General features: G+C 38.3%; 2 protein-coding genes across 11 annotated transcripts; one reads left to right on the top strand and one right to left on the bottom strand.

Annotated features, from left to right (window-relative positions):
- Positions 1-28,260: 28,260 nt before the first annotated feature.
- Positions 28,261-105,805, bottom strand: PIKFYVE (phosphoinositide kinase, FYVE-type zinc finger containing). 8 transcript variants are annotated; one of them, XM_036858020.1, is made up of 43 exons: positions 105,728-105,805; positions 101,967-102,147; positions 100,234-100,383; positions 99,948-99,983; positions 97,067-97,185; positions 95,704-95,875; positions 89,889-90,096; positions 87,994-88,083; positions 81,224-81,362; positions 79,924-80,081; positions 78,682-78,793; positions 77,569-77,716; positions 76,860-77,027; positions 71,373-71,432; positions 69,625-69,754; positions 69,014-69,194; positions 68,328-68,402; positions 65,134-65,241; positions 61,817-61,957; positions 61,019-61,145; positions 59,623-60,782; positions 57,765-57,865; positions 56,499-56,570; positions 55,657-55,828; positions 53,451-53,629; positions 51,386-51,499; positions 50,888-50,996; positions 50,629-50,783; positions 49,633-49,723; positions 46,365-46,425; positions 45,349-45,486; positions 44,410-44,530; positions 43,527-43,622; positions 41,247-41,330; positions 40,045-40,142; positions 38,236-38,400; positions 36,779-36,838; positions 35,920-36,096; positions 35,028-35,131; positions 33,978-34,106; positions 32,617-32,878; positions 32,120-32,194; positions 28,261-31,567 (listed from the first exon to the last, which is right to left on the bottom strand). In XM_036858020.1, exons 2-43 carry the CDS (start codon positions 102,136-102,138, stop codon positions 31,452-31,454), a joined length of 6,333 nt encoding a protein of 2,110 aa, XP_036713915.1. In that variant the 5' UTR covers positions 102,139-102,147; positions 105,728-105,805; the 3' UTR covers positions 28,261-31,451. The 8 variants fall into 8 exon arrangements, with proteins under 8 accessions (XP_036713915.1, XP_036713917.1, XP_036713916.1 ...); XM_036858022.1 differs by having other exon boundaries at positions 99,948-99,980; XM_036858021.1 differs by lacking the exon at positions 105,728-105,805 and adding an exon at positions 105,673-105,694.
- A 3,982-nt stretch (positions 105,806-109,787) lies between these two features.
- IDH1 (isocitrate dehydrogenase (NADP(+)) 1) lies at positions 109,788-128,496 on the top strand. Of its 3 annotated transcripts, XR_005020580.1 has the most exons (11): positions 109,791-109,927; positions 110,946-111,011; positions 113,358-113,495; positions 116,893-117,184; positions 119,341-119,446; positions 120,728-120,905; positions 122,030-122,181; positions 124,374-124,455; positions 124,902-125,042; positions 125,744-125,906; positions 127,552-128,496. XR_005020580.1 is itself a non-coding variant. In XM_036857644.1 (10 exons), exons 3-10 carry the CDS (start codon positions 113,374-113,376, stop codon positions 127,640-127,642), a joined length of 1,245 nt encoding a protein of 414 aa, XP_036713539.1. In that variant the 5' UTR covers positions 109,788-109,927; positions 110,946-111,011; positions 113,358-113,373; the 3' UTR covers positions 127,643-128,491. The 3 variants fall into 3 exon arrangements, 2 of the variants coding, with proteins under 2 accessions (XP_036713539.1, XP_036713540.1); XM_036857644.1 differs by lacking the exon at positions 124,374-124,455 and having other exon boundaries at positions 109,788-109,927; positions 127,552-128,491; XM_036857645.1 differs by lacking the exons at positions 109,791-109,927; positions 124,374-124,455 and adding an exon at positions 110,656-110,780 and having other exon boundaries at positions 127,552-128,491.
- The last annotated feature ends 8,998 nt before the right edge of the window (positions 128,497-137,494 follow it).

Below are 137,494 nucleotides of genomic sequence, written 5' to 3'. Positions count from 1 at the left end.
TTCGGCTCCACATAAGGCCGCTATGCTAGAAGACATTTAGAAATTATAGCAAGGTTTGATAGAGCATCTGTCCATTTTATCCAGGGCGGAATCCCATTCATCAAATCCAGATGTCAAAAGCCCCTACCAAACAGTTGGCAATGTTTCTTCTGAGTATCTGACTGTTAGATTTGGAGAGCTGTAAGAAATTAGCCCTCTGAAGGCCCAGTCTTGAAGGCTTTCTGGCTGGAACTCAGGAAGCAGGCAGATAGCAGCAGGAAAAAGCCTGGCCATTTAAACACAGTTATTGGTCAGTTACCCCAGAAGAGAAAATGTGCTCCACAAGGAAAGGGCTTCTGTCTGGACCCCAGAATTATGTTCAGCGGCTCATATGCAAGTGGTTTCCTGTGTGTTTCATCTGGGAAGGTTGTTCTTAGTAATAACCACTCGCCTTACAATGTTTGTGTGAGAATTAAACAAGATAATGACAACGTCAAAGAAAGTTTTACCAGTTGCACAGAATTACACAAATGATAGTAAGTTTGTATTTACAGAGTACTTTCATGTACACTATCACTCTCAACTTGTAATTGTTAATATGCAAAGCCTATTATAAAATACTTAGTAATTAATTGGTAGCTTAAGAGAAAATAATGAAAAGGAAACAACAGCAAATCTTAAAATTTTCCTACTGAGAATTAAAGAAAACAATTAATTAATTCAGAACCCACCTTAGTCAAGATAAAGCCAAAGAAAATTAAGAATTTGAACACTTATGTGCCTGGCACCTTTCCACTTCCTCTCTCTTTTAATTTTTTAAAATTTTATTGAAGTATAGTTGATTTACAATGTTGTGTTAATTTCTGCTGTACAGCAAAGTGACTCAGTTATATATATATATTCTTTTTCATATTCTTTTCCATTATGGTTTATCACAGGATATTGAATATAGTTCCCTGTGCTGTACAGTAAGACCTTGTTGTTTATCTGTCCTATGTATAATAGTCTGCATCTGCTAATCCGAAGCTCCCAGTCCTTCCCTCCCCAACCCCCTCCCCCTTGGCAACCACCAGTCTGTTCTCTATACCTGTGAGTCTGTTTTTGCTTCGTAGATATGTTGATTTATGTCATATTTTAGATTCCACAGATAAGAGATCAGAATGGCCATCGTTAAAAAGTCTACAAATAACAAGTGCTGGAGAGAGTGTGGAGAAAAGAGAACCCTCTTACACTGTTGGTGGGAATGTAAATTTGTGCAGCCACTATGGAAAAATAGTATGGATTTTTCTCAAAAAACTAAGAATAGAGTTGCCATATGATCCAGCAATCCTACTGCTGTGTATATATCCAGACAAAACCCTAATTTGAAAAGATATATGCACCCCTATGTTCATAGCAGCACTATTTACAATAGCCAAGACATAGAAACAACCTAAATGTCCATTGACAGATGAATGGATAAAGAAGATATGGTACATATATATAATGGAATATTACTCAGCCATCAAAAAGAATGAAATAATGCCCTTTGCAGCAACATGCGTGGACCTAGAGATGATCATACTAAGCAAAGTAAGTCAGAAAGAGACAGACAAATACCACTTCTTCTCTGTTAAATCTACATTTGCCCTGGCTTGTTAAATACCCAATATTTTTCTTTCATTTCTTGAATAATTAGATGAGAATGTCTTTCCCAATAGCTAACTAACGGCTCAACTCAACCTTCCCTCCAAGACTTCTGCCCTCTGTTCCCTCTTTGTATTCTCTATCTATAGAGGTTTTAAAACTTGTCCCCAAAATTCTTTGAAACTCTTCCCTTCTTGGGGGAAGTGGGGGATGGTCTCTGTCTCCTCCCCTTGATTCTGTGACTGCTCAACCTATAAAATACAGTGGAAGTAAACCCTAGCTTTAAGAAACTGGCAGCTTCCACTTCTAAGGACTCAATTTCACTCTTGGAATTTAGCCTCCATGCTCTGTGGAAGTCCAAGAAGCCCACAGAGAAACTCACATGGAGACAACTAAGGATTTTAGCTCTCAACCCTAACTGATATTCCAGGCAACAGCCAATGCCAAGGCAGCCATATGAGTGAGTCATGTCAGAAATGGATCCTCTAGCCCAAGTTGAGCTTCCTCAGCTAATGCTGTGGGGAGTAGAGATGAGCCCTGCCCAAGTTACAGATTTCTGAGCTAATGAATGGTTATAGTTACTTTAAGTCATTACGTTTTGGGTTGGCAGGTTATGCCGTAGTCATAACCGAACACTACCATGCCATCTAACTGCTACTCCTGTGGCCTCATGAGCTCACCTACCAACGTTTATATGGAAGGCAAAAGACCCAGAATAGCCTACACAATATTGAAGGAGGAGAAAAGCTCAAGGACTGATGCTATCTTACTTTAAAACTTACTAAAAAGCTATAATCAAGACAGTGTGGTAATGGTGAAAGAACAGACAAATATATCAACGGAACAGAATAGAGAGCCCAGAAACAGACCCACATAAATCCAGTCAACTGATCTTTGACAAAGGAGTAAAGGCAATACAATAGAGCAGAGACAGTGTCTTCAACAAATGATGCTGAAACAATGAGACATCCACACGCAGAAAAAAAATGAATCTAGACACAGGCTTTACACCCTTTACAAAAATTAACTCAAAATGGATTACAGGCCTAAATGTAAAATGCAAAACTATAGAACTCCTAGAAGATAACATAGGAGAAAACCTGATGACCTTGGGTATGATGATATCTTTTTAGATACAACACCAAATATCCATCAAAGAAATAATTGATAAGCTGGCCTTTAATAAAATTTTAAAACTCTGCTCTGCAAAAGACAATATCAAGAGAATTAGAAGAGGGAAAAAATATTTCAAAAGACACATTTGATGAAGGACTGTTATCCAAAATATACAAAGAAGTCTTAAAACTCAGCAATAAAGGACAAACAACCCAATTTAAAAATGGGCCAAAGACCTTGACAGTTACCTCACAATGACAAGTAAGCATATGAGAAGATGCCCCACAGCATCATTAAGGAAATGCAAATTAAAGCAACAGTGAGATGCCACTACATACCTCTAGAATGGCCAAAATCTGGAACACAGAATTGAAGCCATGCATGTGTGGGGGTAGGAGGTATAAGAGAAATCTCCATACCTTTTTCTCCAGTTTGTTGTATACCTAAAACTACTCTTTAAAAAATTAAATCTTGAAAAAAAATCTTATCTAGCTGATGGCATAGGATATGAGAATAATTTGGTTTCATCGTTAGTTCACTCGTGACCAGGATTCAATCCTGACCAGCTGTTGACTGGACAGGTGACCTCCTCTGTCCTTTTAACTCTATTTTTGTCTTTCCAAAATCTACTGGCTTTCTCAGAGTTGACTTATTCTTCTGTCCAGAATTTCTAAGAACTATGATTCTTCTCTAGAAATGACACAGAATACTGGAATTTGAAAATTTCAAACTTTCAACTTCTTCCCAATACTTAAATTGCCCCTACAAATCTAAAGCGATATTTCCTCAATAAAAATAATTCAAGTGATGAAAATCTTACTAATTCAGTAGGTAGTGAGATTTACATGGAAAACAACCGATTGGACTAGCCAATACCATAGATTAAATGGCTACAGCTGGCTGACTATAACAATAACTCATATTTTATAGTGTTGTATAAAATTTTTACAAACTTTACAAATTCCCTTCAAAAATTCATACCTTGCAAAAATATTTGTGTCAGCAAAATATCCTGGTCCTTCAAACAAGCAAATAGTTAGGTAAACTAAGGTGCCCATTTTAATGATGGTACCCATTTAGATGAGGAAACTGCAACTCGAAAGAAGCTAAGTGACTTGCAGAAGAATACACAGCAGCAAGTAGGAACTTAAGCTTTGGTCTTCTGTTTTCACATTTATCACTTTTCCTACTATCCTATCCTACCTTTATACGACGCACCATTTAGCATTCGTATAGAACTTCACAGATCTATTAAGTGCCTTCTCCTTCATTTTCTCATTTCTCCCACAAAGATAATTTCCTAGTAGAATCACATTTTTAAAGATATTCTTCTTAAACTACAGGATTAGTCACATCTCAGACAGTATGACATATCTCTGACTGATTTATTTTGGGTCTTTCAACACAGGGAGCCATATGCTCCCAAGAATGTACCAAATAACACTAAAAAGAGAAATTTAACCTAGATAAGCAAAGCAATGATCCTTTAACTTGGGGATGGATTAGGAAAGAACATTGAAATTTTTAAACTAGTTATTCCTCTATTTCTTAAAAAAAAAAAAAAAAGGTGCAAGAACCCTTGAAAAAGATAATTTGGCTAAGGCTTTTAAGACTTATGGAGCATAACAGTTTGTTAGTTTATACTCAGTACTTTCTAGACACAGAAGCTCACTGTAAGAAGTAAATGTTGATAAAAACAAAGAAGGAGAACATATTGTTTGTGTCCTAAAGAATTTATATGACAAAGTGAAGTATCAACATAGACAAAATAAGGTATTATAAAAGTAGCTACAGGCTGCGGAGTGAGGGAATGATCACTCTGGGGCTGAGGTTACTTTAAAGGTTCTAAGAGGTGGGAAGATATGCAAAGCTCCTCAGGTGATATGACAGAGGGAGAAGGTGTTTTATGTGTTTTGTGTGGCATGAGCTTAGCAAGAAGCTGGATGTATTACAAATTATATATTATAATTTTCTAATCTGTATAAGAAACCACGAAGAAAACTGCCTTGTTGGTAAGAATGGGAAGGTGAGAAGCAGCAGGGGCGGGGAGTCCCTCCTTCCGGGCTAAGATATGGAATGTGGAATGGCATGGCAGCGAGTCATACACCACTGGAAAGTTGAGATATAAAAATGTCTTTATAGGAAAAGCATTCTGTTCGCTCCGTGTAGAGCAGTGGGGAGGAGCCAGGGTATTGTGTAAGAGGTCCACGTGCAATAATAACAACACACCAAGCACTGTGTTAGGTACTAGAGCTTCAGACAGGACAGTCTCGTCCTGTCTCTGATGTGATCCCAAGAGAGAGCAGCGGACGCAGTGGAAGCCCACTGCACCCTGTGTGGGTGAGAGAAGATTTCTAGGGGAAACGTGGGAACTGAGTGTGAAGAGCGGCTACGTGGCAGTCAACACAGGGGAGGGACGCTGAAGAGGACATTCAAGGCGGGAAGCAAAGTCTGCGCAAAGGGAAGGAGATCGGGGAGAGCGTGATGGAACATCAGTGTGAGAAGGAAGGGGAAGTGCAGCTGCAAGTCCTGAGGATGACAATGACAAGCAGGAAAACACAGAAGAAAGGGCAGAGCTGAGAGAAAACTTGAAAGCAAATATTAACAGGACTTGGTCACCGACTGGCACGGGAAGATAAAAGGGATGATGAGGTTTTAGAAAGTCCCACGTTTTGCAGGTCTTGGGGACGAAAAGAATGGGAATAGTGTTGGCTGTAATGGAAAGGCAGGAAGGGTACTGTTTTGAGAGGGAAGAGAAGCTAATCTTGACTTTCCTCGTATTAAATTTCAGGGAATATTAGAACATAGAGGTGGCAGGTGGGGAAGAATTTGGGGATTGAAGAGAATGTGAAATTGGAGAGTGGGGCTAAGATGAGCGCTAGAGCCAGATTTAGGAATCGTCCAGATACAGGTGGAAGCCGAGACCACCTGTGCAGGAATTACTTGAAGAAACTCAAAGTAATGAGAATATAAATTATTTTCTCATAGAACTTGTACACACACATCTAATATATAGAGTATAGCATTATCCTGTTGTATGCCTCCTTCAGACGTTTGGAGTATAATTAACAAATGAGCAGGATGTTGGTAAACTAGCTCTACTGACCCTCACGTATCAATATCCAGTTGGTTTCTAATCTGGAACTATGAGGTCAACACTTGTCAAACATTTATTAAGATGAACTATGAAATGTGCGTTTATTCTCTCCACAAAACTTTTTTGCTTGCACGGAAAAGTTCAAGAGATACAAATATCTGTGCAGACGTCAAATATCTTTTGATAAAAGACTATCTTGATTAGTTGAATTATAACACACATACACTGTATTTCCAATAAGACATAAATAGGCTTTAGAAATTAAAGAAACTTAATAGAGCCATTATATATTGAACTCTAGCTGACCTGATTTGAAAAACGTTTAGATAAAGTTAAGTTATTGTCTAATTTTTTCAGATCTAATAATTTTCCCTAAATTAAAATAAATCAATGGGATCTGTATAAAAAGTTATAGATAATGTAATAAACCTAATACCAAAGTAACCACTAACATAATTTATTCTGAACCATCCATTAGTGACCTGGGTAATGCTATTTTTACTAGGTTACCAGGTTAAACTAGACATCTAAAAAAAAAGAGGCTTTAATGAGAAATTCAAATTGCTCTTGCCATTCCTGAAAATAAAAGAATATCCCTTCACAGAGTAAATAGCCATAGCCCTTCATTTCAGGTGGTCCCAAGGATAGGTCCTGATGACTAGCTCAATAACTGGGCGATTTTTTTGGCAGGTACTTCTCAGGATATTACAATATTACAAAAGAGAGACGTCTACTAAAGTCAATTCTACCACTTACCTTTTAATGAATTTGGACCTCACTAGTTAGAATTCATATTTTGTTTTATTTGCAATAAACAAGTACTGTACTAGCCTCTGGACATATAACTACTATAATACAATATTTATTTTCATAAGCTATAAAAAGCAGCATTATCTGCAAAGACAAAATAGGTCAAATAACTCAAGGAAGTAGTCTGAGATTTAGAAAGAGAAGATTTAATTTTCCAGGTGATTTAACTGAAGACCTGTTGAAATAAAGTTTTATTTTCTATGAGGTAATTAATGAAGGTTTAAGGCTCCAGAAAAAATGAGTGTCATTATAAAGGGCTGGAGGAATACTAACATAGAAGTTTGCGTCTCTACTTCAGATGCTGGAAAGGAAAAGGTAAGCAGCAAGCCTGCGAACTTTTCTCTATCAGAGGGAGAAAAAACCCTCAAATCTCTTTGTGAACATGCTGTATTGGTGGGGGGGGGCGGGGAATCCCACAATCTTCACTCTGGATGAATTGCTAGAAGGACTCCTAGGACACAGAAACTATTATATGCGTGGTTACAGTTCGTTACAAAGAAAGCATACAGATTAAATTCAACATAGGGAAAAGGCACATGGGGCAAAATTCAGGAGAAACCAAGCACAAGCTTCCAGGTGTCTTCTCCCAGTGGAGTTGCACAGACTTTAATTCTCTCAGCAATGATGCATGCAAAGCACTGCCAACCAGGGAAGCTCACCCAAGCGTTAGTGTCCAGGGTTTTTACGGACCTCACCTACTCCAGCCTCCCCCTACCTCAAGCCAAAACAGATGCTCAAACATAGATCCCTTTTTTAGCATAAACTATCTGGTCAAGTCAGCAAGGTCTCAGGCATACAAAAATACTTTCATCCAGCAGAATATTGCCGGGGCTCAGAGCTTATCTCTCAGGAGTCACCCAAGGGCCAATCCTGAAGACTTGGCCTTTTGCAGGAATGTGCAGGAGGAGATCCACCCAGGCCTGCTGAGCTAACCACCTCCTGCACACACGTTAATGACCAGACTTCCCAGTAAAGATACAAATGGTATTTACTAGGAATGGAAAGATAATGGCGAGAGATCTATATGTGTAAAATGTTGTTAGGAGGATATATCTTGACTATGTATGCTGTTTATTATAAATAAACTTAGAATTTACAGATTTATGGGTGATATAGTTTGCTACAAAATGAGATGACCATGCAAAGTTAATCAACAGGGTGTGAAGAAGAGATGTTTCATAACCAGAATTACACCCTTTGTTTGAACAATGTCTCTGCCTACATTGCTTAGAAAGAAACCCGTCTGTTTAATCTAAAACCAAAGCTCATTCTACTGCAGGAGAATAGGGACATTTTCAGAGGGACATTTGCGGAGAGGTATCAGACTTCTCCACGAAAAGACTGTCTTATTTGTGCCTGGTGTTTGCTTGATCTTTTGAATCATTAGTCAAGTTTGGTGCTGGTTAAGAGCTAGAATTCAAGAGAGTCTAATTTGAAAATTCAAGCCTCTGCTGTGTTATCACAAGGACATAGGTCAATGAGACAACTATTCTCTGCTTTAAGACACATTGTTCTAGGTATGAATCAAATGGCACAAGATCAAAATAGCAAATAAATTGGTAATATAACAACTTTGGGAAAGACAGAAGTCCCTTTAAATATTGTTAGTGGAATGTTCTAATCGCATTCCCAAATCACATCCATACACCCAATGTATGGGCTCTAAAATGACTCTCTCTAAATAAATATATGTCCCTAAAGAAGCTTTTCCTTTGAACCCAAGAGTGTGATTGTCTTCCTTCTCCCTTTTTCTATGTCTAAGATTCTGTGCCTAAGATTCTATATCTAAGGACACACATTTAACTCCTCCACTAAATCACAATGGTAACTGGAAATGGGTGAAGCACTGATGGCAGCTGCTACAAAAAATAAACACTTCCAACCAACGATCACTATAAGTCCACGGTGAGTTTGCTGTTCCATTTCTTGCATAAAACATGTGTGTGCCTTTCACGGCCATTCTGGCATCAGATCCTTGAAGAGAATTCCAAGGAGTACTAAGTGTGACATGGACTCTGTATATTGAAAATTAAGAAACATCACTATTTCATTATAGATAATGAAGATATATCTGTTATGGGACTTAAAATATTTCATTCTGAGAGAAAAAGAAACTAATATTTTTGAACAAAATGCCTAGGGTAGTAGATTCATTTTTGTCCATGATTTCTGTGGCTTACAGAACATTAAAAATCCAAAAAACTAATTTTCTATTCTTTGACTTTATTTTTAGGCTGGATGATAAATTGCTTTCTAGTAATAAATCACATGTATTATTACTACTATTATTCATTGAATAATAAATACTTTCAATTAATATCTTCTGATATGTGGTATTTGGAAACCAAGAAAAATATGACTATGCTCTCAAAGGCAGAACTAAAAGCAACTTGTTTATCTTTCCAAAAAATATTTATTGAACACCTACTGTGTGCCAGATGCTTTTAGGTTGTGGTAATACCATAGTTTTTTGTTTTTTTAACATCATTATTGGAGTATAATTGCTTTACAATGGTGTGTTAGTTTCTGCTGTATAACAAAGTGCATCAGCTATATGTATACATATATTCCCACGTCCCCTCCCTCTTGAGCCTCCCTCCCACCCTCCCTATCCCACTTCTCTAGGTGGTCACAAAGCACCAAGCTGATCTCCCTGTGCTATGCAGCTGCTTCCCACTAGCTATCTATTTTACATTTGGTAGTGCATATATGTCCATGCCACCCATAGTTTTTTAGAATCAGGAAAAAATCTTTCTTCAAGGATCTTAAAATTTTGCTCATCGATGATAGTCTGTAATAAAACATCAGTGTTTGGCGCACTGTGTTAGAGGTAATAGCAGAGCCAGTTTAACCGTGATTCACGACTTCCCCTTCTGGGTCATGTACAGCCTAGACTTGGCAAGAAGGTGCTATTCCAGGTCTACATACCCACAGCAACCTGCAAACTAACAGGAGCTAAACCCTATTTGTTAGCTAGAAATTAAAAGATGTGTTTCATTATCAGTCCTCCAGTGCTTCTGTTATCTTTTGACATTTATGAGAGTTAATAAACTGCCATGGTTTCTGCAATTACAACTGGCAGTAATCCACAATTGATTGAGTTAATTAAGCAGAACAGTTGTCAAGAGCTAAAAATAATATGAAGAATTTTAATGAAATGGTGCATAATTCTATAGAGCTGCACAAAAGAGTGTAGACAGTTTATTTGCAGATTTTCCCTAATAAACCGTGTGTGTGTGTGTGTGTGTGTGTGTGCTTGTTTTTAATGTATCATTCTATAAAGTATTAGCATATTCCTAACATTCAGAGTAATGGAAAATAAATTTTTAGAAATTCAGTCTTTTCCAATAGCTTGACTGTATAATACTTTCTGATGTTTAAATTCTGATATAATGAAAGCATCTTCTCATTATGAACGCCCATTTATTATTAATCATAATCTTTTAAAAATTTATTTATTTAGTTAGTTATTTTTGGCTGCATTGGGTCTTCGTTGCTACGTGCAGGCTTTCTCTAGCTGCGGCGAGTGGGGGACTACTCTTCATTGCAGTGCACCTGCTTCTTGTTGCGGTGACTTCTCTTGTTGCGGAGCACAGGCTCTAAGCGTGTGGGCTTCAGTAGTTGTGGCACGCGGTCTCAGTAGTTGTGGCTCGCGGGCTCAGTAGTTGTGGCTCGCAGGCTCTAGAGCGCAGGCTCAGTAGTTGTGGCACACAGGCTTAGTTGCTCCACGGCATGTGGGATCATCCTGGACCAGGGCTCGAACCCGTGTCCCCTGCATTGGCAGGTGGATTCTTAACCACTGCATCACCAGGGAAGTCCATAATCATAATCTTTTGATTCTGAGATGAAGAGGGCAAAGATGTTGATGCTAAGGTTACTTTATTCAATTCAACATATTCATCAAAAAGGTTCAAATATTCTTTCATTGCTTTCTTATTATGTGTGTGCTATGCTGCAAGGAACCTGGGCTACAGGATATTCACTGCTTACATCCATGAGTTCTTACCAGGTATCAGACCCTGGGTGAGTAGAATGATAACCAAACACGAGAAGAAGCAGAGTTTCAGGGATTTGGGCAGTGAATTGGTGTGTGTCATATCCTAATAGTTTGGCCATCATCTTTGACAGTTTTCTTTCTAAAGTCATGTTTATTTCACCACTTCTACTTTGTCTATTCCAGAGCAGTTACTCTTATTTGATATTTCAAATCACACAATCTGTAAACATGTATTTTATGCAAAGATAGAGGATTTCAGGAGTTACAGTAGCTAGATACCAACACAGAGTAGGTAGGTAGATAAATATGACCTAACAGTTTATCCCAAGTCTTGATGGAATGGGACTCATGAGTGGACACAACAGAAGAAAGAGATCTCATGGCAGTGTTGAGGGGTGGCATGAAATGTTACCCAAGATGAGACCTTCCTGAAAGTATGTGTGAAATTCTAACTTTAGTGGTGTTAGGTCCAATGCAATGGGTCTTAAGCTGTTGCAAGTTCATCCTGACCTCGTCTACTACTATGTAGCCTAACTCCCCAAGGAGTTTGTGAACTGGCTTTGAGTGCGAGAGCCCTGCACCCAAATCCAGGTTCTGTCAGTGCCAGAATCATCTGTGATCCTAGAATAAGTTATTTAACCCTTAAGCACCAGTTTCCTGCTTTTTGTAAAGCAAAGCAGAGGAGAACGATACCTATATCAGAGATTTGTTGCAATGATGGAATCCGTGACTGAGACAGATGTGGTCACTCCCCTTCAGAGAATAGTCAAGTAAAAAGATTACAATACCTCTAAGTATACTAGTATGATGGTAGAATAACAAAGCAAAATCTCCCCAATGTCGTTTTGACTTAGTCATTTTCATTATGGAAAATGATCTAATTGCAAAGAACAGAGCCACACTTTTAAGAGGGGATAAAATTCTCATATGATTAAGTGGCTCTTCATTTCTGAAGCCCCAGGAATTTGTCCTACAGGAATCAAAGCAGCGGAGTCAGGAGCTCCAGCGATTGGGAAGGCAGGGACAGAGAATGTACTGGAGGGAGACTTTTAGGAGGGTGCGTAGTGTTGTAAGTCAGGAACTGCCTGTTGGATTAACGTTTTAACTTAAAATTCTACCAATTATTAATTATGTTTTAAATATAGAATATAAATTCTTGAAATTTTTACCTTACCTGTTATGGGCTGAATGTTTGTGTACCCCCAAAATTCATATGTTGAAGCCCTAACCCCCAATGTGATGGTATTTGGAGGTGGAGTTTGGAGCTCTCTTTCTGCCATGTGAGGGTACTGCAAGAACCCTAACCTTGAACTTCCCAGCCTCCAGAACTGTGAGAAATAAATGTCTGTTATGTAAGCAACCCAGCCTATGGTATTTTGTTACAGCAGCCTGAACTAAAACATTATACAAATAAATTGTTATGCTTCTTAGCAGGTTCTCTTTTTCTGTGACTCTCTCTGCTTGTCTCTCCAACTCTCTCACTAATTATTGATTGATGGCAGTTTGCCAAGTGCTCAGAGCTTCACGAGTATCAATTTATTTAAGCCTCACAACTCATTATTGTATTGATGTAGATACAGTCCAGATGTATATGAAATATAGATGTAATTATACAGCTGTATCTATGTCAATACTGTATCTACAGCCATCTGTAGCATCTGGGTGTATCTACATTTAAATCCATGGATCACAACACAGACACAATGTGTTACACATACACAATGTATACACACATTCATGTGAGTTATATGAGCACAACTCCTCAGGGATTAACCTGTGATGTCCAGAAGATGAATACGATGAAGGATATAAGTCTAAATCTCACTTTCTCTGAAATAAGGTAACTGGGATACCTTCTTTGTCAGATATATGAAACAAATGAAAGATTTGATGATTCAGATCTTTTCAAGGATTCTGTATTTGAAGAGACATAGTAAAATCAAGAGTGGAGAACAGTAATCTAGCTACTTAAAATGATTACTAACAGAACATGGTAGAAATGAATGCCCAGATTTCTGGGTCTCTGAGTCAGTGTAGGCGTGGTGAGTTTTTTCATATGTGTGTTTCAGGAGGGAAGAGCTGCTTGGTTTAATATGAAAAAAACTTCTTTTTCTTATAAAAGAACTTTTTTCTCAGTTTAATTCTATTGTCCTGGTAGTTGGTAATTTTGGCAATAAGTTATCTGTCAAATTTGTTTCTTTATCTTCCGGGTCTAGGTCTTCATAGGTCTTTTACTATGAAGTTGGGAGAAGTCACATCAAGGCTGAAAGCCTGATTCCATTTCAAATCCAGAGCCCTACAAATAAATTTGACCCAGGAGATTGATTGGTGATATGTGGTTGAAAATTAGAGAATGAACCACTGCAAAAAAGACTACAGCCCAGGAGAGGATTGCAGCGTTTCCCAATCTTTACATTACTCTGACACCTCTAAACCTCACCAGGGTTTCTTCCAATGACCACAGAGCTTTACGTAGCAAAGCCTAGAAGTGGAAATGCTGGGTCAAAACACAAAAATATTTTTAAAGTTTCTATTATGTGCATCAATTTGCGCTCCCAAAATGTGTGTTGATTTGCAACCCTATCCATAAAATTTACGCAACAATTTTAAAAGTATTAATTTGAGAGGCAAAATCGCATCCCATCATTTTAACTTGCATTTCTTTGAATATTAGTGAGGCAACATTTTTGACGTGTTTATTAACCACTTTTACTGCTTGCTTTTTAAATGACCTGTTCATGTCCTTTACCTAACAGGCCATCTGAAAATAATCATAGCACATGTCCAATTAAAGAACACGGTTTCTTGGAACAGACTGTTCCTCTGTATTTTTTAAAGAAAGGTACTAAATGAAAGTATTATTATCACTATCAGGTTAACAATTGTAACTTGGAGAATGACAAGTACACATAAAATTTCCCTATCCAATATTTTAAAGCAAAGGCTTTTATTTCTGTTCTAAGAAGGGAGTGCAGGATGGGATGATTCCCTGAGTCTCAGCACAAAATTGATAGTGAACTGTTTTCATTGTGGATCATTACCACCATCCCTCACACCCAGACTTTAAGTTCAGCTATTAGCAATTGACATGTTCCCCATTCATTACTTCAACCAAATGTTGTATTTCTAGATTGTTTTCCTGGGACTGTTTATAGTCTAGAAGAAATTCAGATAAAGAGGCTAAAAATAACCACATTTTTCTATGCTGCACAATATGGCCAGAATATATAAAATTTTAGAGAGTCGTTAGGGTTGTCACTGAATGTTGTCTGAATTTCACAAGGACATTTCAACATTTAAGCAATTCTACCTTTTGCAACAATTCTACCAGGAAATTTAAGGAATTCCTTACATCTTCTAAAGTGCCTTGGGGCCCGTGACAATGTTATTATTTCTCCTTGGCCGTATATACCGCTCCCCTTGTAAACCTCTGCCTTGTAGCTACACGAGAGCAGTTAAGCAGAGATGCCCGATTGTTGGAGGAGGTCATCAAGAGGACGTGACCAACACCTGACACATAAGCTGTACCTGGACAATTGGAGGCTCCCCACCCTCTCCCCTGTCCTTGGAATGTACATTCTGCCCACCGTTCCCATAGCCGGAGCCATTTTCAAGGATGCAACCTTGAGAGAGCAATGTATTATTGAGACCATCTGGACACTGAACTCAGATAAAACCTCTATATCAACTTTTAAGATTCTGGCAGGCAGGTGCAGAGATCTACTTCTTGTGGCCGCCCAAGACAAGCTTCATATGTAAGTTCCTTTGCTAATTAAACTGGCCACCTACCAATCTTTGGTCTCTCGTTGCCATCCACGTCCAGGGGCCAGCTTCAGATTTCACCCAGGGAGCGCCTAAGGTTCTGAAGCAACACAGATACACCCTTACTTCATATCCATGATCTTTAAAAAATTTCTGCCCAAAGTTTAAGAATCAATTGGTATATGCTGTACAAATAATAAAAGGAAAATTGTCCTTGCTTTATATCCAAATTACACTTAAAAAGAAAGAAAAATATTTAGCACCTTACAATCTCTAACTACTTTCCTTGGAGTAGTTTTCTCACTGATGAATTTCTAGAGAACATAACAGTGTGACTGTAAAACAGTCTTGGCACAAAAATTGAGGGTTTGGGCCAGCCCTAGATCTACCCATTAGCGTGAAATAGAAAGAGTAAACTGGTTAGTGCCCAGGTGCAGTTCTTAGGCAGACTAGACTAATAACAATGATAAGCCAGAGCCCCAGGTCTCCCAAGGGGACAGTAATGGGAAGGCAGAGCAAGGAGCTTAGAGTGGAATCAATGCTGAAGGCCCAGCTTTATGACCCAGGGCACACTAACAGCACAAAATGAACCTCAGAGAATAACAGAGCGTACCGGTCAATGCTGGGCTGATAAACCCCAGGTTGAGTTGGCAGCTGGGGGTGACCTGTATGGTCAACCAGGGATCCATAAGTACAGAGTAATATCAAAATTTCCTTGAAATCGCTTAAGTTCTTCCTGCCTCTGTCTGATGGTTCAGTAACTAGAGCAGAAAAGGGCCTAAAGCCTGACGACTACCTCTAAAGGTGAGGGGTTCAGGAGATCAGACTCAGCAGTGAGATGGGATGGGCAGTTTTCCAAGCCAAGTTTCCCATGTACCTGCTCCATCCACATTCTCCGTGTATTACTTGGACAATTCCTACATTGATGGGGAAGCTTTTTGATTCTCTAAGCTGGTGTATATATAGCATCCAAAGAGCTAGCCTATTTCTTCTTTTAAAAATCAAGTATGCTAAAACCATTTTGGAAAACAGTTTGGCAATTTCTTATCATCTTAAACATATGCTTATCATAGGACCTAGCAATTCCACGACTATGTAGTTAGTTAATAAGGTAGCTATTATCACCCCCATTTTATAAACAAGCCTCCATGAAGGGTAAGTGATTTGCCCAAGGCACAGAGTTAATGAGTGATGGGAGCTGAAATTGATATTTAGGGGCATGTCCCCTCTACCAAACCTGGCATTCCATTATACATGGCACCTCCTCAAAAAAAAAAAAAGAAAGATTTTTATTCCAAGTTTGGTTTAGGAAAAAAGTAGTCAAAAAATGAAACACTTTTTAAAAAATAACTCATTATTAAGAAAACTGTATTTTTCTGAATATTTCCATCACAGTGATTTTAATAATATCATTCACATGTTTCTTGTTTTATTAAAATATATGAATATTTAATATGTCCAATCAATTGTTTATGGTGCTGATTTCATAAAAATGGGGCCTGTATGATTATTACTAAAAATAGTTTGCTAGAGTTTTTATGGAAATCAGTTTCTCATTTCAAGGCTGATTTGGGAAAGAATGAAATATGCCCACTTGGTTAAATGTCAGGAGTTAAACAACCTATTTTTTTCCTGGAAAACAATTTTACATTCATTTCTAATTTGTTTACTAGCATAGAATATAGGTCTGTAAAACTTATCTTTAGTAACTTCTCTATTCTCTGGATATAAACATAAACCTGATTAGAGAATAAAGAAATTACTAAAGATAGGTTCTATGGATCTATAATATTATGCAGCAAACAAATTGGAAATGAATATAAAATTTGTTTTTCTGGGGGAAAAAACAAAACAATTATACACTTTGATTAATATAAATAGACCAGAATTTTACCTCTAATGTAAGACGGAACCACACAGGGCTTGTGAGGGCTGGCAGTGTATCAGAAAAAAAATCATGGGCTTCCCTGGTGGTGCAGCGGTTGAGAATCTGCCTGCCAATGCAGGGGACACGGGTTCGAGCCCTGGTCTGGGAAGATCCCACATGCCGCGGAGCAACTGGGCCCGTGAGCCACAACGACTGAGCCTGCGCGTCTGGAGCCTGTGCTCCGCAACAAGAGAGGCCGCGATAGTGAGAGGCCCGCGCACCGCGATGAAGAGTGGCCCCCGCTCGCCACAACTAGAGAAAGCCCTCGCACAGAAACGAAGACCCAACACAGCCAAAAATAAATTAAAAAAAAAAAAAAAGAATAAAAATCATGACTGCACCAAAGAAACTTTTTACATCCTTTGTAGTAACAACTAGTTAGACTCCAAAGAGCATAGCTGAGAACAGGTATCTCTGTAAGGTACTGCTGGCAATACTCCTGTTTGAGAGGAAGTAGCTATTATTGAATTTTATTGAAACAGAAATAACTTTTCACCAGAATAAAGGGTATTCTTTATATGTGAGTCATTGTTTTCAGTAAGTGAAGATCTGCCAGCAAAATGAGTCAAAAAAGAAAACTAACAAACAAACAAACAAAGAAAAACTACCAAAATTTATGGAATCATAGATCAGGCTCTGTTTAGAACTTCCATGATCTTAATTTAGCAATAAATGCTTGCCTGTGAATTCAGGCTTAAATTAAATTCATAGGAGCCTAATACAAATCCAGCAACAATCCTTAAATAATTTGGCTACTTTCTTGCCTTCCTGTATTTTTCCATGTCCTTATGAAATTCTTGAGCTTTCATGAAGAGGCCATTATATTTCCCGCATGTATACTTATAGTTTTTTACTAGTTATAACATTTATTCAAATGAAAGGTCTGGGTTAATCATTTTAAAATATTTGCTAAATGCTTTTAAATACACAGAGCGGTAGGAACTGGGAGAAAACCCATACTGTCAGGTGCCCTGTAAAGTCAGTGCCACCTGGAAACTCCTGAATGGCCCACTGAGTTGGCTTGATAACTTAATTAAATTAAACCAAAACAGATCTGAATTCTGTTAAGAGCTCAAGTCAGTCTTAGGCACTAAGGAAGGATACCAGCTATGCCTATGAGACCAAACATGTCTGAATAACAGTTTTTCCCCCATTTGAATCTGAATTCCTGGTTTTATGTGTACAGACAGCCCATTTTAGAAAAAAGAAAAGCACATGTTCTCAAGCCCCTGAGGAAAGGAAAGGGGAGGCATTAGGTGCTGAAGACAATCATCTGTCAAATGTACCTTAGATACCTGAAAGAGAAAATTTCCATTACAGGGGTGGGAGTGGGAGCACATAATAAGGAAAGATGGAAGGGGGACTGGGTACCGCAGAGAATAGAGCTCATATATGTGAATATGACCAAGGCATGTGCTAAATGTTATGAATGAAGAAATAAAATGCTACTTCATTGGGTGGAACCTAGATTTTAATTGATGATTCAGATTTCTTTTTTCTTATTCTTATTTAATTGCCTGTGTGGGCTGGGGAGCAAGTCCAAAAATAATAGCAAAACCCTGTGGGTCCTCTTACGAATCAATTTACAGATTGTAAATGAGCTTCTGCTGATCAATTATTGTGGTAACATGAAATTTCGACTTCAAACAAGGACAAGTTTTACAACCATATTTAGTCTTCAGTCAAACAAAACCTATCTGATGAAAATCACATATTTGGAGTCCTAATTTTATTTGTATGTACAAAATACGTTAAAATATAACAGCAGGTATTTGGATTTAAATAAGAACTAGTCTAAAATAATATGGATAATAAAATTTCTTCTCAAGCTTGCCTGGTTGGTTTTCTTTGTACTACTTTTTAAAGTGCTCATTTACATTAAAAAGCATAGTATTTCAAGTTATGCCATTTAACACTATATTATTTTGGCAAAAATGCAAGCATTACTGACTGAAAAACATAAAACAACATGGTGAATTTGGCATGCTGCTACAATGTGTGATATGGCAATGGAAGTATTAATAATTCCTTCTAGAATTATTCGCGCCTAGTAATTAGGCGCTAGACTCTCACAAGCTGTAAGAAGCAGGCTACTCCCAGGTCACCCAATAGGCATTTGTTACATATGCTCAGGAAAAAAGTAGGAAACCCTCGGACCTATTTGGGCTTCATGCAGAGCTAGAAAAGTCATTCCTATTCACGAGGAAGTGTCAACTCTCGCAACTCAAAGGTGTGTCGGAGACATGAACGTCTAGTCATCCCATCAGAAGCCAGCTCTCTCTAGCTCCTTCTACTGAGCCCACAACACTCACGACTCACCTTCCCTCTCAGTTTCTCCCTCTGACGTCCCATCCCGGCTGACACACACAGTCCCAGCTTCTACTGCCTTCCCCGGGACATCAAAACGACCAAGGGAGAGAATTTGACTGGGTCCATTAGGCACTATCCAACATGGAGCATCTCTATTGGACTGAGTCCTCAAACCAGATCACCTCATTGGCTGGTGGGCTCTATGCTTCTAACCTATGTGGCGAGTTGCTTTGGGCATAGAGAAGGGTTCATCCATCAGTAAGGGTCATGATAACCAAGTCACATGACAAAAAAACTGAAGAAACTACAGCTAAAAGTAGTAGCACTCTGTCGCTAGAGTGCCATGGCCTTGTTTCTAGTTCAACTATGCAAAGAACTGTTACCGAGGACACAAAAGTAAGGAGAGGTCCCTGCCTTCCTAGAGCAGTTTCAAACTATTAATATGTTTTTAGGTGGGATTTCATGTAATTGTCTCACAAGGGTTTTGAGTTATCCTTCTGCCTTAACTTAGAGAAACCCCCTCCCTGAGGCATTCAGCATGTTCCATGAGAGATGCTTTAAAATTAGGTGCTTAACTTAAACTTTCCTGATGTTCACAGCGGGGATGTATCACTTTACAAAGACTACATAAGGTTTGCACCTTAAAAATGAATAAATAAAAGATTTTTGCAACTAACATGATTCTCTAAAATTAAAAAAGTAAAAAACCAGTCTCTTTTCTTAATTCACTTAAACAGCATTCTTCCAATCAGCAAAATTGTCATGATGCTAATTGAATAAACATTCTCAACAGAGAATGTTTGCCTCCGTCAACAAAATAGATGTTTGTCAGTCTCTACTCACATCTTATGGTTATTTGTTTTAAATCCATTGCCATCACTGAACTGTAAGCTCCTTGAAGCTGGGAGTAGTGTCTTTCATCTGAGCAGCACCAGGACCTAGCCAACAGTCCATGTTCCAGACATGTTTGTTGATAGAATGAGTGAAGTAGTGCCTGGATTTAGTTGTTTTTAAAAATAAATGTCTTTTCAGTTCTAAATGGTAATCAACATGTAGTTAGGCCCTTAGATTTCACAAGTATGCTAACTAAACCAATGACCTTCAAAGGAGAGATCAGTGGAGTAGAAAGCAGACTGCAGAGGGTGAGGTGAAATTAGTATTAGGTAGCAGTGAATGTGGCATGTGCTTTCTCAAATTCTGTAATAGGAAGAAGAGGAAGGAGAGGATTACAGCATTAGGGAAGGTTGAGAGAGAAGCCTGTGACTGATTGGAGCTTCAACAGACCAGCATATGGAAAGGAAAGAGTAAATACAACAGAAGAAGCTAAAGGCATAGGAGAAATAAGGGCTAATTTTTGAGAAAGATCCAGCAGGAGACAGGCGAGTAAAGGATTAAGAATAAGAGGAGAGAGGAGGTCATCTTTGAGAGGAGAAGACACTCTTCCTCCTTCAGGATGAGGTTGAGAGGAATACAGGAGAACTGAGAAATGAATTCATCTAATTCACACAAGAGACTTAAAATACTGTATAAATGTAAATAGATGATACGTAATACTGAGTAATCTGAGGAGCCATGAAATTTCACATGAACTGTAAAACTAACATTTGCATGGATTTCGGGTTCATCTTATTCTAAAAATGATATGTTGTTGCTGCCCTGAGAACAATAAAATTCTTCATTTATCCATATGTACGTATTGTTCTGGAACGATAGCTTTTAGTTGGCAATTTTTTAAATCAGCAAGTGTTGTAGCAGATATAATTGCCAAAATTAAAAGTTGTAAGTCTCATTTATATGATTATTTAAGCATAAAAACTTCAAAATCATCAGTTTATTCTTCCATTGCTGAATCAGTTAATATATTAAAAAATACCTTCTACTATACACAACTTAGGTTTTCTCTGGTTAATTAAACTTGGCTGAAAGCAAAGCAAGGACAAAAGAAAAAGTGCCTTAGAAACACCCAGCTGTTGATCATTTCCCCTGTGAATTGGAGTATACATACACACAGCAATTTGGGAAAATGTTGCAAAATCAAACAAGAATTGAGAAACAAAATAACATGAATCAAAATAGCCATGGGCTGATTTATTCCAGGGAAACCCTCTATTCACTCAGTGGTTTATTACCACCAGGATAGAGCATAAAGTGTTGCTGATATAGTATGAATAACAGCACATGCCATGTTGCTGAGAAGTAGCAGACAAAAATCCCACTCCTGTGGCAGCCAGACTGAATGTGCCAGATAGCATCTTCCCAACTTGGATTAAGGCAGTGAGTATCCACCTTCCAACATAACCAAAGAGCTTGGATTTCTCAGTCATCTCATCCAGTTTCTTCAGTGTCACCGATAATTATATTTACTTCTAATGGACAGAAGGAAAGCACAATCCTCTTAAAGTAAGAATAATCCTTGTAATTTCCACCTCTGGGCATTTATAGATGAACACAGAAAAGAAACAACAGGAGCCCTGTACAGTAGAGATGAGACCAGTCAAAATATAGAATTTACTAAAGGAATCATTTCCAGAATGCTGAGGTGTACGCTTCTGGAAGCAGCTTGAACTGCATTCCCCTAAGGAGTAGCTCTTTAGTGATATCATGTTGTCGTTTGGCCCTTTAAGTGATATTACTGGAGGGGATGATGACCTCAGTCTGGGGGACTGGAGCTGCCAGATGGGTTTTTCCTGGATGAAGTGGCAAGTTAGCAGCAGAAATGACAATCAAATTCTATGTGGAAAAATCTAGAAGAAGCTACCAAGTTCTGCTGCCAATAAACTAAAGGGCAATTAATTATACCCAGACATTCTTGAGCAATCTCGATGTTCAGCAGCACTTTCAAGATGAGAAGCTAAAAGGCAAAGATGGTGGCAACATCAGGAGTCTGGCTCAAGTGTTGTATCTCCCTGGAGTGTGCTCTGTCCAGGAGATGACATGTATCTGTGGATAGGGGCGCAAATATGCTCAAGGCATATTTTCCCATGTTGAGCTAATTAAAAGTTTCTCTTCCTGTTATGCTATTGTCTATTCTAATTTGTTGCAGATAACAGGACTTCAGTTAGAAGAAGAGACTGGATTTTTTAAAAACATTTTTAAAACAGTAATGAATAGAGAACTACCTTTTACTTTGGACAGAGAAAACATTGTATCAGTGATCCAACACAGCATTTAAATATAATCGTTATAAAATTTCGTCTGACTTGGCCTTCTGCTTCTGGGCAAGGTGAGATAATAGGGACCAGATTTACCCTCCTGCTTGAAACAATCAAGAAAACCAGGCAAAATATACAAAACGGCAGTGTTCGAGACAGCAGCAGATATTAGCCAATAAAGGACAGTAATCCTGGAGAGAGAGGAAACAAGTCAGGTGAGCCCTGTTTGTCCCCAGTTATGCCTGGAAGGATCCTGTTCTACTCCCTGGGGTCAGGAGACAGAGCTGAGAATCCAGGGAGACCAAGACCCTGAGTTTGAAGAGCAGAGTACTAGAGAGGAGAGAGCTGCACAGAGAGAGAGCCCCAGAGATCTGCAGAGGATGGGTATCCAGCAGGGCACTGATCTGACATACGTGAAGAAACTACCCAAGGCCAGGGAGCGAGCCATCAGAAATGGCTCTACAGTCATCCCTCATTAACTGTGAGGAATTGGTTGCAGGCCCCCAACAGATACCAAAATCCACAGTTGCTCAAGTCCCTTGCAGTTGGCCATCCATATCCACAGGTGCAGAACCCAACTGTGTATCTTCATTTCACTTGCTTAGCTTCAAAATGTAGAGCAATTGGTTCTTTGGATTGGGGAAAGAAAAAATATTTTAATAGGACAGTAAGAACAAAAAAGACCTTCTAACAATCTCACTAAAATCAACGTCTCTAAGGTAGGGCTCTTCCTATCCACTGTAGAATCACTCATTTTGTTGTTTTTGTTTGTTGGTTTCAGAATAGCAGAGATAGTATAGACAGTTTCCATCTACTACAATTGCTGTACCCTGTTTCTCCTGTACCCTGTTTCTCCTACTATTGATGTCTTACATTTAGTAAAGTACAATTGTCACAATTAATGAATCAATGTTGAAACATTATTATTAATTCAAGTCCACACTTTATTGAGATTTCTCTAGTTTTTCCTAATGTCCTTTTTCTGATAGTCATTCATTTGTACAGCCTTGACTCTACTATTTCAGGGATGTATGGACAACAAATGTATCAAGCATGTGCTCTGTCAAATGAAAAGCTTTTAGTGTTACCTTCATCTGAAAAAAGAATTACACTCAGTAAAAAATATTAAGCTATTTCCAACTTAAACCTCCATATGAAAACTACATATTCTAAGATTTAACGCACTCTTATAAAAGAATAACTTAGGACTCTGGCAAAGATTTGGGGGACTTGGGTTCCCCCAGTCCCACTGGTCCCTCTAACGGCTTCATACTGCTCTGCCAAGCAGATTTGTAAATCTTAAGATCAAGTAGTGATACTTCAGAGCCCTCCACTGGCCACTGCTCACTACTGCAACCTCATTTTTGTCCATTCTTGACCCTAGCAATCTCCCTGAAAATATCTTCCTGCACCAACATGAGCGAGGTCAGCTTTTATGGCACCTTGCTAAAAGCCACATAAGTGCAAACAATGTCTTAAAGGTGAAAATTTATACAGTTAAAAGTTTACACCCCGCCACACATATTGTGGCAAATTTGAAAATTTTTAAAGTAATAGTCAGCAAACAACAACCAATCAGGGCCAAATTCAAGACACCTAACTCCAAAGATGCATTAAAGGACATTTACTACAGTAAAATTATCTTTTCATAAATTTTATTTTCAATTTAACAAATCAGGAGAAGATATAAACTTAAAAAAATTTTCTTAATTAAAAAAAAATTTTAACTTCTTTCAGTAAGGTGAAGACATCAGAAAAAATTCCTAGGGCAGCAACTGGTGACTTGCTCATATATCTCACTCATGACTATCAGTTTCAAAACACTTTTCTTTGATCTCTGCCTCATCTTTCTTCTCTTTTTTTTTTTTATTTAATTTATTTATTTTTGGCTGTGTTGGGTCTTCGTTTCTGTGCAAGGGCTTTCTCCAGTTGCGGAGAGCGGGGGCCACTCTTCATCGCGGTGCGCGGGCCTCTCACTATCGCGGCCTCTCCCGTTGCGGAGCACAGGCTCTAGATGCGCAGGCTCAGTAGCTGTGGCTCACGGGCCCAGTTGCTCCGCGGCATGTGGGATCTTCCCAGACCAGGGCGCGAACCCGTGTCTCCTGCATTGGCAGGCGGATTCTCAACCACTGCGCCACCAGGGAAGCCCTTTCTTCTCTTTTGTTTTGGCCTAAGACATCAGTATACATGTTCTGGAACAAAAATTTTCTTCGGGGGCATAAATTGTTCACAAGAATGAAATCATACCAAGTATCTTTACCAACCACAATGGAATGAAATGACAAATCAATAACAGTAGGAAAACTAGAAATTTCACAAATATGTGAAAATTAAACAACACATTCTTGACCAACCAAAAGATCAAGGAAAAAATCACAAGAGATTAGAAAAAAATCTCAAGATAAGTGAAAATGTAAACATAACATACCAAAACTTAAGGGATGCAGTGAAAGAAGAACTAAGAGGGAAGTTCATAGGTGTAAATATGTACATTAAAAAAGAAAGAGCTCAAATCAATAACCTAACTTTATACCTCAAGGAACTAGAAAAAGAACAAACTAAACCCAAAGTTAGCAGATGGAATGAAATAATAAAGATTAGAGCAGAGATAAACAAAATAGATAATAGAAACACAATAGGAAAAAAAATCCAAGAAACTAACAGTTGGTTTTTTGGAAAGATCAACAAAATTAACAATCCCTTAGCTAGATTAACTAAGAAAAAGAAAAGAGAAGACTCAAATAAGTAAAATCACAAATGAAAGAGGGGACATTACAACTGATGCCACAGAAATAAAAAGGATCATAAGAGAATACTACGAACAACTATAGGCCAACAAATTGGATAACCTGGAAGAAATGGATAAATTCCTAGAAACATACAACCTACCAAGACTGAATCATGAAGTAATAGAAAGTCTGAACAGATCTATAACTAGTAAGGAGATTGAGTCAGTAATTGAAAACCTCCCAACAAAGAAAAATCAGGACCAGATGGCTTAACTGGTAAATTCTACCAAACGTTTAAGGAAGAATTAATGCCAATCCCGCCAAAAAACTGAAGAGATGGAAATACTCCCAAACTCATTTTATGAAGGCAGTATTACCCTGATCTCAAAGCCAGAGAAAGACACTACAAGAAAAGAAAATTATAGGCCAATATTCCTAACGTATATAGATGCAAAAATCCACAGCAAAATACTAGCAAACTGAATTTAACAGCATGTTAAAAGGATCAGACAACCATGATGAAGTGGGATTTATCCCTGGGATGCAAGGATGGTTCAACATATGAAAATCAATCAATGTAATATACCACATTAACTGAAGGACAAAAAACACTTGATCATCTCAATCAATGCAGAAAAAGCACCTGACAATAGTGAATACAGCTTCATGATAAAAATACTCAATAAACTGGGAATACATGAAAACTACTTCAACGTAATAAAGGTCATATATGAAAAGTCCACAGCTAACATCAGTCTCAATGGTGAAAACAGAGCTTTTCCTCTAAAGTCAGGAACAAGGCAAGAATGCCCACACTTGTCACTTCCATTCAAAATAGTATTAAAAGTCCTAGCCAGAACAATTAGGCAAGAAAATAAAAGGCACAAAAATTGAAAAGGAAGAAGTAAAATGATCTCTGTTTGCAAATGAAATGTATACAAAAAGCCCTAAAGAGTACACACAAAAAAGTTAGAAGTAATAAATTCAGCAAAGTTGCAGATACAGAATCAACACAGAAAAATCAGTTGTGTTTCTACACACTAACAATGAACAATCCAAAAAGAAAATTAACAAAACAATTCAATTTATAATAGCATCAAAAAAAATAAAATACTTAGGAATAAACCTAACCAAAAGGTGAAAGACTTATACTCTGAAAACTACAAAACATTGCTGAAAGAAATTACAGAAGGAGCAAAAATGGAAAAGCATCTTGTGTTCATGAATGGGAAAATTTAATACTGTTAACATGTCCATATTACTCAACACAATCTACCGATTAAACACAATCCCTATCAAAATGCCAAAGGCATTTTTTGCAGAGATAGAAAAATTCACCCTATAACACCTCTAGAATCTCAAAGGACCCAAAATAGCCAAAACAATTTTGGAAAAGAAAAATGAAGTTGGAGAAAGATCTCACACTTCCTTATTTTAAAACATACTACAAAGCTATAATAATCAAAATAGCATGGTACTGGCATAAAGACAGACACATAGACCAATGGGATAGAATAGAGAGCTCAGAAATAAACCCTTGTTTGTACAGTCAAATGATCTTTGATAAGGACCACTCAATTGGGAAAGGACAGTATCTTTACCAAATGGTGTTAGGGAAACTGGATATCCATGTGCCAAAGAATGAAGTAGGACCCTTATTTTACACCACATACAAAAATTAGCTCAAAATGGGATAAAGACCTAAATGTAAGACCTAAAACTATAAAATTCCTAGAAGAAAACAGGGGGAAAGTTTCAAGACATGAGATTTGGCAATGATTTCTGGATATGACACCAAAAGCACAGGCAACAAAAATAAAAGTAGACCAATGGCACTACATCAAACTTAAAAACGTTTGTGCATCAGAGGATACAATAGAATCAAAAGGCAACCAATGGAATGAGAGAAAATATCAGCAAATCATATACCTGATAAGGTATTAATATCAAGAATATATAAAGAACTCCTACAATTCAACAAAAAAAAAATCAAGTAACCCGATTAAAAAATGGCCAAAACATTTGGACATTTCTCCAAAGATAATATTTAAATGACCAACAAGCATATGAAAATACACTCAACATCACTAGTCATCAGAGAAATGCAAATCAATACCACAATATTATGTCACGCTCATCAGGATGCCTACCATCAAAATAAATAAATAAATAAGCATTGGAGAGGATGTGGAGAAATTGGAACACTTGTGCACTGTTGATGGGATTGTAAAATAGTGCAACTACTGTGGAAAACAGTATGAAGTTTCCTCAAAACATTAAAAAATAGAACCACCATATTATCCAGCAATCCCACTTCTATTTACCCAAAAGAATTTTTAAAGGAATTTGAAGACATATTTGCACTACCATGTTCATAGAAGCATTATTCATAATAGCCAGGAGGTGGAAGTAATCTAAATGTCCATTGATGAATAAATAAATGTAGCAACATACACACAATGGAATACCTTTCAACCTTAAAAAAAAGTAAGGAAATGCTACAACATGGATGAACGTTGAGGACATTATGCTAAGTGACAAAAGTCAGTTACAAAAAGACAAATACTGCATGATTTCACTTATAAGGACGAATCTAAAGTAGTCAAATTCATGGTAATGGAAAGTAGACTGTGGTGGTTACCACGAGCTAGGGTGAGGGGGAAAAAAGAGTTAATGGGTATAGTTTCAGTGTTTGCCAGAAGAAAAAGTTCTGGAGATGTATTGTGCAATGTAACACTTCTGAACTTTATGCTTAAAAACAATTAAGATGATAATTTTTAACTTCTTTTCCGTAATTTAAAAAAATAGGTTTAGGGACTTCCCTGGTGGCACAGTGGTTAAGAATCCACCTGCCAATGCAGGGGACGTTCAAGCCCTGGTTCGGGAAGATCCCACATGCCGCGGAGCAACTAAGCCCGTGAGCCACAACTACTGAGCCCGCATGCCACAACTACTGAGCCCGCGCACCTAGAGCCCATGCTCCGCAACGAGAAGCCACTGCAATGAGAAGCCTGAGCAACACAACGAAGAGTAGCCCCCACTCGCCGCAACTAGAGAAAGCCCGCGTGCAGCAACGAAGACCCAACGCAGCCAAAAATAAATAAATTAAAAAAAAAAATAGGTTTAAAAAGTCTCTTTCAGCGTTAACCCAGGAATTTTATAAGTAATTACATTTCTGACACAAGAGATGTCAAGATAGTGGGGACAGAAAACTGGTACTATGCATACGCCTTTTCCACCACTGTTGGGGGTTGAGAGGGAGCAGAGACAGGCCGCCTGGGCATCCCTGGGCACAGGGGCCATCCCCTCTGTCCAGCGGTTCTCACTTTCGCCCTGTGAGTCTGGGCATGGTGAGTGGGAGTCGCTGTGCTTACAGCTGCGGGTTGCAGCACAATGGATCCACTTCAGGGATCCTGTAAAGGGTGGGAACAACTAATAGTGGAGGCTGCCCTCCAGGTGGACTCAGCCATTCCCCGATGGGCAAGGCCAAGCTTTCTAGAGCGCCCCATAAGGAAAGCAGAAACACAGAATTGAAGAGAGGCAGGAGGACAGAAAAAGCCAGGCCCATACTGGGCAAAGTGAACCCAAGGATTTTAGCACCCTCTTTCTGAGACCTAAAGAGGAGGGTTATTTACTGGAGAAAGACTTCAATTCTCCCATCGGAAAGGGGAGAGAATGAACAGAAGACAACACTGCTGGGCCACGGGCACCAACTCCATCTCCTCTTAACTTCCTCAAGCAGATTCAAAACAAAGTGAAGTTGATTCTCAGTTTATTGTAAGTCCTCTTTTTACAGTATAAGTCTCCAAAAGGTCAATGCAGTTTTATCTCATAAATAACATGTCAATCATATAAAACAGCTGGAACCAAAGTAGAGAAATATATACAATATAATACATGAAGTATTTTCAATATTGTTAATTGAATTTTTCATATTAAATTAAAAGAGGCTATTCTGATTTACAATGTCATTTCTCTAGTTAAAATTAAACCTGTCAAAGACGTAATATACATTTTTTACAAAACAAGCACAGCAGCATTAATAAAACTGCTCATGATTGTAATTTTTATTTTTCTATAATACAACTGCACCCGTGTTACAAAAACAAACAAAAAAGGCATTGCACTAGATGGTTTGAATACTGCTTAAGTCAGTATGTTAACACTTGAGGAATAATGAACGGCCTGATCTGTTTCACCACCAGGCTCATTCGCAAGGGTTTTCACTCTGCCAGCTAAGCAAACTTTCTATACAGGTAGATTACTTTCCTCAGCAGTTTTATACAAGCCCACCACACTAATGGGTAAAAAGCCAAGGAGAAGCTAATGCCACAAAAAACAATACAACCCTACTATTTACAATACCCAATAAAGGCCAAAGCTAGAAAACCGCTCACTGCTGGATCAAGGAAAAAATTATAAGTAGGACATTCTGTAGGAAAATTTGAGTTATCTATAAATTTAAAATATTCAATAGACTACAAAAGGGCTTGCAACAGCTTATTCCCCTTATTTTTCTTAGGCTTGGGTAAGAAAAAAGTGAATCCTTTTCATTTTTAAATAAAGTTTTGATGGCATCAAAACACTTCACATTTATAAATAAGATTTTTATACAATGCAACATGTTCACATAGCTTTCTTGTGCTACTATCAATTATTCTCAGAATTCATTTTTTTATTCTAAAGAAGAAAGTATTAAGATTTCTTCCTCGTTCTTAACTTATCATCATCAAGGTTCTCCAGGCCTCAAAGGGGAATTCAAGAGAGGTAAACAGCCATTCAGTGCCTGACACTGAGTACACAGTATTTGAAAAGCCTGATGTATCTGGTAGTGGCCTAAACAAGAGCAGCAAGAGGCCGGGTATATAGTTCTACCACTCAAAACAAATTAAATTTTATATTTCCCCTTCATTAAGACAGTTTTAAAAGGACAGATCACCCTTGCAAGGCAACAAGTACTGTTTCAGATTATATCATATTGGAATTTTTTTTTAGCCACAAAATTACCTAAGCAGCAGCAGTACTTTAAAAAAAAATTGGTTCTTCAAGTCATGGGCAAGGAAAACAAAATCAACATGACACATTATTGTCAAGAGCTATTCCAATGGCGCATTCAAGCTATACACTGAGACTAAAACAAAGAAACAACCTGATTACAGCTGGGGGAAGACACCTGCTCCTGGAAGTGCTCCTGACTGGGGTGAGGGAAATGGACAGGATAAATAACCCTAAGTCTCCTGACAGAAAAAATAAACAGATGCAAAATATGTTTGCATTCAAAATGAGATGCAAAATCCATGTTCCTGACACATGAGAAGTGAATAATGTTCCACATCTTTCAGCCCTGTACAACTCCTTTACTGGCCTTTGATATCAAAACTAAAATCGCCATTGTTTTGTACGTTTTCAAAAGGCACATCACATGTTAAAAAAAAAAAAAAAGAAAAAAGTGCTTATCATCAGATCAGTCGTAAGTCCTTGGTCAGTTTGTTTCTAGTACAGAACAAACCATGTTTCTAATAAGCACCAAACACCAAACTAATGCTTTCATTTTCTCGAGCAAACTTTCCAAAATGTTCCTATTTTACATACTTAGTCTCTGTAATTGGAATGTAACCAGATTTTTTTCTTATTATGTGAAAGTTGCAATAGAAACGTGCTACTATAGGAAGCCTGAAAAGAGTGGAACCCTTAAAACTTTACAAACCCCAAATTATCCTTATTATGGAAAAGAAACCAAGAGAAAATATTCAGAGTTGTGTTATTTCCTCAAAGACAGTTTAGTATACTTCTGATCACTTTTTAAATAAACAAAAACTCTATTAAACAATAAGTTTCTCACTAAGAATATCTTACCTGTTAACATTTCTCAATAGTCAGAACTGGCCTAGAAACTGGTACAGAAAGTTAGAAAACAGGGATGTCCATACTGGAAACTTCTTAATTTTATAGATGTCACATAAATTGCTAGTTATATTGAAAAGGATACTTTACGTTTATAAAAAATAAAGCAAGTGCTTCCTTCACCCAATTTATTGGATCAGGCCTAATTTATTTTTTATATTAAAAAAAACCCTTCATTAATAATTATCCCTTTGGGGATTTAGTCATTGTAGACTAATTTACTAATGTTTCCCTGAAAGTGGGAGAAAACCTAGAGTATGAGCATGTGTAGACAAGTGCAGTTCAGCATACTACTTGCACAAAAGCTGTAAACAAGCTTAAAAAAACAGGTCCAGAAAAAGGCTTAAAGTTAATGGCTGTAGCCTCCTGTCACCCACAGACAAGTAGAGACAGAACTTGAAAAGTATCAAACACACTTGAAAACAGGGCAAGATGCAGAACATGACAGGATTCTCAATTTAAGTCAAATTCCTCAGTAAAACAAGAATAGATTGTACCAATCTGTTTGTTTAACTGGCCATTAATAAAATAATTCAGAATTTTTTTAAGGTTTCAGAAATTCTGCTAAGAGGTAACATTAAATTGTTACATAAGAAACACAAAACAAATTCACCAGCTCTACAAATGCTTTCTAGGTAAAGAATCTGTCCAATATGATGCCGGGAGAGTCATAATCTATGAGACACTGTTTTCTTAACAGGATTGTTAGCAAATATGACAACCCATTTTTTCACCCTATCTCATCTCTAACCATACATTTGTCCTCAGCCCTTCGAAATGTGCCTAGATTTCAGCTTAAGTGAACAAAATGTTCATGCAACGTCCCAGTCTATGGATAGCTCATTTGTAGGTATCAAAAACCAAAGTGCAAATCCATGGAGTTTTAACCCTTCAGGCTACAGATGGCCTCCACAGCCGCAGAACTAAAAGGGCTTTGCATACAGTGGTGAATGTGATGAAGGAATAAAACATGTAGCTTATTTTTGGTCCTTGGTTCCAGGCCCCTTTTCTCCCTGGTCCATTTCAAAATATGTGCTTCGTTTCAGCAGTTCAGACCCAAGCCTGTCCAGTGGTCTGGTACCATCAGGAAATACTTGTCCATTGCTTCACAAAATCTGGTCCTATACAACTCTGGAGAGACAACAGTCGGCATTTTACCTAGGATTATGAAAGAGAAGAGGGAAAAGGAAGCTGTTACATAATTGATAAGACAACTGACTTCAACGGCTATGTTCTTTCATGTAAACAGACATAAAATGCCATGGTCTGTAAACAAACACACCACGGCGGGCTCAGAAAGGAGGGAGGGTGTTCACTGTGCCACATGACAAGGGACAGGTCCTTCTCGGTAGGAGTTGACGCTCTTGCTTACAGATGAGAGATGTCTAAAAGCACAAATGGCGCTGGCAGCTCTCAGAGAACTTAGAGGATTTCAAGTGTTAATTCAGGACAACCTCCTGTTCAGAACTTCTGGCCTTTTTAACTTATCATTTTGAGAACCTCTGGCATCTTAACACAAATTTAAAACCCCATATTTCCCCACCTAAACAATTCCCCTTATTATTTGATCACCTTGGAAATGATGATAAAATCAAAGATAACCACTTACGTTTTAGAATTTTTTTTAAAGTATCCATTTAGTATATGTTAACTGATGAGGAAGATAATGAGAACAGTTTAAAGAGTAAACAGAACAAAAATTCTGCTCACCTTGTCCTCCTAAAATTCCTGTTGATTTCACAACCATCTCAAGCTTTTTGTCCCATGTAAATGTTCGGATATAATCTGTTGCAGGGGGCGAGATTAGCAGTAAAGGTTCTCTTAATAAATATAAGCACATGACAACCGCAATTACCATTACTATTACTTCTACAACAGTTATTAAGTGCTGGCAATACTGCAGGTGCGGACAATATGCCAGGGACTCTCCTAAGGGTTTTTACCATATTAATTCATTTAATCCTCATAACAACCTCATAGGGCTTCATCTTCAAGTGACTTTTGAATACAGATATTTTTGGTAAAAATAATGAAAATGGAAATGAGGAACCTGAATAAAAGGTACCAGAATAGAAAAACTACTATTTTTAAAATTTCAAATGAAAGTTTGTGAAATTATTCAATACGCTATTACTAGACCAGAGAGTCTTCAAATTTTACTCTGGCTTCAATCATGAACTATACATAAGGCATGCGCATCAACTTACCTATAATTCCAACTACCAGCTCACTGCTGGTATCATCTCGCCCAACCAGCAAAGAATAATCTATAATGAGGTGGCTAGAAAGGAACTGGGAGTCGCTACGGATTGAGGCTCTCAGCACAGCTTTGGAATGAGAACGGATATACAGAGGGTTGTCTCGAACCATCTTTAAGAGATTTTCATCCAGCAGGACTACATCACAACTCTCTTTCCCGGTATCGGTTTTTACGTTTCGATTCCGAAGTGAACCCTTCAAATCAAAAACCTAGCAGAAAGAAAACTCTCTGTCATTTATGTGTGAGTTGTTACAAATGGTTAATTAAATTAAAAAGGCAGAAAGCTTCCTTGTAGCCACTACTGTTATAAACACTTTAAAATTTAATTTTAAAACCTAATAACTTACATAAGTCATTAAATGCATACATTGTAATTGTAGAATACATAAAACACATGGTCATGTAATTGTATCATATGAAATTAATAGCTAGGTACTCATTTATTGAAATATTTCAGAAATATACTGACCCATTTAATCAACTCTAAGAAACATTAACAAGTAACTCCAAAAATATATTGTTGAATCATAACGCAGTTTAAAAAACAGATGCAAACATTCAGAGGAAACTTTAAGTATCGATACCAAAACTGTGCAATTACTTAGGACAATGTAGAAGCAACAGCATATCTCTAGGAATTTCTGGGCATTAGGAAAAGCAATGCACTCAAAGGTCAGAGACTTGGGTACTAGACCAGTGCGACCTGAAGTGTTATTCGACAGACCACTGCTAGACAGGCTTTCCTGGCTCATGATGACAGAGAGGTTAGTGCCAGAATGTAAATCAATTACATCATTAAACCCACAATTTAGTTCAGCAGATGCTTTTTCCATAGCAAGACATTCTTGATGAAGAAAGCAGTGTATTAAATTACATTCTATTGATTAGTACAAGCTCTCATCGCACCACGGACTGGAAACAGTTCAAGGACCAGCACAGTGAAGAGTACTGTTCTAGAATCTAGACCAACCTGAGTTCTAGGCATAGCTGTGTGACTTTGATAAAGTACTCAATGTCTCTGAGCCTCAGTTTCTTCATCTTTAAAACGGTTATGTTGCATCTGCCTTCTTTTTCTATAATTCTGTGTTTCTAGGATATTGGATATGTTAAATTTTAGGACCAGTCCACAATATTCCTCCTTATTCTTTCCTACAGGGTTCAATAACTCAAAAGTTAAATTTTGCCTAGTAACCAAAGTTTAGTATTTACTATCAAATATCATGTTACTCTCTGATTCATTATGTTCAGGAACCAGAAATACAAAGGGTAAATGCTAGCTAAATGCTTTGCATAGTCCAGTATCCTTACCTGTGCCATCTTTCTCCCATAGAAAAGATTTTCCATGACAAGGAGATCTAGCTTCTTCTCAGTGTTGTTCTGGGAATTCTTATAACCAATTCTGTAAACTCCAAGAATCTTGGCCAATGCAGTGGGCCTCTAATCAAGAAAAAAGTAAACTCTTATCAAAAAGGGTTATTTATGAATATTATGCTTAGTGAAATAAGTCAGTGAAAGATAAATACTGTATGATATCACTTATATGTGGAATCTAAAAGTAATACAAATGAATGTACACGCAAAACAGAAACAGACTTAGATACAGAAAACAAGCTTGTGGTTATTACCAAAAGGGAAAGGGAATGGGGGAGGGACAAATTTTTTGTATGAGATTAATAAACTACTCTGTATCAAACAGATAAGCAATAAGAATATATTATATACACAGGGAATTATAGCCATTATCTTGTAGCAACTTACAATGAAGTATAATCTGCAAAAATACCAAATCACTGTGCTGTACACTTGAAACTAATACAATACTGTAAATCAACTATACTTCAATTTTTCAAAAGGATTATTTATAATTTAATACCAATATCTGGACTATTCATGTATTACCCAAACATGATTTTCTATTAATATGATCAGTCACAGGACCTTAAAACAAACTCAAACCTTTGAATCTATGAAGCAAGTAAAGCAGCAATGCCAATAAAATTATTAGATCTTTAACATTCTCCCAAGGGGTAATCGTTCTCAATTTCTCAAACTCACAAATTTTATTATGACATAATTGCTCCAATAATAGGCAATAAACCCATAAATGGAAAAAAAATCTATGTGACTCTTTCATATTCACGGAAGGGTCACTGCTTCATGACAAGTGGGTAATCTATATCTCTCTATATATATATGTAGGAAAAAGAGTTTGAAATCCATGCATTCTACCACACCTCAATAGCATAGCAGAGATCTAGCCATGTTCTGTTCACATATTACCATGGAGAAAACTGCCATTAGGACTCTCAGGATGTGAAAAAGCCCAGTAAACTTACAGATCAAGGTTTGGGTTTCTACCTTTTGTTGAACAGCATTTGTAATATAATTGAAGTAGTGTGGTGCAAAGTCAAGGAAAGACTGGACTTCCAGACGAGGCATTTGCTTCAAAATGAATCTATCATCTAAAAGGCAAAAATTTCATGTTTATTCAATTGCAATATTTACTGAGGTAATCTAAAATAAATCATTCTAAAAATCCCAAATGATTTGTTTGCTTCACATTTTTAAGGGATATTTTCTGACACCACTGAGAAGATTTTGATCAGAACACAGCTCTCAAGTAATTGAAGGTCTGGAAGGGCTTCTGAGGATTTACATAGTCAAGAAACCTCTACTTTCGACAGTACCACACCTAAAGTCATTGCTAAATGATCTATTTTTTTTTAACTACCAAGTAAAATGTTATAAATTCCTTTGTTTACAATCCAATAAGTGACAGTTATGAAAGTTCTTATCTAGCACATCTTTCCTGATGCATTTTCTCAAATAATTTCGCTTTCAGTGAGTATGGAAAATGGAATGTGAAATAAAAATGGTCACGATCTTCTGCAAAACTTTGTAGGTTAAGAACTTGGCCTTCTGGTTTTCAGGTCAAATGTTTCTATTTTTATCTTTCTCTCATGAGCTCTGAGGTACCTTTTGAGTCTTCTAGAAGTTCTCTGTTATTATTTACATTTGGAAAACTCAGGACTAGAAAGAATTTAGTAAGGATTTGATCAATATTTGTCTCTCATTACACACCATACATCATATATTCTTTTAAATATGCTTCTTTCATCCTCTCAAGCATAAAAAGAAAAACATGTTTGCAAAAAGGCAGTATCGTATTACCTCAGTTCAAGGGATTCATAAATTATCCGAGGGAAAAAGATGGATACCGCTTAATTAGTAAATGATTAAAAAGACTTACCTTCAGTTGCGTAAAAGGCAGCTCCTGATTTGCCTCCTCGGGCCTGCCACGGAGAAGAGTGAGAAAGGGAACGAATGAAATCTTCTTCACTGCTGCCCAGAATCACTTCTCGCATCTTATGAAACTCTCCCGCATAGTAGAGCCGACAGTAAAACTTGGCGTTGGCATCGGAAAATTCTATAAACAGAAGTGTTTTTTTAAAAAAAAGCTCTTCTGGATCAGAAATACCTTGTCCTTTTCCTTCTTGCTCACTCCCCACCCCCACCAAATGCAATCATTTAAGTTTCTCCATGATAGCATTTTTCACATTAAGTCTACTACATCCCCGTTTATCACAATTCAGTTAAAGTTATCTTCAGGAAGGATTAAAGAGCATCTTATGACCACCCTTCATATTTCTAGAAAAATCAAACAGAAAATAAGACCCATTTCTAATTTTATGCTGGTTACTGTGTTTTCATCATTGCACTTTTACATCTTAAATTTTTCTATAGTGTTATAATTCTGGATAATAAATTTTTGGCACTCACATGTACACACACAATTCTAGATGCCTTATTAAGGCTCTGTGGCTCTAGATTATACAAACAGTAATTATTTAAAGATCAGACATTGCATTAAATTATAATTTATAAATTAAATTTTAATTTTAATTAAATTTATAAATAAATTTCCTTCTAAAATAATGTATATTTTATAAACTAAATTTAGACTAAACAAATGTTCATCAGTACACAGACTTAATATTCATTTCAAGGAGTAGAATATTTATCTAGTGAGAAGCTGGAAGCTTCAAATAATGGAGTTTGCTCAATTATATTCCTGGTCCCCAAACCAAAGGTATTTATCTCATACTTACGGAGCTCCACATGAGGATTTGTGAGTTGCTTCTTCTGTGTATCTCCTCCATCTACTTCATCTAAAAGATTTAACATCATTAGTAAAGCCAAAGTTTTAGATAGTTATCAGGTCATTTTGTCTCTTCTTTTTCCCCTGATATAACACTAAAAACAAGTCAATTCATGTTATCCTAGTCAAGTCACTCTCAAGCAAGCATCATGTATACAATTAACTGTGTAAATTACAATAAAAATCTATGTACCTTTTGAAAGATCAATTTTTAGATTAAAAATCAGAGAATTCAGATTGAAGAATAATTTTTCTTATAGTTAAGTAATCTCTATGATAGCAATAAAATAACTCAGCTCTAACATCACGACTTTCTGTGTGGCTTCTTTACCAGAGTTTATGACCAGTTTTCCCTGTGTATGGAATAATGCTTCCCCAATAGTCTGAGATGCTTTCTTTATCATATACTAAGATATAGGTACAATATAGAAAATATACTAGTGTCTACTTCAGAGCTATTTTTTTTATTTGACTCATTTGTCTGGCAAACCTACTGCCAGATCCACTCTAATTATTGTAGAGTTGTAATACATTTTAATATCTAGAAGAACAAGTCATCCACTAAGTTTCACATTTCAAAATTATTTTTTTCAAAGCACCAATGCCTTTCAAGGATCAGAGCCCAATAGCAGCCTATAGAATACTTAACGCATATCTTAATTACTGATGAAAGCTTATCATGCAGTTCCTATTTTTTAAACAAATAATTCATGATCTAACCCAGGGGTTGCCAAACTATTCCTGTAAAGGACCAGATGGTAAGTATTCTACTCAGTTGCAACTACTCAACTTGCCGATATAATGCGGAAACAGCCAGACAGTAAGTACACGAAAGGGTGTGCCTGTGTTCCAACACAACTTTATTTACAAAGACAGGTCAGCATAGTTTGCCAACTCCTGGTCTAACAACCCTGTATTCAAACACAATCAGGTAGATATATTTTTTAAATATCCAAATGAAGGTGGGTATCAACAACTTCCACCTTACAGAGACTGGAAAAGAAAGGAAACGTCCGAGGGGGTAGTGGGATGAAAACATTTGAATATATACTGTGAGCTACATAGTGAGACAGATATTTTACATGTATAATGTCACTTAGTCCTCAGTAAACCTTAGTCCTCAGTAAACCCAGTAAACCTTGGAAGACACTGCTTTTCCAATTCATGAGTACAGAAAGTAAGGATTTCTGATTCCACCACACAGTAAGTGATAGCAATGACATCTGAAACCAGTTGGATTCTCCAAGCGCCATGCTTTTCCCACTCTACCCCCACCAAGGCGTGAGAAGAGAGGGAATGCCCTGGTCTCAGCAATAGAAGCATCTACTTCAAGCTACAAGGAACATAAGCAACTAAAATAAGTAAATCGAAACCTAGAATAAGCATATTTGGTCTCCTTTAACACACCTTGAGGCTCAATGCCTTGATTCTCCGTTCCCTCCTTGCCCGTCTGCCCAACCTGGTAGTAAGCACTATCTGCTCCACGTAAGGTCTCTCTCTTCTGGGAAGAGAGATCAGGGCTTTTCCCTGCTGTCCCTCGGAAGAAGGACAACATTCCAGAAGCCTTTTTGGCTAAAAATAAGAGGTAACATATTAAGTACAGGTCACTGAAGGTAGAAAAATAAAAATTTTCAACTCATTCCTTTGTTAGCAGTAACCATTATATGAGAGTAATAAATATGAGTAACACTGATAGTTTTACTTGCACAGATTATTATTCCACATGTTTTATGGGATCTTTAGGGGGCAGTCAAGTACTCTTATCATCAGAAACATAAAAGAAGAGCAATGTTCAGATAGCTATACATCAAAATGTGAGAAATTATATAGAAGGCCTTTTAAAAATATCTTTCCAAGGCTGTCAGAATATCTTCAGCAACAAGATTAAGTTACGGCTGGGTTCTTACAGTATCGCAGTATAGTTAATTAAACTAATACAAAACAGTATTCCAAGCTACAATGCGTCAAAGTTAAAGGTTTTTATATCATCTGTCTTCCTACATTTCAACAGAGCAAAATATACAGTTTTAGTTTTAGCATTTTTCAAAAATAAGTAGTACAGGATGACCAAAAATATCACTAAAGCTTGCTCTATACTTTTATTCTTAGTTTTGAGCGTCATCATATCACTAATACATATGATCCTAATCTTGTACATTTACCATTAACAAAACCCACATCAAATGTCGATCATGAAGTGCTTACGTAGGGCAGCAGACACCATTATGGCCTCCTTAATATCCAATCCCACCTTGTTCCTTGCTAACAGAACTCCAATTTTGTTTGAGGCAGCAATGTGTAGAGTCCCAGGAAATGAATCATGATTTATTTAAGCCAACCAGGACAATGCTGCTTACCACTTTCTCAGTCTGCTTTGCAGGAAAGGGTGGCCATGAGACTCACTTCTAACCAATGAGATTGAAGGGGGAAGGGAATTTCCCAATAAAAGAGAACAGTTGCAGCTTGTACCTCCCTTCCTTCTGCCTCAAGTGCAGAGGTTAAGTGGGACATTTTTGACCATGAGTAAAACTTAAGAGAATCAAAGAGAAACTACCCCTATGTTGTCATGACAATGCTGAGTAGCTGAACCAATGCTAGCAACTGTCTACCTGCAGTTGCTATCTTAGAAAAATAAACTGTCATTCAAGACCCAATAGTCACTTGAGTTTTCTGCTACTTGTAGTGAATATTCCTAACTGACAAAGTCAAAGAGATCCAAGTTCAAATCCCAGCTCCCCATTACTTGCGTAACCTTCAGCAAATTGCATTATCTAAGTCTTAACTTACTTTCTGAAAAATGGAGATATGTCAAATAACTCTTATGGGGTTATTATGGGAATTAAAGGAGACAATACATGAAAAGTTCTTTTCACAATGCCAACAATGCTGCAAAAACAAACAAGCAAAAACTGCTGTTATATTTCTTCAGTTATATGCTTTAAACTGAAAGCTCTAGCCAGGAAGGCAGATTCTCCTTCTTTTTGCATAGACCTATGAGTTTCTAGGAGTTTCAAATTCAATAAACTTAAGGTAAGAATCAAAGAAAAGTGAAATATGTACAAAACAAGATATACAAAAAATTTTACATCCATATTGCATTTCAAAGACCAGAAGTAATATATCCTTGCCAGATGGCATTTCTTATTTAATGTGTTTTCTTCTTCAAACCACAATTACAAACAAAACTAGGAATTACTTCTCTATTTGTAATCTTACTTGGTTGTGGTTCTACTTCTGCTGTACGGTTTGTCTGTCCTCCACTGATCTCAGGTAATCTAATAGGGCTGCTACTCTTTGGTCTGCTGTCTAAAGTGCTAAAATGAAAAACAAAAGAAAAGTTGGTTTTATATGATTCAGACACAAAATAGCAAGTACTCTAATTCCTGTATTAATCTACCCCCCACCTAACCCCACCCACAATATCAGAAATCTGCTTCATAATTTATATAAACACAGATTAGCATGGAAGAAAAAGGCTTGAAAAGTCTACTGGGCTTAAGAAAAAGCAAAATGTAAAGCTATAAAAGCGTATGGAAAAATATATGAAAGTATAGGCTCTTATAATATTTTTCACAAGTCTATCAGAGCTATATTAGCATCCATAAGTCCAACAATTATGACAATTTCTGTCTCAAATGTCTAAAATACTGAACACACTTAAAAGAACTGGTTTGGTGGGGGGCTGTTTTATTTTTTAACTGTTAAGATCTTTAATTATTATGGAAAATTCATAAATACTTTAAATTACAAAATCAAGCAGTAGTTTACCAATTTCAAAGTTACTATTTTTTAAATGAAAACGATAAAGAGAACTTAAAATGTTAAAAGTTTAGGGCTTCCCTGGTGGCACAGTGGTTGAGAATCTGCCTGCCAATGCAGGGGACACGGGTTCGAGCCCTGGTCTGGGAAGATCCCACATGCCACGGAGCAACTGGGCCCGTGAGCCACAATTACTGAGCCTGCGCGTCTGGAGCCTGTGCTCCGCAACAAGAGAGGCCGCGATAGTGAGAGGCCTGCGCAATGCGATGAAGAGTGGTCCCCGCTTGCCACAACTAGAGAAAGCCCTCGCACAGAAACGAAGACCCAACACAGCAATCAATCAATCAATCAATCAATAAGAACGTGAATTTCTTAAAAAAAAAAAAAAGTTCTAAAAAAAAAAAAAAAAAAGTTTAAATCTGCAATACACAATGAACTTCTATGACAAATTATCAGAAAACTGTACCCTAAGAGACTTCTTAAGGTCTTTTCCTATACCTGAATTTTGTTCTATCAACTATTGGCTAAAGGATGAGTGCCACTGACTATATTCTAGAAACTTTTATATTGACAATAAGCTAAAATAAAATTGGAGTTGGAGCACCTAGAAAATGATGACGTAGCTCAATGAAAATAGATTTTACTCAATAGCAAATCACCTGTTTGTTGGAAGCCCTTCTTCAGCACTGTTCCGCAGAGTCACTTTGGACAATTCCTCTAAGGCATTCCGGTATTCTTTACAACTTAGGGTAGAAATAGGTTGAAAAATGTTAAACATTATGGTCTTCTTTTAAAGTAAATCATATGCTTTAGAATAAGCTTTGCATTGTAGAAACACAATCATTGTAAGCATCCATAATTAAACAAACACGAGTTAACTAACAAAAGTTATCAAGTACAAGCTTCATGAAGAAGGTCAATGTCTTCACAAAAAATAATACAAAATACGACCCGACACACCAACCAGGCTCAATATCCTAAACTATGATTGTCAAGGCCTCCACACTAACATTTAGATCAAATGCCTTCAGGGGTTGAACAGCTAACTGAAAAGCATGAAACTTCACCATTTAGTATAATAGAGAGGAAAGGAACTTAGAGTACTTTTCAACTTAAAGGTACTGAACTTTAAGAAAAAGCATATTTTTTTAGTTTGCACTGGCCAAAAAAATCCAACTCTTGGACTAGCAGTCTGGAAGTCCTCATTTAGATAAATCAGATGTTAGGGAACAAGGGAAGCATCTTAGCATTTATTATTTTTCCAAAACATTAGAAAAAGGTGACCTCAACTAGAAAACTTGCTTCCTCATAGTACAAAATATATGTTTTTCTTGGTTGACTTTCTTGCCTTTCTTATCTATTAATGTAGTATGTCTAACCAATAAAAGGAGAAGCAAATACTATCTTCATAAACGTCAAAAGGCAAAGATAAAAAATTTATCATAGGGCTTCCCTGGTGGTGCAGTGGTTGAGAATCTGCCTGCCAATGCAGGGGACACGGGTTCGAGCCCTGGTCTGGGAAGATCCCACATGCCACAGAGCAGCTGGGCCCGTGAGCCACAATTACTGAGCCTGCGCGTCTGGAGCCTGTGCTCCGCGACAAGAGAGGCCGCGATAGTGAGAGGCCCGCGCACCGCGATGAAGAGTGGCCCCCACTTGCCGCAACCAGAGAAAGCCCTCGCACAGAAATGAAGACCCAACACAGCCATAAATAAATAAATAAATAAATAAAATAAAAATAAAATAAAATAAAAATTAAAAAAATAAAAATAAAAATTTATCATATGGAATCTTCTAAAGGAAAAAAATTCCTCATTATCCAAATAGTAACTCTAAACTACATAAATGCTGAAGCCTATAAATCTATCTTGTTTACCCCTGTATACCCAGTACCTCGTATACCACACATTGCAGACATTCAAATATTTGTTGATAAATGGACAACTTGTAACCAATATTAAAAATAAAATTTGAATTTCAATGTCTTCCAAGAGGAAAAAAAATGTTTTTTATTAAACATCTTAGATTCTACTTAAACTAGGTTCTACCACTGCCAAGATACCATTAAGATTAAAAAGGGGCTTCCCTGGTGGCGCAGTGGTTGAGAATCTGCCTGCCAATGCAGGCGACACGGGTTCGAGCCCTGGTCTGGGAAGATCCCACATGCCGCGGAGCAACTGGGCCCGTGAGCCACAATTACTGAGCCTGCGCATCTGGAGCCTGTGCTCCGCAACAAGAGAGGCCACGATAGTGAGAGGCCTGCGCACCGCGATGAAGAGTGGTACCCACTTGCCACAACTAGAGAAAGCCCTCGCACAGAAACGAAGACCCAACACAGCCATAAATAAATAAATAAATAAATTTAAAAAAAAAAAAAAAGATTAAAAAGCTTTGTTCTTTTAGACATGATATATAAATATTTTTAACGAGGGGTCCTTCTTTAAGACACATGATAACTGTGGGCATGTAAATGGGTTAAGGCATAGGAACAGCATTACTCTAAGTAAGGAAACTTTACCTGCTATGTGTGGGAAGCAGGAAGGAAATGAATGAAGAATACAAAAACAACATTCAGATGATATAAGGCAGATATGTGCCAAGTATTATGCCAATAAATAAAGCAAAGGAAAGGATACAATGGATACATAATACAGAGAATGGTTAAAGGATATAAGGATTAGTAAATAACTTGCCTAGTTAATTTAATTATTAGAAGCTTAAGAATCATCCTGTTATTATTTGGGTAAAGAGTACATTATCAGATACAAAAAGAATAAGCTGTCACACCCAAAGAATATATTCTTTTACTTATATTTAATATTTTACATTTACTTATATTTTGCTCTACTCTATGTAACAGAACTCAAAATACAGCAATTAATAAATACACATAAAATATAAAGATATAACCATAGGTGAAAAAGCCCCATGAATAATACCTGAGAGCAAAAGCAATGATGGAGCTGGGCTCCTTCTCACAGACTGCAATGGGCACTCGTTCATGTTCATACATTAAGTAGTGTTTATCTGGATCACTGTTCAAAATTTTTAAATACATAAATCAGAACAAAATTAGCAGAAAATCACACATACAAACCATTAGCACTATTACAAGTAAATCTCAGGACAATTTTAAGTTAACTAAATAATGTACAATTACAAGAATATAATTAAGCCAAAATGTATGCAGAACTTGAACAAACAGCCAAGGAAAATACATCAACAGAAAGTTTTTGAAGACAACTGAAAATTATCAGAATTGTTTTTCAAATCAGAGGGTTCTGGAATCATCACTCCAAACAAAGCTTTCCACACTGGCAGTGTAGAAAGCCAGCCTATGTTTTTCCCCACTCTGAGTGAGTCCAGTACAAACAAGATAACACGAAAACTTGTATAGCCATTGCAATTCATCATCACTATTAAAAAAGCATCACGTCCCAGTAAACTACTGGGTCAGTAATAGCCTCATATACAATCAGCAATATGTTTTTATGATTATGAGATCAACAGATGTAGCAGTATATCTTAATAATATATATATATAAGCAATTCTTTTCAGAATCAGTACTCTTAAGCATTAAGTAATATTAGTTAATGCTTTTTTATCCACTCATTTACTATATAATGATTACATGTTCTACAAATCATATTATACCAAAAGACATCTCTTTTACTATGATGAAGTATAATTTTGGATTGAGAAATACATATATACAGTTAAATAAACATATTTAAATATGTAGAGAGTATATCTATAGAGAGATTTTTTAAATGAAGTAAAAATAAAACCACCCAACAGCCACTGGCTTTTATAATACTTACAAAGGAAACGGAATAGGGTTATAGCTGTTTCCTGGAAGCAAATTTGCAAAGATGGCTTTCATGGTTGATTTTTCCTTCACCTGGCTGTCTGCGGATCCCAGCAAATGTCCATCAAATACATCTAGAATGAAAAATACTCTATTTATACGTTAATATTCAGAAAGAGTACAAGAAAGTATAAAGCGTCAACTATATTTCATTTCCTTTTTGGAACACAGACATGTGCACACCATAATTACCAATTATGGTGTAAGATTTTTGGTCTAGGAATAATGACTATCAAACAGGAAGCAACAGTGAAGCATACATAGCACTGACCCCAAGTGGCTCGTTTTTTTTTTTTACATTTCAACACGTTTGAAGTTGAGATCATCCTGCAAGCAATGGCCTCTTACCGTCACAGGGCCAGGCGGCAGCCATGGCGTAATTACTGGCCGAGCGTGCGTGAACTCAGTCACAGCTGTTCCTGTTGCCACTTCAACTCAGTTATGCACACTGTGGCTATTACATCTGAGCTTAACTGCAATTTAAAAGTTATTTTTAAAGTTTACGCTACAATTAAGTAGTTGGTGCTTAAACAGAAAGCAAGGAAAGCGAGAAAAAAGGTATAAATTTGTTATTAGTGAAACAAATATTTGTTGTTAGCCAAATGGCTGCAATTTCTCTTTCTTTCTTACAAGGCAAAAATCATGTGCTTTAATGAGACTTAAGAAAGTAATAGCCCCAGAAAGTAGATGAAGCTGAATAACATTTTGTTACTGAGATATTTACATGTCAAGCAGTGCAACTGAAGAAGGGATATGGTAAAAAGCTACATCTAAAAGAGCCCTTTCAATAGTAAAAACTTTAAATCATAAGGGCTAAGAAAGCACTGTGTCACAGCACTTAGCGTGTTTGTCTCTACTGGATGAAGTGCAGTAAAAGTGACTTGACCTGTACCTTCGGAACTGCTGGCGGTATCAAGTTCTGGAGGCCCTCCCACGGCCTGCTCAGGCACGCCTTCGGGAGGAGTGGGCAGCTGGAGGTGGGGGGAATTGGTGGAGCTCTGACTGGACAGGGTAGCTAAGAAGCGGTCCTCTAAAGAAAAACAGAGTGCAAATGAGTCACTTTAAAACATTATGTCCATTTCTATCTAACAGCAATGTTTTTAAAATGCCAACTCCTATTTCTACTTCATAAACCAAAGAATTTTAGCTTCTTAAAAGTTACGTAGGCCATTTCAGTGCATATTTTAGAAATGGATACAAAAATCCAGACAGGTTATATGACTTGACCCCAATCAGATCTTAGTGACAGCACTGTGACTGGCAACCAATTCCGGCTCCTATGCCATATTCTTTGCACTAGACCATAATGCCTACCTAAATATTAGTTCATTCAATTTAATAGAGAATGCAATTATGACACTACTGGGGGAAAAAAATCACATGCTTATTCTCAGGGGGGAAATTCACTTACTTATGATAGAAAAATGCCAAGAATTCTGAGTTGAGCTCTTGTTCTACAAAGATAGTCTAAGTAAATTTCCCTACCAATTTTCTAGGAAAGCACCTAGAAAAGTTACTTTATGAAATACTGAGGAAAAATTAAGTCTGGAAAAGATTTTAGTGATATAAAAATATAAATTAAACTTTATAAGATTTTTTTCCATGAAACCTGGCAGTTGACTTCATAACAGTCAAGACAGAAATTCAGTTTCCTTTTGTCTTTTTGTTCTTTCCCTAAAAGCAGTCTTCTCTATTTATCATGTACTTCTATATCCTAACTTATCTTATGCAATGTACTTTATGATAATCTTAAACTTAGAGTGCTACAAACGTTTTACAGGAAGGAAAAAAAAGTCTATGTCCAATTGCAACAGAAAAAATTCTCAATATTTAGTAGTTAAAAACAACTCATAGACTAAGAAATGTCTTAAATTCAATGGCAGGTGATCACCAGACTCAAGGACCAACCTTTTTCCCCATTCTGAAGTCCTGGAGAAGCATTCCGTGGAGATGCATCCATTGCACTTATCTGTAGAGAACAAAATACTCTGTTCTTAAGGAAACATTAAATTTAAAATTTTTAATTTAAAAAAAAATTTTTTTAACCCAGTGAATCTTAACCATTTTGGCCTCAAGACCCTTTCAACCTCTTAAGAATTATTAAGACACTCAGATAGCTTTTGTTTATGTGGGTTATATCTTCCAATTTTTCCTTATTAGAAAATTGAAACTGAAAAAGTTATAGAACATGCATTTATTAATTCATTTAAAAATAACAATAATAAGCCCATTACATATTAACATAAAAAACATATTTTAATTAAAAATAGATTTTTAAAAAAAAATTGTTAAGAGTGGCAGTGTTTTATACTTCTACAAATACTTTAATGCCTAGCTTAATAGAAGACAGTTAAATTCCTCTCTGACTTCTGCATTTAACCTGTTGAGCTATATTATTATGATTAAAGTATATAAAGAAAATCTAGCCTCACACAGATATACAGTTGAAAAAGGGAAGGTTTCCCTGGTGGCGCAGTGGTTAAGAATCCTCCTGCCAATGCAGGGGACACGGGTTCGATCCCTGGTCCAGGAAGATCCCACATGCTGCGGAGCAACTAAGCCCATGAGCCACAACTACTGAGCCCGTGTGCCACAACTACTGAAGCCCGCGCGCCCAAAGCCCATGCTCTGCAACAGGAGCGGCCACAGCAATGAGAAGCCCGTGCACCGCAGCAAAGAGTAGCCCCTGCTCGCCACAACTAGAGAAAGCCCGTGCGCAGCAATGAAGACCCAACACAGCCGTAAATTAATTAATTAATTAAAAAAGAAAAAGAGAAACCTTGTGGAGCCCTTGAAAAGGGTCTTGGACCCCCAGGATCCTTGAACCATACACTTTGAGAATACTGTTCTAAACAGTGGCTCACAAACCCATTAAAGCATCTAGGAACTACTTATGATTATCCATTAAGCCTAGTAATCTTTGATTACCCACTGGACTTTCACAAGTCCCATTATCCATAGATAAGATACATTTTAAATGACTATCAGCCCTGTGTACAATTTCATTACAAAGTCATTTCTTAGATTGCTACTTAAAATGTTCTTTGATTTGTTCACCATACCAGAGAGACCTCCCTGGGCACCCTATATAAAATAACTCACCATCACCTACTCCCCTAGCAATACTCTCCATTTCTCTTAATTTTTTCTTCATAGCCTTGTTTCCATTTGTTTTTTAAATGTTTATTGGTTCATCTGTTTATTGTCAGTCTCATTAGACAAATGCTCCATAGGGACAATAACTACGGCCTTCATTTACAAACGTGAATTCCTTGCACTCAGAACAGTGCTTAAAAGCACTCAAGAACTATTTATCAAATGAATGAATACAAAGGCAGTGTTACAGATTCAAATCAACTTCCCATCTTTCAAAAAGATAATCATCTACTGACTGATTTTGTATTTTCAATTCTATGTCTCAATATTATAATGAGAGGTCTTACACCACTAGCTTCACTGTTTCATCAGTAAGCAAACAGAAAGGCCACTAGCAGTTTGTGATAGCCGTTAACTGTCCTGAACTACTTGGCAAATACTAATAAATCACTTTCAGTAATTCTTATTCTTACTCTCACCTAAACTTTAAGGAAAAGTGATTCCTACACAGTTATTTATGAGACAAAAAGGAGGAATTCAGTTACACAGTGTTACTAAATAACACAAAGATCCAAGGCACTTGAACCCATCATTCCATGAAAATACTCTGCTACAGATACTACACACTTGTACAAAAAGATATTCTCTCAAAAGCCCTCATGATAACAGAATATTAAGCCCTTATAATATACTGACATTAACTCATCTGTTCATGGTTAGCATGGTAAGCAGAATTCTGTGATGGCCCCCAGGAACTCCGCCCCCTGGCATACACACACACACAGTTATTCAACCAAACATTAATCCAGATACTGTTGTGAAGGGATTTTACCATGTATGTAAGGTCCCAAATCAGTTAACCTTAAACTACGGAGATTAACCAGGTAGGCCTGACTTAATCACATGTGCCCTTTAAATCTGTGTCCAGAGGTCAGACACAGCAGAAGAATTCAGAGATTTGAAACATGAAAAGGATTCAATCCACTGCTGTAGGCTTTGAAGATGAACAGAGCCACATGTAAGGAATCAGGCAGCCTCTAGGAGTTGAGAATCGTCTCTAGTCAACTGCCAGCAACAAATGGGGGACCTCAGTCCTATAACCACTAGGAATTGAACTCTGCCAACAACCTAGATGAGCTTGGAAGAAGATCCTGAGCCTCAGGTAACGGCCCTGGCCAAAACCTTCATCTCAGTTCTGTGAGCAGAGAACCCAGCCACACTGTGCCAGAGTCCTGACATACTGTGAGATAATAAATTTATGTTTTGGGTCACTAAGTTTGGGGTAATGTGCTGTGCAGCAAGAGAAAACTAATACAGTTAGGAAAGGTTAATTAAATCAACATGTAGAACTAACCTGGTGCAGACCCCTTAAGAAAAGCTTCTCACTTAAGCACAGAGATAAGAACACCCAAAACTCATAGTAAAGTAAATTAGGACTCTATTATACACTCAGCACATCCACACCTTCTCCTTTATAGCACTTACTGCCTCTGTGATACTATCCTCAGTGATGCCAGTAGACAGTAGCTTTTGATAAATGTTTCCAATAAATGAATTATAATGTATTTTATTTCAGGCTAAGACAAAAAAAATTAATCCAGGTCACACCACCAAGAAACCTCATAACTTCAAAATTAAAAACTCCTACTATTATTAATAAAGTATATATTAAGCTACCACTTTATTTTTTTTTGGCTGCGTTGGGTCTTCGCTGCTGCACGTGGGCTTTTCTAGTTGCAACGAGCGGGGGCTACTCTTCGTTGTGGTGCGCGGGCTTCTCATTGCATTGGCTTCTCTTGTTGTGGAGCATGGGCTTTAGGTGCACAGGCTTCAGTAGTTGTGGCTCGCGGGCTCTAGGGCACAGGCTCAGTAATTGTGGCACATGGGCTTAGCTGCTCCGTGGCATGTGGGATCTTCCCAGACCAGGGATCGAACCCATGTCCCCTGTGTTGGCAGGTGGATTCTTAACCACTGCACCACCAGGGAAGTCCTTTAACGACCACTTCTAAGTGTCATAAGAGAAATTAATTATATCTATACCAATATATATAGGCCCAAAGACAAAACTACATTTCATTACCTTGCTTTCTTCCCCTTGCCTCAGTCTTCCAGGACTTGGAGGAACTGAAGGCCGCTTTCTACCCTTCTCTTGCTGGAAAAGGTCCTGCAACCTATAGTTAATGAAAAAAAGGAAAAGAGAAAAGAAGAATATGATTTTCCTTCTAATATCCTGAATAATGTTTACACATATTCTCCTTATAACTTTGAAACCACAAGAATTAGATTAGATTTTCCTATTTCGAATGCAATAGATTTTAAAACTGTACATAACTAAGACTAAATTTTTGTTTTCTTTCTAATCAATTAATCACTTGTTACTGATACAACTATAGTTATAAAAGAATAGCAAGTTATACAATAGACAATAAAACATAACGTAAAAAATACGAGTGTTAAAGACCAATAGACCTGGGCTCAAATCCAAGCTCTGACAATTAACAGCTATATAACTTGGGCAAATCCCTTAGTCTCGTAGAGCCACAGTTTCCTCTATAAAATGGAATCAGTATATATACATTGTAGGACTCAAAATTAAATAAAAGAGTGCATGTCCATCTACTGCCTTACTTAGTGCCCAGCATGATCCAAGTGCTCAATAAATAAATGCTATAATAATATAACTGAACTTTTCAATAAGCATTAAAGGGAAATATTTCCCCAAATAAATATTTAAATAAAGGTACAAGATACACAAAATAATAGAGTTGAAAGTCATGGCCTAAAACCCAATAATCACTCCATGACATACTAATACAGATAAATTAGATTCAGTAAGCACACACACTGTACTTGAAACAGCAATGAAGGCTATTCTCATCTTTGTTTTTTTTATCTTCACAACCTACACTTTAAAGGATGAAAGAGGTGGAGGGTGGTAGTGGCAATAAAAATAAAGCTCCTACAACTTGAGAGTAAAAGGAAACATCCGAATTAATAAGGACATTTACATCAAAAACATGATAGCAGAGCAAATTTTGCAATAATATAAAGGAAACACCAGACTGCAAAGTCACACCTGTTATTCCAAGCCTGCAGCACTTCGCAGAGGCTTTGTTTCTTGGCGATGAGTGACTCGAAGACCGACTGCAGTTGCTGAGGGGTCTCCACAGAGGAAGACAGGAGCCGTGCTTGCATCTTCTCAGTCCAGTTCTTGAACTCGCTTTCTTCCATCTACGAGGAACAGAAAGCACTCCAGCAATCTGAGACACACCCCAAAAGGAACCTCTAACAAGTTCACAGCTAACATTTGGGTTTCTGTCAGAAAAATGAATTACCTCTTTTTGTGCAAAGATATCTTCCATTTTCTCCTCTCTTGTTTTGCTAAATGTATCAGTTTTCAAAGATGCGAGTCTTTCATCCACAGCAAGATATACCTGTGAAACTCTAACAATATAAATATAAACAATATTAAACACTTTAGAAAAGTCAGAATCAAATTGTCTAATCTCACACAAGTAGAAAAAAGATGTACACACAAAACTTTACCTAGGTCTTACCTAATTAAGAATCACATACAATTTTGCAGAACAAAAAAGGACGTATATCAAAATTTTAATAGTTGTTATGCCTGAGAGCGTTTGACTTCTTTGTTAATACTTTTATGAACTGTCTACACTTTTCCTTTTTTACATCAGGCATATATAACATACAATTAGAAAAATAGGTTATTTTTGTTTTCAAAGAAAGCTAAATGAACAAACATGATATTTAAAATAGTTTAGATTTCAGGCAGTACTAAACAAAAACAGATGATCAAAGAAAATAAAACTTACTTTTGAAAGAAGTCCTTCAGATCCTGAAGAAGGGACACTTTTAGTGGCACCTGACGTTTAATGAATATTTTGGGAAGTGGAACACACACTTCAAGAAGCCGAATGGGAGAATAACTGAGAGGAAAAAATACAAGTAATAGTAGAAAAGTGAAAAATATTTTAATAGTTTGAGTAGAGGTGTATCATGACAGCCAACTAAGTCCTATGAGGTTCAAGAGATCATAAAGTTTCTATGAAATGGCATTTTTAAAACAATCAAAAATATTGAAGGCAACTTTCAGACATTACAAATATCCTCCCCAGTTTTAAAAAGATTTTGTTTTATTTTTCCCTTGCATTGTGATGTCATCATTTATCCCCCGAGGCCATTCTCATGTGCTTTAAAAACAAATGACTGGGATATAAACCTCCATGAATGAGGAGAGGGACTCCTTCCTACAATTAGCTTAGACACAGGTATTCACTACCTTCTCAGTTCCCAAGGATTCTTTGTGAGTTTCCTTTCCACCTGAAGTTCATGACGTCTAGTAAATGCTATATCCCACCTAGGCCCTAGGTTCATGGTTAATAGCTCTTGCTTAAAAAAGGAAATAGGGTTCAATTACAAGTATTTCCTATTTGTGTGCCTATTTGTGCCTATTATGTGTCAGATGCTGTTTTAGGTGCTGAGATACAGCATGGAGTAAGGGCCAAAATTCTTGCTCTCGTGATTCAGGAATAATAAGACTTCGGCGATAAACAAAAACAAATACTTAAAACATATCTTACGCCAGATAGTAGGTGCTACAGGGCAAAATAAAGCAGGAAAGGGAAGCAAGGAGTGCCAGGGGTGAGAGGGAGTCAGGGCAGGTGAAATCTGAACAAAGACCTGCAGGAAATAAGGAAAAGTAGGCAGATATCTGGGAGCAGGCAGCTCAGAGACGGAAGATCAAGAGCAGGGCTCCCAGGTAGGAGCCTACCTGACATAGCTGAGGTCCAGCCAGGAGGCCAGTGAGGCTGAAGTACGGTGAGCGAGGCGGGAGTAGTAGAGGGTGAGAAGCCAGAGCATGTAGGGGCTCACAGGCCCGTAAATGGACTCTGGCCTTCACTCAGGGTGAAACAGACACCCACTGGAGGCTCTAGAGCACATGAGTGGCCTGAGTTGATTTTCATATAACAGGACCACTCTGACTGCTGTGTTGAGAACAGGCTGCAGCGGGTTAAGGCCAAAAGGAAACTGACTGAGGTTAGTGCCATAATCTAGTAAAAGACAACAGAGGTTCAGTCCAGAGTGGTAGTGGTGAAGGTGGTGAGACATGTTCTGGGTATATTCTGAAGGCAGAGCCCGAAGGCTTTCTCAAATCATTTAAAAACAAGTGTAGGGCTTCCCTGGTGGCGCAGTGGTTGAGAGTCTGCCTGCCAATGCAGGGGACATGGGTTCGGGCCCTGGTCTGGGAAGATCCCACATGCCACGGAGCAACTGGGCCCATGAGCCACAGTTGCTGGGCCTGCGCGTCTGGAGCCTGTGCTCCGCAGCGAGAGAGGCCGCGGTGGTGAGAGGCCCGCACACCGCAATGAAGAGTGGCCCCCACTTGCCGCAACTGGAGAAGGCCCTCGCACAGAAACGAAGACCCAACACAGCCATAAATAAATAAATAAATTAAAAAAAAAAAAAAAAAACAAGTGTAAATACCCATTCTTTGAACTAGTGATTTTAGCTCTATCCGGAATATCCGATTACCCTTACGCTAAGTAATGTCTTAGCAAAAATTCTGATAAGCTCTCAGATGGAAAAACAATGGTTAAGAGTAATACGTGCAGTAGCAAGAATCATGGATCATGACTTGCTAGCTCTATTTGTCAGCTGTAAGCTCTCTAAGTTAGGGTGATAATAATACATATTTCTTAAAGGATTAAATAAAATAATAACACTGAAAGCTCTTCACAGAGTATGGCCCTCTGCCTTTGCAAGAGTGGGAATGGGGAACAACACACACCAAAAATTAATTCAATCTAGTAATACTGGAAATGTTACAAAGCCTTCCAGGGAGTATGTGATTGTGACAAGGTCGCTCAGACTTCTTACCTGAAAGATGCCACCATCTGGTTATAGGAGAAATACTGGTGATAATCATGGTGGATGGAGTGACCACACGGCTCAGCATTGGCTCTACGGGTGTACTGGTGCCCATAAAACCTAAGTTCAAGGTATTTTGCAAATGACATGGACCAGGACTCATTGGAAAGAGCAACAACTGGTGTTACCTGAAATTCAGCATAAATTGTTATCTAATCACATACTGAGAATCTCTTTTTTAAAAAACAATGTATTTTCTTCTCTAGTACAAATCTAGTGTATTCTGACTGCAGAAAACTAGAAGAAGAAAAAAATGTTTCGAGGTGAATGGAGTTACGGATGGCTGGGGAAAACTGTCTTGCCAGTAATCCCACTACCACCATCAATATGCTAGTATGTTTGCTTTCTTTCTATACATGAATACATATATGCTTAGCTGGGATGTTTATAAATAAAACTGTTCCCTATAATTAGCTTCATAACCTTTTTTTATTAGCAATATATCATATTTCCCCACATAGAATATTCTTGTACAATTTAATTTTTAATGGCTGCAAAGTATCCCATAATATGGAATTATTTAACCAATCTCTATTGATGTGCATTTAAGACATTACAAGTTTTTCATTATTTTGATGAACGTCCCTGTTTTTGTGTGTGTGTGTGTGTGTGTGTGTGTGTGTGTGTGTGTGTGTGTACACTTATAAATATCCATAATTATTATTTCCTTGGAATAAATTAATGAAAGTGGAAATTGGTTAGGTCAAAGGGCATGAACATTTATATGGTCTTTGATACTTTCTGCCACATTGTGTAAACCAGTACACCTGTTTCAGGAGACAATCTCCAACAGTATCTAAGAATATCAATTTCCCTACTTTCTTACCAATCTCAGGAATCTTTGAAATGTAACTTCTTTAAAAAACAAATAAATAAAAACACATTCCACTTATTTTATTTATTTATATTTATTTATACTTCTTTGATTATTACTAATGAGTAAAATGTATTTGCACATGTCTACTGGCCATTTGTATTAAATTGCTTTGTCACACCCTTTGCCCATTTTTCTATTATCATGGCTTACAGAAATTTAATAGTAAGTATACTAATATTTGGTCATATATATTATAACTTTTTTGGACACCTAAAAGTTTTCATTTCTGTGTAACAAAAACTGTTTACCTTTTCCTTTCTAACATAACCCCAAAGGCAGAAGTTTTTGTTTTAAAATAAAGTGCATACACCAAACATGCAAGATATAAAGATCGAACTTAAGTTATTCATTTAGTTCACTGGTCAATCTACAGAAGTTCACATATTCTACAACAAAATATTGCCAGCTGTCTAACAGCAACTAAAGGCCTAGAAGAACAAGTATAAAAAGACCAGTCATTGCAAGAAATGATCTCATGGCTCTATGTTCCTACCGAAGAAGGCACTACCTTTGACTTTGCCCTCCTCAACCTCTGATACTGAAATAGGTTGCACTATTATTTTATCTATAATTCCCATATGTGCTTCCAAACATACACTCCAAAATAAGCCAATTAAGATAACAATGAAGTTAAATTTGGCATATGCTCACTGTAAACAATTTGAATAAAAAGTATATATTAAAAACATAATATTGGCACCAAATATTCCCTCCAGAGTTAGAAAAACACACAGAAGAAATAAAACACATGGTTCTTTCCTCAAGAATGTATATGAAAACCAGCAGAGATCAATTAAACATGGTCTCTCATCTGTATGTCTTAAGATAGAAATGTTGACATAGACTTAAACTTACACAAACATTCTAGCATACTGTAATCACTGTAAGTCTGTCTTCCCCGCTAGAGGACAGGAGCCTTACCTTGTTCTTCCTTCATTCCTAGGGCCTAGCACAGTATCTGGCACCTAGGTGGTGCTCAATAAGCATTTACTGAATGAATAAACAAACATAATGGAGAACTGTCAAGATAAAATCTCCATCTACTTTACTGGACATGGTACCTATGTTTTATATAATGACTGATATATCCTAAAATGGAATCTTTAGGAAACACACATTAAAGGGAACATACAGCACTAGAAGGTAAAATAAATAAGAGCCCAAAGACAAATACTAAATCCAAAAAAATAGAGGCCACCCTCCCCCCCAAAAAAGAACTATATAAATATAGAAATAAAAGATACTATGTGATGTATTACAGCAACAGGGTACACTTACCTGTTTGCAGATTCTGCACCAGGAATAGGTGAGAATTGTATGCTGATATCCAGGTACTGGAGAATCCAACTCCTTCAGGATTATCTGCACACAGCCTTGGCCATGGACAAAGCGTCGAATGTGATGCACCATGGGGGTATCACAGAACATGCTAGGACACTGATAGGAAGGCCTTTGACAAAAACAAAGTCCTCACATTAACCACGAAACCGAGGAGCAGTGTATAGTGAATCCTGGCTTATCAGGACCACTGTAGAGAAAGTGCAGCATCCTCTCAAGAGTAAGGATGACTGGTGGATGATCTGCTCGGGGTACCACTCATCCTGCTCAGAGCCTGCAGCTGAACATCCTGCCTTCAACCACATCACAGTGAGAGGTTCCACTTGTTAAGCACCTTCTATTTGCCAAGTATTTCTAAAACATCATCTCATTTTACCTATTAAAACTCCTGACATTTGTGGAGTTTGTTAATACCTATAAAGGGGGCTGGTAAAGATTAAACTACTTGCTCTTTGTCATATTAAGTGGCAGGTGATAGCTCTAAGACTTAAACTGAGGTCCTTAGCTTCTCTTGCCTCTCATTTGAATCACTGTGAAAACAGACATTCTAAAAAAAAGTCTGTGGGATTGAGGGCAATTAGATGGGCAAAGATCTGAGGAATGAACTGGAGAAGACATGCCGGGTTGAATATGAAAGGATTACTTCTCTGTATAGTAAACCCTGGCATGCGGCATGAACAGGAAGGTCACACAACAGTGCTCCAACTCATGTTTATATTTAGGTTGAAATTCTAGGCATCAAAAAAGCATAAATGGAACATAAGGAGAAAATTGGTTCTTACCGGAAACAGTATCTCTCTAAAAATATTCCTAATGTAAGATCATTTTTTCCATAAAATTCCATTGTTACAATCCTAAAAGAAAAGATTTCTTAGAAACATATCATATGAATTACCACCCAGCAAAAGATATTTCATGAGACTCCAAACTGATACCTGTTAGATCTGCTTATAATACAGTATTAAAACAGGTACTACTCTTTTGTTGTTACGGAACAGGTTTTACCTCATCTGATAGACCAGGTTTGTACTAGCCACACTACAGCATCGTATCCATTCCCAGTCCATTAGTATCCTATGAAACTACTTAATCAGGATGCACAAACTGTAATATTAAATGAGTAAAACTGATCTGAGTTAGGAAGAAGTAAAAGTTTCCCTCACAAAGCCTTAAGCCCGGTCAGTATAAAATGGGACTCCTGCCTCTGCTCTCTAGTCCACACCATTGCTGAGCACGAAGAGCAGCAGCTCATATTCCTCCAGGAAAGGCACTTCTTAACTTTATACCCAACTTATAAATGCCCACAAATAAGAGAGTTCAGCTATACATACCTGTCGAAACCCACATCTTATATCAAGCCTTGACCTAAACTCCCAGAGAAAATTCCCATGGGCTCACCCAGCCCCAAGTCAGACTGCTAAAGCTCTACTGATGCTGGAAGAATCCCTGATCTCACTGGTAGAAATAAGGGTTTCTGGTGTCCAAAATTAAAATACGGAACACGTTTTGTCATGGAAAGTACTCCAAAAACAAGCAGTTATGTTCTTTAGTACTTTTAAAACTAAACTATGTAATAACTAGGCTTTTGTGACTATTACTGGAAATAAATTATAACATTATAAAATGTGTTTCTATCAATCTACTTAGAATTAAGTTTTAGAATAAAACTTAAGACAGAAGACTGACTGCTCTTATGAAAACGATGCCTAAAGAAAACCTGCCTGATTTGTACATGTTATCAAAATGCTTAAAACTAGCTTTTATGTATCAACTTTCTCACTTTTATAACTACAAATTTCTCTTCCATCCCTCACATCCGTTTTCACTCTCACTAAAGGTACTTTCATTTACTTCTACCCATGAACAAATACAAATTTCATATGTAATTCACAAGTTCTAAAGTTCCATCAATTCACATATGACCAGCAGCATGCCATTCACCTAAAAACAGAGCCTAAAGGCTGAATTTTGTTCAGACTTGCTGGAATTCTATCCTCAAGTACAATAGTGGGGGGGGTGGTGCAAGGGGGGTGGGCAAGGAACCCTACCACGGACTGACGCAGGCACTGGGAGCGTTGCTGGACTGGGCAGAAGAGCTGCTGAAGAGCACGCACAGTCTCTGGTGGTTGGCAGGATTCAGACAGTCCACCTGCAAGAGAAGGAACATCCAGATGAGCACCCGCAAGCCATCACGCACTCCAACCCCAAGGCCCATCTCCAACATCCGACACACTCCACTCGATTTGTAAAGCCTCTGCCATCACTACAGGGGTTTCAGTGAAGATTCAAAACTACAAGACACTAAATATAGGAAGAAGAGCAGTTAGTTTTTGAGGTAAAGCAATCCAAAAGGTTTAAGTGAAATGTAAACATACAAATAGATGTCTAAACAGCTTGTTTTCTTAAATACTCTTATTTTTACAAAACTACATTAAATTATCTTGGAAGTAGTTAATTAAATATGAAACAGTCTGAATTGATAGCTGGATATAACATCCACCTGAGATACCCAGAAATCTAAATCCTAAGGTATTTATTTATTTGTACTTTATACCTGTTTTTGATCATTACAAAGGTAACACCTGTCTCTGCTGAAATTCAAACAGTACAGAGGTATATGAAGAAGTTCATGAAGTACTTAAAGCCTCTCCTCCTTTGATGCTGCCCCACCTCCCAAACTGACAAATTTGACTGTATGGTTAAAAACCATGTACTTTTGCTAGCTCATACACATAAACACACAAAAACACCCACATAAGTATACACAGGTGATTTTGGTTTTTTACAAAAATGGTTTGATGCTACATATATTAAAACACAATTTGCTTTTTAACACTAGAAAATATATCATGGGTTCTCTCTGGGTCATGAAACGAGATCCAACTCATCCTTTTAACAGCAAACAATTAGAAATAATGCTTCAGTAAACACCCTTGTACATATATTATAATAAAATGTAAGTATCCTTATACCAAATGCTTACTTATCTGCAGGAATAAGTTATAAAAGATAGGAATCCTAAGTCAAAAACATATATGTGCTCATGTAAATTTAAAAGACCTCCCTATCACTTTTAATAAGTTTACATAAATGTATATAAACATAAATTTATTTAAAGTTTATTATAAGTATTTTTCCATACCTCATTAACCATGGCTCTTATCACATTCTTTTTTGCCAATTTCATGTATTAAAAACGGTGTACCATTATTTTTTAATCATTCCCAGACTTGTGAAAGTGAACATCTTTTTGTTTTATTAAAAAACTATTTCCTCATCTAGAGATAAATTTGTTCATTAGTTTTATTACCACCATTATCAATAATGTATCCATGAATAAATCTTACTTTTTTTAAAACACATCCATTTCCTACAATAAACTTCCAACCCTTACTGTCCTGCTCATTGCCATTAAAAGGATCAAGGACGCATCACACTAAACCCAAGTCATCATGCCAGAAATTTTAAGCAGCTCCACGCTGCCCCCCTACCTCAGAGCTCCTCCTAGTTTACTGTGAGCTTAGCCTGAAACCCTCAAAATCCAGTTTCATTACACTACACTCCTATTTCATACATTTTAAAGCAACACATAAGCCGAAAGACCTAGACAAAAAAAAAAAGCATAGAGGAAATATTTAATAAATCTGCATGCAATTTGCCACATTTGATTATTTTTACCCTGCCATAGCAGAGATTTTCAACACATTTTTTTTAAAGACCTGTATGTTAAGTAGATTTATTTATTTATTTGGCCTCACCTCAAGGCATGTGAGATCTTAAGTTACCCGACCAGGGATCGAACCTGCGCCCCCAGCAGTGGAAGCGCGGAGTCTTAACCACTGGACAGCCAGGAAAGTCCCCAACACATTTTAAATTTACACAAGCACACAAAGTGGTCTTGCTCACCTTTGTTGACCACACTGCATCACTTGTAATCAACCCTTTCTCTTCTTCACCTTCACTTTTGCTTCCGGATTTGCCACTTGAAGTACCCGATGCATCCTTAGAATAAGCGAAAGGGTCTGAATTTTTCTGCTGAATTCTTCCTCCTCTGGCCCGATAATCGGCCAGCATTCTCCCCAGGCTCTGGCTATCACCCAGGTGCTCGGCAATTCTGGTGCTCACTAGCTCGTGTGAGGGCAGGACTTGAATAGACTTGGCCTGAACACTTCCATTCATGCCCTGAAGGCCAGAGAGATCCCTGAGCATCTGTTTCTTCCGCCTGCTCTCCATTTCTTTGAACTCTTTATTGAGGAGAGGAGACCAGTAAACCTGCTCCGCAAAATAATCTCGGGTAGAGCATCTCATCCCCTTTTCAGTTAAAAGGAAGGGCTCCCGGAATGTGATTACTGGGGAGATACAGAGGATCACATCTTTCAATTCCTGTTTAAAGGTCAAAGAATAAGTCTTTCGTTTATCTTCAGAGGAGGTAACTTCCTCAGTAATATACAGGCCAGTGTCATCCTGTAGAGGGTCTCTGAAGGCTCTCATCTGGCTTTTGGGATCCTGCAGCTCCTCTGTTTGCTGCAAAGCCTCTGGCTGCTCGCTGCCTACGGCATCCTGTTGGTCGTCTATATGGAGCGGCAGCAACGATTCCGGTACCGATGGAAAGAGAGCACAGGGGGCGCCTGCTGGGCAAGCTGCTGTGGCATGCTCTTGATGCTTCGAAGAGGCAACATCCTGTGGCACACTTTTAGTTTCCTGATCACCCTTCTCAAACAGAATCCTTGATTCTAGCAAACTGCTATCATCAGAGGGCAGAAAGTCCGGAGGGAAGTCAGGCTCCCGGGGGAGGGGACTTCCGCTGAATGGCTCTTGTGCAGCCCCTTCATCCTCCTGTCCCTCAATCAGAGAATGGAAGGAGGGGTTTGGTGTTAATGTAGGAGGCATAGCAAATTCATCCATGAGGAAGGAGATTTCTAGTTGAGAATGATAAGCTACACAGATCATAAATATTAGGATCTCCTTAACTCGAGCCAGCTCATAATCAGAGCCTCCTCTAAGCTTGATTGTACAGCCCAAGTGCTGTGGACAGCCTTCAAAAAACATCAGTGTTTTGGTTTGTTCTACAAATAAACAAACACAAGGTTAAGAAGGCTTAGGTGGCAATCCAGAAGTCCAGACAGAACTCACCATCTTAACATCTACCAGAGAAAAACCCTTAAGTAAAACCACAGTTGCCTGTCCTCATTTAACCACTGCTAATAGCTATTTCCTACTAAGTCAACCTTGTAGTACTGATGAATTTACTCATGTCCTCAGGTCCCCAATTCCAGGTAAATCTATACTAGAGATCACTCACCATTAGGCAACTGAAACATCTGCATGTAAAATTTGTGACAGGTGCCCAGGTGAGGTTTTGTAAGCAGCTGGTCCATCGACATCACCAAATCACCTTGGGTCATCCGACTGATTCGTTCTAAAACTTGCTAGAACACAGAACAACATTATATTACAAAATTAGACAGAGAAGAATAAAATTCTTAGAAAATTTAATATGAAAAAATAATAGGAACATATGAAAATGCCCTCGCAATGAATTTCCTTGATTTTAATAATTAAATGACTTTTACTGACTCTAGATTAGTCTACACTTAGAAATCAATATGTGCCTACTAAAATAAACCATATTCATATTAATGACATTATCAAAAGACATTTAAGCATCATGCACTGGCAAAAGGTACTGATTCAGGGGCGGAGGGTGGGAAGCTTCCAGGAGGGTGGGAAACTTCCAGAACTGACCTCTGTTCTGAAGAGGGTAACTTTTCAAGGGAGAGAACATTTTCTGCTACAAAATGAAGTCTCCACAAATACTACTTATTAACTAATGTCTATTACACCTTTGGTCTTGTAGAACCTATGATGAGCATTATATAACTCGTATGAGTGCTATATGAATCATACTTTCTTCCAGCCTAAGATCCTCCAGTCTTATAAACAATGAAATCACTGCCATGCCTGTCCTACTTTCAATATAGATGGCGCAGCAAAGAAATAAATAATTAAAGATCCCTGCATATCTACCATACATGCATATAAATTTACAAGCCGTGATATTTTTTAAATGATATAAAAATAGAAAAATAAGAACACTCACTGATTTTACATTAATGACCAAAGTAATGCCATGTTCCAGTAACATATCCTGGGCAATTCGAGATACCGTTTTCTCAACTAAAACCAATGTGGGCCGAACATCAACTATTCGCTGAACGTAGTTCTTCAAGAATTCCCTTTCCTAAGTAAGATAAATCAAAATTATTATGTGTGGTACAATTCAAGATCTAGACATGTAAAAATATCAGGATAGTTTGACTATTAATATCAAATTCCGCCTAAGTTTTCTTTGCCCACAAACCACTAATAAATATTTCCTACTAAGTAAACACTGTAGTACTGATGTGTTAACTCATTTCTCAGGTCCCCCAATCTCAGGTGAAACTATGCTAAAGATCACTTACCATTGCTATAAGCAAATTAACTCAAACACAACCAAGAATATTTTTCATCATTCTCATCTGCTGATTATGCTGAAAAGAGTTTCAGGAGAAATTTCATTCTCCAACTCACTAACTTTACTTTGAAGGATTTTGAATTCTTAATAACCTATGACATAAAAGCCAAGAATCCAATTAGCTAGCTCTCAAAGGTTATAAATAAATAAATAAAAAACCCTAACCCTAAATGAAAGCAATTTCTAAACGTTTTTAATATAGTTATGAATCCCCCCTTTTACAATCTGAAAGTAACCAGAATATCTCTTCTTTTGGGTATCTGAATAAATAACTCTCTAACAAATGCTATTTCAGCTACTTCCTAATTTCAATCTCCGAACAGGTAATATTCTACCTAGAACAGCTATAGTTAAAAATTAAAACATTTTTAATACAATTTCATCACAAAGGCTTACTTTCAAAGCAAATGAATATTGTAAATAACAACCAGAGTTAAAACAATATAATTCATTAATTGTTTCATAAAATTTCTGGGCTCAGAGAGGTGACAATGGAATGTGGGAGCACATCTGTCACTTCTGCTCCCTATGCCCAGTGCTTTCTGAGTAAGACTGTATTCATGGTCAGTGCCACCAGTAATGGACGAGCCTATTCCCTGCAATGAACCTGCCCTGTTATGGAGTATATTTCTTCTCACCCTTCTCTGTTTTACTGATAGAAGTTGCACATTTTCAAATTCTCCCATTATTAACAAAATGGAATTTTTTTTCCTTGAAACGTGTTAATTTCCTTCTCTGCTTACTAAATTGTTATTTAATGACATTTTAAATGATTTTATTTGTGCAGCTCCAATAAAGAATAACTAAAATAAGTTGATTTTTTTTTTTTTTAAGTTTCTGGCCTCTGATACAGGGATAGCAAATACATTTCCTCTCAGTTCCAGCTCCAGTCAACTATTATGATTATACGTGAAGCACCATGCTAAAAAGGGGTCCTGGGAGAGGCTCAGCAAGTAAAGAGTATCAGAAGGTAGGCCAGGAACACAACGGAGCAGTGGCAGACCAACAGATCTTGAGGGCCGACCTTGTGAAGACAGTATGGCACCACAGGCTAATTATCTCTTTGCCCACTGTTTCTCATCCTCCTTTTTCTAACTGTCTACCTTTCAGCTTCTTCTTTGATTGGTTATTCCACAATGAGTGGACCAAAAAAAGGATTAAAAAAAGGTCATATCAATTGATACTTTCTATCAATTCAAACTAAAAACTTTAATAGGTCAGAACTTAAAGATATAATAAACTATGTTTTATAGCACTGATGAACCAGATGCTTTAAATTATATGAATTAAATCATGTTTACTAATATACATTGCCCAGAGCACAGAGCATACTTCTCTAACATAAAGATTTTAGTCTGTTAACCTGGTCGTAAGGGTGGAGTTAAAATAAAGCAGATAAATTTAAGTATAACTTTTTTGTAACTAAATATCTATGGATTCTGATTATTAGTTCATCAACTCCAAGACATAAAATTTTACATTTTAACATCTCTGCAATTAGGATGCATCTTGCAATCCATGTGGTTGTGATCTAAACCTAGAAAAGTCTTTCACTGACACCTTCAGTGAGATCAAGAAAAGTCCCAGCATCACAGTACCTTAGATTCCATGAACGATAATTGTGTTTCCCCTTTTTCCTTATTTCAGTTGTCATTGAAAAGTCATAGTAAATAAGAGCTAGAAGGAATGGTATAAATCTAGCTGAAACCCCTCACTTTTACTGATACACAGCTGAATTCCAAAAAGGAAACAGTCCCAGTTAACAGAGTTCATTAAGCAATAGAGCAGAGTTTCATAACCCATGGTGCCTTTCACCACAATTAAGTTTTTTCTGTTGCTGTCTACGAATTCAGAACAAAAGTGATTAACCACTCTTAACCACTCTTGAGAAAATGTACCTATCACCTATGAATTTTCAAGCAATGCTTTTCCTAAATGTTTCTGGAACTGAATGTAAGTGTTTCTGCTATAATAGGAATACACATTCCTGAAAACTTCCCATTTTGAACAACTACAAATTAATTAATAGCATTTATGGGAGAAAAGAGGTTGAGGCAGACAACTTTTAAAACCTATGTAACTTCATATTCAGAGCACTAACAAGAATAAAAATTGGTACCTTGACAGAGAACTTGGACAGCCCAGACAGGCAGCTCAGTGTAGCTGGAGGTGGCCTCAAGGGAAATTTAAAATGTACAAAAGCAAGTGCAACAGTACAATTGGAAATGGAACTCTGAACAGTGAACGCCTAAGAGCCATCCAGGACCAGGGGTTGCATCTCTCTAGGGAGAGAACTCTTCGAACAGGAGCTCACTTCTAATTTCTTAAAATAGAGCTAAAAGGGTTCCTGCCTTTATAGGAGCTGAGCTGAGGCTGATTTTCTCTCCAGCTGAGGGTTATAATCCTACTGCAGTTTTTCTGGGCCTCCTCACTTAAGCAAAACCAGACAGAAACTGACACAACTTCCATCTGATGTTATTCCCTTTTACCAACTGTGTGTAAGCTACTTAGTGTTCTAGAAACATGTGTTTTAGTAGAACAGACTGTATTAAAAATCAGGTATTATCATTGGGAACCTGATTAAGCTAGAGAAATCCTTAAAGTAAATCCATGACCCAGGTGGGAAGGAAAAACAGGATTTGGATTGTCACTTTTTCTTCATATATTCCCAAAAAGTCATGTGTTGCCTTTAACACTTTGAAACTAAAAATAGTGACAGAGGTTTTGGTAAGCTTCTAAAGTGTGATACATAAAAACATCTTTTATAATAAATTTTTCAAATGAAACAACAGCAATTAAGTTTGTCTGTCCAATTTAACCAGCTGGAATGCGTTATAAGAGCTGGCAAGCATCATAGTACGCAAACATCCCTCCAGATTACTGTTTCAGTAAGTTCTTACCTGAAGCACAATAGGATCAATGCAAGTAAATTTAGTTTCTTCTCTGTAGAGATACTCAATGGAACACTTCAACAGAAGAATTTTGGGGTTTTTAATAGAAGAATTCATCTAAAAAATAAATGAACAGTTTGTTAAAACTTCGAAGTTTGCACCTTATAGTCCTCCTTTAATCACAACTTTAAATTCACACTGTTCATAATTCCTCTTAAATAGATGATCTCATTATATTCATATTAAAATACTCTCATTTAGTTCTTTTGTGGTATTCTCTTACTTTTTTTCAAAGCAAATTATTAGTTTAGGGCTATGCAAACTTCTTCAAAAATTGGCTTCTTTTCTAATAATGCTATTTTACCTAATCTTCTATACTCTTAACTATTTGTTTTTTTTTAATTTCTAATGTTGCAAGAAAAGCTATCCAGCCCTGGGTAGGGCAGAGAGGGGCTTAAAGACAGACTACTCCACAAACTCCCACAAATCAGCAACTCTGAAGGCAGAATTTAACTTTTCTGAAATTCAAGAAGGGTAGATGAGGGAGAAAAGAATTAAAACACCTGCTGAATATATTTTTGATGGAATAAGTTTCCAAGCAGTCGTAAATTTGCAAGCCAAATTGGGTAATAAGAAGTTAAAACAGAAAACCTTAAAGCATATCCTGAAGCAGTGACTCAAACAATATATCCTAACAGTGCAACTAAAGCCACAAGCAGAACAGCCAGGGCCTGCAATCCAAGTTTCCGACTGACCAAGCTTATCAGGGCCAAACCAGTAAATGGTCCTGAAAACAGTGACTCATCAGCTGGGAAACTACATTCAGGGCTCTTTTAGCAACTACAAATTAAAGACTAACTCTAAACATGGTCAGTGGAGCAAGACAGTCATTCATGCATATGTGTCTACCACACCCACATAACAGTTTTTAATTCCGGAAATGAGCACAACATACCTACCTCTGAATTCAACAAAGATCATTTAATTTGATTTAAAGTACTACTTTGGGGACTTCCCTGGTGGTCCAGTGGTAAAGAATCCACCTTGCAATACAGGGGACTTGATCCCTGGTCAGGGAACTAAGATCCCACACGCCACGGGGCAACTAAGCCCGCGTGCCACAACTCCTGAGTTTGCGCGCCTCAACTAGAGCCCATGTGCCGCAAACTACAGAGCCCACATGCTCTGGAGCCCACGCACCACAACTAGAGAAGAGAAAACCCGCGTGACACAACAAAGATCCCGCGTGCTGCAACTGAGACCCGACACAGCCAAAAATTTTAAAAAATCTTTTTTAAAAAAAATAAATAAATCTTTAAAACAATAAAGTACTACTTTGATGGGTAAAATGTTTTAATAAGACTCTATGTAGAAATATGAACTCTGGATCATTGCTATAATATCAAATCCAAACATACTTTTATTTCTCTTTGGTCACTAACAACTTTCAGGAGGCTTAATGACTTACAAAAAATAAATTATTAGACTCTGCTTAGAAAAGAGTGAAAACAGGACTGCAGTTTCTCCATCTAGTTGTTCAGGCTTGAGATCTGCCTGAGCTCTCACTGTAACCGAATCAGTATCCTCAGAGGTGGGGCCAGGGTGTCTCTATGTTTGATAAGTTCCCTTAGTGATTCTGAAACACAGCAAGGTTTGAGAACACTGTTACAGATCAACGGTTTCTCAAAATGTGAGAACCAATAAACGACACTGGAAACACCCAGAGTGCCTCCATTAAAAGCAGTCCCAGCCGAATGTGAATTGGTGCAGCCACTATGGAAAGCAGTATGGAGGTTCCTTAAAAAACTAAAAACAGCGTTACCACATGATCCGCAATCCCACTCCTGAGGATACATCCAGAGAAAACTCTAATTTGAAAAGATACATGCACTCCAATGTTCATAGCAGCACTATTTACAATAGCCAAGACACGGAAGCAACCTAAATGTCTATCGACAGATGAATGGATAAAGAAAATGTGGTACATATATACACAATGGAATACTATTCAGCCATAAAAAGGAATGAAATAATGCCATTTGCCAACAATGAGGATGGATCTAGAGATTACCATACTAAGTGAAGTAAGTCAGACAGAGAAAGACAAATATTACATAATATCGCTTGTATGTGGAATCTAAAATATGACACAAATGAACTTATATACAAAACAGAAACAGACTCACAGACATAGAAAACAAACTTATGGTTACCAAAGGGGAAAGCAGTGCAGGGAGGGATAAATTGGGAGTTTGGGAATGGTAGATGTAAGCCACTGTGTATAAAATAAATAAAACAACAAGGTCCTACTGTACAGCACAGGGAACTATATTCAATATCCTGTAATAAGCTATAATGGAAAAGAATATGAAAAAAATATATATATGTGTATAAAAAACTGAATCACTTTGCTGTACACTGGAAACTAACATAACATTGTAAATTAACTATACTTCCTTAAAAAAAAAATTTTAAAGTAGTCCCACCCTTCCCCTACCCACCCCCCCCAATTCCCACCCCCGTAAACCTACTGAATGAGAATTTCCAGGGTTTGGACTTAGGGATCTACATTTTTAACAAGGTCCACAGATGATCCTGATGCACACTACACTTTGCTAATCAGTAGCCTTCAGAATAAAGTGAGATACAAAGCCCCTGCCTGCTTCCTCCACAGCCCCATCTCCTGCCATTTCCCATCTTGCACCTTAGGATCTCAGAGTTTCCTTAGTCCACCAGGTTATTTCACCCTACTCTCTATGCTAGTGCTAGAAAGAGCCTCAGGGTTGAAGGTAGAGATAAAAGGGAAGAAGGATAACAGAATTCCAGTGATAATTCTGAGCTCAGCCCTATGAGGAAGAACAAAGTTGTCAAATGGTAGGCCTCTGGAAGGACTCCAGTCTGTTAGAAAATCCTGTCTCCTTGAGATGCGGTGGGGTGAAGGGAGACATGATACCAGTGTCCTGTCAGCCTGCTGGTTGGGAAGCCTTCTTCTGTCTGATGAGTTCCCACTGTACAAGTCCCAATCATCATCGGCTCTGGGAGACTCTCCCTCAACCCCCAAAATTTCACCCCTAGGGGAGACATTGCTAGTCACCCCTCAATGTCCAATCTCCTTTTCTTCCATGATTAAGGTACCCCCAGCTTGTTAGCTTGGCACATAGTCACAGTCTGCTGAACGTCACTGTTGAACTGAATCATATTACCTTTTTATGGGCAATATTCTTGGTACAAACAAACCCACTGACAACCACAGAATCAAACTTCTTTCCACCTGGGATCTAATGAAACAATTAAGAAAACAATAAAATTCAATGACACATCCTTAGAATCCAGTCAAATAAATTCTATTATTTATTATTTATTTTCAAATAAGTACAAAAAGTTCCAGGATGCATTTCTTCCTTTCAACCAATAATTAATGGCCTCTTAGCATGATCATCAACACTCTAACATACTACCTGGTACTTGATGCCAGATGTCAATTAAGACCACTATTAAGTTACATATCATAGGCAAAAACTACAGGCAAAACTCCACTACTCTCTAAATAAAGCAATTACCCACTGCTTTTACTCAGAACAGTGACAGTAATCTGTGGAAAGAGGCCCTTTCATAGATGACACATCAAGAAGAGGAAGCAAGAAAGTCTGGGTTCCCAACTCATTGCAAGCCCAACTTACCCCCCACCCCCATTCACCTCTCACTTCCTAACAGTGGCTTCTATGACCCTTAAGTGCACTGCTAACAAATAGAGCAGGCAGAGAAACTCCCCCCTCCTCACCTAGCACCCCTCCTGGTAATGAGCCTTTCAGATTACCATTAAGAGACAAATTACTATCAGGCCCATCTCATCAATTCCTAGCATTAGGAAAGCATTAGCAGAGCTCACTTTTTTGATGTGGACAAACTGACGGACATCCATGTCATCATCCCGGTTCTTGACATCAGGTCGGACTGTCTGAACAACCTGGCAGACTAGTGATACAATGATGTCCCTCCAAGATGGTGACAATGACTCACTATGGAGCAACTGCTGGAGTAGTGCCATCATATGGTTGTGATTAGCTGAGCTACAAAAATGTTACAGGAAAGAAGTCTGCATAGTTAATACTGCCAGAGACAACAGTTTTGAAGATACAACACAGTCTACCAAAGAAATAAGCACACAAATTATGGTTCACAGATGAGATCTTCTTGGTCAATTTTATTCTTTCTGCATATCTGCACCTTAATGATTTTTCACATAAAGAAAATCTGTGAGTATCTTCAACTAAGATGACCCATTTAATTTGATTAAACTTTAACACATAAATGACAATGGGGACAGATAAGCACAATTTAGGACACTTTTTGTTTTATAAGAAATTTCACCAGAACAGGCTTTATTTCCTAAGTAATGTTAGTATTTTTGACTTTCTAAGGAAGAACTATGCACATGCCTATCAAGTCACTGAAGATTATAAAAATGGAGAATTAAAATTAAAAAGCTCACTGCCTTACAGCAACCTCTCCATGGCTTGTTTCTCTCCATTCTCCTCCCTTAGCAGCTCCAGGTTGTTATGATGCCAGCCCAAAGGTGTGAAAGGCAGCTCTTTGGATTTTTCCTCAACTCGACGGTTAAATAAGGATTCTAAGTGTAAAATAAGAAATTATACTTCATTGTCACGTTTTATACCATCTACTCATAGATTTAGAAATTGCCAACTTACGTTTTTACGTTTTTTAAGTTAGCCAATTCAATTGTTGGTGTAAAAAAAGCAGGGACATGTTTAAATTCATAAATAAAAAAATGAACTCTGAGTTAGATCATCAATATTCTCAACAGACAAAATCAGAGACAGAAGTGTGAAAAGTAAATTTACATAAGCAACCAGGACTCTCAAGAAAATAATTATAAATACGGCTTCTGAAAAGCAAATAAAATGAGATTTTTTTACAGTCTTTTTATTTATTTGGAGACATAAACAAAACAAGGTGGTTAATTTTTCCTATAAAATCACAAACTGAAAACTGCATTCAATAGAAATCAGAATGCAAGCAGAACATGTGATACTGTGGGTGCTGAACTTTAAAAAGTTCAGCCCTGATACGTCTGAACCAGTACATGACAGTATAGAAAGTCTACTCAGACAATCCTTTTAGTGTTTCTTTTTCAATACAGGAACAAAAGGCTTTCTTTTTAATTGGCAAAACTTCTACAAGTCAGACCTAAAAATTAACTGTAAAGAAATTAAAACATGGTAAATAACAATTTATGTAAAATTCTGTTAATGGATCAAGACCAAAAAAATAATAGATAATACTACATGCTTTGCAAAAAAAGATGCTCACTAAATGCTGAAAAATGTGATTGAATAAATGGAAAGAAAAGAGGTGAGAAATGCTTACAAAAATTCTCAAATCTTTCCCCGTTTAAAGCAAACTAAACAAACAAAAAAACTTTCAACTAAACATTCTAGCAGCTTACACAGTAAAGCAAGTGTCCATGACAAGTGAAGTACAAAAATGGCACATTTCAATTATTTAAACCCCTGGTCTATAAACATCTAGTTGGACCAGATGCTTGGAGGTGAATTCAGAAACACTGCTAAGTTATGACACCAGCTGCAAGTGGCTGCCCTTGTACCAGCTTGCCCTACCTTCTCTCTTTTATGTGAAACCCTCCCATTATCTGAGGCCTAAGCTGTAGAGTGTTATGGACCAATTAAGTAAGTGTGTCTTCACTCCACAGCAAGCTAAGTAGGGTCACGGCTGGAAGAGGCTTGTACTTCCTCTTGTCCCCAGGGAAATGGTCAGCAGAACTAGTTCTTTATCCCCTTCTGTCCACTTGTCTCCCCAACTCCACAGGGCAAGCGGCATCCTCAATCGGATGAGATCTGCCTGTAGGCTTTTTGACAAGCTTGACAATCACTGATGATATGTATATCAATACTTAATACTATACTCATGATATAGGAAAGCATAAACTATTCATGCCTTTAAATGAATAAAATTCAAAATCTACTTAAAAGCTTTTAAACAATTACTTTTCAGATCAGAGACCTTCTTTCAAACCAAGTCCGAGTTTATATTTTTGGTTCTCAACAGTCTCAAAGTTACTACACATATTAAAATCCGTGTTCCCATGATACTAAAATAATCATATACATTGTCAGTACCTACTCTGCACCTATCAATGTGCTAGGCCCCAAGTATATCCCCATGAACAAAAGAGACACCATCCCATGTATAGCTTTTGATAAAATTACCTTTGATGAAGGCATCACTTATTGAGAGCTGTTGTCCTCCATTGTCAGAAATCAAATACTCTGCATAGCAGGGAGAGAGGAGAGAGAGGAGGAAGGAAAGGAGAAGCTTATGACTATTAACATGCCAGCATAATTATACAGAAAACACACCCACACACAAAGTATTACCCATACTAAACCCATCAGTACACAGCCAAGTCACAAAACTTTAGGCTAAAATGATGCTTTATAACTTGTTCTGCACACTTCATACTAAACTTGATAGACTTAAATTAATAACTCAACAAAACCTTGAAACAGTAATGACAGATAATCTTTAACAGACCATTCTTCCCTTATCAAAACTGAACTGGTTTACGAAAACTGAGATCATCAGTAATTTTCATGACAAGCCTAAAAAGTTACTCTTTTTCTCATGCACAACTGTATTATTTAACAAACAATGAGTTCAGCTAGAGAAGCCACCTCATAATACAATATAAGGTGGGGTTTTTAAAATTTCAGAATATAAGCTATAAAATAAATTAATACAAAAGTGACAATGGCAGGGAATAAAGATGTAACTCGTAAGGATTTATATTAGTTTTTAGAGTTTTAATTTTCAAAAATTCTAACCAAATACTTCCAAATAGTTGCTGAAAGATAACTTCTGAACACACAGTGAATGTGTTCTTTTAGAACTTTTAGAATAGTAATTATTTTTCTTATAAGTGAAACTTACTCTTTACTTCCCCATGACCTTTTCTCTAGGTCTGTGCCCAAGCACAGCTCAAATGAGGTTCTTTCTACCGTGCAAATTTAACCACAATGCATTTTAAGCCCTTTAAGGCAAAGGTGCTCCACAAAATTCTTTGCAGGCAGAGTTTATTTATAAACAAATGGGCTTCAAAAGTTAATGTGTCTATAAGCCAATATGCTCATCCTTCAAACAAGAAAGTGGAGAAAAAAATTTAGAAAGTTCAAGTGTGCCATGTCAAATACAATAAAATCAAGTATTATATGGACCAGTGAAAACAGATGTTATACTTTATTCCTATACCTCCCGCACAGAAATTAATAATGCCTACCCCTATTTGTTCAACTAATGTAGAGGCTTTACAAGCTTTACTCTTCATACTAAAGGATATATATATATAAAATTCCAGAAGCGATGGATTTTCCCCATTATGAAAAAATTTCAAACATACAGAAAATCCTGTATACCCTCCACCTAGACTGAACAATTGTTAATGATTTGCCATATCTGATTTCTCTCTATATATGTGCTTTTTTTCCAGACCATTTGAAATTACACATATCATGACATTTTACCACTAATACTTCAGCATGCATCTCTTAAAAATAAGGGCATTCTCCTCTATAGCCGTAATATTTACACACTTAAGAAAACTGACAATTTCTTAATATCATTGAGTTAGTCCATATTCAAATTTATCTAACTGTTCCCAAAATGCTTTAATAAATGCTTTTTTCCCCCTCAAACCTGGATCCATTAAGGTTCATACATTACATTCTCTTTATTCTCTTTTAGTCTAAAGTAGACTTCCTACCTTTTTTTTTTCATGATATTGAATTTTGAAAGAACCCAGGCCAAATGTCCTGGTGAACATCCCACATTCTGGATTTGGTGGATTGTTTCCTCATGGTGCTGTTTAAATTGCTCTTATACCCCCTGTTTCCCTATAAATGGGAAGTTAGGTCTAGAGGTTTGCGGAAGCCATGATTTTCACTTTCTTCTCTAGGTTCTACTTGCTAACTTTCCAACAATGGTTCAGAATCCTGCGACCAACACAGAATAAAATATTTTTTAATTGCATAACTCTCCAAGACCAATAATGACAAATTAATCAAACCAGAAGATCGCGCTGTCTCAGTTTTACAAGTTTCTGAAAATGAGGGGTTTGCTTATGTAACATAAAAAACATGACCAGTTTTTTTTTAAGTATAGCTATTTCAATCAATTTTATAAATTCAAATTTCCTCAGCCTTAAAAGCTAGCAGATGATCCCAAAGAAAAGACTTAATAAGTATTACCTTTGCCTTTAATGGAAAGATAAAAAGCACCCATTCTCATTTTTATTTAAGAGAAATGAAAACCAGAAGCAGAGGAAGTCTTTCACTTCCCTAACTAGGTCACTCTGACGACCTTTATTTTCTGGTAACCAGTGTTCCTCCTAACTACAGTGAAGAAAAAAATAATTTATTGTATCTCAACTTCACAAGAAAAATAGAAAAAAGAATAATTCCTGTTAGTATGCTAAAAATTAACAAGAGAGAACTGTGAAAGCCAGAAATGTGTATTAAGGGATTTATAAAGTCCTCAAATTACAGGCTCTCAAGGTTGCAAATGACCTAAGAGGTCAATCTAATAATTACCTTCTTTCTGGGGTGTGTGGGTGTGTGTGTGTGTGTGTGTGTGTACACATATACAATGTAATATTACTCAGCCACAAGAAAGAATAAAATCTTGCTATTTGTGAAAACATGGGTGGAACTAGAGGGTATTATGTTAGGTGAAATGAGTCAGAGAAAGACAAATTCTGTATGATTTCACTTATTTGTGGAATCTAAAAAACAAAACAAATGAACAAACAGAACAGAAAAGAAACAGAGTTATAGATACAGAGAACAAACAGGGGTTACCAGAGGGGAGGGGGGTGGAAGGAGAAAAGAAATAGGTAAGGAAGATTAGGGGTACAAACTTTCAGTTGCAAAATAACTAAGTCATGGGTGTAAAATACACAGGGTGGGGCATATAGTCAATAACTATGTAATATCTTTGTATGGTGACATACTGTAACTAGACTTAACTGGTGATCATTTCAAAATGTATAGAAATATGGAATCACTATGATGCGTAACAGTTGGAGATCAATTATACTTCAAAAACAAACTCAGAAAAAGAGATCAGATTGGTAGTTACTAGAGGAAGGGGGTGGGGGAGGGGAAATTAGACACAGGCAGTCAAAAGGCAGAAACTTCCAGTACTAGGGACGGATGTATAACACAATCAATACAATTAACACTGCTGTATGTCATATATGAAAGTTGTTAAGAGAGTAAATTCTAAGAGTTCTCATCACAAAGAAAAGAATTTTTTCTATTTCTTTAATTTTCTATCTATGGGAGATGATGGATGTTCACATAAGTAAACTTATGCTGCACACGTTAAACTTATACAGTGCTTTATGTCAATTATATCTCAGTAAAACTAGAAGGGAAAACAAACAACAACGAGGCATCCTCTAACTCTTCAATATTTTGGACTTCACTTCCTCTTAACAGACAGTGTTCTTTCCTGGGTAAGGTTATCTTAACAGAGGTTAAAAAAAAAAAAAAAAGTTCAATTAATATTGTATCAACTTCCCCAAATAACTGGCCTAATTTTTCTCTTTGCATCACAATTTTAAAAATCTTTCCCAAGATATCCTTGGCATTTCCTCCAATCTTCCGTGCAGTCTGGACTTCAGCTATCCTGCCACTTTTCTAAAAGCACTGGCCCCTCTTTCAGACTGCTCCTCATATGAAGGTTTCCTCTCACAATTTTTCTAGAAAAAAAATTTTTAAAGGTTGAGATCAGAAAGTTGCCAGAGGAGTCATGATGGTTTTTTTCAACTGCAGGTGCTGCCCCTTTAATTTTCCTTATAAATGCAGTTTGAGGTTGTACTGTAAAAACGTCATTATCGCAGCCTTCTATTCCCATTCTTCCCCCAACATTATGAAGTTAGGTTTCCTAAAGCAAATGCCTGACTGTGCTCAGCAGTCCACCTTTTGCTATTATTAGTTGCATGATGACAGGTCACTTTCTTCATGATTTTCAAAAGTTCCTTAACTTTCCAAGAGATGAAATCACCAGCAAGTCAAAAATGTATTTCACACTCTTCTTTCAGCACAATGAAATTGCCAACAGAAGTGTCCAGAGAACAGATACCCTCCGTCATGACAGATCATCCCACCTATGAACCACATCTGTCATTTATATTACAAAAATCCAATATCCTCCATGTGACCAGAGTCTACAGTTAATTCTCACAAAAGTGCCACATCTGCTTCACTGTCCTTTCATACTCACCCAAATGTCTGCCATCATTTTTCCAATTTCTGCTTTGAGGATTCCCATAACGATGTGTATCTTACTTGTGCTCAATGCGAGTCAGGTGTCCTCTTTTCTCACACCCTCTCTAAGTTTCTATTCTTAAATAAGATATACCTTTTTATTACTATAACCCTTAAATGCCATTTTACCACATCTTGATGAGAGTGGCTAATATCGACAATTATGAGAAATCTGTTGTAGAAATGTGAATTTGTTTCCAATTATTTTAGCATAGATGTTTACATTCAAAAGCTTCTCTCTTCTGATAATATTTTGAGGCTCAAAGTAGGCAGCAGCAAAGAATTAGGCAGGAATTTCAGATCTAAGTAAGGAGACAATTCAAATTTAGAGCGCTAAATATTAAAAATTCAAACTACAGGTGAAATCATGGAATAAATTGCTTCATCTGTAGAATAATGATTTTTCAGTTACTGTAACATAATGAAATGCCACAGTTACTTATTACTTATGTTTTTTTCTTTTTTTTGGCCGCATAGCATGCGGGATCTTAGTTCCCTGACCAGGGATCGAACCCGTGCCGCCTGCAGTGAAGTGCGGAGTCCTAACCACTGGACCGCCAAGGAATTCCCAATTATGTATTTTTTACTTATTTACCTTTACTAATGCCACTTTAGAGCTAAAATTTAAATTGCCTTTTAATTATATCCAACAAAGTAAACCTCATCATCCATTTTTAAAGAAAGCATTTCATTTCTATGTACCGCTATGTTAGATTTTAGTAATGGTTTACCTTACTTTTCCTTTTATACCGAATGTCTTTTGAATTATTATTTTTCAGTAGACTAAAGCCTCAAATAAGACAGCTAAAAGAAGGAATTTGTTTTGTATTAAAGAAGAAACCTTGTTTATAAATATAGCATATGCACAATAAGCATTTTAAATTAGAGGAGAAAGATGTTTTGGAATGTGTGAACGTTTTTCACCAATCGAGTTCAAGCATCTGGAAAGGTTTAGTGGAATACTATGCTACTGGGCAATAGCATAAGCAAATAAGCTTTAAAATATTAAATGAAGAAAGAGAAATGAATAGAGCAGAACATCCATGTTATAAATGCAAAGAAATGCCACCTTGGAAGTTGCACATTATGCTAAGGGAAAAGCAGTCAGATGTAGTTCCTTTTAAAGACTACAAGCTTTAAACTGTGTGTGGTGGTACTGAGGTAGAAAACAAGAAATAAAAGGAACCAGAACCAACCAAAAAACAAACAAAAAAAAACATGTGGGGAAGAGGTGGGGGGAAAATGAGAAGGGGTGGACCAAAACCCACACCAAATCCCCTCAGCCATAGGGGTCAGAGGAAGCCAGAAGGACAAGCTGGCTTGAGATCTCTCCAGCCTGTGTTTGGACTGCAGATGGTGACTACCTCCTACCTTTTTGGTCAGCAGGGTGAGGGGGCACATGTGGGTACTTGGAGGGCTTCTTGATATGGAAGTTCACGTTGTCCAGCTCCACGTTCAGGCTGATGGACGCGGCTGAGTCACTGTCCACTGTGGACTGGAAACTGCTGACTGATGTGCGCTTGCTAGGACTGGCAGAGTCTTTTAGTGTTGGGGAGGGGAAAGAAATACAGGGAGAGGAGGGGAGTAAAAATGGGTTTCATCAGGGTATCGGAGGAAAGGAGAAAAATGGTTTTTTTAATATACAAGCCCAATGTGCAATACCAAAATGGATACAGTATTTTCATGTACTTCTGTGTAGACTTAATAAAATTTGAGCAAGTTAAATGTAAAATGAATTTTTAAAATGAAGAAATATGTTGGAGGTTCTGCAGAGAGAAGGTCTGATATCATAGTGAAGAGGTGAGAAAGATGTCTACTGCAATATTAGCTCGGAGTTATTTTTAAGCTGCTGCAAACTAAAGACTACGGCAAAATCTGAAAACACCAGTAGCCTAACAAGTTGGTTTCTTAAGAAAATACTGTATCTAAGACAAGGATTGCTATCAGATGTTGTTACATTTAGTTGGAGCCATAAATCTTAAAAGTAGGACTGTTTCAACTAAATAAACAAAACACTCATTTTATCATACATACACAGTAATGATTCATAAAAACTAAAATGTCAGAAAGTGAAACTCACTGGTCAAATTGTCGTCACCTTCTTCAGCTATCTGCTCTGTGTCGCTGTCATCAAACTTGATGTCTTTAAACCAGGATGGCTCAGAGTGTCCTTCCACAGAGTTCACTGAGTCACTGTCCGGAGAAGGGGTCTCGGAAAATTCTGTACTCTGAAAGGGTCAAGACAGGATCCAAGCGATTGACCCTCAATGGCAACAATGTTGAGGCTGTCACACTACAAATAAATTCTAGCCCAATATTTGTACAAGGCTAACCACTAAATAAATTTATGTAAAAATTAGCAAATTAATAGAAGCTAAGTTGTAAACCAGCATCATGCTGGCAACTCCACTCTTCCAATTATAATATTTATGAATCAGTAAGCTTAAAGGCAGCATATTACGAACAAAACATACAGATTTTATAGTGTCTCATCTTTTATTCCTGAGAGTAAAGACAGCTCAGAATTTATCCTAACCCTGTGCCAACATACTGGAAAACAACTGTTAGATTTTAACACATAACACCACACTAGTGTTTTGGGTCTTTGTCTTTTCTAACCATTGATTTTTCAATTTTAGTTCACAAAGGTATTACTGAATATTATTTATATCAAATTAACATAAACCAAAAGTGAAAGTATATCTTTTTTTAAAAGTTCTATCTTTAAGTAATTTCCAATTTCCTAATTAAAGTAAAAAAAAAAAAAACAAACAGAAAAGAGAATATTCACCATTTTACCATTACTGTACAGTTGAATACTGCTATAGAGTCAAAATCTATTGCAATGGTACCATGAAGTTTTTTCAATTGTTTTATTATGTATAGTCCCTCTTAGTCCTAAAAATGCAGACACAGTAAAACTGAAAACCACTGAAGATAAATGACAAGCAACTACAATATCACAACGCCAAGCTTAAGAGAAGCCACACCAACTGAACAGTGTTTGATTCCAATGGGTTTTTTAATCACCACTACCTATCAAGTAAAAATGTTTAACTTTCCTCAAACGGCAGGGAAAACATGTTAGAAAAGTGTATCTTTGGGTTATTCAGCTAGTTTTTATTCCCGCTGATGGAGAAGACTTGGCAGCAAAGCTCACTATACTCCCCTTAGCAGTGCCGCTGAACGCTACCTGCAGTGGTCTGTACAGCGCGTACTCATCCCGGAAGAGCTGGTCGTGATGGCTGACGCAATCCAGCCAACGTCCATCCACCATTGCCTGTCCAATTGCTATAGCTTGTGCCCTGAATCAAGACCAAGAGAAGTGAAAACTTTTAAAAGTCAGTCAGAATAATTTTACAAGTACAAGATCAGACACAAACTGAATTTTTTTTCCATTCTAATCAGAGTTGGAATTTCAAATGGTCCTTGGATAGGTGAGGGATAAAACAAGAGAGACTTGAAGCTAAATTAAAAGATCTTCCCATGTACCATAGTAAAGGAGAACCAGTCCCAAGAAAACCTAATTTCAATTACACAAACATTTACAAGTACTCAGTGCATGCACACCCCTTTACTTACTAGGAGTAAAAAGTGTTGAGAATAGCATGGCTCCTGTCCTCAAGGAGCTTACAGTCTTTGATGAGAAGACAATACCAAATATTATAAATATAGATATAAAATGTATATCTATATATATACATGAAATAATTATTAACACATTACATTTATATGGCAGTTCACAATGTACCAAACACATTTGCCCATATTATTTCATTCTCACAGCTTCTTCATAGGATCACATATTGTCCTCATATTAGAGCTGAGAGGTCAAGTCTCTAAGAGATTGAATAACTTGACAAAGGGCACAAAACTAAAAAGAGATACAACCCAAACTGGAACCCAGGGCTTCACAGCTGTTTCTTCTCTTCCTACATACTTGTTTCTTCTAAGCAAGCAGAAAAGCCAGGTGACGCATTACCCTGAAAGGCAACAAGACCTGTCTGTCTCTTTCTCACAAATGATTTGTGAGGCAGGCTAGGACACTCCTGGTGTGGTTAATGGACCCAATTCTCAAGATAGGTTGAAAGTTCAGATTAGGGAGCAGTAGCAGGAGAATCTACTGTGGCCTTAGGATCTAGCTGCATTCCCCAATCCGGCTTAACTAGAGAGCTCTGGGCTTTGGGAATTAACTGTACATTTCTGCTTTTAATAAATAAGGTGAACTGTGACCCCATTTGGCTCCTTGCATCTACTCTCTACTGATTACAACTCAGAAGGGAGGAGGGTTGAGTAATTAGCAGCCCAAACACCAAATGCAGAAAACAAGCAGCACCCCACTCACAAAGAAATTTGCTCCCTTTATATCTACATGATATGTCATTAAAAATAAATTCATAAATAATATCAAAAAGTCTTTCTTAAGCTCCATTACCTTGTAGCAATGTGTCCATTTCGGATTAACCAGTTGACTAACTCCTTTCCTACAATGCAGTTGGGATGAGTTCTCAGCCAGTAGCGGTGATCCTGAAACTCCATTCCGCTACTGTGATGGCAAATTTTTTTCCACAGGTCTTTTAACTGAACACTGTCCTGAAATCACATTATGAGGAAGTAATTACTCCTGAGAAGGATGCTATATACCGTTTCAGACTGCTTCTTGTGATTTTTAGATTCATAAAAGGAAACTCAATTCAGATTTGTCATAGCTAACTTACATGATTTAATAGAAATGACACATGCATGGGGAACAGCTTGAACTCAGCCCATCTAATTGCAAACGTAACTTTTTCTCTTGAGAAAAAAAAACCAAAAAACTATCCCAAATAATTTTTTTTTCAGTCAATGGCACATACTATCGGTCTCCTGATTATCTAAACACAGAATGTCACACCCCTCTTTGGAGACAGAACAAAAGAGAAGGAGGGAACAGTGAATCACATTAATCTAAAGTAACTTTCTGTAGCTTTTACCCCACCAGATTCTTACCATTCTCACATATACCCAACTGCCAGGTGAATTTCCTAGAGAAAGGCCATCAGGGAATTACTCCCTGCTCAAAAAAACCTCAACACTGCTCAGCACCTACAGGTTCAAATCTAAAACTTACAGAGACTGAATTCACCACCTTCCACCAAGTAGCCCCGAATAACTTTCCATTCTCATTGCCCACAGAACTGAACTTAATATCCCTCCCAACATCTCCCAATTAATAAACGTCACTTCAGTCCACAAAAAATGCCATGCTTATTCTCACCTCTATACCTTCTGAATTGTAAACCTGAGGACAGAAGCCATATCTTCCATTTCTTTGAGTCACTCTTATGATTGAACACAGTATTTTACAAAGATAAATTCAATAAACAACTGATTACTACCTACTTAAACATATAATATTAAATGTCTGAAAAGTATTCCATGTGTATAAGAAACATGTTCCAAAGTTTAAACAGCAATCTGGGACCTAACTCAAAGTTAAGCTCTAGTGTTATGTAGGCATCTGAAATCTGATTTTGCCAGATGAAAGCAGTCAAGAAAATATTAATGTAGCATATGAGCATGGAATGCTTGACCAATTTCAGGTCATCCTAATAAAAACTTAGCAAATAATTTCCTCTATTTAATTTATATGATAACGGGCTATTTCATTTGTATTTGTCTTAAAAAAAAAATTAGTGAGATAAACATTCTTTATGCTCTAAAGTTGCAATGGGTCAAAGATACTGGACCGGTACCAGAAGAATTTTGCGTTCATCCTCAGTGGTCTCTGTCCTAACATATGTTCGGTTAGCCTGGGGACTGACAGATGTCTCATATGATGGTACCATGGGAGACCCAGATCGATCCAATGACAGGTTAGTAATGCTGGCTGATCTGGAAATAAAAACAGAAAGTGAAAACACAGTTGTAAATTCTTCATCAATAAACAGGATTATAATGAAAGTTCATTTTTAAATGAATGGTTACTTGCCAATGCTAAGGGCACTTTTAAAAGTAGTTATGATGGTTATATATGATACTATCATCGGGGAAGCTGGGACAGAAGTATCCAGAAATTCTCTGCACTATTATTTCCAACTTATATGTTAGTCTGTAATTATTTCAAATTAAGTTTAAAAGAAAGTCATTATGGACCTAAGTGTCCATCGACAGATGAATGGATAAAGAAGATGTGGCACATATATACAATGTAATATTACTCAGCCATAAAAAGAAACGAAATTGAGTTACTTGTAGTGAGGTGGATGGACCTAGAGTATGTCATACAGAGTGAAGTAAGTCAGAAGGAGAAAAACAAATATGGTATGCTAACACATATATATGGAATCTAAAAAAAAAAGAAAAAAAATGGTTCTGAAGAACCTAGGGGCAGGACAGGAATAAAGACGCAGAAGTAGAGAATGGACTTGAGGACACGGGGAGGGGGAAGGGTAAGCTGGGACGAAGTGAGAGAGTGGCATGGATATATATACACTACCAAATGTAAAATAGATAGCTAGTGGGAAGCAGCTGCATAGCACAGAGAGATCAGGTTGGTGCTTTGTGACCACCTAGAGGGGTGGGATAGGGAGGATGAGAGGGAGACGCAAGAGGGAGGAGATATGGGGATATATGTGTATGTACAGCTGATTCAGTTTGTTATAAAGCAGAAACTAACACACCACTGTAAAGCAATTATACCCCAATAAAGATGTTAAAAAAAAAAAAGTCATTATGAAAAGACTACAGGAAAAAAATTATAGATGTAGTTCATACACCAGTAATATCTCAAAGGAAATAAATACTAACTCTTCTTAAAATGCTGAAAATTAGGGTGTTTTCTTTTTTTTAATTGACGAATACAAAGCATCACAGTCTAAATGCAGAAATAATCTTGCAGATCAGGCATGGGAAATTATGGCCCACAATCCAAAAGTTTTTGCATAACCACTGAACTAACAAGTTTTTTTTTTAATTGAACATCTATAACATTCTGATGACAAGAAACACACTAATTTTGAACCCCAACTCAGCAAAATCATCCCCCAAAAAAGAATTCCTTTCTTCTCATTAGTAGACCTATGTTAAAAATATTGTCCTCAATTATTATTATATTTTGAATTTGATCGATAGAAAAAGTAGTGAAAATTTATTTCCTCTCTTGGTATATAAGTACTTACAAAATATCTTTTTTTTTTTAACATAGGAAAAAAATTGTATTTCTAAAGTTTACAGTCAATCATTAGGTAAGTGTAATATCAATAAGTTACCAGATAAGTGACTTGTAAATGGAGTATCAATAGCAGCAAGCAAGCTTTTATTTATAAATAAATTTTAACTAGAAATTTAGTTAGCTTCTACATAGAAAAAATGAAACCCAATTTTAGCCTCTATATAAAGGATAAAAGGCAGAAGCATCTACAATGTGTTCAAGTCCCTCTCAGGATGTATTTTCCCTCATTTGGTCTCACAGAATCCTATTGAATAGGTACAACTAGATCCATTCTACAGATAAAGAAATCAAGAGTCAGAGATTAAGGAATCTGTCTAACTCAGCTAATAAATAACAGGACTGCCATTCAAACCAGGTCTCAATTGAAAACCTATGTTCTCCTAGCATAAAGATACTTTTAAAATAATTTAAGAAATTATTCACAGGTCTGTAACAGGTTTAGGCAAAAAAATCATTCTTAATAAGAAACCCTGGTATCAAAGAAATATAGTCTATAGACAAGACTTTTTAAGTAACCAGTTCTTCATGGGTTTTTTTTCCTCTTTTTTTTTTTTTTCTTCTTCATGACTTGGCATATTCTTTTAGTGAAAAGTTGCCACTATGTCTTATTCAACCAGTTAAAGTCTCTTGTCCAATATGTGCTTTATCCATGCATTCTTCTTCTCTAAAAGTCCATCATCCCTACACATATTCTGATATAGTGGCAACAAGAGTAAAAGAAAATTAGTCAATTTTGTTGTCAAATATTCAAATAAGTAGCCTAGTGGTAAGAATGTTAGCTAACATTTTATTTAGAGAAAGTACTCACTGACTAAATTACATCTTTCCTAAAGACATATATCAATATTAGCGTTAATTCAAAACACACAGAGATATACTGTACATTAGCACAGCTATCTCTACATTTGTATATGTGCCAACAGGAGTCTTGGAATTTGTCCCATCTTTTAAAAAATTGTCTTGACTTCACATTCTTCTAGTGCATTCCCCTGCTTCAGTATAACAAAACTCGTCTCCAATTCTTCTTCCACTCTCGCCAGAACCCCGAACAACCCACTGAAATTGCCTATACCAATGTTATTGTTAAATCCCATAGTCAGTTTTTACTCTTCATCTCATTTGATGTATCAGCAGGATAACTCCCTCTTCCCTGAAATACAATACTTTCTTCACTTGGCTACTAAGACAACACACTCTCCTGACTCCCTTTCACCTTATCACTAGTCTCTCCTTCTCAGTCTCCTTTTCTGGTTCCTCTTCATTTCCCCAGTCTCAGTCCCTGGTCCTTACTTCCTCACTTTCCACACTCACTCTTTTGATGATCTCTACACAGGTTCATAGTTTTAAATACCATCCACATGATAACAACACCCAAGTTTATATCTCCGACTTGTACCCCTCTCCTGAACTCTAGATGTATATATCCAACTATTTGATAACTCAGTTGGATGTCTAGAAGGTATCTCAAATTCAACATGTCTAAATGTTCCTCCCCCTCTTCCCCATATCAATAAATGGCAACTCTGTCCTTTCAACTGCTCAGGCAGGAACAAGGCAAGGACGTCCTCTCAAGACTTATTTTCAAAATCATACTAGAAGCACTAGCTAATGTAATAAGAAAAGGAAATAAAAGAAATACAGAATGGGAAGGAAGAATTAAAACTGTTTTTCTTCACAGATGGCATGATCTTCTATGTAAAAATCTGAAAGAATCAACCAAAAAAACTCCCAGAACTATAGCAAGGTTGCATGATGCAAGGTTAATATACAAAAGTCAGTCACTTTCCTATATAACAGCAATGAATAAGTGAAGTTAAAAATCAAAACACATTACCATTTACATCAGCACCCCAAAAAAATGAAATACTTAGGTATAAATCTAACAAAATATATACAAGATCTGAATGAGGAAAACCACAAAACTCTGATGAAAGATATCAAAGAACTAAATTAATGGAGAAATAGTCATTGTTCATGGCTAGGAAGACTCAATATTGTCAAGGTGTCAGTTCTTCTCAACCTGATCTATAGATTCAATACAATCTCAATCAAAATCCCAGCAAGTTATTCTGTGGATATTGACAAACTGATTCTAAGGTTTATATGTTGAGGCAAAAGACCCAGAATAGCCAGCATAATACTGAAGGAGAAGAACAAAGTCGGAGGACTGACACAATCCAACTTTAAGACTTACCATAACGCTACAGTAACCAAGACAATGTGGTACTGGTGAAAGAACAAATAGATCAACGGAACAAAACAGAGAGCCCAGAAACAGATCCACATAAATATAGTCACTAATCTTTGATGAAGGAGCAAAGGCAATACAATGGAGCAAAGACAGTCTTTTCAACAAATGGTGCTGGAACAACTGGACATCCACATGCAAAAAAATTAACCTAGACACATACCTTCTACCTTCCTAAAAAATTAACTCAAAATGAATCACAGACCTAAATGTAAAACGTAAACTAACTCCCAGAAAATTACATAGGAGAAAATCTAGATGACCTAGGGTATGGAGATGACTTTTTAGATACAACACTAAAGCATCATCCATGAAAAAATTGATAAGCTGTACTTCATTAAAATTAAAAAATTATGCTCTGCAAAAGACAACAGCAAGAGAGTTAGCAGACAAGCCAGAGACTGGGAGAAAATATCTGCAAAAGACCCATTTGACGAAGGACGGTTATCCAAAATATACAAAGAACTCTTAAAACTCAACAATAAGAAAACTCAGTTAAAAAATGGGCCAAAGCCTAGACAGACACGTCACCAAAGAAGGTATACAGATGGAAAGGATGGAACCATATGAAAAGATGTTCAACATCACATCATTAGGGAAACGCAAATTATGAGATAGCATATTAGAATGGCCAAAATCCAGAATACAGATGACACCAAATACTGCCAAGGATATGTAACAACAGAACTCCCATTCATTGTTGGTGGGAATGCAAAATAGTACAGCCATTTTAGAAGAGAGTTTGGCAGTTTCTCACAAAACTAAACATACTCTTAACCATAGGATCCAGTGATCACAATCCTTGGTATTTACCCAAATGAATGAAAAACATATCCATACGAAAACCTGCACATGGATGTTTGTGAAGCCTTATTCATAGTTGCCAAAACTTGGGAGCAACCAAGATGTCCTTCAGTAGGTGAGTGGATAAATATAACTGTGGTACTTCCAGACAATGGAATATTCCTCAGCACTAAAAAGAAATGAGTTATCGAGCCATAAAAACACATGAAAGAAACTAAAATGCATATTACTAAGTGAAAGGAATCAACCTGAAAAGATTATATACTGTATGACTCCAACTATATAACATTCTGGAAAAGGCAAAACTATGAAGACAGTAAAAAGATCAGTGGTTGCCATGGGTTGAGGCAGGGAGGGAGGGATCAATAAGCAGAGCACAGAGGATTTTTAAAACACTGAAACTATTCTGTACTTTACTATAATGGTGAATATATGTCATTACATATTTGTTTAAACCCACAAAACGTACAACACCAAGAGTGAACCCTAATGTAAGCTACAGACTTGGGTGATAATGCTGTGTCATTGTAGGTTCATCAGTTTTAACAACATACCTCTCTAGTGTGAGATGGTTATAGTGAGGGAGGTTGTGGGGAGCAGGGGTATATGGGAACTCTCTGTACTTTCCGGTCAATCCTGCTGTGAACCTAAAACTGCTCTACAAAGTGGAGTTTATAAATTTTTTTTTAAGTAAAGGATGATGATGTCTGCAACTTACTCTCAAATAGTCTAGAAAAAAAACGTAACAAAGCAAATGGGTAATATGTAAATTAGTGAACCTTAATGAAGAATATATGAAAATTTATTTTATTCTATTACTTGCAACTTTTTTGCAAGTATAAAATATTTTCAAAATAAATAAAAAATGAAACTCTGCAACAGCTTCCCATCTCACTCATTAAATGACAAAGTCCTTACAATGAATTGTAAGAAGGTTCTACTCCTGGCACACAGGACTCTTTGTTATTCCCTGCCAGACATGTTCCCTCTCAGGAACCAGCAATTCCCTGTTTGTTTGGTAAACTCTTCTACAAAATTTCCACATGGCTTACTCCCTCACTTCCTCAAGTCTTTGCTTAAATGTCACCATCTCTGTGAGGTCTTCACTGACCACACTACTCAAAATTCCAACCTTGGGACTTCCTTGGTGGTCTAATGGTTAAGATGTCGCCTCCAATGCTGGGGGGAGGTGGGGAGGGGGAGAAGGGGGGGTTTGACCCCTGGTCAAGGAGCTAAGATTCCACACACCTCACCACCAAAAATCCGAAACATAAAACAGAAGCAATATTGTAACAAATTCAATCAAAGACTTTAAAAATGGTCCACATCAAAAAAAATCTAAAAAAAAAAAACCAAAATTCCAACCTCCTCCCCTATTCCTTATGTTTTCGTATGCTTTAAATTTTTGTTTATTTGATTCACTGTTATACAAGTACGTAGTTCGTAGGTACTTATTAATTACTTGTTGAAAGAATAAATTGAAAGTATGTTAAACCATGGTGAGTCAGATATCTTGTTCTTCAGGTTTATAACCACTTACCAATTGATTTTGTAATGACAGTATTTTTGGTGGGGAGGTGTGGATGTTAGTAACACCGTAGTAAGTTGAAAAGGAGAAGGAAGTGTGCAGGTATAGAACAGTTATGGGCTATTATTACAAGGAATTTGGCTAAGAAAATAAATTGAGACTACAGATAACTAGAGGTAAAACACAAAGGAGGGGTTTTGTTTGTTTGTTTGTTTTTAATAGGTAAGGCTTGAGCTTGTTTAAATGCAGACAGTAAGGAGTCAGCAGAGAGAAGTGAAAGATAAGGAACACTAATATGGTAACTAATAAAAACTGGTAAGGGATGAGAACCAGAACACAAGTGGAGAATCAGAAGTGAAGAGAAAAAGGATGAGCTGCAACTGTAATCAAGTTGGTAAGTGATGTTAAGAGTTGAGGACACCCTCGTCTGTTATCTCCCCTCTGCTGTGTAACTGAAGGAGAGGTCACCTGTTAAGCGTGAAGAAAGAAGGAATGAAGGTTCCGAGATCTGAAGCCAATAGAGAATAGTAGAAAATGGCCACTGAGAGAATGCAAGTGACAGCTAACTAGCAAAAAGGAAACGACAGTTTAGTTCAGCTTTTAGAGCTAAGAAAGTGTATAACAATCAATCCCATCCATTTTATGTCTGTTCTTCTCATTACTACAAAAAGAAAAACCAGACACAGAACAGTGCTTTCATTTGGCAGTTTACCTATTTCGAGCAGGAGATTTCCCAGCGTCCTCTTGAACAGACACAAGTCTTGTTGAAAGAGCAGTATTTGAGGAGTCTGGATGAATCAAACTATAAAGAAAATAAGAAAATACTGAGATGATTTAAGAGAGCTACAGGCAAATCCAATTTCAATAAAATGCTTTAACATTTAAAAGCAGGTTGTTTTTCTGCAATAATGAGCTTATGGGTCATTTTTGTTTTCTTCTTTTAGTTGAAGTGGAAATAGGATGGTTTTTGTCTTAAGGATATCAAATACCAAAAGAGTGATAAAGAGAGTTTATTAAGTATAATGGGTGTCAATGAAATAATAAAATTGGCTGTTTGAGTGACTTGTAGAACTCCTTCTCACATCACATATACAAGATTGAAGTGCTCTGAGGGGGGCCGGAATCCTGAGTTCAAATATTTTATTCTCAGTCCCCATAACTAGGTGGAATAGCACTGCAGAGTCACACAAACCTAGGTCCAAGTGCAGGCTCTACCTCTTACTAGCTGTGTGACCTTGGGCACGTTACTTAATCTCTCTGAACTTCAGCACCCACATCTGTCAAAAGGAGAAAGTAGTGCCTACCACAGAGATATGATGGCTAAAAGAGAATGAACATTAAACTATTAGCACAGAACCTAAAGTTATTCTGCCTTTGACATCTATCCGGCATCTCCCAGGAAGCTTTCAAACCTGGTTTGTTTTATTAAATCACACTTGCCAATTCTGGGCTCACACAACAGGGCCAGGCATCCACACGGCATTGCTTACTGAAGTAAGAAATGAAGAATCCCTCTCCTTTCTTTCTTGTTCATTAAATGCAGAGTCAATCTTCAAAACTTATAAAATATATGTAAGGTATAAAGAATCATGATGCCACAAACACCAATGCACCCATGGAGCAATTTAAGAAAAAGAACATTACCACCGACTTTGAAGTGCTTGTTCCCCTGACCCAATCCCATTCCCTTCCCTGCCCTCAATGAAACTACTGTTGTAAATTTTATATATATCATTCTCCTCCTTTTCTTTAAGTTTACCATGTTTGTATCCCTAGATAGTGTATCCATTTGTATATTTTTGAACTTTCTATAAATAATCACTGGCTATATCATATGTGACTTTCTTTTCTCCTCCACATTATATCCCCGAGATTCATACATGTTGAATGTAGGTATAATTCATTCATTTTTTTACTTTTGCCTAAATTCATTGGTTACCTATTAATTCCTCACTCCATTAAGAGGTAACTGAGAAAATAACAGAAAGATGCTAGTTAAAACTTCAAGCACTTTGACATGGTCATATGTGGTATGACGCATGAGAAAATTACCTAGCTAACGAAAAACAACCAGAAACTGATGAACCTAGGATTCTAATTCAAACGGTTCCAGGTAAACAAAGAGTAACATCCTCCACAACCAGACAGTGCAGCATATTTAGACATACGAAAAAAGATGAAATGTTCCTCAGGAAGGGAAAAAACCTAATTTCATTTGCAAATATTATGAACACAAATCTTAGGAGGATCCTCCTTCTCAAAGAAGGCTACATTAGAAATTATTAATGGAAATAACTTCTGTTGTTTATTCAACAAATATTATCAGGATCATATATACGCCATACACTGTTCTTGGTGCCAGGTGTAGAAGAGCAAACAAGAAAAAGTCTCTCCTCTGGTGGAGCTAACATTCTAATTAGTCAACATTATCACTATCCATAAACATCTTCTTGTGATCCTTCCTAAGGCAAGCTGAGAAAAAAGGAGAAAACGGTGTATTTTCAGGAGACAATTCAAAGAAGTTAGATGTTAACTTAAAGCACCCTTAGGTCACAAGACTATCAGTATTTATCAAATATAAATAAAATTACATGTAAGTGACAGTACCTTTGCCAGGCAAAATCATCCTCTAAAAATATGTTGCGGCTGGCTTTTCTACTCCCTACAGGTGTTCGGGGTTCACTCGGATCAAGTACAGACACAGAGGAAGCAGAATCTGAAAGAGCATTCAAGTCTTCCCCAATGGAATTACTGTCTGTGGAATGAGCATAACTTAAGGCTATTTTTCTACAGTATGTACAGGCTCGGAGGTCCCCTAGGAGGAAAAAAAAAAAGAAAATTAAGTAAAAGATAACTAATATATTACTTACCAGAACATATTAAACCCTTGGGTTAATAGTTAATCTAATAACAGAAACCATCCTCAAGTAAAGACTACCAAAAAAGACATCTTTTAAAAGTGAAGTAACTTTGTTAGCTCTGTTATATATTTTAAAAACCATCATTATGCAAAATCCATCCAGGTATCCAAATTACCTCAAATATTTATAACAAGAAAATATGACTCAAGGTACTAGAAAACTGCTAAAAGAATATTCCTCAAGGTTCCAAAAGTGAAGTAAGGGATCTATCAGAGACAGGAGGTTCAAGAAAAAAAAATTTTTTAATTGAGTACATAAATCAACACAAATAGAAGTAACACTTTTTCCCTAAATAACAAGTAAGGAAGAAAATGTTATTTAGTTATCTATATGAAGCCATGAAGAGTGGCCTCCACAAGGGGGCACAGTTTTAAAAACAAACTAACAAAATTGGCTTACAAGCAATATGAAATATGGGGGGGAAGTATAAAGGAAATTCTTATAGTGAAAGTAAGGGTGGAAATGAAATATTCTCGGGAAGACAAAAAATAAGGCTATTTAATAATTTTAAATGTATTTTTTTTCAGGATGCACTCCTGCCCAAATGTAAGTTTTCATTTCTACCCCCTTTTTCTGTAACAATTTTTTGTGTGATTCTATAACAATTTAGTGTACTAAAAAAGGAGGTAAGATAATTAAACTTTACTAATAACATGTTATGTAACAATTCTACCTTAATTCTTTTTACCATTAACACTAGAGAACTGAAGTGACATGAACAAAAGACTTCTGAAAGTCAACTGTACTGCGTTTTTACCATAATTACTACCAAGTACAATAAAGGGTCTTTTATTTTTCATTTTAAGACAACTATTACATAGTACTCAGCTTTATTAAATTATGCATGTATTTTAAGCAAAATTAAATATCACTTGTTGTGTTACTCATTTCTAACACCATGATTCAACAGATGAATCTAAAGAACGATATCTCCAATCAAGAGCCTCCCCAAAAAGTTGAATTCCAGTCCAGGATAAATGAGAGTGCTAGGACATACCACCACCGGCTGACCAAAGTAGAACTGTAGTAAGGAGATGAAATTACTTCCTGCAGAAAGGTCTTTAAGTTGCCATAACAAAGGCTTGGTTCTTACACTGTAAAGGAAATCTCCCTTCATCGTTCAGCTATTAGAATGAAAATGATCAGATCAATAAAGGGAGCCAACCCTGACCAGAAAAGTTTTCATTTCCTGAAGAATCCTCACCAGCAAGGGCCTACTGAGCGCATGCCTAAATTAAAGGACGTGGTATAAAGGTCGATGAGACACAGCCCTGCCATCAAAGAACTCAGTCCACTGGAGACAAGAGACACATACAATCAGAAAGTTGCATGGCAGATACAGAGATAGCACTGCTACACCACTATAACTTCACATTCATTAATCTGTTTCTATGTGCCTAGGTATTCTAGGTATTTATTCGGGGCCTGGATATACAATTGTGTCCAGAATTCATTGTCCCATCTGCAATGGTTAACTTTATGTGACAACTTGGCAAGACTGATTATTTGGTCCAACAATAGTCTAGCTGTTACTGTGAAGGTTTTTTTTTTTTAAGATATGATTAACATTTACCATCTGTTGACTTTAACCAGATTACCCTCCATAATATGGATGGATCTCATCCAATCATTTGAAGGCCTTATGATCAAAGACTGAGGATTCTTAAAAAAAAAAAAAATTCTGTCTCAAGCCTTATTCATTTATTTATTTTTGGCTGTGTTGGGTCTTCGTTGCTGCGCGTGGGCTCTCTCTAGTTGTGGCGAGCGGGGGCTACTCTTTGTTGTGGTGCACAGGCTTCTCATTGCGGTGGCTTCTCTTGCTGCAGAGCACGGGCTCTAGGCACGCGGGCTTCAGTAGTTGTGGCTCACGGGCTCTAGAGCTCAGGCTCAGTAGTTGTGGCGCACGGGCTTAGTTGCTCTGTGGCATGTGGGATCTTCCACACCAGGGATCGAACCCGTGTGCCCTGAATTGGCAGGCGGACTCTTAACCACTGCGCCACCAGGGAAGCCCTGTCTCAAGTCTTTAAGACAGAAATTCTGCCTGAGTTTCCAGCCCGCTGGCCTATCCTAAGAATTTCAGACTTGCCAGCTCCCTTAATCACTTGAGCCAATTCCTTAAAATAAATCTTTCTTTCTATATAAATGTGTGTGTGCTGGGGGGGTGTGGGGGGGGGGCGTAAATACCCTATTAGTTCTGTTTCTCTGGAGAACCCTAATACAAATTTTGGTACCAAGAGAAGTTCTAGAGCAACAAAATCTTAAGGTTGAATTTTCTGAATTGGTTTTTGGGTTTCTGGAATTGGTTCTCTAATTAGATTTAAAGGCAATAAGTACTCTATTCCCAGTAGTAAAGAGAATGCTGATAGTCCACGGTGTGATGGGGCAACAGAGTCACGTAAAGTATCACCTATGGATACTCCTAATCAAATACTTATAAGAGGCAAAGACCTGATTGACCATGTACTGCACATCTTAGGACATTTTTGTCAAACTAATGAGTATGAGATTAGCTGCTCCTAATTGCACTGGACAAAAAGGGAAAAGAATGACATCAGGAATTCAGATTCCCAGCTCAAGAACTGTACAATGTACCTGAAAGTGTCTATGTCTTCCCTGAAAGAAACCATATACAGCTGCAGAGCTGAGATTGCTGAAAATCAAACCAAGAGTCTCATCATGCAAGTGACTGAACCACAACACACACTGAATCACTTAACCTTACAGTGCATCTATTAAAGTTAGGGCATCGATTAGAAAGGAATGAGATCCTGAAAACTGGAAGGGGATATTTGGGGAAGCTGGGAACACTGAACTGCCAACTTCTACTTAGTCTTCTTTGCGAGGAGAAGTAGCCTTTCCACCCTGTCTGAGATTAACCCTGCTTTGCCTGAGAAATTCACAACGGCCTCCCATGAGTTAGCTGCCTTGCAAGACCTTGCTTATTCTCCTCAGGACCCACTCCCACTACCCTCTTTGCTTCTAGGCCTATAATAAGACTCAGGTCCCCTGAAAGGAGAGTTATAAAGTGTGACCCATGAGGAAGTACACTACATTCCAAAAGAACTACATGATTTTTCCAATTTAGACAAACAGAAACCCAGGGAATACGTGTGGGAATGGCTACCAAGGGTATAGAATAATACTGGAAAGAACATAAAGTCAGATCAAACTGGATCTATTGATATGGACCCACTAAGCAGAGATTCTGGATTTAATGTTATAGCTCAAGGTGTTCAAAGGGGCTCTAACAGTCTGGTTAATTGGTTGGTTGGCTAAAACATGGACCAAAAGTGTCCTATACTAAATGAAGTTGAAATGCCAGAATTACCCTGGAATGCTATAAAGGAAGGGATCCAAAAGCTTAGGGAGACTGTTAAGAGCAGATTTACCAAGTAAGATCTGCTCACTTGCCCCAGGAGGATCCAGGGGACATACCTTTCACCATGACTATGAGAAAAAAAATTTGTGAGGGGAGCCCCAGCATCCCTGTAGAGCTTTGCAGTCACCCATTATAGTGGGAACTGCTGGTGCTGAACTGGGTAATCTAAACACACTGGGGACCACTGGATCCCAGGCTGGCAGGGGCAGAGTGGTGGCATTTAATCGCCAAAGACAAGGTAGGCATGTTACCAGAACAGACATCAGAGTCAAAGCTGTAAGCAGAATAGTGTAACATATACAGAGATCTATGACACATCTCATCATGGTGTTCCTAAAAGTAAATGGGCAGTCTTCTAAACTCTTACTGAATTTGTATAAGAAAAAGAGTTCTAGATCAAGTGAACAAAACTCAAACTTGAATCAAAAAGAGTCATGACCCCTCAACCAATTCTCAGACTTAAGCCATTTACAGACCCAGAATTCCTTGAATGAAGGGAGGCTGGGTCACCTTGAGGAAGGACCCCACTACACTGCCAAAAAATGTATACTGTTTATCTTCCTAAAAGGCTTCCCCAAAGGACCTATAGCCTTTCACCAGAGTGACAGTGCATTGAGAAAAAGGTAACAGTCAAACTTTTAGGAGATGACTGGACTTTGGCACTGAATTAACACTAATTCCAAGAGGCTCAAAATGTTACTATAGTTTCAAGTCACAGCAGGGGCTTACAGAGGTCAGGTGATCAACAGAGTTCCAGCTTAGGTCCATCTTACAGTGGGTTCAGTGAGTCCCCGAACCCATTTGTGGTTATCCCTCAGTTCTAGAATATATAATTGGAATAGACATACTCAGCAAATGACAAAATCCCTACATTTGTTCCTGACCTGTGGAATGAGGGCTATTATGGTAGTTCTGGCCTCCAGAACTGTGAGACAACAAATTTCTGTCTGTCCTAAGCCACTCAGTTTGTGGTATTTTGTTAAGAAAGCCCTAGGGAATCCATACACCAACCATATTAACAAGACAGGATTTTATCCTAAAGGTAATGAGAACTCTGAAAGGGTTTTACGCAAGGGAATTTGACATGATCAAATTAGCATTTAACAAGATACTGACTAGAGTATGTATGAAAAATGAATTCAAGATAGGGAAAAACTAAAGGTAAAAAAATCTTTTAAAGGCTGCAGCCATAATCTGGATGAAAGATAATTGGGGTCTGAACTCTGAAGCAGTTTAGGTTAAAAAAAAAAAATCTTTTTTTTTAAGTGAGTAAGGCCAAAAGGAAGATCTACATGATAATAAAAATAACATGAGAGAGATACTAAGTGTTCTCGGACTTCCCTGGTGGTTCAGTGGCTAAGACTGCGCTCCCAATGCAGGGGGCCTGGGTTCAATCCCTGGTCAGGGAACTAGATCCCACATGCCGCAACTAAGAGTTCACATGCCGCAGCTAAAGATCCCGCATGCCGCAACTAAAGACCTGGCGCAGCCAAAATAAATAAATATTTTTTTAAAATTATATATATATATATATATATATACACACACATATATACACACACACACATATATATATACACACACATATATATACTTTAAAAAAAAGAGAAGTGTTCTCTTTTTGGTAACTTCTGCCCACCTTCTACTTCCATTCCCTAATCACTACACACACCGTTTAGTTTTTTTCGGCTTCAAGAAATAATTTTAAATCTCTATATTACTAAAATTTAGGGAAGAATATGAGTAAATGCAATTTGTTAAAGCACACTGTCATATAACTCAAGGAATATCTGTATTTTGTAAAATAAAAACTCTCATAATAATATAAATTAGTGGTCACTCCAACCAACTTGTCTAATAAACATTAACGGTCCCATGGTTTTTTGGTAGCATCTATGATACACTGTCTTTTACTCATGTTATTTATGAATATCCCCATCTACTTTATTATTTGACTATAAGGTCCTTAAAAGCAAAGCCATGTCTCCCTCATGTTTGTACCCCCCATAACTCACAAATGATGTCCAAAATTTAAAAAATGACTTAACATGGGGACTGTATTATAACTATCTTATTGTTATGACCTTTAAAAATTGTAAACTTGTCAATACAGCTCATTTACCTGTATAACCCATAAATTTTCCAGGGATTTCTTGATTGCAGCAACGACTGCAGAAAATCTGCCCACACAGTCGGCAGTGGTGTCTGCGCCTAAAAGTGGTAAATTTCTCATTACAGTCATAGCACTCTTTACACTGGCTATCTGGCATCCAGTATTGCTTCAGGTCACTATCCTGTAACAATAAAAATGTGTGAAGGCTTCTTGAAACTACTGATTATTAAAATGCAATGGAAAATGCAATGCTAATCAAAATCCTAGATTTCTTTTGCAGAAATTAACAAGCTATTTCTAAAATTCATATGGGAATGCAACAGGTCAAAATGACCGAAACAATCTTGAAGCAGAATAAACTGAAGGACGTATAATGTCAGCCATTAAGATTTATTCCAAAGCTACAGTAATTTTAGACAGAGTATTAGTGGAAGGAAAAAATGGAGCTGTGGAAGAAAAAGGAGAGCCCTGGACATATATGGACTCACCCTCACACATATAAGTGGATTTCTGACAAGATCTGTAATGCAGTCAGTGAAGGGTGGTCTTTAAAAAAAAAATGGTGCTGGGACTTCCCCAGTGGTTAAGACTCTGCGCTTCCGCTGCAGGAGACACGGGTTCGATCCGTGGTCCAGGAACTAAGATCCCGCGTGCCGTGTGGCACAGCCAATAAATAAATAAATAAATAAATTTTAAAAATTTAAAAAATGGTGCTGTGTCCAACTGGACATCCATGGGGAAAAAAATGAATCTTGATCCATATACTTCACACAAATAATAAAGCTTCTTAAAGAAACTATGGGAGAATATTTACTACCCCGGGCTAGAAAAACATTTCTTAAACAGAACACAAAAAGCACAATCCAGGGCTTCCCTGGTGGCGCAGTGGTTGAGAGTCTGCCTGCCAATGCAGGGGACACGGGTTCGAGCCCTGGTCTGGGAGGATCCCACATGCCGCGGAGCAACTGGGCCCGTGAGCCACAACTACTGAGCCTGAGCGTCTGGAGCCTCTGCTCCGCAACAAGAGAGGCCGCGACAGTGAGAGGCCCGCGCACCGCGATGAAGAGTGGCCCCCACTCGCCACAACTGGAGAAAGCCCTCACACAGAAACGAAGACCCAACAAAGCAAAAAAAAAAAAATAAAAAAAAAAAAAAAAATAAAAAAAAAAAAAAAAAAAAAAGCACAATCCATAAAATGAAAAAAATTGATAAATTAAAATTAGGAACTTATGAGTAAAAAATATGGTGTCCACAGGTGAAGTTAGTATTAACTGAACTTTCTTTCAAGTGGCATTGTACCATTTTTAGTGAGTACCGCATGGTCCCCATGTAAGTGCTTAAAAAGTAATCTTCTAAAGCCTCTAGACAGTACCTGGCTCTTCCCCTCCATGATTTCCTTGAGGCGTTTTAATACTGTGCTGAGGCTTCGGAGCTGAACAGCTGTACGAGGGTCATGACCTCCAAAGGCAGGTTCTGCCTTCCTTCTGGTATCTGAGTCAGATTTACAAAACAAAACAAAAAAAAAAACTACCTTAATAGTCTCTAGTACCAATGCAAAGTACCTCTTATTTTTAGCATATATCAATACTTACGTTCTCCCAGCCAGTGACACAGACTGAAAGTTAAAACTAGTCTCTATAAGGGTAAGAGGCTGTTGAAAGTGTTTCTTATTACCATGTGAAACACTGCTTCACAAGCAAATGAGGGCTACCTGAGACAAACACTGTCTGAGACCACTGATGATTTTAAGGCCTGGATGGGAGCATCACTTAACATGGCCCAAAATTCATTAATGATTTCTTGGGCCCTTCGGTCCTGCTAGAAACACCTGCGAGAAATTTAACAGAAGGAAAAGCAATTCCCGTGTGTTATCCTAGCCCAGTCTCTACAGTCAAACAGGTCAGCGACAGGGTTGAACAGTTCAGTTCAGTCTGCAGACCACAAACCCAAAGGCTCGTGGAGTAGATCATCAGAAAGGAGTTTAATAGCCAACCCCATAGTCTGACAGACTTCAGAACATCCAGGATGGTAATTTATCCACAAACTTCCCTTCACCAATGTCCAAGCAGACTTCTCTTCCCCAGAGAATTGCTAGAACCCCAATGCTACCCTTCCCTGCCACCTCCCTACTCCTACAGTTCCAAACTAGACGGGATCACTTGCTCTTGAAACAGCAATACTGAAGCCAGTCCTGTCAATAATAAAACACGCCCATGTTCCAGCTTTGTGTCCACCAAAGCTGTCAGGTATCATTTCCTTATTTTAGAGCAAGATTACAACTGAAGTTTCTACCTATTCCTGGCTCCAGCAGTTATTAAACCTAAGGATGAAGTAGAGGTGGCTTGACAAAAAGGATGAACATCCTTATTAGCTAAAACTCATTACCCTAATAACCTATGGTAAAGCAAGATGGAAAATAGCCCTCTCTAAATCCTTCCCAAACTCACTTGTTTGCTAGATTAGATTTAGGCGTTCTTTGTTTTGGTTGAGTGGGAAAGAAAAGATTACAAAAAATGTGAAGTTGGTATCTCAATCTAAATTGACGAAGAACTTTCCAAGATATTATTTACGGAAATAATTATCTGAACAGCACCTATGTTAGAAAACTTTGAAAACTCTATCTTTCTATAAATAATATCTTAATTTCAGCAGATACCTCAGATGTGTTATTACTAGAATAAAAATGTATGTGTATTAGAATGACCAAATTGTTCTTGAGTCTCTATGATAAACCAACTCTCCATGATTTACGAATTGAAAAAGGAGACAGACGAAGCTGTTAGAACAGTAAGGCTGTGCTCCCATGCACAGGCAACAATTAATTGTGAAGCCCCTTGCATTTAGCCACTTAGGAGTATGAGAAAGTAAAAACAGCATCATCCACAGAAAAAGCAGGAGCAAGACTGTTCCTGGAACCAACAGATGATGGTTTCATCATGGATGAAGATGAAAGAAACATGAGAGAAAATCTGGTCTAGCACTCTGCCCTCAAGCAAATCATCTTAGTTGCTTCCCTTGTAAAATGAATATTAGAAAATTAAATAACTTCCCAAGGTCACAGAGCTAGTAGATTGTGGAATCACAGCCTTTTAGTAGGAAAAGATTGGTAAAACAGTCCCAGGCTTGTGAAACTCAAATGCCTCTAGCAGCTAAGGCAGAATCAAAGAATCAAGTGGACTTGATAAAAGACAGTAAGGAATGGTGGGGATTGCAGCAAACTAGACATTACAAGCTCCACCTAGTGATATTTAAATTCAAGTTTATCAAAACACCAAGGCAAGGTTTGGTAGGCTGTCAGTTTGTAACCCCTAAATGATTAGATTCTAGTCCAACTCCTCAATTTTATAAACAAAGAAATCCTATGCTTGACTCAGTATAGGATTTAGTCAAAAGAGCTCCCTTAACAAAAATAGGAGTGTTGCCACAGGCCAGGTTCAAGAGCTAAGGAGAGTTTAAGGTTAAAAGTGGGGATGGTCTCTTCCCTCCATCCATTTGGAGTAAAGAGCTCACTTCTCTCTCTCCCCCTTCCTACCTTCTGATTCTTCCTTCCAAACAGCTGATATGACCCAGGCTGAGTCCCTTTGCCCTGAGAAACCTACAGAGGTGATACAGCCAGCTCCGCTCCAGTCCTTAGCGTGAAACTCTTCTTCTGCTTGGTTTCTCCTTCTTCTCTGAAGAAGGTTCTGAGCCAAGAAGAAGGTTCTGAGCCAAGTCTCAACTAGCAGTAAAATATCCTTCTGCCAACAACCATCACCTGTGCCTGCCTACTTTTCACTCGAAGACCTCATGGGGAAGACTGGCCAGACAAGGCAGGATCTGACATTCACGGACACCTGATTTCCAATGCTACATTCCTTTCCCTCTCTTATGCTACCTCTCATTGCCTTTCTCCTGTCACCTTGAGTTGGGCAAACCACTGCACTGAGTTTAATAATCTAACAGAAATAAAACATAAAAGAACTCACTTTATCTAGTCTGTGGATTCAGGCTGATCCCAGTCTGTACTCAACAGAACAGCATGAAAATGAAGGACATGACCACATAGCAGACCAGGATGGAGAACAAACAGGCAAGAGGAGCTCAGCTTATCCAGCCACACTGACAGTTTGCACCCCAACAAGGACAGAAGGCCAAGAGCAAGTGGCAGCCCACTAATGGAACTGAGAGACTTCTGCAGCCAGAGGCATGCACATCACATTACACTGGCCACCCCAAGAATAGATGCAGCAGTCAGTCACAAAGTTGAAACTAACCTGTGTCCTCCTGGGGGTGTCGCAAACTGTCCTCTGCTGAAACCCAAGCAAGTAATTAATCAAAAAACAGTCAAAGAAAGCTCTGCCTTGCCTAAAGTTTAATGAAATGTTTAAGAACTCTTGTTTAGGTATCAACAGTTATCCAGGTAACAGTTTCATTAATTCTTAAGAGCACCTGACTATTCCAAATAGCAAAAAAGTTAAGTCAATAAACAACCTGCAAAACACAATGACTGTGGGAAAAGTCTAATACACAGAGAGGAATGAAACGAGAACAGTGTCATACCTAACACTGAAGATCGCCGCTGGAGCTCCTCATTAAGCTGTTTTTTATAAGGTGTAGGTGATCTCACAGACTGTGTCCTTGAAGGGAGCTGAGGGCTGGTCCAACTTCCACTCAGAGACTGTTGCTCTCCCTGAGCCCCTTCTCCTCTCTCTGCAGCAAACAAAAGCTTGGAATTATTGGAAAAACTAAGACTCAGAGTTCAGCAAAGAGAAGGAAATAGATGAGAATTTTTTAGGAAAGAATGTGTACTTGTATTACATGCCTAAGTAAAAATTAGGTTTTTCCTAAAGAAAAAAGAGAGAGAAATTCAAAGAAGGTGGCAAAGTTACATCCTTGGTATATGTGACCTTCAGTTTGTTTCACTTTTTTTTTTTTTTTTTTTAATATTTATTTATTTGGCTGAGCCGGGTCTTGGTTGCAGCATGTGGGATCTAGTTCCCTGACCAGGAATCGAACCCAGGCCCCCTGCACTGGGATCACGGAGTCTTAACCACTGGACCACCAGGGAAGTCCCTGTTTTACTTTTCATTAGAAATTTCTTGAGCATATTTAAGGAAACAGAATGCAAGCTCCACAAGAAGGCAGTGATTTTTTTTGTTGTTCCGCTTTATTTATGGGATAGATCCCTTGTACTATTAAAATAGTGCCCAGTGGATAGTAGGTGCTCAATAAATATATGCTAAATAAAAAGACTACTGTCATTTAATGGCTAAATGTAACGTATCCTAGACAGGATCCTGGAACAGAAAAAGGACATTCAGTAGAAACTGAAGAAATATGAATAAAATACTTACTTCAGTTACTAATAATGTATCAATAATAGTTCATTAATTGTAATAAACGTACTCTACCAATGTAAGATGTTAATAACACAGGAAACTGGGTGTAGGGGTATATGAAAACTTCCTGTATTATTTTCCTAATTTTTCCGTAAATCTAAAACTATTCTAAAAAATAAGATTGTTGCAGTTTCCTTAAAAAAAAAAAAAAAGATTATTGTCTTCAAAATGGACTAACAGGTTTTACAGAGCTTTAAACATGACTGCTAATAAAAGTCAGTTAATACTATTAAAATTTCTACTGAGTTAATTAAACTATTAACCCCCAAATCCGTTACAACTAGAGGGATTACTTTCTAACACATTTCAAACAATACAGGCAAATATAAAGCAAAAGATGTAGGCCATGTTTTTTTTTTTTAATTCTTCTAACAAGTAAAAAATATATTACTTAAAAAGAGCTCATTTTAAAATTATCTTTTCATTTGGTGTCATTAAATGTATACCTTAACAGATCAACAACAAGCCTGCTGACAGCTTTCAATTTTTGAAATATATGAACCCTTCCTCCCATGTGCTGGTCCTTTAGTTTCATTGCTTTAATTAAAATCTTTTGGCTATTAACCCCTAAAAGAGAAGAGTCCATTCTATGAACTTAAGAAAACTGAGATATATAAAGAAAGGAAAAAAAAGGAATGCTAACTTCTCTTTAAAAAGAGACCCCCTTTTAACATTTAGTTTTCAATTCTGATCTTCAGTTGCCAATAATTAATAAGATTAAAGTGAAAATTCTAGCTTTCTCTTCTTATGCAGTTAACCCCAGTGACTTATGATTATAAAGCTACCTCCTTGTTAATATTTCACTTTCTTGCAAAGACACAGCATGAAAGCTGAACAAGAGAATTTCAGAGAATCAAGATGGTAGGGGCTCTGATCTTTAAGAATAAGTCTTACCTTTGTTAAATCGAAAGAGATTTACAAAAGAACTATACGCTGATTTAAAAGGAGGTTCGTCCTGATCAGGAGTCAAAGGTTTGAAGTGTGTGAGATGAGAAGGACTAGTAGGAGATCGAGGCAAATCATTAGCAGAGTCCAATGTAGGGGAAGTCTTATCATCTGTGGCCATTTCATGAGTCTAGTAAACAAAAGAAATAAGCAAAAGTAAGTTCCTCAGGAAGCCCAAAGGTTGATTCCAAACAGCATCCAAATATCTAGAAATCTGACTTCAAAAATTCAGACCTAAAAAAACCAATGAGTAAATAAATCTAGTTCAGCTTACACTCCAAATTAAGACTTGAAAACACTGAAGTCTAGATCATAAGGAAGAGTCTCAATTACCTAAAACTAGGAACATATAGTCAATCTCATTTTCAAAATTACTATTCAAATACAGAAAAATACAAAAATTATTAAAACTTTGAAGGCATAAATGTGAGCAGGCAAAAAGGAAAAAAGAGGATTTTCACATGATTTATATAGTTTTCATTTTAAGATTTTTTTTGAAAAAATAGCTTTTTAAAGGGGAAAACTGGTTTTACACAAGCATACAAATTCCTCAAAGTTTTATTTTACTTATTTCAATGTTTTCTTTCAAAAAAATATAAAAAATGAATATTTCCAAGAACAGGAAATGAAACAGTCATCCCTTAACGACATTTCTATATAACCTCAAAAGTTACCTCAAACTATGCCTCATCACCTATAAGAACTATCCAAATCAACAAGCTGCTTGATCCCCATCATATGTCCTCCTAGGCACAGGAGCCTGGTTTTTCTCCTTTTAAGCCTAAATTCATAGGCATTAAAATGAAGATCTTAAAGGGCTTTTTTTTTAAATAACCAAAAATTATAATTCAACCAAAGCTGTAAAGCTAACCACATCACCAGATGCAGGTAACAGAAAAGCACTGATGTCTATTTTCTGCCATATTGATTAATACTTCAAAGAGAAGACCATGAATTATGCATAACTCATTAAAATGCTATAGCTTGTAATCTAATTTACATTTACAAGGAGGACACTACACTCTTACAAAATGCTTTTCACTTTCAAAATCCTATCTACCATCTCATTTCATTTTTATAAAAGCCTGAAAGATACAGAGCTGGGCTTATTACCACATTTTACCTCTGAAGCAACCAACGTACACTGAACCTAAAACAACTTTCTCGAGGGTCACATAGCTAGTCAGTGGTAGAGCTGTAACTAGATGCCAAGTTTTACCCCAGAATTACTCTTTACTTTTTCCTGAGGGCAGCATTTTATTTAATTACTTCTTCTTTCAATTAAAGAGATATCTCGAGTTTGCATTGGTTTTGGAGGCAGACACTCTTGGTTTCAAATTCTGACTCTGAAATATCTTAGCTGAGTAAATTTGGGTAAGAGCCCTGTGAGATATGTATTACCATCTTCATTTTACATAGTGGAAACTGAGGCTTAGGGTGATTAAGTGGGACAGTATATGTGAAGCACGTTTAGCAGAGTGCTTGCCCATAAAAGGCACAGAATTAGTCTTTAGAGCAAAATTATCTTGTAGCTCTTCCCAGACTTTCAATTCTGGCCTACCTGAATTCTAACTACTCAGGACACTGCCAAATTAAAACTTTAATTGATTATTAATTAAACAAAGCAAAAATAAAAGCAATGATGAGGAGAATGTTGGCAACAAATGTTTATTGGAATGGAGGGAGGGGGAAGAAAAAGAGGAAGGAGAAGAGGAAGGGGCAGAGGACGAAGAGGAGGAAGGGGGGAGGAGGAGGGGGAGAACAGGAAGAAGGAAAGAGGGAAAGGACACGTCCTTCTAAAGTGTCTTGACAACCCATATTCCAGCATAAAGGATTGGGAAATCAGCTGGTGATTGATCAAGTGTAAACTCAAAAAGGTAAAAAGAGGAAAAAAAAAAAAAAAGAGGGTCCTGGAGAGAAAGAATAATGTGACAGCAGTAACAACCTGAAGGCCTCAGAGAACATCCTACATTCTACTTTGACGCAAGTAACATGAGAAGGAGAGTTAGCAACCTTCCTAAAGTCTTAGCATCACACCTAAGGGTCACCCATGCAGAAACTTTTATTAGGTTCTGAAGATGTGAGGATAAAAATTACCATGCAAACACTCACCAGTGTAGTTTCTAAAACAATACAATCACACAGGGTGAATATTAATAACTACATAATAATACCAGGACCCTGAAAAAACTTACCTTACAACTCTTATTCTGTGGTAGCTTAATAACTAACTGTCTGTGATATAAACTAGGATGCTTTCCTATCTGAGAGGTAATTAGAAGCATTCACTTACTCATTCAAAGACCTCTCAGGTATCACCAGCACTTTGCCTCTTCTCACTTGAATGCGACTAGTATATGCAGACCCACTCAGCACTATCAAAAGGCTTGTCAGGAATTGAAATTTAGAAAATAAGCCTGCTCTACCAGCCAAACCAAAATTTTAGCGAACAGAAAAATGCAAGTATCAGTCCAGTCATTTCTAAGTACAGTGTTTTGTTTTTTTTTTTTAATACTCAAAATATATCTAACAATGCAGGACAACTGAATACTAGAAATGTTAGTTTCCATCTACAAAGATTTTTTTGTTCAATTTTTGATCGACATACCAACAGATGGAGGTTTTCTAAAGGAAAACCATATGATCCATGTTATTCTTCCCAGAAAGAAGAAAAAGAGAGGACACAGGAAAGCAGTCTTGCTCTGCAAAGGAAACTTAACCTGCCCTTCTTTGTCACAAACTCGAATCTAACCGAAAGGAACTAAGAAACTTTTATGTAAGAATCCTGATAGTGGGAGTGCCAAAAATCAAGACTCAAATAAATCAGAAATAAGACACTACAATATACCAAGAGACCACCTCTACTGTCAATATCGGAGTAGTTTTACAAAAGGATGCACTGAATCAGTACGGGAAAATATAATAAATACACTCACCAGATAAACAGGAATAACTGGACTAATACAGAATTCCAGCATTTCTCATATTTCTTGAATGCCTTAACAGTGACTTCTACATAGAACAGAAGACCCCTAATTCCTAAAAATATTCCATTCTCATCCTTTTGTTGAGAACGTTCTAAACAAGGGGAAAATACTAACTAGGAAATCAAGTCTTCTCCTCAAGAGACTTTGAAACATAGGTACACATGGAATAGCCTCAAAGAGCAGAGGCAAGCATTTAAGGAGGTATATACATATTTGAAACCCCACTACCGGTATCGTTTCTGCAGACGAGGAGCTTTCTTGTCCAGCCTACGCATACACCTCCGAAACACAGGCTCAGAGCTTATCCATCAGAGGGAGGAGGAGCTGGACTATGCATCTCCGAAATAAGTTCAAGTACACGGGACAAGAGAGGAGCAAGAGAACTTCAAATGCTTCCAAGGAAACCTCTTCCAGAACAGCCCCACCCGGCTCCCTTCCCCACTCGCCAGACAAGCGGCAGCCGGGGAGTCAAGGGAGCCGCCTGAATGCGGGCACAGGTTCTCTGCCCTTCCTTGCCCAGCCTCGGCCGCGGCCGCAGCCGCGGCTGCAAAGCCCCAGCTCTCGCCTTCACTTCAGACTTCCCCTCCGCTCCGGCCCCAAAGCTTCCTAAACCCGCCTTCTTCACCACTCTCAGGCCCAGCCGGCCGCGCGCCATCCCCCTCCCTTACCTGCGCCTCCCGCCGCGGCCCCGCCGGCCACCCTCCACCCCAGACCCCGCTTCACCGGGTCCAAGCTCAGGAAGGCAGCTTCAGAGCCCAGTGCCGCGGTTCTCACGCAGCCGGCGGTTACGGCAGAAGGCAAAGCTGCTTACATGGTTGCTGCGGCTTCTCTCGTCCGCCACCCCCCCCAGGCTCCGCCCTCTGTTCCTCCTCCCCTCCAATCCGTAACTCTCCCGGGCGCCGGCTCCGCCCTCCCTGCTCCGCCCGCACGACGTTCGGATCAGACGCTCAGGCAGAAGGAGTCGAGCCCAGATAGAGTCGTGCTCGACACCTTGACCAAGATTAGGCCGCCTCAGCCTTCCTAGAGGAAGCCACGGCGACTGCGCGCGTGAGCGTCAAGTGTCCGGGTCACCGGATGGGTGCTGGCTGGACTGCGGTTACCGTATGTGCCCGATGATATGGGCACTCATAATATGTTACAGCGTTCAGCGTTCTTACGGACTGACATTCACTTGCGTAACACTTGAGCCTAAAGAGAATACTGTTATCAGACTTGGGTGACTCCGCCAACAACTAGCCAAGTAACCTTAAATTACCAATTTCTTTAGGCTCCAAGCCTCTTATCTGTAAAACGGAGCTAATGATAGTACCCTTCACAGATAGTTTTTTGAAGATTAAGTAAAACATTGTACGTAAATGTTTGTAGACATTTGGCGCAATGTCTAATCCGGAATAAGTGATGTTAGCTCTATAGCTATTTTTTTCACTCAAGTTTTGTGTTGCAAAGAATGGCGCAAATAAAGTTACCAAGCCCCGTATTGCTCGGCCGGGCTAGCGTTATCCATCATTTTGTCCTGCTAGAGTGTTTTGCCATTAGCTGAAGAGAACATACCAAAACCTGCTGACAGGATTGTGGGACTTGGCAGGGGCAGTCAGAAAGGAAGTGAAACCCAAAGTGAGGTGCTGTTTTAATTAAACTCTGCAGACCCATTTTCCCCAAGAGTTTTGGCAAGTTCCCACCCATTTCTCCTTGAGCTGGGTCTTTTCAGCCACTGGAGAGTAGCATGGAAGCCTGAAGGCTGATAGCGGTATAAATGCCAGTCACCACCCTCAGCTGAGCCCCTCAGCAATCTTCCTAGGAGTCAGCAGTCAACTTCCTCTTCCATTCCTCACTACTGCTATTCCGCACCAACACCACCTTGACTATCATTCTCAGCAAGAGAATCTCATCTACCTGAGTGAAATAGCCGAGGTATTGGGTGCGATCCCTAACTACCTAACCACCCCAATCGCATTTACCTGCATTCACATCCACCCTGGCCTGACTCCTGCCCTCATTTCTGGGAGAAAAGAGCCTCTTCTCCTGCTCAATCCTCCCAGCTCTCAAGCCAGTCTCTCCTCTCTCCCCTGGGAGTGTCACCAAGTCCAAGCTCCAACTGCTGGCAGCGCGACAGGCCAATAAATCGAGAGACGAGGTGTTGGGGCAAGCGACTTTATTCAGAAAGCCAGCAAACCAAGAAGATGGTGAACTCGTGCCCCCAAAGAACCATCTTGCCTGAGTTAGAATTCAGGCTTCTTTTATACTAAAAGGGGAGGGAGTGAAGTCAAACATTTCCTGGTTCCACTCAGCCTCCACACGAGATGTGTTAATTTCTACCTCCCTGCAGCCATCCACAGGTCCGCCTGGTCAGGATGTTTCCTATGAGCTAAGCAAAGGTATTTTAGCTTAATGCTCATTACCTGGGAGGCAGGATTCCCAGAGATGGGCCATTATGTATAATTTAAGCTTACAGGCAACATTTCTTTAGTGATTAACTCATAATAGAGTACAAAGTGTCTTCCCTATTACAGAAGTTTGTGCCGTCTCTTCAACCTCTCTTTTTCCAATGACTCTTCCTCCTTAACCTGTGAACGTGCTCAAGTCTATGCCTTCCAGAAACAAAAACAAAGACAAGCAAAAAAATTCCCCCCTCTTGTAGTTAGCCTGGTGATGTTAATATTTCATAAACATACAATAAAGTATAAATTAGACCAAGAGATCATATGAACAGAATAGATAGCCCAGTAAAGATAGTCCACTGTACAGCAAAGTGATTCAGTTATACAGGTGTATACATTCTTTTTTATATTCTTTTCTAATCTGTTTTATCACAGGATATTGAATATAGTTCCCTGAGACATACAGTAGGACCTGGTTGTTTATCCACTCTATACATGATAGTTGGCATGTGCTAACCCGAAATTCCCAATCCATTCCAACCCCACCTGCGCTCCCCCTCGGCAACCACAGGTCTGTTCCCTATGTCTGTGAGTCTGGAAGACTGGTGTTCTAAATGAATCCTCACATGGCATCCAGTGGAAAAGCCAAGCTAAATTCAAAAGAACCAGAATGTAAGCAGTGAGTTTCATATTCAAATTGCAAGCAGTAATTTAATTTCAGCCAAACATCGTTTGTTACATTTAATTAATGTTGACAATGGTAATATATTTTTTATAATATTGCTTCTAGTCATTTTGTCTATAAGTTTGTTATTTTATAGTTGTATGAGAGCTACCAGCATAAGGAGCATATATCTGTATATATTAATATAAGTCACTGCTCAGGATCTACAAGAAAACTTTTCAGTTGAAAAGTACTTCCTACATTACTGACTTAGGAAACGCTGTTTTAGATGCTGAGACCCCCTTAAGTGTTACCTTTCCTCCCACATTGGCTTAGAGCCAAATTTGTAGCCCCCTTTTGGCACTGTTTAGGATTTGATGGAATACATTTTGTGATTAAACTCACCTTGGTTCTGTACAATTTCCTGTATTTATTCTGTCTTTTCCTCACCTATATTCAATGTCCTTTGTCGTGCTATACTGTATGTATCTTGAAGGTTGCCCTAAATCCTTTCTGGAACAAGAATGAATATAAATAATTTTAGTAGTGGACAAGGGATAATAACGTGAGCCTGATATAATATAGAGTAAATTTACAATCTCAGGTGATTTGGAGTCTCAAATTAGAGATGAAAATACAAGACCATATACCTCTGTAATCAGTTCTATAGGAATAAATGGAAGTGACCGCTATTTTCTGTTAATCCATCTCAATAATCAACAAGCGCGAGGCTGTGTATGCTTTCCTTCTTCCTTTTCTCTTGGGAAAAATACCAGTGCCCTCTAGTGACCAAAATGCACCTCGCATAGTACCCTTCATAAGAGTGATAATAATAACCCGATATTAGAGATAATTTTAAAAAATAAATTTGGGGGCATTGAATCCTGGACCAAGCATGCGATTATCCTACAAATCACGATCGAAAATATTCCTCCCCCGCCTTCCATGTTTTCAAGAGTAAGAAATACACAAAAAATAATTCCTTGCAGAGGACAGAATTTTTTTTTAATCCACTGTTCTCTAAGACTTCCGATCTTTATTTGAACTTCTCTGGAACCCAGATAATAATCTCATTATCCTTATCTTCTAACGCAAATGACTGCGTTTATTTATAGTATGCAGTAGTAATTGAAATTATAGATACAGAAGCTCTAAAGACTTAGTCATCGGCGGTGGCGGAAATTTACTGTAGCATGCCTGCTTGTGCAACTGTTCAATCCTTTGCATTCCAGCTGCGCGAAGCCCCCAAAGCGACGTCACGCTTGCCCAGGGCACTTTTCCTTCTGTCCAAGCGCGTTCCAGTCTACCCCACAGCCGGGGCGCGCAGGGAAGGGGATCGGTCCGAGCCGCGCCGTCGCCGGTTTGCCTTTATTGCAGACGTGGAAACTCACTCCGCCGGGCCCTAGGTTGTTAGCCCGGGGGGCCCCTTCGCGGCGGAGGATTCAGAAGACCAGCCCAGGCGTGCCCTGCTCCCCAGCCTGCAGGTGGCAATCTCGTCTTTCCGCCGTAGAGGAGTGGAGGCCGACTCCAAAGGCGCTGCAAGGCCTTCCCCACCGCGAGCCTTGGAATTCGCCGCGGAATTCGACCTAGCCTTCCGGGACCCGCCCCTGGCCCCTGGCCCCGCCCATGTCAGCGGGTCAGCGCGCGGCGATTGGCGGCGGGGCAGGGGCGGAGCTCCGGGAGGTGGACTGAGTGGGCCGGGCCTGGGTCGGGACAAAAGCCTGGAAGCGCCGCCGTTTCAGCTCTCGGTTTCTGCGGAGGCCGTGTCAGAAGCCGAAACAGCTGGATTGCATCTGGGATTGCCAGAGTGTGCGCTTGTGGGGTTAAGCGTGTGAGGGCTGTGGCGTTCCCGGGTCATCGCCAGCGTACCTTCTCCTGCAGGTAACCGCAGGCTTCGAGGGGCGTCTCCGGCCCTTGGCTTTTGTGGGGAGGCTCTGTCAATAGCTGGAGTGGGAAAAAGGAAGGAAGCTCAGATCTTGGGTATGGTAGGGGCAACTTAGCGGCGAGTTGTGGAAGCAAGGCAGGGAAAAAAATCCAGGTATTGGGCGTGGGAAAAGGAAATGGAGAGGAAGAAGGTGCTGGATACCTGGATGTGTAGAAGGTCCGCTCTTAGGCAAGGGAGGACGAAAACTGGGCGGCGGAAGGTTGCATGCCATGACAGACGGAAGGCCAGGTCTGCAACAGAAAGGACAATCGGGGCGGGAGGATGCAGGGACGCGTGGAAGACGAAGTCTTGGGTTTACGGGGAAGAAAACGTGCGGCCTCAGGAGCTGGAGGACTTGGGCGTGTGCATCGAACTTGGGCGGCTGGGACTGGCGGTGCGGCGAGCTGAATGCGTCTGCCTGGGGATCCTGAAGGGGGGCGGCGAGGGGCGTTCGCTAGGCCACCTGGTGGCGGTCGGGGGCGGAGTGAGGGTGGAGGAAACCACGCCGCCGCCGGCATCTCGAGTTCTGGGGGAGGCGTCCTTCGGGCTGCTCCTGGAGCCCGGGTTTTAAAGGTCCCGGCACCTGGGAGGGAAGGGGCGGGCGTGGAGACCTGGAAGGAGAAACCGAGCCAGCTTCGGTTGCAGCCCTCTTGCACAATGGCCCCAAGGACGCATGCAGGCCAAGAGTCCGCTGGTCACAGCGTCCCCTAGGGACGTGCAAACCCCAAGACTAGCTAACGGACGACGAACCCGGGACTCCCCACGGGCGCACCCTCCAGTGTGTGCAGAGATATTTACTTTATTTGAAAGGTGCCTGCGGACCTAAAACTGCCCTTTGCCCCCCCTGTGTACACTGAGCACTGTACTTTAAACCAAACAAACCGGGCTGCCTGGCCTGTATTGAAATCAGCTAAATTCTCCTGACAGGAGTGCCTTGTACCTTACCTTTCTCTTCCCTTTTTTGATTTGTTTTAGGAGATAAACTGCACTCAGCTGAGTCTGCAAGATTGAGAGGCATTGGGGTGATTAGAAGTTGTAAAGGTGAGAATTAGCAATTTCTTCCATTCTTTGATATGGCATTACTGCGTTTAATTGGTCTTGGAGGTCTTGGAAGTAGTCGAAGCCACTGCAAGGCAGTGAGTCAGGAATATTTCCAGCAATAAATTGCACTTGCTTCCTTGTTTCTTTTAGTCTAGTCTTCTCTGCAAGAGACTGGTTTTTGGGGGGGTTTTGCCCAGAAATTAATGTAGTTTATGAACTCAGCCCCCAAAAAAATGTGGCTAAAAATTTGGGAATAATGAAAATAAAATTAAACAGGGTGAGCAGCTCTTTTTTCTTAAACTACTTTGTATTAGTCCAGGTTTATTTTCTAGCATTGCACATGTGTGTCAGGAGATTGGAATTCAACTGCTTTCAGAATAAATGAACTGGCTTGTTGGAAAAGGCCTTCCTTCTGAAGTCAGAGTTTGGGTGGAGACAGAAAATCTGAGGGACTAGGGGAGAAAGTGAATTCAGTGGTGTCTAATGCTCACCGCATGGAATTCAAATCTAGGAGAAATAAAATAGTGTCCTACATTGTAGAAAGCCAGGGTCTACAATAAAGCTTCACTTTTTTAGTGAAAGGATAGTAAAAATGTAATGGATAAGTAATGTGAAGAAAACATGAAATGTTTCAGTTATGCATTATGAAATATAGAAAGATTACTGCAGAAAGTGTTTGTTTCAATTGAGAAGAAAATAATTAACTAAAAAACATTATCACTCATTGAAATTTCAAGTATGATGTATAACCTTTTATTAACTGTATTTGCCATCAAAGAAAAATAGCCATCATAACCCTTGCATAATACTATGTAGGAATATGGCCTCGGAAATGTATCAAAACTAAGATAAGTTTGCTGCCTCTTTTTGTTTTGTTTTAAATACAAGGATAGATGTGACAGTGGGATCAGCATGACTAAATCATACACTTTAAGCTGTACTTTAAATTGTACTTGAAATTACAAATGGGAAGTAGCTGACTCATTCGCACCAGTTTGTTCACTTTTTTATTCTAGTTGAGTTCCAGATGGTTCCCCAGTAATGGTCTAGGGAACCTCCTAAATACTAACAAGCAGGATCCCAGAGTTAGAAATCGGGAAGTGAAAATGGGCCTAGGGGTTAGGAATATATCCTGGCTTGTGGTGAGGAACTGAAGCTCACAGTCTACTAATCATTACGTTTTAAAATTTAAAGACCAAATTACTTTAGCTTAACTTTTTAAGAAATACTGTTTACAGGCCTCTTACTTCTTAATTTTTTTAGTCAGTTCTCCTGACTTCCAGTCCTCAGCCATAACTTAAAAGAATAAAAGCAATCTGCAGTTATGTTGCTAGGGGGAAAAAAGAAAGTTTCCATTAGAGCACCATGAAAGGGAACCTTTAGCAGGCTCAGGGCCTCCTCTGCCTCTCAGGAAACACTCCTTTCTTTAAGCCTCATCCAAAGGGTGTACCCCTGCCCTCTCTGGGAATCAGATTGATTTGTATCTGGCATCCCCCCACATCCCAGGAAGACACCTCTTCCTGGAACAATTCCAACCCCCTATCCCACCCACTGGCAGCTTGCCTTTGCCCACTAACAGCCAGAAGAACAGTCCAGGAGTTGGGATACCGAGGACAGGACAGGGGCACGTCCTGGACAGTAGTCCTTCTCTATACGTACAGATTTCTCTAACTGAGAAATCACTTTGTATTCAGTGTGACATCCCCAATATCCATTATTGTCTCTAGGAAAATATAGTTGCACCCGGAATTCTTCATCTTTCACTTTTAAAAGGACTTAATTAAAGTTTCTTTAAAGTGGGTCTCTAGAACTTGTTGAATCTCCTCAAGGATAGTTGTTTTAACCAAAACAGCCTCTTAAAAGATGGGAAATAGTAGTACATGTCATTCTGCTCCTCTTGAGGGCCCAGTAAAATGAGGAGTTGGATAGAGGTTTTCAAATAAACATGATATTGTGGAAATAATCTCATTTTATAGGACAAACCAACAGTCAAGAATAATGATTACATTATTAAGGGCATGTGACAGGCTCAGGCTCCCCGACCCTCCAGCCGGATGGCCTTGCGAAAGCTTTTTTTTCTTTTAGCAAAGTAGAATGGAAAAATAATTTACATCTTACAGGGTTGTTGTGAGTGTTGATTCAGAAACCACACAAGAAGCATGTAACACAATGCTTTATACAGGGAACGTATTCGATTCTAATGGTTAATGTAATTGTTATTATTAGCTTTTTATGCAATCATGCTGTTATGAATTGTTCTTTTAGTAGTTACCAAATTGTATTTTGTTTTTACCTGGTAATGAGGCAAATGATGAGATATGTGTCTTATCATTTTTCCTCTTGAAGGTTTATTGAAGTCAAAATGTCTCAAAAAATCCAAGGCGGTTCTGTAGTAGAGATGCAAGGAGATGAAATGACACGAATCATTTGGGAGTTGATTAAAGAGAAACTTATTTTTCCCTATGTGGAATTGGACCTGCACAGGTAAATGAATCACTCTGCCAAGCAGCAAAGTCAGAAAGCATATGTGATTTCAGGGTATAAGTCGCTTTTTTAGATAGATACCACTGTATCTTGTGTATAAAGATTTTGGTGAGCTTATATGCAAGTGAATGTGTAACTGGTGTGCCCCTGGTGCAGAAAGCCAAGCTCTGACAGTAGGTGTTTGCAGCAAAGTAAGGGTTTATTTGCAGGGCGCCAAGAAGGGAGTGGGAGACAAGTCTCAGATCCATTCCAAATTCGTCTTTGAGTTGGGGTTGTTTTTAAAGGGAAAGAACTGAGAAGCTTGTGAAATTTCTGTGACATTTCTTAAAATGTTAGTTTCAGTGGGTCAGATTGTGTCCTGTTTACCTTCTTTGGCCAGGTGGTTCATGGCTTGGGGGTCTGTTAGCTCATCTTGACCTGGAGAAACAACCTGAGTTTAGCAACTGATGATATCTACAACAGCAATTTTAGTCATTAACAATGTTGTCTATAATAGCAATTTCAGTCATCTGATTCTGGTTGATTAGTGTTAAATTAGCACAGGATTGAGGTCAGAGGGGACCAGCAAGGGGATAAAGTTTCAGATAGAGAGATTAATCATAAACTCAGTAAGGGAATTCGATTTTAGGGGCACTGGGTTTCAAATATATATGCAAATGAATCTTCTATTTTAATTTTAACATAATACTAGAAACACTGAAATTGTCATTTTTCAGAAGAGAAGAATTATGATGGCAACAAAGTAATTCTCAGGTCTTTCCAAGCCTCTATTTCCTGTGAGGGTTTTATTTGTAATAAATCAGTGGCCAAGAGCAGCAGGAGGTATTATTTGCAGAGGGGAAAATAATAGAGCTACATCCTCTGCTAATCGGTAAAAAATGTAGTTAACACAATTTTGTCCTTTCAGAAGGTTAGTGTATTTTCTGTCACTCTACTTAACTAGTCAGTGGGCCTTGCTACCTTTTCATTCCTTGTCTTTTACCGTTTTCATACGATTGTAGCACACAAAGAATTCTTGACTTATCTAATACAACCCTGACCTTTCAGAAGTTCCCTAAACCATTTGTGTCCTGGAGATTGGAGCCTTTGCCCTGTATTAAAAGTATTTGGAGACAGATATGAAAATCTCTATGGAATTCTTTCATTTTTTTTCCCCCTATGTTTTTCATACATTTGCTCATGCTCCTTGTACATTTGGACTAGGTAGAGACAGAATTTTCACAGGGGTGGAGTGGCTGAAGACTGGCAGGGTAATATGTTGAACAACACATTTCAGCCAAACTATTGGCAACTGTAAGTGTGTTTGCCTTGACCCAGAATTATTCCTCAGACTGTCCTGAGGACCTGTTATTTGCTTGGGTGTAGACATTTAATTCACATGTTGTCATTAAATGCCCTTTTTAATTATTCTAAGCCTAAGGTGTTGATAATATCTATATTGCAGCCTTGAGGGGGAGAGAGCAAATATCTGCAGAGGTCCACCAAACACACAGGAAATGACGTTTTAAAAACATCATCCAAGTGGTTAGAGAAGCATTTTACAAACACTTTACATGACAATAGGTGAACTTGCAGAGCTCTTCCCAGTATAGTAGCTGCAAAGATGCTTTTGAGCTGCTTTAGTATAGAGGCATAAGGAGTTTTAAAGGACAGTCATTATGCCTAGAAGGCAAAGAGTCACTGGCTAAAGACTAAAGAATTTTTGGAGACTTAAACAAGTGTAAGTTGTTCCAAAATTGCTATTATTATTACATGATTGGTTCTTTTTGAGGGGAGTGGAGCGATTCATTTGTTTTATTTTCTGTTGGCTAGGCAGTAATCGAGGCCATTTATTCATTCTTTTCGCTTAGAAATGTTAAGAAGAGAAGCAAAAAATCCACTAATTTGCTGGCAGGTTCTTCTGATGAAAAATGTTTCCTATGAACATAAATACTGCTGACCACACTGCTTGTTTGAGTTAGGAGTAGACATTTATAGATATTGAGCACTCCCTAAACCATAAGATAAGAAAGTCAGTGGCTTTGTAAGTGTCGATGAAAAAAAAATTAACCAATAATCGATCTAAGAAAGAAAGGGAAAATTTTATTCATGCCAACTTGAGGATTATAACCCAGGAGACAGTCTTTCAGAAAGCTCTGAGGACTGTTCTGCCCGCTAGAGGTCAAAGAGCAGTTAAGTAAGTTTTTGAATAAAGGGTTGTACGTCAAATGATGTATTGACAGTTTACACACAATCCGCATCTGTGCGTACAAAGCAAGTAGTGGGTCATCATGACCCCTTACAAGACTAAGAAGGAAGGATATCTCCTAAGGAGGTCTGCTTAATGCAAATGCACGATACACCCTCAAGGGGAGGGAGGAAGCCAAAACAGTCAAAGCAGTTTGGAATTATTTTTATTTGGAAATACACTGTAAGATTGGATTCCCTTTTCCATTTCCATCACAAGTTGGGATATCTAAGGAAAGGAAAATACAGGAACTGAAGGGAGAAATCTGGAGGCTTAATGGTTCAGCAAGTTTTGAAAGCTGAAAAAATTTGGAAAATTTTTAAAGCCTTGGAGAACAAAATAAACTGTTCATTACTGTTTTGTTTTTCCTGCTTTTGACAAACTATTACATACTTTAAATAAAGCTTTACAGTCTTTTTCTATACTTCATGGACAACCAGCATTCTTTCCTGCTCTGAATAACCTGCAGTCTGGGTGTTGGTGTGTATTAAGCTATAATTCACTGGGGTATATAAAACCACTGCTGGATTCCATTACTTATTCTATAAACTGCAGGCTTGTTTCCAGAAATAAAGAGATTTGCCCAAGATTTAGGGAAAGGTTCTTCATATGACTAATTGTCATTAATGAAGGGATCATTAGCTTTTTCTGGCAGTGTCCGTCTCATCTGTAACTCCAACACTTCAATGCCAAAATACTAGAAACCCTTTAAACCCTCTGACCCCTTTATTTTTAGAGCACAATATTTACTAAGGGAAAATTAATGTTTGGGCTTGCATTCTTATGTTGATCGTGCGGAAGGGAGTCTGCAGAAAGGTGGCTGGTGTGATATTATTGCCTCTATGGTGAAGAGCAGGCAGCAGGGCAGAGCGCAGTGGTTTCCATTTAGTTTCCTTCTAGACAGCTTCCCACAACACGGGGAGGCATGCGTGGCCTAGCAGTCCAGCCTTTCTTGGTGCTTTTTTTTAGGTGGCAGCCCTCTTCTGCGTCTAGGATAGACTAATGCTAAAACTTGGCAGATTTGGGTACATATGGAGTCTTCACTTTCTGCAGGGCAGGTCCTGCATGCCATCACCATGCACAGAGTGGTACATGGGGATAGAGTAGGAGTACCCTCAATGTCCTGTCGGTTTGCCTGGAAAGTTACGCTTACAGTTTTTCCCCTCCCAGCTATGATTTAGGCATAGAGAATCGGGATGCCACCAATGACCAGGTCACCAAGGATGCTGCAGAAGCTATAAAGAAGTACAACGTTGGTGTCAAGTGTGCCACCATCACCCCCGATGAGAAGAGGGTGGAGGAGTTCAAGTTGAAACAAATGTGGAAATCACCAAATGGCACCATCCGAAATATTCTGGGTGGCACTGTGTTCAGAGAAGCTATTATCTGCAAAAATATCCCCCGGCTTGTGAGTGGATGGGTAAAACCCATCATCATAGGTCGTCATGCTTATGGCGATCAAGTAAGTGGTGTTGGCATAACTTGATTTTCCATATTCTTTTTTCACGGGCTTTGACTGCCCAGCAGTTCTGATTTATATGTGCTTTATTCTTTATTTTATCTTATCTACTCCCATTAATTGAGGTACAGAATTGAGAAATGAATGTATGTATACATTTAGATAAAAGTAAATACAGATAAACTTACAGATAGGTACCTGTCTCAACACAAATGATTTTTTTCAGGCATGTTTTTTTCTTCCTTATCTTTTTATTAGATTAAACCATATGATGTAGACATTTTTATTTAGATAATTTCCTGTGGTTCGGCCAAATCAGTGATTCAGCCAAACCCTGTGGCTGTACAGTAAGGTCCCTTTACAGGTTTTTTGGTGTTTGTTTTATTTTGCTTCGCGTTTTAAAAAAATTCTGTTGGTTTTAATTCCAGTGCCTGAGTCCCACCCTACACCAGCTAAATCTGAATTCCATGGCATTTTAAAGCTCCCCAGGTGATTCTAATGTGCAGACAGAGTTGAGAACTACCAAAGATTATATTAAACATGATTGTTTCATGCATAAAAGGAAAAACTGACTCAGTAGTTGGAAAACAGTCTCTTTAAAACATTCCCTTCCTGCTTGGGAAAAAAAAAGTATAGTTTCTGTACTTCTATACAAGTAGGCTTGTTGCCAAATTAAACAAAAATTGCCAGCTAAACAAAATAAAAGTTCTGTGTTGAAACTGAAGTTTTAGGCTTTCATAGAAAGCAGCTTATGTCTGAAAAGAACCTTAAAAACAAGACTCCTGATGCTGACACCCAGAGGCTTTGATGTAGCCGTCCTTCAGAATAGTATGGATAGAGCAGACCACTCTCCGTTCCTGGGGGCAGGGTCACCAGGTCAGTCCCTGAGGGGTAGTTCACTTTGTTCTACCGTATGGCTCAGACTATCCCGTCCTCCTGGCCAGTCCCTTCACAGATACCTCTCAGAGGCCCAGGAGAGGGGATGTAGATGGGAGTGCTACAAGCTCACTAATCCTGGCAACACCACTCTTAAGTTCTTACGAGTTCAATGATGTCCTTTTCCTTTCTTTTTTTTTTTTTTTAATTATTATTTTGGCATCAATCACCTGGAAGAATGGTCATTCTATTTATTAAAGTCTAGATTGAAAATTCCAAACCTCTAGAAAGCATTTATTGTACTTTGGTGCCTCGGTTTCTGCCTTTTGAGAAATGGGAATCAGTTACCACCCATAGTGAAGGACTTTATATGTCAGAAATAATTCTGCATAGAGTAGATATTTAATCTGTATCGTTATCTGACAGCTTTTCTACCAGCTGTCATTAGTATTATTCTACACAAACGTAGACAAATAGGTTTGGCTGGCATCGGCTGGTACCTGACTCTGAAAGTATTCTAATCTAAGCCATTGAAAAAGATACAAAGCAGCAAAGATTGACATAAGCCTAGTGTGGGCTGGGCACATTTTCCATACCCATGACAAAGGTAGCAGTCCTCCAAAGGCCCTTTCCTAAGAGTCGTCAGCCTGTTGGCAGCTGCTTTCAGAATGATTGCTTCATGTGGACAGGTCCTGGACTGGGCATTAGTAGCAGTGATTACCATGAAGAGACCGAGTCCTGAAGGTCCAAGGACCAGATCCCGAGTCTTTTGACCCTAGATGCATTATTTCCACTACATCGCAGTTCCTCCCTTGTAAGATTGATGGAAGAATCAAATGAGGTAATAAGGGATACAAGTTAATCACTTACAGTATGTCATATAGTGAGAACCAGGCATTGGCATTGGCATCATCGTCTTCAGTGCTACAGCTAGTATATTATCTCCCTATAGGAAGACTTCCTTGACCTCCAGGTTATAGTCATTCCTCTTCTTCTGTCTTCCAATAGCATTTTTTATCTGTGCCCCCTTTTGACATTTGAAAGCTCTAATGTTACTTCTTTTGTATGTCTTTGCTAGGTCGTAAGCTTCATAAGGGGAGATACTTTGTTATTCTCTCTCATACCCATATCTGAACTCAGAAAACTGCCCCATGCATGGTAGGCGCCTGATAAATATTGATTTCTAATGTGTACTACCACTAACTAGCTAGGACAGTTTTGGGTTTTTGTGGGGGGGTTTTTTGTTGTTTTTTTTTTTAATATACCTTTTTTCCCCCGTACAGTACAGAGCAACTGATTTTGTTGTCCCGGGGCCTGGAAAAGTAGAGATATCCTACACGCCAAGCGATGGATCCCCCAAAACGACATACCTGGTACATAATTTCACAGGTATGTTTAAGTCCACCGTGAGCTACATCTTTCATTTTTTTAGCAGATCATTTAGACAGCGTTATTACTGGTTTTTTAAAGTTCTGTGAAAATTGTGTGGCTGCCTAAAAATACAACCTGAATCTACAACATTTCCAGAGGACTCAAAATCAATGCCATGGCTTCCTGTGGCATTGCTAAAGGCATAAAAAGAACTAGCCACTTAATTGGAAATGCATATAGATAATTGGAAATGCAAGTAGATAATTATGCGTCTCTCTTAAAACATGGAGGGAAGGTCGACAGGAGTCTGTTGTGCACAAATTATACAAATTAAACATTAATAGCCCCAAATCGCCTGTCATGTAATCCTGCCCTTTGGCTCTGTTAGGGTTTGTATTTGAAAATGGCTGCATTATTTATTTGCTGAAGTTTTCTTCTTGTCCTTCTGAGTATTTGTTCTGTGAAAGTGGAATGTTTGTTTTTTTTGCCTCTTCTTTCCCCCCATCCTGCTGCTTCTAAGGTCCATTATGGCAAATCCCTCCCAAAAGCTGTTGAAAGAACAGAGGACCCTCTTTCTCCACTGTTAAGGTTGCTAAAAGCACTCACACAAACAAAACCTCAAAACTTACCTAGCTGTTGTTTTCCTTGCTTCCTCTAAATCAAATCGTTTTAATGGAATCTAGTTCTGCCAGTTTCAGCAGCTCTAACATCCTCAGCCCAAGCTGGCCCTGGGCAGTGGCACAGATTCAAGTTCTAGCTTTCAGTAATAACAAAGTTCAAACAGTAAGAGCTGTGAAACACCAGTGATTACATGGAGCGTAATTATTTCTACCAATGACAGAATGAACTTTCAGTATCCGCCAGGAAATTACAAGAATTTTCATCCAGTATTTGAAATGCAAAGTTTTCTCAGTAGCTAAGGATTGAGTTCACACTTAGAGTTTAAAACACATGCTTGAAATTTTTAAAGTATGAAAAGAGAGTTTAAAAATTATTCACCTCTTGAGTGTATTTCTGGTTCATATCAGTAGCTTTTGGTACTTCAAGAACTTTAGGATCCTAAAGACCATGTTTTTCTCATTTATGTTGCCCTTTCAGAACAAGTTAGAACGTCCTTACCTAGAACTGACTTTCCTCCGATTATGTGTCTCAGGAACTCATGGAATATTGAAGTTTGAAGCCTGGACTCAGACATGAGAGCTGGGAATTGGGTGTTTTGGGGGTGGTGGGTGTATATAGACTTGTTACAACTATACCCTGTTTACCTTTCTTTTTTCCCTCATTGTTGTCCCCCCACAGAGGGTGGTGGTGTTGCCATGGGGATGTACAATCAAGATAAGGCAATCGAAGATTTTGCACACAGCTCTTTCCTGATGGCTCTGTCTAAGAATTGGCCTTTGTATCTGAGCACCAAAAACACTATTCTAAAGAAATATGATGGACGTTTTAAAGACATCTTTCAGGAGATATATGACAAGTAACTACAGTTCTTTTTCTTCTTTTTTGTCACATAAGCTGGCATTTATAATATAGAATTTGTATGCTTATCCCTTTGATTGTGGGACAAATTGAGTGAAAATCATCACTATCCCATTAAGATAAGGACAAAACTGAGATTTAACAGGAGTGAAACGAAACTCTTGAATTGCTTTTAGAAGGGAAATGTGTTCTCAGATAAAGGCCCCACATTTATTTTCTTCAGGGCCAGAGTTATTTAATGTGTGAGTAAAGGGTACCCTGTTAGTGATAGAAAGTTCTGATTTTTCATGGTGTGAGTTTGAGTTTGGGCCCATTTCCATTCTTTCTGAAGCCCACTGCTATAATTTAAAACTCTGCTTTTGGGAATTCCCTGGTGGTCCAGTGGTTAGGACTCCACGCTTTTACTGCCTAGGGCAGGGGTTCAATCCCTGGTCCGGGGAACTAAGATCCCATAAGCCGTGGGCCAAAAAGTTTAAATTAATTAATTAATTGATTGATTGATTTTATTGAAAATAAATAAATAAAGTAAAACTCTGCTTTAGTGAAGTCATTGGAACTTAAGTCTACATTTATAACAACTTTGAGTTCAACACTACCTGAGCACTTGTTGACTTTTAAGATGGCGTCCCTCCCTTTTAGATACAAGCATTCAGGCCAGGGCTAGGATTTTAGGTATCTTTCCTGAGACATTTTAATTCCTCCTTCTACTACCTATCTATATCAAACCTAGAAGCTGTCCTAGTTTCCTGAATGATACTGAGCAGTAAAGTAGTCTTTTTCTCCCCGATTACATTCTTAAAGTAAGCTGAATCTCATGAATCTCACTAGTGGTGTATTGAAAACTGTAAAAGTAGTACTTGGAACACTCCACCGTCTTGCTTAATTCTCACATCTCTGCAGAGTGGATGAAATCACCCTTACAGAAGGGGAAATTGGGGTTTCACAACTAGAAAATGAGTGGGCAGAGATTTGAGCCCATGTCTATCTGGTTCCCAAATTTGTGTTGCTTCAACTAAAATGTGCTGCTTCCAACCCCACCCCGACTCCTTTGGAGAGGCGCATGGTATCCCAGCAAAACCAGTTTTCTTTGTCCGTTGTTCTCTTTTCTTTCTTGTTTCTCAGGCAGTACGAATCTCAGTTTGAAGCTCAGAGTATCTGGTACGAGCACAGGCTCATAGATGACATGGTGGCCCAAGCTATGAAATCAGAGGGAGGCTTCGTCTGGGCCTGTAAAAACTATGACGGGGATGTGCAGTCGGACTCCGTGGCCCAAGGTAAGGAGCTGGAGAACCAAGTGGAGGTGGGCTTGGCCTGCAGCAGACAGCTCGTGCCCTGCTAGCTCTCTGGCGCAGGAAGGGGGATTCTGTAGCCCTTTGCTGCCAAAAGTCATGAAAGGTTAACACCACAAGGCGTCCAGGTCCATCTTCTCAGCTGACAGATGAGGACATTAAGCTCAGACTGGGTAGGCGACTTCTGGCAGGGACGAGACTCCCCCGGCTCCAGCCTCAGAGGCTGACACAGCTCATGTCTCAGCCCTTTCCCCGCTTGAAGCTTCCCTGCCTCCAACGGTAGCCCAGCGGCCCGATCTGAAAACCACTCCCCACCCTTATCTATCTGCCTTCTGATGAGAACGTAGAAAGCTAGGGGACTCAGGCAAGGAGGGCCCAGGGTTGTGTCCTAAGCGAGGGGCCTCCCTCCGAGAGCCCATTCATCTGGAGACAGTTACAAATCATGCCCCTTTTGCCAGCCTTGACGGCTCTTCTGTCACCATGTAAGACACATGTGTTTACTGCTTAGCTCAAAACACACAGAATTGAGCAAAGAAGCCCCGGGCTCTTCACAGAAATTCCAGGAACCAGGAGCTTCATGCCAGAGATAAGGACCAAATGAGCAAAAATGCTCCCTTCCCTGATTTCCTCAGCACCAAGTTGCCCTCCAACTTCAGTTACTCAGGGTAGCTGTATAAACTGAATTTCCCCCATGAATGTTTGTGGTAGCTTTAATTATTATGTTTGCTTTTCCCCAGGAAGTACTACTTTTTCTTTCTCTTATGAAAAGTTAATCATCTCCTATCAGTTTGAAAATCAGTAAATACGCCTGGTTAAAGATAACTTTTATGTCAGATAAATGAGTTACCCAGTTCTCCTTCTTTACCCTCCTTCTGTTTCTCTTAAGTCCTCACAATCGTTTGTATTGAATGCAGCAGAGGAAGGAGTGTTGCTTTGTGGTGCGTAAAAAAGCTTCCTGGTAATCAGAGTTCTTAGAAAGGGACCCAAATCATTCCATCATTTCTAAATGTCCTCATGGCAATAAGAAGAGGGTATCCGGAGGGATATCTCCAATGTAATTGTCAAGTTATGGAGGTTCAAAGGACTTCAAAATAGGAATGTGGAATTGCAGTGTCCAGCAGTGCACCTGGAACCAAGATACCTGGAACCAAGGCTCTGTGTCTGAGCAGCGCCTTTAGATAAAGGTGAACTCAACGTAGCTAAACAGATTAAAAGGCAGCCGAGCTGTTCTTATGTTCATTCTTTTCTAGAGGCATGAACTACTTTGGACTCACACCAAACATTTTATTTCTGTCCTCAGTTTTGACAGTGGTACCAACTAGTGTCTCCTAATATAAATAGATAGACACATTCACCGTGGATATGGCCCTAAACGTCTCCAATCAATGAATATTTGAGACTCTACTAAAGCCTCATACCAACACAGTGATAGGAAAGGAGCTGCTAATTCAGCACAGAAATTGCCATTGTACTCGATGAGTTTAAAAAGGGTTTTACTTACTCTCAAACAAACAAAGTAGCAGCCTATTATAAATTCGCATTATTAACTCCACAGGTGTTATTGGGAGGTAGCAAAACTGGAGAAAAGTGTTCTTTGAATTCAAGTGTAAAAAAAGAAAAAAGAAGAAAAGAAAAATCAATTGTATGGACTTAAAAGTTGTAATGTGGTTCTCTGAATAGGAAACCACAGAATAGAGTCGTTCTGGGGAGGCTGTGAAAGAGCAGGGGCGAGTGGGAGGTGCTTGGATCCATCCCATTCTGTGTGTGTATATGTGTGTGTGTGTGTGTGTGTGTGTGTGTGTGTGTGTGTGTGTATTTATTTATTTTATTTATTTATTTTTGGCTGCATTGGGTCTTTGTTGCTGTGCGTGGGCTTTCTCTAGCTGTGGCGAGCAGGGGCTGCTCTTCGTTGCAGTGCGCGGGCTTCTCATTGCGGTGGCTTCTCTTGTTGCGGAGCACGGGCTCTAGGCACACGGGCTTCAGGAGTTGTGGCTCACGGGCTCTGGAACGCAGGCTCAGTAGTTGTGGCGCATGGGCTTAGTTGCTCCGCAGCATGTGGGATCTTCCCGGACCAGGGCTTGAACCCGTGTCCCCTGCATTGGCAGGCAGATTCTTAATCACTGCGCCACCAGGGAAGCCCCATCCCATTCTGTTTTTAATCAGCTTTCTTTTCCCAGTCCCACATGAGCCTGTGAGCAGCTTGATGGCAGGAGACAACTCATTAATCTTTATTTTCCTGGAACAGCAGAGTATCTGCACGTAAGCATGACAGTAATATATTGAGTTCTTACTCTGTGGCGGGTACTAGTCTAAGGAATAGGAATATGTATTCTCTTCATATATATTCACGAACATATGCATATTCATCTAATTCTCACAACAACCCTATGAAGTAGGTGTTTCTACTATTCCCATTTTACAGGTAAGAAAACTGAGCCACAGTAGTTAGGGAGTCACGGAACTAGCGTGGAATGCAGGCAGTCGGACCATGAGTTCTTCGTCATGGAGCAGGTGCCTCTGAGGTAGATAAGTGAGGAAAAAGCACAGCCTTTTCTGAAAGGCAGAAGAATTATTGGTGACTCCATGTGCTCATGTTTATTTTGCTCACTGAGACCTGTCAAGACGAAGTCATTTTCTCTCATCTCTGGGAGACCCAGTGCTCTTCATGCAGTTGAATCCCATACTTCATGTTCTGCCACTCATAGGTTATGGCTCTCTTGGCATGATGACCAGTGTGCTGGTTTGTCCAGATGGCAAGACAGTAGAAGCAGAGGCTGCCCACGGGACTGTAACACGTCACTACCGAATGTACCAGAAAGGACAGGAGACATCCACCAATCCCATTGGTAAGATAGTGTTTGCTACTACATTGATTGCCAACCAGAATAGAAATCTCCAAAGGAGCTCCGACGTGTTCCTTTGGCTGCCGAATGCCTTGTGTATAAAATCATCACCAAACAGCTGATTTGCTCTACTCATAAGAACTGTTTTAATATGTTTCTTAAAATATACACAATATATGCTTTTCCAGTTTGTGGGAGAATATTCATTACAGAGAAGAATGTTATCAACAAGCATTTTCCTTTTCCTCTGCTGCAGTGAAATGTCACATGTAGCTAAAAATCTAAAGCCACATTGTTAGATCCTTTTAACTAGGTTTTAGGGATAGCACTTTAAAAACAGATTATAGCCTGGAAAGAGGAGAAGAGACCAATATAGACAAGAGGTAGAAGAGATTGTGACCTTTTCCAAATTCGTAAATGCCTTAAGCGTCATGTATTCCTACCCTGAATATGTGCTTTCTTAAAGGTCTAACAAAATCCAAAACACTTCCTCCACAAAAATGCAGGTTTTTTTAAAAGTTTCAATTTGGTAAAATGTTTCCAACTTTCCTAAAACTTACGGCTCATGCAGATAGCATCCAATGAAGTCAGTTACCTAAACAAACAAACAAAAAAAATGTTCAGTTTTGGGGAACTGAGGCACTTGGGAATATTTCTAACCAGTGTGATTGAAGTGTGCTTTTTTTTTTCTCCCTCTCTTTTAGCTTCCATTTTTGCCTGGACCAGAGGCTTAGCCCACAGAGCTAAACTTGATAACAATAAAGACCTCAGCTTCTTTGCAAAGGTTTTGGAAGAAGTCTGTATTGAGACCATTGAGGCTGGCTTCATGACCAAGGACTTGGCTGCTTGTATTAAAGGTTTACCCAAGTAAGTATAAGATGCCCTAAGCTCTGTGGTCAAATTACCATTTATCCTCACTGGACTCAAAATATCAAGTGCTTTTTGGAGTTGCATGAATTAGTATTTGTCATCTGGTTCAGGAGTCAGCAGACATCTGTAAATTGTCAGATAGTAAACATTTCAGGCTTTGTGGAACATACGGCAATTATTGAACTTTGCCTCCATGGCAGGAAAGCAGTCAGTGGTGACACAAAAGCTAATGGGTGTGGCAGTGTTCCAGTCAAACCCTGTGTACAGAACTGGGCTGCGGCCCGGACTGGGCTCACGGGCCAAGCTGTAGTTTGCTCACCCCTGATCTAGTTATGATCAAGTGGGTGGCCAGGTTCTGCCTAATTTAACAAGAAAATTATAAGCATTTAGAAACAAAGGGACCCCCGAGACTATTTTATTCCACCTCTTTATTTTCTTCAATTTACAGTAAGAAAAGTAAGCAGTGCAGGTATAAGATGTCCGGTTTATCATAGTCCCTTCCTTTAGTATCTGTAACCAGCAGTCAGATACTTGAGGGCCCATGTATCGCCCAGGACTTTTTTGAGAACATGGTAGCCTGTATCCCAGCTGGATCAGCTGCTGATCAGGGATTCCTCCCTCAATCAAAGTTGGCTACTATGACTCACATCAAGAAACAATACTAAAATTTAACACCAATCCCGTGTCCCATCCATGTGTCCTCAGAGATCTCTGTTAGGGTCAGTGTACCTCAGTAATGGGGATACACTCCATCACTACATCTTTCTCATCTTAAATTTCCAGCAAGAATACAGTGTTTGAAATGTTCCTATGGGTGCCAAGCCGATTTGAGTAGGCACCTATTAGCAGGATTAGATAGCCAGTCCATTGTCTTTTGCTTTTTAAGTAAGACAAAGGTAGAAATAAGAGCACTAAAGCTTTTCTTTTTTTTTTTTAATGTGAAAAGACGTGATGAAATTGTCTTTATTTTCAGCTTATAAATTATATATCTATAAAATTCAAACAATTCAACAAAAAAAGGCTAAGGTAGCTGGATACTAGATAAATAAGCAACAACAAAGTAGCTTTTCCTTACACTACCAATAAACAAAAATGCAAATGGAAGAACCATCACATTCATGTAGCAAAACTATTTTTTTTAAATATTTGAAAAACATATTTGAAATATTCTATTTATGATAGCATCAAAAAGAATAAAATACTTAGGAATAAATTTTTTACAAAAGGGTTTTTTTGAGGACATGTGACATTTTGTGGGGATATGAGTAAAAGCATGACTGTACCTGGATATGTTCTATTATTTTTAAGAATGAGGAAGAAGAAGTGGGATGATTTCAGTGTCCCAGGCATTAGTGTGAATGAAGCTCTGGGGCAGTTTCACCCTCAGAGCTACATGGCCAGGAACCTCCTGTGAGTGTGTGTGTGGCCCAGCCTCTGCTCAGACTGCCTGTAACCTGGGTTAGCCCCGTGAACCTTGAACGCAGTCATCGGCCATAAACTTACAGCTTGTTCACATTAATCAGTTTCCTTCTAGAAATAAATAGAATGTTACTTTAAGTAGCACGTCTCGGACTTTTCCTCTACCTGCCACCAGATCAAAGACAAACTAAATTTCTTTCTTTTCTTTTTCCTCTGCTATTAGTGTGCAGCGTTCTGACTACCTGAATACCTTTGAGTTCATGGATAAACTCGGAGAAAACTTGAAGACAAAACTAGCTCAGGCCAAACTTTAAGGTCATCGCTCGTCTTTGGAGGATGTGTGTTTTTGGTAACTAGGTCCACTGGTTTACATTTTTCTCTATAACACTCAAGAGTAAAGGCAAAATCAATTCTGTAATTTGTTTAGAAGCCAGAGTTTATCTTTTCTATAAGTTTACAGCCTTTTTCTTATCCATACAGTTATGCCACCTCTGTGAACGTGGCAGGGGACTTTTTTTAAATCTTATTTTATTTTCTACTAGTAGCCTAGGAATTACTTTTAGTGTCCATTTGTACTCACTGTCACTTTTCTTCATGTTCTGATATAAATGACCAAAATGAAGAGTGCTTGAAAGGGTAAACTATAGCCACGGTACTATTCCCTAAAATTGTATAAAGTAGAAATTCATTCCCTTTCCCACTTTCCATGGCCTGTGGCACTGGGTGGATTTGATTTAACAGATGTCCCATTATGTGAGGTAGAAGCTGTACGTTAAACTTGCGCATGATTTGGAATGAAAAGCATGGCTGTAACTAAAAGGTGTTGAAGAAACAGTCATCCTTGTAAAGAGCTCTAGCTGAATGTTTCAAAAATACTACATATTTTTGAGCTCACTGGAGAATCCAGAATAAATACTAACTGGGGGTTTGTCCTCTGTGTTTGTCTCCTCCTCCTCGCCTTGTGTGGCCTAAGTATTATGCTACCCTGAACGGCGTATTTCATCCACGTGCAATATATACTACAAGCTGCACCTTTCTTGGACTTCTGCTGACCTGTTTTATTTCCTTTATATAAATGTGATTTTTCAGAATTTGATTGTAAACACTATTCTAGTCCTGTTCTTAATCTAAACTATCAATTTTAATTAAAATTAAGTGCTAATGAGTAGTCTTCTGAGTTTTTATTTATCAAGTATACTTCAGTTGCCAGGCTAGGTCCTAGCCATAGGAATTTGATTTTAAAAAGTCTCTGTCCTCAAGGAGTTTACTGAGGGGAAAATGGATAAGTAAACAGACAGTAAGATGTAGATTCTACAGTGAAAGGGAAAGAAGACCAAAGAGAACAAAAGGGTAATAATGGAATATTAGGGAATTGAGTCTATGCATATGCTAAGGGGTTTAGGTATTATTAGCACGTAAGTTAATAGGGAGCCAGTTAAGACTTAGGAAGGGAGGGACATGATCATATTTTCATTTAAAAAAATAGCACTCTGGGCAGCTTTTATGAAGAATGGATAGTAGTGGAGTGAGGCAGGGAGTAGTGGGCACAACTGAGGAAGGAAGACCAGTTACAAGGTGGGAAAAGGTGAGGATCTCAACTGGGACAATGGCGCTGAAAGTAGAGAGAATGGGGTGGATCCTGAGAAATGAAAGTGGAATAGATGGGGATTGGGGGATCCCAGGATATGTGAGGGTTGAGGGAAAGAAACAAGTCAGAGATTTCCCAAATTTCTGACTCCATACCTGGAGAAAGGTTGGTCCACATCCCAACATTATCTGTATTTGGGGGAAGAAAATTGAGGCTTGAGAGGAGTTTTGATCAAGCTGACACAATACATCTGTGGCCATTTTGGCCTGGAATCCAGGAATCCTATAGCTGAGCTAGGGCTCTTTCTACTATACCAGCATACGTTCAGGTTTGGATGGAAGGGGAAAGCATCTCGTGAAACAAAATGGTGGCATTGGATTGGTTGATCTTAAATAGTCCTTCCAGCACTCATCCTGGGAGTCAAATCAATCAGATGAGTGTTCGTGGCACCAAACCCCACTCTGAACGATGTCTATCAGGATCAGCATTTGACCAAGAACCAGTTAATGTTCTAAAATAATCAGCAAATGAACAGATGCTGACCAATACATCCAGAAGCTAATGGTTTATTTTGTAACTAGAAGATCAGAATTGTTGGCCTGGAAAATGACTGGTGCTTAGCATAACACTGAAGGCAGCAGGATCCAGGGACAGAGAAGATGAGAGTTTGAAATTCTCTGTATTGCAAGTATCGTTTCTTAGGTAGAATTTCTAACTGAAAATATTTAAGATCTAATCTTAATTAGAATCACAGCTGCCTGTATTCTTGCCTGATACAATCTTTCTGAGACACTTCTGACAAGTCATTTCCCATCTTCCATTTGAATATTTACCTAATAAAAATTTCCCCCAAATTCAGGGTTTTATCTCTTCCTGTGAAGAAGGAAATAAGATTAGAAACCAACATAGAAAATATTAAGGAAGACTTTGAATATTTATATAAATACTAATAAAAATGTACTTTTATCACTTAATATTTTGTTTCATAGTCCCTGTTTTTAATACTAGGGAGAATATAAAATCCAAACTGCTAATTCCTCTGCAACAAGAAATTTGAACAACTCTGAATTTGGATGGTTTCTCAAACTCTGAAAGAGGTGAATTTTGCAGACATTGTAGCATTGTTTATAACTTGTAATTTTGATAGTGCAAATTTACAGAAAAATTGAGAACGGCATGAGGAAATCCCATAATCCCTTACCAAATTCTTACTCAAACACACACTTTTTTTTTTTTCTGAACCATTTCAAAGTTGAAAACTTGTAACCCTCTATCCCTAAGTAATCCAGTGTGTACTTCTTAAGAAGAACAAGGACGTTCTCTTATATAACCACAATACAATGATAAAAATCAGGAAATTTAATATCAATACAGTATAGTCCCTATTTAAATTTCAACAACTGGTCCAATTATCTTTACAGCTTCCCCTCCAGAATCCAATCCAGGATCATGCGTTATAGTTAGTTGTCTTATCTCTTAAGTCTCCTTTTGTCTGAAACAGTTCCTAAACGTTTCTTTTTCTTCCTAGAACTTGACATTTTGAAGAGTATAGGCTAGTTATTGTGTAGAAAGTCCCTCCATTTGAGTTTGTCTGAAGTTTCCTTGCAATTAGATCCAAGTTACACATTTTTGGTAGAAATACCAGAAATACAATTGAAGTGGTGTAGTACCTGAGCCCCCTGCAGTGGAAACACAGAGTCTTAACCACTGGACTGCCAGGGAATTCCCCCTATAAGATTTTGACACTGCAAATTTCCCACATAAATTCCAAAGTGTTTTATTATTTGATAGAAACTGAAAACTTTGATTCTGAATTTTGATTCTAACATTCTAGAGCTACTCTCACCTGTTTAAAAATTTCCATATTTTCTGGTTGCAATTATTCCACTTGCTAGAATTACTCAATGAGTTTATTTTTCATGTTTCTATTTTTATTGTTTGAGAGAGCCTGCATGTTGGTGACTTGTTTGTTGCTGCAAATTAATTAACACAGTGGAGTACTAGTCCATGAAACCTGCAACTTGGATCTCAGACAATGTTTTAATTCTGTTTTTTCCATCTGTATCAACTTATTTATATGAGGGTTTTTTTCTTTTCTTATATCTTTGAACACAATTCACCCAACAAACAGATGAAGTATATCCTCTAATTCTGACACTTTCTTGGGATATCAGTGTCCCATAAGGCCCACAACCTCTAGGTTGGGGTACTTCTCTTACAGTTAAGTTTATACCAGATGCTCAAATTGTACCCGGCAGCTTGGGTTTTGAGTCATTGGGTTCATTACAGTGTTTCTTTACTGTTGTAATGGGAATGACTTTCAGAATTTATTTAGAGTTAACTTGGGTCTGTTTCCATGAATACATTCTTCAAATGTCCTAAAGCTATGGCAAGATACACAACATCTTTATCTGTACAATAAAAGTGTTTTAATCCTCACTCTTTTGCACAGTTATGTCTAACTCACCAGGTTCAGTGATACTGGTTCTATTTCCTCAATTACTGGAAAAGTATCAGTAATCGTGATACTGCTTGACAGACTCCCAGCTGAGCACAGGAGGAGATTTAAGACATCAGAGGATGGAATTTTCCTACCGACACATTTATTTCTAGTCTAATTCTCTTTCAGGAAGTGGTTCGAGGTTATTCCTTTCTCAGAGTCTCCGGTGATAGACTCATTAGTGATTTTGTATATAGAAGTGGTATTCAGATCTTATCATTTGCCTGTACACGAGGCATTAACCCATTTTTGGATTCTCAGCTACATTTGGAATGCTTTCAATGCTTCCCGTAAGAAACAAGGTGGCATGTGATACCTTCTCAGAGTCAAGAAGACCTAAGCCTTTCCACTTGAAATAGTTTGCAGATGGTTATTTTAATTATATAGTGTCAGTCACCCTTGAGAAATAGCAGGCCACTAACTATTTTGCCTATAAATACCATAATAGGAATCAAGTCCATAGGTTTATTTTTTATGTAACTAATACCATGTGTTTCTTTGCTATAAACTTCGTTGGGTTCGAAGCCACAGATTAAAAATATAAAACCTGCTATAACTGTGAGGTAATCTGATTTTGCAGTAGAGGTTACCATACCCCATTAAGAAGAATCTGTCAAAAGCCAATGGCAAGGAGAAAATCTTGAAAGCAGTGAGAGAGAAGCTACTTATCATGTACAAGGGATCTTCAATAAAATTAACATCTGATTTCTCATCAGTAACCATGGAGTCCAAAAGGCAGTGGAATAATCTATTCAAAGTGTTGGGGGTGAAAAAATAGTCCAGACACACTTGAGAATTGTTGAGTCTATATGTAAGAATAGCCTAGGAATTGGAATGACTTCGGAGGTAGTTAGATCACTTTTTTTTTAATATATAAATATTTATTTGTTTATTTTTGGCTGCATTGGGTTTTCATTGCTGCGAGCGGGCTTTCTCTAGTTGCAGTGAGCAGGGGCTACTCTTCCTTGTGGTGCACGGGCTTCTCATTGCGGTGGCTTCTCTGTTGTGGAGCGCAGGCTCTAGGCACACGGGCTTTGGCAGTTGTGGCACGCGAGCTCAGGAGTTGTGGCTTGCGGGCTCTAGAGCGCAGGCTCAGTAGTTGTGGTGCATGGGCTTAGTTGCTCCGCAGCATGTGGGAGCATGTGGGATCTTCACGGACCAGGGCTCAAACCCGTGTCCCCTGCACTGGCAGGCGGATTCTTAACCACTGTGCCACCAGGGAAGTCCCAGTTAGATCACTTTTGAACTTCCTTTCTTACTACCAGGATCTGTTCAACCTAAAAATATGTCAATGAATATGTCTCAAAGTAACATCCAGCATCTTATTGGTATCACACAAACATTTTTTCCTAATCTGCTGTATAAAGAGTATGGATTTCTAACAACCACTAAAAGGCCTTGTTAACAACTATTAACTCTGCATATATTTATATCTATCACACATACTTCATGTCTATGGTAAAAATATTAGGAAAAAATACAAGTAAGCATTGTATAGTCTGGAGCTCTGTACTATCTATTTTGTTTAATCTCTTTATCAACTTGGTTTTTAGGGTTAACTGATACACTATTCAGTAAATCTTCTATATTGGTAGAAGCCATTTCACATGTCTTTGGAATGACAGTGTCTTAGTTTCCACATTATCCACTCAGCAGTCAGAGATTTCACTTTCAAAATAAAAAGGAGAAAATGCATTTTAAAGATTCTTCTTTTTGAGTCTGGAGGAGTGAATCACTAAGGGACCACTGTCAAAAATAGAGAAGTCCCAAGAAGATTGCTGGTTCCAAGCGAAAGATGAGTTCGGTTATAGACACAATGAATTTGAGATAGGCAGAACACCCAACTGGAGAATTCCTAGCAACATTTGAAGATGAAGGATTGAAGTCAGGGCTAGAGATGTAGTCAGTAGCTGAAGTCTTGAAAATAGGTATGCTCTAAGAAAGAATAGCAAAATAAGAACAATAGATGGTCAATGATTTCCACATTTAGGAATCAGGAAGGGCAAAGGAGGAACAGTCTGACAGACAGGGGAGGTCAGTGTCAAAGAAAGTCAGAAGAAAAGCGAATTCATGTAGAAAGGGGTAGACATTCAGGTAGATGTTAGAGAAAAATGTTAGAGAGAGGGATCAAGGTGAATGAAAACTGAAAAACTATCACTGGCAACTCTTGACAATTATACTCTAAAAGGCCTCCTAAGATTTTAAAATAAACGTTGAAATAAATGTTTTACTCATTTGTATGAGGCTTATCACATTCCCATCTTCTAAACTGATACACCTTGCCATCTACGATTAAGAATCACCTTGAACAAAGGCGGTAAAATCATTATCAGTAAGGGAACAAAATAAAGGGCATCACATAAGCAACTGAATAAAGTTCTTTTTTTAATTGAAGTATAGTTGGTTTACAATATTATATTAGTTTCAGGTGTACAACATAGTGATTCAATATTTTTATAGATAATACTCCATTTAAAGTTATTACAAAATAGTGGTTATATTTTCCTGTGCTGTACAATATATCCTTGTTGCTTATTCACTTTATACATAGTAGTTTGTATCTTTTAATCTTCTACCCCTAATTTGCCCCTCCCCCCTTCCTTCTCACCACGGGTAACCGCTAGTTTGTTCTCTATATCTGAACAACTGAATAAAGTTCTAGGAGAAATTTAACTCTACTGAAACTCCAAACCTGTCTATTAATCCAACAGATATTTTTTGAGGCTCCGCTGTGGGCCAGTTACTGGCCTAAACAATGGGCACACTGTGGTGACTTACACTTGACCTCTGCCCTCTTGAAGCTTAATATTACACCATTTACATTCTACCCAGAGAGAGGGGGGCTGGTAAGAATATATATTATGTATATTACATATCACTTTAGATTGGCATTTAGGGCCTACGTTTATAAATTATACAGGCAATTTTCATCAAACAAATGTAAATCCATTTGTCATTTCAATAATTATATCAATTACTCATGGAGGATTTGGTCTTGTTTTTATTCAGATACAAAGTGAGTAGGCACTTTTGAAGTTTTAGTCTCAAGTGGCATAATTACATCTTAAATATAGTTTTCTCATTCTGATCTGCTTATGGAAAAATATTAGTTAACATTTTGCAGGGGTAGGGTAGACTAGGAAAAGAAATACAAAGAAAAGAGAAAAATGAACACCTGCAGAGTCCTAGACAGTGAAAGGGTGACCAATTCTAGACATAAGTTAGAGTGGTTGGGGTATATGAGTAGAATTACCCACGTAAACTGGAGTTATGGAAAAGCAGATTATAGACTGAGTTCTATGCAAAATTAATGACCTTAGCATTTATGCTGACAAGCCGTATAATCAGAAAGTAAATTGTTTTCTGGACACATGGTTTTCTGTAAATAAGGTTAACCTTATACTAGGCTGAAGTTGCAAACCTGCAAATAGACCATGTTTCCAAAGTTTGTATAATTCAGTTGTTTGCTACTAGAACACAATTTCTTGCGGAAGTAACGTAGTAAGTGTTTAATTTCTAACTAGGTTGAGAGAACTCACATTTGTGCATGTGGTCCTTAACATGCATTTGCATTTAATTCCCACCACAATATATCACTGCATTTTATAGGGGGAAACTGAGGCCCAGAGAATAAAAGTGATTGTCCAGGGACGGCTAATAAGTAGCAGAATAGAGGTCAAACTTCTCAGTCAGCTACACAGAATGTTTCTCAAAACATGAAGAAAAAAAAAAAACATGAACCACGGGCCTCATGAACCTGAGGCTCACTAGGGATGGGCAGAACACCCAAACAGAAAATTAAATGGAAAACCCCCAACTGGATATTCACATGCAGATTCCTGGGCTCCCTCTACTGAATCACACTCTGAAGGCAGCATTCCAGGAATCTTCAGGTTAAACAAGCTTCCCAGGTGATTCTTATGAATGCTAAAGTTTGAGAACCACAGAAGAGGGTTAGGAAAAAGTCCCCAGATGTACACAAAGTTTTACGCAAAGTTTTGATTGGCTAATAACAGCCATTTAATAAAGAGGGGGATGATGATGAATTGTGAGTAATGCCTAACAGGTGCAATTTAAGGTGTATTGCTTACTTTATGCCCCTTGTATTATTTACTTGAATTACTTGTATTATTTATGCCCCTTGTGTTATTTACTTTATGCCCCATCGGCAATTTTCATTTATAGAAACTTTCTCTGAGGTTCACTATCCAACCTGTTGTTTTCAACTTCCTTCCTTTCTTCCACTTCAGAACCCATAGGCTTTATCAAATACTTAAGCTAGGGTTGGTGTCACTGTCATTCTTTTAAGAACTCCCAGTGGTGAGGTCAGGAGAGTGTCAGGGCCAGCTGTGGTACTTTGTACAACAGGTCATTTGTAAAGCAGGAGTTCTTGATTCTCTAGCTATTGAGATATTTGTCCTGGTTTTCAGGCAGTTCTATGATATTTTCCCCAACATCTCCTGGATAAAATGCACATTTGCATTCAAAGCCACCTTGGATGTGAAAACCTTAATGATAAAGGCCATTAATCACAGATACATCAGGAGATATGCTATCACAACATTGTTACAACTGCAGGAGGGAAATATAGCTCAGGTTATATTTTAATGGGGTTTTGTGATAACTCAGATAAAGAGTTCAAACTGATGATGCAGAAACTGTTCCATCATCTGTGTGGGTGTGGGTGTGGGTGTGCCCCCAGCATCCCTATCCTCCTTCCCCTGTCCCACACATCAAGTTTTTTTCCTCTCTCATTTTTTTCTTTCTGTGTAGGGATTAAGTATTACAGACAAGGTTGAGTGGGCTGAGTTAGTCATAGTGAATCCAGATTCCAGGGCAACCTCCAAAAACACCCATACAGATCACAGGCAAGGACTAAAACCTAAGGGTTAATGATTCGGCATTTTCCAAAGTCTGAAGTTCTAAGTATTTATCCAGATGCTGCCCAAGGGCTTCTATTGCTGCAGCACATCCCTGCCCTGCCAGGCAGCTGTAGTCAGCACTTTCGGGTGAAATGACCCCTCCTTGGTTTCCGACCAGGCACTCTCTCTTGAGAGAAATTCAGACTCCTTGGGGGTGGCCTCAGGACACCATGCTCCTCTGAATCAATTCTGCCTCCCCTTCTGTCAATTCTTCCTTCCAAAGGTTGTCTGCTGTCCTGACCTGTAGGTGCAATAACTGTGTGGTCAGGAGGTAGGAGTAGGGTGGGAATTATAGGATAATATTTTTTAATGGTGCAGTGAAAAGAGGGCTTTGATTTAGCACACTCTGTGCTCAAATTGGGGAAAGGGAGAAGGCCTTTCTTAATGCTGTGTATTACAAAGTGGGCTTCCAACTAGCTGAAATGTTGCTCAAGCAACAGACATTTTCCATAAAAGAATGTTCTTCGTCCCAAGGAGCAGATTAGCACCCACAAATACTTTTAACCCATATAGAAGAAAAAAGTTACTCCCTCTGGGGTTGAGGGAGAGGGGGGTAACTTAATAGAGCCATCATTTATTTTTAGAATGTACACTTACCCCACAGGCAAACCACAGGGTAGAGGTCATACAAGGATGTGCTCAAGATAGAAGCCACTCCATTGCCAAGTTCTTGTGTCTTGCTCTCAATCTCTGGGGATAAGAGGAAACAAGTCATTTAGTGTCATTTTGGAATTGACCCAGAGCTAAATGGGCTATTTAATATCTTGCTTGTCCTGTTGTTATAGTTTGGATACACAGTAATAATAACTAGAGCTAACATTTATGAACCTCATTAAGCACTGCCCTAGATTCTTTACTCGATTACTTGTTTCATGCTTGCAATAAACTGTGGTGCAGACACTATTACTTTTTCATAAGTAAATAAAAAACCTGGGGCACAGAGGTGCCCAGGTCACATTGATGGTATTCTGGTCATCTTTTGTTGCCTAATGAATTATCTCAAACCCTAGTGGCTTAAAGCAATAATATTACTTTACTGTTACCTCGCTAGAGGTTGACTGGGCTCAGCTAGGCAGTTCTTACTTAGAGATTCTCACCTGGGGTCTCACATGCGGTTGCAGTCAGATGGCAGCTGTGGCTGTTTCCCCACTCATGC

Source organism: Balaenoptera musculus, chromosome 7, assembly GCF_009873245.2.
Source record: "Balaenoptera musculus isolate JJ_BM4_2016_0621 chromosome 7, mBalMus1.pri.v3, whole genome shotgun sequence".
Lineage (NCBI taxonomy): Eukaryota > Metazoa > Chordata > Mammalia > Artiodactyla > Balaenopteridae > Balaenoptera > Balaenoptera musculus.
The sequence above is the reverse complement of the archived record's forward strand: the minus strand, read 5'-3'. Positions and strand labels throughout refer to the sequence as shown.

Excerpts from the sequence above, each read along its gene's own strand:
- PIKFYVE (XM_036858020.1), bottom strand. The coding sequence starts at position 102,138 with ATGGCCACAGATGATAAGACTTCCCCTACATTGGACTCTGCTAATGAT. Across the intron at positions 71,433-76,859 it reads TCACCCTGCTGACCAAAAAG|AGTATTTGATTTCTGACAAT; the intron begins GTAGGAGGTAGT and ends CCTGCTATGCAG. Across the intron at positions 60,783-61,018 it reads GATGTTTCAGTTGCCTAATG|AACAAACCAAAACACTGATG; the intron begins GTGAGTGATCTC and ends GTTTATTTGTAG.
- IDH1 (XM_036857644.1), top strand. The coding sequence starts at position 113,374 with ATGTCTCAAAAAATCCAAGGCGGTTCTGTAGTAGAGATGCAAGGAGAT. Across the intron at positions 113,496-116,892 it reads GTGGAATTGGACCTGCACAG|CTATGATTTAGGCATAGAGA; the intron begins GTAAATGAATCA and ends TTCCCCTCCCAG. Across the intron at positions 122,182-124,901 it reads GTCGGACTCCGTGGCCCAAG|GTTATGGCTCTCTTGGCATG; the intron begins GTAAGGAGCTGG and ends TGCCACTCATAG.